Source organism: Azolla caroliniana, unplaced genomic scaffold (genome assembly GCF_043228905.1).
Source record: "Azolla caroliniana isolate FFs.n. ecotype wild unplaced genomic scaffold, voAzoCaro1.0.p SCAF_5, whole genome shotgun sequence".
NCBI classification, from domain to species: domain Eukaryota; kingdom Viridiplantae; phylum Streptophyta; class Polypodiopsida; order Salviniales; family Salviniaceae; genus Azolla; species Azolla caroliniana.
The window spans coordinates 20716013-20850695 of record NW_028230440.1 but is presented as its reverse complement, the minus strand read 5'-3'; the positions used below and the strand labels follow the sequence as shown (position 1 = coordinate 20850695).

The window sequence follows — 134683 nt, the reverse complement described above, 5'->3', positions numbered from 1 at the left end:
GAACACATTTGGCTACCATCTTTTTCTTTTTCTTTTTATCGCGGTACTTATACTTATTCCTTTGCTTCTTCTTCTTATTAATTCTTGCCTTTGTCTTCGGAATGTTGGATACATAATAAGGCATTTGTTTGTATCTCTTTATTTCAGTCAATTTCTCTAAGTGTGTTTCTTTTGTCTCCTCAGAATTGACTAGAAAATCAGCATTTCTATCTCTAACTCTTATGTTTCTCTTTCTTCTTATTTTTTCCCTTCTTTGTATTTATTCACTTGGCTTGCTTGATATAATTGATATTCTCTTCATATTTTTTTCACTACATGCTTTGTTCTGAAAATCCTCGCTTTCATGCATCTTTGTTACACCATGTATCACTTTTACTTAAACTCATAGCCTCATGGTTTCTAAATAGTAACTGTCCCAATGATGGATTGATGGATTGATTGATTGATTCTCTCTCTCTCTCTAGTAGAAATGTCATTATTAATGTGTTAATACCACTATGTTTATTTTACACAAGGGAATTGATCTCCACATACACCACAATGATTGTTTAGAGCATATAAAATGGCAAAGACAATATTTTGCAGACTTGCATATTTGCCTTGGCCCTTTCCTCATCTCTTGTCTTTTCTAATAGCGAGAATTGCCATAGAAGAACACTTTTCAACATCACAATGTACCTCCCGAGTCCTCACTCCAACTTGGGAATAAAAAATAGATGCACTTCTCATTCAATGATTAAATAATGTGATAGTCCTTCAAATGCCTTAGATATTCCAAACTAAGTTGAAAATGTGGCACAGTCCACAAATCCACTTAAACAATGATTTGACGACTGTCATTAAAGACATCCATGTTGCGTTGATAATCTTCCAAATAGTTATGGCACTTGAACATGAAACAAATCAATGGTGACTTGCGTCACTTCAACTCAACAAAAGAAACAAATTCCTCTAGCAATTCTTCTTTTGCTCAAAATCTCCCAAACGTAAAGTCCCAACCATAATTCTCAAAATAAATGCCTTTGCTCTCAAAATCAAATGAGAATGCCAACCCAATTTAATCATATGGAACCACCAAATATGGGCTTATGAAAGCCCCATGCATTTCAAACTTTTTCCCTCCATCTTGCAATACTTCCCAATAACCTTGTTATAAATCTCATTGGTTGGTATCATTGCAAGATTCCTATTTTCAACGAAAGTGCAATCAAGCTCATGTGATCCTTCAATCAACAAAAATGTGTTGGTGTTGGCGTAGGAGTATGATCCGGAGGAGAAATGTGGACATGGAAGAGTTGGGTCGGAAGGATATTATATAAATAGTAGTTAATAATTTTTAAAGGAAATGACGGATCCGGATAGTTGTACCGATCTGAATCCGCACCGATTAGTAACTGGTAGCCGGTAAAGCACCATTTTGTAACCTGTATCGGATGCCTATAAAAGGATCCGGATTGATGTATAGTTTAACGGAAGTAGTACAAGCTAAGTGTTGTTCTTGTTAATCTTATTGTCTACCTTGTGTACTTGCCGTCTGTGCCATCATTCATAATCTTACGCGTGTAATTAAGAAGGGGATAAGTGATAAGTATTCCGGAAGGCAATTCGGAAAGTAACTGGATAGTCTTGAGCAAATAAGATCCGAATCATCATCCAGATCTCCGACCACCCCTTTGGAGACGTGTTCTAGAAGGACACCCTATGTTTGTGGCTAGTTCGGTCTAGGATAAACACCGTTTTGGCGACCATGATTCTTGCACTAAGCAGTGAGCAATGGGGAATGGATTTCTAGACAAATGAACGTCCAAGTGATCGAATGAGCAAGAAGACTAGCCGAGTGATTGCAGAGGCGGGAGGCTTACCAACAGGCGGCAAAAGAGATCCGGCAGGATTGGTCTTTTCCCAGAGTGCTTCGATGGGTCGTGGAGGAAACAATCCGGATTCACAATCAACGACACTCAGACGAGGGAAGCAACTTTAGACGCCGAATCGATATTGTAGACATTGGCAACAGGCGCCAGAGATTCAAAGGCCTTTTTGGCATTCGAGTCGGGATCAAATAGTGAACAAAAGGTCCACTTGAATTATCGATCCAATCACGACACTCCGGACGAGCTGGAGGAAGACGGATCCGAACAGACACCGACACCGGAGTCGGAAACGACGATACAAACACCATTGGTACAAGAAGTGAATTCGGTCCAACCGGAAGAAGTGATCCCGGAACAACAACCAGAGGAGGAAGACAACCGCATGCCGACACCATCAGTACACGAACCCATATTAGAACCGGACAAGGTTGAAGAAGAAGACAATATGATGTATCTGTACCCCAAGTACCACGATGAACTAGACGTAGAGGCACACGTCTATGCTTTTTTTATAGATATGGGATGCCAACCATATCTCATAGCTACTAACGGAAGCAGAAGCTGAACGATCGAAATTTGCAGATTTTGGCCTATCATTGGAAGGACCAGCGGTGCAAAGGCATGCTAAACATCTACCAGGGAGCTTCGCTCCATTTCAGGCCCTTCGAGAGAAGTTCCTGTGGCTGTTTCATCGATAGGTGGCACAAAGAGAGCTAGTTGGACAGTTCTATACTACGTGCCAAGAGGCACATGAAACCGTCCCACAATTTATCATCCGATTCCAAACGCTGCACAACCAACTGATGAGGGCACCCCCGGAGGATGAAGTTAAGGCAATATTTTTGGCAGCTCTCCAGGAGCCAGTCCAGACTATGTTAGCAGTGTTAGATTTTCGGACGAGGTCATTGACCGGGTGCTTGAGATGGATAGGGCCTAGAACAATAATTATATGGGGGCCCTTCAACGTGCACTACCCAAGGAGGAGGAACTTCGGTTCAGGCAGGCAGTTCAATGCACAACATGTCTTAAATCTGGCCATTCCACCTTGGAATGCACCATGCGGACACAATATCTATTGTGTCACTCAAAGGCACATACTATGGACCAATGCGAATACAACTTATTGAACTGGTAGGTTGTGTTAGTAAGGCAAATCGAGCCCCAAGATGAGTGGAGGTCGGATGATGACCGGTACCGGAGAGGACTGATACAGACCAGAGGGACGTTATTGGTATGATGACCGAAGGAGAGACGATTATTTCGGGGATTGCTACCAAAGGGACTATTCTCTGGAGTATGACCGGAACAAGGTTGTTAGGTACGATACATATACCATACGTATATAACGTATTAATACGCGTATAGTACCTCCTAATTTAAAAATACGTTAAATATGTTTTCTTAATATGTTAAATACTTATAAAATACATAAGATACGTATTTTACGTATAATACGTTAAATACTTCTAGAATTTGAAAATTATTTACCTTTCCTAAAAAATATCTATAATATTGTTAAAAACATCTATGTTTACACAATTTTGTGATGTACAGTATAGTTCTACATCCTAAAATGCATATAAGACATTTAAACATTTCACATCCTAAAATACTTGTAGTAATATTAATGTCAACATTCCCTTATTCTATAAATCAGTGTAAGTGTGTATATTCTACTTCAAATTGTAATTATTTACAATTATGCCTTCATAGATTGAGGAATCGTCTATGATTATCACACTCATGATAGGTTTCTCTTTTCTTCGTCTTCTTCTTCTATCTTTTGCGATTATCACACTCAGAGTTAAGACAGGGTTATGTTTTCTTTTCTCTCTTCTTCTTCTTCTTCATCTTCTTCATCGTCATCTCTTCTATTTTTCTTCCTTCCTTCCTTTGGCTTCTTTTTCATTAAAATCTTTTTTTTCTTTTGCTTTTTGGGTTTTACTTACATTTTCTTTATAAATACGTATTATACCTGTTTTTTTATAAATATGTTAAATACCGTATTGGACAAATGTACATGATATTTGACTGAACAACATTGAGGTATAATACATACTATACAAATTATGAGGTACGATATGTATTTAAACGTTAAATACGGGTACTTAAACAACCATGGACCGAAGACGGGGTGGAGAAAGACGATATCCAGACCATCAGGGATACAATAATCATCGCTACAATTCAGGCTGGGTGCCGAACCTGGGGAAAATTCGAAGGTCGGCTCCTCAAAAAATACGGGCTTGATGACGCACTTCGACTATCGAAGCGGGGCTTCATGGAATGGGTGGAGACCATGGAACGTTGTCGCGAAGTTTCGCGCGCGTGTGTTACTTGGGCGGGACCACGGGGGTCTCGGACTAGGGAGTACTCAAGGGATAGAGAAGACCCGAGGTTTGCTTTATGACAATACTACTTCCCCACCCCTTTTCGAGCAAGGTCTCATTCCCCTTTTGTTTTGTGAGGCCGGTGGCTCTCGTTGATCACGACTCGTCGACCTTCCGAGATCACCATACGAGCCAAGTGACCAAACGAGTACAAGCAAGATAAGCACGCAACATGAACGCACAAGGGGACGATAACACAAACACGAATGTCCGTATGGCTTTATGAGGAGGAGAGGTGCATGGGCGCGCCTGAACGCTCCCTCGTGACAAGACGTCGAACGTACGAGGAAGACACAAAACTCACGCACAAAATGCTCGTATGCCTTTATGAGGAGGAGAGGTGCATGGGCAAGCCCGAACGGTCCCCTCGTCACAAGACGGTCGAACGTACAAGGAAGACACAAACACACACACAAATGCTCGTACGTCTTTATGAGGAGGAGAGGTGCATGGGCAAGCCCGAACGGTCCCCTCGTCACAAGACGGCCGAACATACAAGGAAGACACAAACACACGCACAAATGCTCGTATGCCTTTATGAGGAGGAGAGGTGCATGGCCAAGCCCGAACGGTCCCCTCGTCACAAGACGGTCGAACGTACAAGGAGGACACAAACACACGCACAAAATGCTCGTACGCCTTTATTGTCAGGAACTCTATTAAGGCAGAGAAGGAATTAGTACTAAAAGAAGGATTAGTACTATTGTCGGGGAATAGTACTAAGACAGAGAAGGATTAGTACTATGAGAGGTGTCGAACTTTGAGAGAAGGAATGAGAGAGAGAGAGAGAGAGAGAGAGAGAGAGAGAGAGAGAATGATGATGCGAAAGATATATGTATTATATGAAGGAAGATATACAACAGTGGTTAGAAGGCTTAAGACTGGCGTTGAACCGATTTGGTTCGAACTAATGCCTTGCGCCTCCTTTTATAGTGTCTTCAGGAATACTCCTGAAGTTTCTAGAATGTTCCAGAGAAATCTGGAATATACATCAATTTCCTAATAAAACCTAAATGAAAATAATATCCTTCAAATTACAATTCATAACCTAATGGTAAAGTCTCGACCCGTGTAACAAAAGGTTATGGGTTCGAGTCTAGTTATGACACTATCCCCCCTTTAAAACGACGAGTTCCACGAGTCGTTTTGGATTGAGGACCCGGTTTCTCGGGATATCGTCGATGGAAGTCTTCTAGAAGAGCACGAGCATTGGTCACATTCTCGATCGGTTCCCAAGTACGCTCGCTGGGACTATATCCTAGCCAATCGACTAGATAGTAGAGCTTGTTGCGAACAATCTTGGAATCGAGGATGGCAGCGACCTCATACTCAGGTCCATCTTCGAGCTCGATAGGAGGTGGTGGTTGTATAGTACGTCCTGGGATAGTGCTCTCGTGATAGGGTTCGAGGAGAGAACTATGAAACACCGGATGTATCCGAAGTTGCGGAGGTAGCTCGAGACGAAAAGCGACATCATTAATCTTCCCGATAATACGGAAAGGACCTAATCGCCGATAATCCAACTTCTCACATGGGCGAGTAGTCTTGATGTGTCGTCGTAGCAGCCACACCCGATCTCCAATGTTAAAACTGGATGGAAGTCGATGACGATCTGCGTAGTCCTTGTGTGATTGTTGAGCTTGCTGGAGTTGAGTAGATAAATCCGCTTGTATCTTGCGTAACCGCTCCAAACGATCCTCCGCGCAAGGATTTGTGGACACTTCTGGGGTTTCAAGGACACACCACCGGGGATGATATCCTGTATAAGCGTAGAATGGCGTGACTTTAGTCGATGCGTGGATAGCGTTATTATAGGCAAATTCGGCGAACTGAAGAATATCTGCCCAGTCATTCTGATGATAGTTGAGAAAGCACCGCAGATACTGCTCCAGTGTTTGATTTGTTCGTTCGGCTTGACCGTCGGTTTGTGGGTGGTAGCCGGAGGAGAGGTTACAAGTGACCTTCAGCATTTTAAAAAGGTGCTTCCAGAATTTTGACACAAACTGGGGTCCACGATCGCTGATGATATTATCAGGGAGTCCATGATGCCGACATACTTCCCGCATGACAATTTCGGCGGTGTCTTCACTAGATATTTCTTTAGTACATGGTAAGAAATGAGCCATCTTCGTATATCGATCCACCACTGTGAGAATCGCACTGAATCCCTTAGAGACTGGAAGATCTGTAATGAAGTCAAGAGCAATGGATTGCCATGGCTTGCTTGGAATTGGTAATGGTTCTAATAAACCATATGGATGATGTCTTGGCATTTTCGCTCTGCAGCATGTATCGCAAGTCCGAACAAAATCTTCGACAAATTGTCGCATACGGGGCCACCAGAATGATCGTTGTACTAAATCTAATGTTTTAGTACTACCAAAATGTCCTGCTGTATATGTGTCATGGCAGTTTTGTACTACTCGAAGGCGGCAAGAACCATTAGGAACATACAAAAGTTCTTTAAAGAAGAGTAATCCATCACAGTATTTGAATTGCCGATAATCCGTACCTGGTGATTGTGATTGTGAACATGACGCTCGAGAGGGGTCAATTTGTGCTAGTATAGCTTGGGCGAAAGCGTCAGTCTTCAAGTCCTCACGTATAGTATTGGTAATGTCGGAATCCACGGGCATGTCAAAGACCTGTGCTGCTTGCAGTCGTGCTGGACCCAAGATTACTTGCTTCTGGTTATCGAAAGCTGGCTCACCGGGACGTGGTGTTAGATACGAACGCCGTGATAATGCATCTGCCTTCCCTTGGTGCTTCCCCGGACGATATGTAATTTTGAAGTCGAAGCGTGTGAGGAAGTGGGCCCACCGAGCTTGACGTCGATTCAGTACACGAGCATCTTGAAAGTAGGCAAGGTTCTTGTGGTCACTGAATACAGTGACCTGATGAGGAGATCCCTCCAGGAAATGCCTCCATTGCATAAAAGAATCAACTATTGCTAATAGCTCTTTATCATGAATTTCGTAGTTGATTTCGGCGGCGTCAAACTTACGGGAGTGGAAAGCCACAGGATGTAGCTTCTCGTCGTTACCTTGTTGTGACAGAATGCTCCCCAATGCGAAATCCGATGCGTCAGCTTCGATAATGAATGGTTTTTCCGGATCCACATGACCTAAAATTGGAGCTGATGTAAACGCCTTCTTAAGACTCTCGAAAGCCATGTCCGTCTCTTTAGACCAGATGAATGATTGTCCCTTCCTGGTGAGCTGTGTGAGAGGCAGCACAATTTTTGAGTAATTTTGTATGAACTTCCGGTAAAAATTTGCAAAGCCTAGGAAGCATTGCACATCCCGCACCGAACGCGGAGTGTGCCATTCTATCACCGTTTTGACCTTGGCTGGGTCCATAGATATGCCTTCTGAGGAGATGACATAGCCGAGAAACTCCACTTGGTTGCACCCGAAACTACATTTCTCTAACTTTGCATACAGACCATGTTCTCGAAGTCGTTTTAGTACTAATAGTACATGAGAATCATGTTCTTCTTGGGTCTTTGAATAAACCAGTAGATCATCCAAATAGATGATCAAAAAATCATCCAAGAGATCTCGAAATATATCATTCGCCATGTGCTGGAAGACTGCCGGCGCATTAGTGAGTCCGAACGGCATGACCGTATACTCGAAGTGCCCATATCTGGTGCGAAACGCGGTCTTCCATTCATCTCCTGGTCGGATCCGTACGAGGTTATAGGCTCCTCGTAAGTCGATCTTCGTGAAGAACCTGGCACCGTTGATCCGTTCTAAAAGACTTGAGATAAGGGGAAGAGCATACCTATTTCTTACTGTGACCTTATTCAAGCCACGGTAATCTACAACGAGTCGAAGCGAGCCATCTTTTTTCTTGACGAAAAAAATGGGTGCGCCGGCTGGAGATTTCGAATGCCGAATGAAACCGTTCTCCAAATTCTCCTCTATATAGGCTCGAAGGACTTCTAGCTCGGTTGGTGACAAATTGTAGATCGGCCCCCATGGCGGCTCTTTTCCCGGTTGTAAGTCGATGGCGCAATCGTACGGCCGATGATGAGGAAGTGTGTTGGCTTGTACTTTATCGAACACATCAGCATACTGATGATACTTCTCGGGAAGTTGAACGGTGGACTCCTCTTTGGTGGTGCTGGAGGGTTGTACTGATATTGCGAAGAGAAACATTTCCTCCTTGCGCCCTTCCTCACGCAACTGACGTAGCGAAATGGTTGCAACCTTCTGGGTAGATCCTTGGGTTTGTCGCAACTGGATTTCCCTTGTCCTCCAATCTATGTCTGGGTTATGTAACTCGAACCATGGTAATCCTAAAACTATGGGATGTTCTGGAATACTAATAATATTAAATGATACTACACATGTTAAGTTATCTAGGACAATATTAACGGGTTCCGACTCTTCTATGATATTACCAGAAGCAATGGGACGACCATCAATGACTACTACTGAGGCTGGACATGGGAGCTTTCTGAGAGATATCTGATGAGCTCGGGCAAAATTCCTATCCATGAAGCAAGAATTAGCTCCGGAATCTAGAAGGGCTAAGGTATGTACTGGAGGGGTACTTTTAGTACTAACTGCTACTTGGGCTACGAACACATCACTAACTTGCTTAGAGGGAATGGAACCACTAATGGGCTGCACAGATCTAGGGCTGTCCAACCAAACGGCTCCTATTTTGGCTGGACTTAGTCGTTTAACTCTTCTTCTAATTGGCTAAGGATATCAAATTTGTTTGCGAGATTCGGACTATTAGTACTATTAGGACTATTATGACTATGAGGACTATCAGAGATTCCTACTGAAATAGACTCGGGTTTAGTATAGTCAGAACTAACAACGACTTGGTTTACCTGCCTTCTTGGTCTATGGGGACAGTTTATCGCGATATGCCCTGGTCCACCGCAATAAAGGCATAATCGGTTTGTTCGGCGTCGTTGCTTTTCCTCCTCCGATAGCGGCCCACGACGACGTGTAGTGTCAATTTCCATTGGAGTTGGAGTACTTACTGGAGGCGCACTATGTGACTCCCTTTGAAAAGGTTTCGCTACCACTGAGGCATAGGTAGGCTCGGATCTTGCCCTCGGCATCTGAAATTGTCGTTCCGAACGTCGCTCGAAGAGGCGGTTGTCACATCTGACCGCTCGACTGATTGCTTCTGTTAATGATTTTGGCTCTTCAGGGAAAGTCAAGAGTAAATCCTTGACATCGTTGCGTAGACCATAGCGGAACTGCTCCATCAATGCTTGATCATCCCAGGGGATATCGGCGGCGAGTAGGCGGAAATCTGCAGCATATGCGGAGGCTGGACGGTCACCTTGGCGTAATCGCCGGATTTTATTGATTGCAGTCCTTATGCTGTCAGTATCTCCAAAACATGCTTTAAACTCACTTATGAATTCTTCAAAATTATTTAGTACTGGAGATTCCTTTTCTAGTAGCGGAGCGAACCATGCTAATGCTGAGCCATTTAACAACGTGCCTACTAAACCCACTCGTGATGCATCGGTGGGATATCGGGACGGATGCATTTGAATAACTAACCGTACCTGGTTAAGAAACCCTCTAAACTGCGATCGCGTTCCATCGAACTTCGTGGGAAGGCCAATCTTGGGTTCTTTATGAATCCCTTGTGCTCCGTGCCCTTGTTGTTGCATTGCTATGATGGTTGCTTCGAGTTGTTGCACGCGTAACGCAAGTTCCCCATGCTGTTGTTGCGTTTGCTGCTTTTCTAAGGAAATTTGCTGAAGATCCCCCAACAAGCGTTGATTTTCTTGTTCCAAAGCATGAAACTTCTCTTTCAAGCATTGAAATTCCGAGAAAACGGATTGATACTCTTCAGCGCTAACGGTGGCCATGGGATGAAGGAAAAGGGGAATAAGAGACTAATAGGAAAGGAGGGAGACAGAAGGAAGAGGGAGAGAAAAGACCAGACAGGCACCGAGGGAAATCGGTTCAAACTGTCAGGAACTCTATTAAGGCAGAGAAGGAATTAGTACTAAAAGAAGGATTAGTACTATTGTCGGGGAATAGTACTAAGACAGAGAAGGATTAGTACTATGAGAGGTGTCGAACTTTGAGAGAAGGAATGAGAGAGAGAGAGAGAGAGAGAGAGAGAGAGAGAATGATGATGCGAAAGATATATGTATTATATGAAGGAAGATATACAACAGTGGTTAGAAGGCTTAAGACTGGCGTTGAACCGATTTGGTTCGAACTAATGCCTTGCGCCTCCTTTTATAGTGTCTTCAGGAATACTCCTGAAGTTTCTAGAATGTTCCAGAGAAATCTGGAATATACATCAATTTCCTAATAAAACCTAAATGAAAATAATATCCTTCAAATTACAATTCATAACCTAATGGTAAAGTCTCGACCCGTGTAACAAAAGGTTATGGGTTCGAGTCTAGTTATGACATTTATGAGGAGGAGAGGTGCATGGCCAAGCCCGAACGGTCCCCTCGTCACAAGACGGCCGAACGTACAAGAAAGACACGAATAAAGAAAGAATGAGAGAAAGAACACGAACAATATTGACCAAAGAGTTAAATACGTGTTTGATTCTAATGCAAGAGACCCTTTATAAAATAGGGTTTTTTTTTTTTTACAATGGCAACTTATAGTTAACCACAAGCTCAATCAAAACATAAATATTAAATGCCCTTAGAGACAAGGCAAAACCGAACACGGCGAAGACGAACACACGAGCACCACCAAAATGCCAATCCCAACGAACCACGACCACCCGAACGGCAAGCACACGGGCTTGCAACGACGAACGGGGCAGAGCAACGTCGAGCCAACGAAGCTTGGGCTCACGAGCACGTGGTGATGGGGGGATGAAGGGGTATGAGATGAAGAAAAGTGGTGAATAAGGAGATGAAGAGCTTCGAAAGAAAATTGGCGATAGTCTCCTCCTCCCAAAACGTCCCTCCCAATGAGCCCCCCTCGACCTCCTTTTATAGGTAAAAAAGAAGGGGATAGGTCGCCAAATTTGTCTTCAATGAAAAAGGAATAAAATTCCTTAAATCACGCTGCATTGTAAGACTAGATTCGAATTGTGCACCTCTAGCTAGAAGTCAATGTGACTATCCACTAACCCACTAATTCTTTCTTATATAATATATAATTCTATGTCTATAAATTTATAGCCTGTCTCCCCTCTCCCCTTTATCTCACCTCTCTCTTACTTTTTGCACGAGCTTCTATACCTCCCTTTTACCCTTTGTTTTCCTTTTTATTTTGCATATGCACAATTAATCGCTTTTGTGTGCACACACATTGCACATGCACATTTTTGACCCCCTTTTCGCCGGTTTTTCCCACCCTCGAGCACGCCACATCACGACAACGTGTCGGCACTCCTCTGGGAGTTTGAGGAACGCTTCGCATGGCTCTCGGCACTGGACAGGACCGTGCTAGACACGAGTTGTGTCCTGTTGTTCGTCAAAGCGATGGATGTGCGGGATTAGGATGAAGTGGGTCTCCTGCTGGAGACAGATGATGGGTTGACGGCTGACTGGGCCGTGGTTAAAAGAGTCTGCAACCGTTTCGATAAGCGGCATGAGTGGGGCGACAAAGGTTCGTTGGTGGCGAGATTCGTTCCGGCAAGGAAGCTTGAGGATCCTTCGCCGGCACGAAAAGAGAAAACTCGAGATTGGCTTGAGACGAGCTCAACCTCGACCGACGTGGTCAAGGGCCCATCCAGAGGAGCAGCTCTGGATGAACTGACGCAAATGGTGCGCAATCTCCAGATTGCAGGTCTGAAGGGACAACGACGATCAGTCTCGCGACCGAAGGCCCCCGGTAGGGTAGCAGTCCATGTGATGTGACACAATCAGTCACATTCGGAAGGAGTGCGCGGACTTTGCAGAAGCACTTAGGACTAAAATTGTGTACTTTTGGAATGGGCGGGTGCACGCTAGCGAGACCCGGAAAGCCCTAGAGTTGAATACCGGGCGCAACGGAATGAAGCGGTTGATGGAAGAAGCCGTGACGCGACACGTTGAAGCCATTCACTACTCGGCATCGGCCGGAATCCGGGTAGGTAGTGACGATGACAACAAAGGGACGAAGGACTCTGGATTCTGGCCATCAGTGCTACGAGGCCTCTCTAGAGTAAGACTAAGGAAGGAGGAAGTGGACTGTGCGGAGAAGCGGATCTGGGAGGTTACCGGGTGGGATGACCCGGTCGAGGAGAAGAGAGGACAAGAGAGCAGGGAAGGCCGGGGAAGCCAGACCTTCGAAATGGTACGAGACGCGGAGCGGACCGGGGAAGAACAACTCCGGTAGTTCCGGTCCGCAAGATCGGATGAAGCAGGCTGGTTACTAGCTGGTGTCATGATATGGCAAGACTCGAACCCATGACCTTAGGTTATATGGGTCGAGCTCTTGACCATTAGACCATCTATTATAATACGTAGGATATTATTTTCATTTACATTTTATTATAGGAAATTAGTGTATATTCCAGATTTCTCTGGAACAGTCTAGAAGCTTCAGGATTACTCCTGAAAACACTATAAAAGAGGGCACTAGGCATTATGTTGAACCAAATTGGTTCAACGCCAGTCTTAAGCCTTTTAGCCACCATTGTATATTCTCTTCATATAATACATATCTTTCTTATCATCACTCTCTCTCACTCTCTCTCCGTCTCGCTCACTCCTTCCTTCTCTCGAAGAAGTTCTACACCTCTCATAGTACTAATCCTTCGTTTAGTACTAATTCCTTCTCTGTCTCAGTATTGTTCCTGACAGCTAGGCACCGAGATAGAGAGGACAATGGACTTGCGAAAGGTCCTCGAAGAACGAATCCTCGACAACAAGGTGGAGCTGTCGTTGAGGGAGGTGCTTGGGAACGCCAAGAAGGAGTTCCACGATTCCATCGTGGACTTGGTGAATTGGAAACGGCTCTTGACGGAGTCGGAACTGAAGAAGCCCGTGGAGGTGCGGACGACGCACCTGGAAGACATGGCCCATTAAGACGAGTTGGTAGAAAGCCACTATTCAAGGTTGCACTGGGCCAGAGCCACTACGGAGACCCCAGTTCGGATCAGGGATGTCTAGGAGCCGATGGTGGCATTGATAGACCATGGTTCGGAGATCAACCTGATGTCTATGGACTTCTATAAGAAGGGAAAATTGCCGATCAACACCATGCACGGCTGGAAATTACGCGTGGTGACATGCGCTACGGAGGAACTACACGGGGCATGCCCAAATGTATGTGTTAAGATCGGCGATATCGAGATTGACCAACACTTCTTCGTGCAGGAGACGTCCTCGCACCCTGTAATACTCGGCGAGCCGTACATTACGGAGGCACGCATGGAGACCAAGGTGTTGGATAATGGTTCGGCGTATGCGTGCGTGAAGAGCCAAGATGGACGACACTCCGTCCAGTTCCTGATAGTCCAACTGAACCATGAGCGTAACCGCGAGACTCTCGGCAGGGATGGCCGAGGGGATATTTAGAGAGGGCTATCAAGGCGTGGGGCTGCGATAGTCCGGACACCCTGGGGAAACCCCACACGTGTACTATAGGTAGGAAATTTTGGTTCTACGACAACGGAGGTTGTACAATGTCCGACATCGGTGGCCGGGAGAAGAAGAAGATAGAGGAGTGTCTCAGTACGGCCGGAGCTCTCCACTCCGACAAAGAGATTGGCGGTGCCGTGGAGGCGATCTCCTTCGAGGACACCCTAGGAGAGTTAGGGCAAGTGGTCAAAGAAGGCCTCAGTAAAGACCGGGTGGTTCCGGTTGCTTCCATAGAAATGTACGAAGTCATTGCCGACTTCGGGGAGAAGGTCGGGACGGATCGGACGGCCTGCGTAGATACCAAGTACAAGACTGTGGACCAGAAGGTGAGGTCAATCGCGGCTTCCTTACCGGAGGGCAGGGAGGAACGGATGAAAGGGGTCGCGTCGGACCCAAGTTTGCGGAATCCAGCCGGCATAGGACATCGGTTCACCGACAAAATGCTACGAGAGCTCAAGGTTGGTGGGGGTGTCTTTCTACTGCCGACGGAGGAGGATCGGTTTCAGAGGATGCTCGGGAGGCACGGGAAGGCCTTTGCATTCTCACTGGAGGAAATCGGGTGCGTAGACCTGATGATCGTTGAGCCAATGGTTATCTTCACGGTACCGCATGTGCCGTGGAATCTCAAGCCGATTCCGGTACCTAGAGCTCACATCCCAAAGTTGATGGAGCTATTGAAGCAAAAGGTGGAGATGGGCATCCTCGAGCCGTCGAGTGCCCCATATTCGAATCGGTGGTTTACCGTGCGGAAGAAGAACAACACGTTGCGCTTTATTCAGGACTTGCAGCCAGTCAACAAGGTGACCATTTGGAATATAGGAATCGGGCCGACCATTGACGAGTTTGCGGAGGCCTTTGCCATAAGGTTGATTTATTAGGTCGGGGATCTGTACTCGGGGTAAAACTAATTCCAACTAGCCGTAGACAGTAGGGATATTACGACGATGCAGACTCCTCTTGGCCTAGTGCAGATGTGTACCCTACCGCAAGGAGGGACAAACTCGGTGGCGCACATGGTGAATGCGATGAATAAGGTGCTAAGGGACTGCATCCCGGACATCACCATGCCCTTCCTGGACGACATCCCGATTAAGGGATGTCCGGTGGAAGATATGGACGAGTCGGTTGGGCCAGACGGTTGCCGAAAATTCGTTGCGGACCACATCGGTGATTGCGAGAAGGTGCTACAAAGGCTAAAGGCTGGAGGGCGCACAACTCACCTTCTCTGGAGAGAAATCGGCTTTAAGGCAGTCAGAGATCATGGTCGTCGGTCACCTGTGTGGGCCTTATGGCCGGAAACGGTCCTCGGGAAAGGTAGAGGCCATCTCCGCAATGAAGGAAGACTACAAGTCGGTTACGGAAGTCCAGAGGTTCTTGGGCACGTGCGCGTTCTATCACATATGGATTCCGCACTACGCACACGTAGCGGAGCCACTCTACGGGTTGTTGAAGAAAGGGTGCAAGTTCAAGTGGAGCGGGGAACATACGGAGTTGGTCTGGAGATTGAAAGAAGCGCTTACTGCGGCACCAACACTCCGGAAAGCAGTTTACGGTAAGGAGGTCCCGATTTACGTAACCGTAGACACGAGCCCGACCGGGATAGGATGGGTGGTCAACCAGGCAGACGGAAACGGCACGAGGTTCCCCATCTGGTTCGGAGCAAAGGTACTTAGTGAGCGATAGAGAGGATACGCCCAGGTTAAATGCGAACTTTGGGGTATCGTTTCAGCGGTCAAGGACGAAAAGGACTACTTGATCTGGACGGAGGTGATAATCGAGATGGACGCCGAACCCGGTGATGCGCAGGTGGATCACATACATTAAGTCCCTGAATCCCGAGATATGGCACATCTCTTGGAAGGACAACGCCATGGCTGACATGCTTTCAAGAACGCGGTTTGATGATGAAGACGGAGTTTTGGAGGACGAGGAAATTGGCGTAGACTTCTTCGAGTCGGCTTATGTGATGACGAGGGTAGGGAGCACTCTGGCACTAAACGAATTTTACGAGGGCCAGTACAACGGGGAGTGGCTCCAGATTGGCAGGTTCCTAAAAACGCTGACGCCGGACGCGACGTGGACGAAGGAAGAGGCTAACCGGATCCGGAAGAAGACGTACCGATTCTTCCTGCGGGACGGGAATATATGCAGGCACATGAAAAAACGAGGCGGTGTTCCACTCCGCATAGTGGTAAAGAAGGAAGAGCAGGAGGCGTTGCTAACGGCGTATCACGAGAGTCCCTGTGCCGGACATCGGGGACGTGGGCCACGTTCGAAAAGCTAAAGGAAAAGTATTGGTGGCCGGGATTGTACTGGGACTCTCATCAATTCGTAACGACTTGTAAGAGCTACCAGATGCATTCCATAGTCCGACATTGGGACGAGCTACACTCGACTTACCTGCCGACCGTCCACTTCAAATGGATGGTGGACTTGGTGGCGATGCTGATGGGGGTAGGGTAGATGCGGTACTTGGTGCTGGCAAGAGAGGATTTGACGAACCAAGTGGAGGGCCATGCATTGCCGAACAAGATGACTGCAGATGTGTGCTAGTTCCTAATTGACGAAGTGGTGTGCCGGTATGGGTGCGTGGCAAAGATCGTGGTTGACCAGGGGGAGCTGGATGCGTAGGAAGCCGACGAGCTAATCAACCGGCTAGGGGTTAAGCTTTCCCTCACTACGACGTACAATCCGGAGGCGAATGGGAAGGTAGAGCGTGGGTACGGGCCTAATGTGAAGGCATTAGTACGGGCTTGCAAAGGACAAGTCGGGAATTGGCCGCGACTCCTACCTTACGCATTGTGGGCGGACCGAACTACGCATATTTCGGTAACCAGGTTCATGCCGACAGAGCTGATGTATGGGCAGAAGCCGATAATGCCGGTAGAGCGAACGATCTCCTCGTGGGTGGTGGTAGACTGGAGAGACAAGATGAGCCGGGAAGAGCCACTGGCTGCATGCGGGCGAAAACCGGAGGACATGGAATGGGCAAAGGCGAAGCTGCATGCAGTGAGGGCAAGGAATAAAGGCTGGTTCGACCGGACTCACCGGCTACGACCGAAGAAGATCGAGGAAGGCGATTAGGTACTGGTTTATGACAATAACCTCGACAACCAGCACAAGGCAAAGCGCAAGTTTGCGAGAAGGTGGTTCGGGCCTTACGCCGTAACAAGCGCAAACGACAACGGCACCTACCATCTCGCGGAGCTCAACGGAACAAGGATAATTGTGCCGGTGGTCGGGAAGAGGATTAAAGCATTCAAGAAGTAGAACAAACCGGACCTAGGGGGCGTAGACAACAATTGGATCGGAGCGGATGGAGATTCGGAGAGCGACGGGTGAACGCAAACCGGTTTTCTCTGGCATTTGTCCCTCTCTGGTGCATACCTGTGGATGCGCGGTTTGGTGGGGGTGGATGTGGTGATGAAAACCGGCCTTAGGAGGAATCAGTGTAAAAGGCGCATGAACCGGCCCTTACACGCGGGCACAAGGATTGATAAGTTGTACATAATTAGGAATAGGTCGGCTTATGTAAATATACTAGGTAATACACATTTATTACCTAGGAAATCGATGCGTATCTCTATCCGAAGGGACGAAGAATAAAGATGATGTATTCAAGATGTGACGATCGTCCCCGGCGGCCTATAAAAGAGAAGGGAGAAGGCTGAAACAACTATCGTGTTTTGGCGAGGACGGAGTGTTGTTGGACTAGGAATTGAGCTTTCTCCTCCTCTATCGTTGTTCTCGACAGGTTCTTGGTCGGTTGCCTTTGCTTCGAGGAAAGCCCGAGTGCTTCCGGCAAGGACTCCATTGTGTGCGTGAGAGTGAGAGTGTCTGTGTTGGGTTTGTTGTCGGCTCGCCGGTTGTAATCTTGCAAAGTTGTAATGTTTATTGTTGGAATCGATTCTCCTGTTTGTTGTCTCCCTGTGCTTTTCTGCGTGTTTCCCTTTCACCGTTTGGTGGGTGCACATCTTTGTTCGTTCTGTACACGCGGTCGTGATTCATTTGGCTGGTAAGCACCGCTTGCTGGAAGCAGGTATTCGCCGGCTCGACGCTCCATGCTCTCTCTCCCCTTGATCTCTTGCATTCCTCGGTCCAAGGCCCCCGTGGTCCCGCCTTAGTTTCTCCAATGTTGAATGGTTCTCGAACTATTCAGTTGACGCCAGCGGCATAGTCCGATTGGGAAACGGGCAAGAGTGCAAGATGGCCGGAATCGGGGAGGTTCCCATCAAATTGCCAAATGGCAACACAATAACCTTGCACCGAGTTCGGCACGTACCCGATCTAAAGAGGAGTTTGGTCTCCATCGGCATGTTAGCCGAAGACGGGTATCGAATGACTCTACACGAGTCGACATGGGTGATCAGTCGAGGAAACCTCAAAATCGGTAGTGGGCATAAGTATAATAATCTATACCCATTGATGGCGATCAACCCTGAAGGGGCCGTGAACGTAGCCAAGAAAATCAACCCGAACTTATGGCATGGCCGATTTGGCCACATGTCTCAAGCCGGACTTGATCGGCTGATGTCAGTCGGCTACATCCCGAAACTACAGGCAAAGACGGACTTCTGCGAGCACTGTCGATATGGGAAACAGACCCAAAGTCTGCACTCTCTCCACTACAAGACTGTACAACAACCCCTAGAGCTCGTGCACACAAACATATGTGGGTCCATGCTAGAGCAATCACTAGGAGGCTCTCGGTACTTCATCACATTCGTAGATGACTGTACACGGAAAGTTTGGGCATACTCCATCAAGTCCAAAGATGAAGCGCTTGAGGTCTTCACTTGATGGATATCTAAAGTGGAGAACCGATCGGGACACAGAGTGAAGACACTCCAATCTGACAACGGAGGTGAGTACACCTCCAGAGCCTTCAAATAGTACCTATCCGAAAAAGGGATACGGCATCAAAAGACCGTTCCTTACACGCCCATGCAGAATGGGGTGGTTGAACGGATCATACGAACGATCGAGGAGAGGGTGACAAAAATGCTCCAACAAGCCAGATTGAAGCTCGAATTCTGGGCCGAGGCATTGCAAACGGTAGTGTACCTAATAAATTTGGCGCCGTCAAGAGCAATCAAGCTCGAAGTGCCACAGGCACTATGGTCAAGCAAACAACCGACCTACAATAGGCTTCGTATATTCGGATGCGAAGCCTACGCGTTCATCCCCAGGTACAAAAGGATGAAGTTGGCACCTCATGCAACAAAGTGCATATTTCTCGGTTATGGAACCTATGGGGACTTCGGCTACCGGCTCTAGGACCTTGAGAACCGGAAATTGATCCGGAGCAACAACGTAGCCTTCAATGAAGACTCTATCTTCTCTCAACGGAACCAACAAAAAACTGTTGGTAAGAAGGTATCCTTCAAAGATGACAACACTATCGTAGAAGGACCGACCCAACGGGCCAAATCAGAGATTCGACAAACAATCGAACACCAAGAAACTGTTGACTTCCCTACCGACACCGAATCGGCAACAAGTCCTAACGTCGAACTCAAAGACCAAGCAATCAAAGACACAACCGAATCGACAAGAGTCGACAAAGGCAAAGTCGCTAAGAGGCTAGTCAGAATCGAGACGACAACGACCACAGGGGAGAACAACCAGACACCGTTGAAATCCCAAACCGAGGGCGGGGCACCTAACAAGGCTCTTGACACAACTGGTTCAACAAATACCGATCGTCAATCCAAACCGATCGAAGAATCTGAACCAGATATTACGACACCCAGGAGATCTGGATGAGCTCGAAGGCAAATAGAGTTTTATCAACCGAACCTCGACTATGTCCACTACACGGATGCAGGCGAACCACCCACGTATGACAAAGTTATGGCGGCACCGGATGCCGAAACATGGCTGCAGGCCATAAAATCCGAAATGGACTCGATTCATCAGAATCAGACATGGGAGTTGATCGAACTACCACCAGGAAGAAAGCCGCTACCTTGCAAATGGGTGTTCCGATACAAGTATGTATCTGACTCAGAGAAACCCAAGTACAAAGCTCAACTTGTCGCGAAAGTTTTCAAACAATAATACGGGGCCGACTACGACGAGATATTCTCACCAGTAGTCAAGATGACCACCCTCCGACTCCTACTAGGAGTTGTGGCGATAGAAGATCTAGAGCTCGACCAGATGGACGTAAAGACAACATTGCTACACGGAGATATGGAAGAAGACATATACATGTCTCAACTGGCAGGCTTCACGGTGACGAGGGAGGACAGTCACCTCGTATGTCGACTAAAGAAAAGTCTATATGGCCTAAAACAAGTGCCGAGAATGTGGTACCAGAAGTTTGACTCCTACATACGGCAGCTTGGATACAACAGATCATACTCCAACCCATGCATGTATGTTCGGCAACTGGGTGACGAGTCAAGGATCTATCTGATCCTATACGTCGAAGACATGTTGATTGCAGGGAGCAATCAAGCATAGATCGGTAAGCTGAAGCGGAGCCTTCACACAAAGTTCGCGATGAAGGAACTCAAACAAGCTCGATACATACTGGGCATGAGGATAGAGCGAAATCGGACGACCAAAACTCTCCGACTCTCCTAGTCTGAATACCTCCACAAGGTGCTGAAGCTTTGCGGCGTTGTTACGCGCGTGCGTGTAGAAGGGGCGGGACCACGGGGGTCTTGGACTAGGGAGTAGAGGAGAAAGAATAAGATATGAGAAATGGAAGCTTAACACCGGATGAGAAGATGAAGAGTAGCACATAAGCATAGACCAAAATAGATGGAAGCAAGATCCACAACAAGATATATTAAAAACAAGCGAATGATTACAACAATGGTGGCCGCCATGGCTGCACCAAACGACTATGAGAAAAACCCTAGAAGAAAACCCTAACCGAAACCCTAAAACCGAATAGGAAACCCTCGACCTAAGTGGTATGCCTCTCTCCCTCAAAATAGGCAACCCCTCATAAGTGACCCCTCCCTTCCTTTTATAGCCCAAGGAAGGGGGGACCTTACAATGTGGGATAAAATTCCCCTCTTCTTTCTACACACCCTTTCCTAGTATACACGTGCACATGTTGCACACCACCGATTTGCCCATTCCACCCCGGTTTCACACTATAGCCGGAAATCTTCACGAGAGCGCTTCAACATGGAGAACGCGAAGCCAACACCAACACCGCTTCCGATGTCAATCAGACTATCAGATAGAGACTCTCCTACAACAGACAAGGAGAGAGAGGTTAATGGAAAGATACCCTACGCATCGGCAATAGGAAGTATCATGTACGCAATGGTGGCGACTCGACTCGACCCGACCTAGCCTATATCGTAGGGGTGGTCAACCGGTACATGTCAAACCCAGGAAAGAAGCATTAGGAGGCCGTCAAGCACATCCTTAGGAATCTAAAAGGAACCACAGATGCACAACTGACTTTCAGACTGACAATCTTAGCCGAAATTGAAGGCTACACTAACTCTGACTATGTCGGGAACACGGACAATCGGAAATTGACATCAGGCTACATCTTCACCTATGGTGGCAGTGCGATATCATGGAGGTCGACACTTCAAGAGTGCACGGCTCTGTCTACCACAGAAGCCGAGTATATAGCAACATCGGAAGCAACGAAGGAAGCGATCTGGCTGCACCAACTGACTGCCGACTTCGGAACTACAAACCGAATAGATCGACTAACGCCGTCTATCTATTGCGACTCACAGAGTGCAATACACCTCATCAACAATCCCGTCTACCATGCGAAGATGAAGCACATTGAGGTGTAATATCATCATGTATCCAGGAGCTCGTGACCAAGAAGAAACTCGAAATCCGGAAGATCGACACTAAGGTGAACATCGCCGATTGCCTGATGAAGCCATTCCCAGATCAACGCTAAGGACGAAGATGGGGCTACGACAAGCGATTGAGCAGAAGAAAGCCGAACGAGGAGCAGAAGGTAAGAGCTGACCAACACTCATACTATACGTCTGTCGACTCGGCTACTTGCTGACAGACTTGTAACCATAGATTGGCATATTCGCATTCGTGGGGTTTCCCATTCGAATGCATGGTCAAGTATTCGTTTATCCCCCCCCCCCCCCCCCCCCCCCCAAAAAAAAAGAGAGTCCAAGAACTCCCTCCTTTTTTAGTTTACTAGGATAAAGAAAAAAGGGACTTCACAATACAATAAAAAGGGACATTAAAAGAGGGACTATAAAAAGGAACATTAAGAGGGACTTGACACTAATAATTTTTTATAATAAATATAAAAGTATTCATTTTATTTTTAATAAATAAATAAAATACAATAAAGGTTCATTAATTCCTCACTTTTTATTCTCTAAAAAATTATAGATATTTTTATTTTAATATTAAAAATTGGACTTCACACTAATCATATTTCTATAATAAATATACAAATATTTATTTTTTAAAACTAATTAATTAATTAAAATAAAGGTTCATAAACTTCCCTATTTTTTATTTGACACTATAAAGAGAGTTAATACTAATCATATGTATATAATCTATTAATGAATGATTCTTCTTTTTTTAGTGAAATTAAATTTATTTAAATAAATAAATGAATTAATTAATATTTTATATATTTTTGTAAAACGAATGGTTTTATAATATTCTTGGGGCCATTTCGTATTCTCGAATATTGAGAATATCACGCATGGAGAATATGACGAACATCACGAATGTGTCAATCTATGCTAGTAACATAAGATCTAATTAAAATTTTAATCTAGGTTTACGGGGGAGATAACCCCAAGCACTTGTACATGCAAGAAAGAGTAGTCCTTTTACAGGGGAGTTTGTTGGCATAAAAGGCCGACTCCTTCCAAATTGTATCTGTCCTAGTGTGAACTCGTTAATAAGTTAGGGCTTAGTATATAAGCGAATACCTAACATTGTAATGAGTGATGACGAGTAGAGCATTGTATCTCTGAAAAAGAACGAAGTAATAAGAAGCTTTCCATTAAAGCTCCATCCAAGTAAGTCTCCACGTCTATTCTATTTTCTGTATGAGTTGTTTGTTGTCTAGTACCAACTACAACTCCATACATGTTTTCGCAAATAACACTCGTATCCATAGACGGTTGTATGGAATCAATGGTTGAAACAAACGACGAAACTTCAGCTACTCCGGGCAGATGCTGAAAACAGGAAGAAGGTCGGCGACAATTTCTATAAGATGGATGAGGAAAGTATAGTCACCATCCAAGAAGAATTGTCTGATGATTATTATGCCCTGGCCGAAACACAACTAGAGGTTGTCTGAAAGCTCATTGACGGAATTGAAGATGACCAACTCTAGGTGCAACTATAGTTGGAAGGTTATGAGCGGGAGCAACGATGGAAGGAAGTAGAGCAACAAGCAGAGCAAATAAACATCAGTGATGAGGAGCTACCAATGAAGCCAAGGACCTCCACATCGCAACAGTCGGGGAAACAAGGGTAACAGTCGGATAAGTGGCTGGATAAGTAGCCAGTGAATGAGACGGAGACAGAGCCGGAAACACAAAGGACGGAGACAAAGCCAAAGACATAGAGGACGGAGCAGACAAAGGAGAAGCATCGGGAATAGGAGCAACAACAGTAGAGGACAAAAACGGAGGAGGAACCACTCGAACCCCTAGACTAGAGCATGTTGGATATACTTGATGAAGATTAAAGGAGCTAACCCGTGGGTTCGACGTGCAAGGCATTGTCCCATGGGCATGCCATATGTTGGCCTAGGAGTATGATCCGAAGGAGAAGTGTGGACCGATTAGTAGCTGGTGGCCGGTAAGGCATCATTTTGTAACTTGTACCGGATGCCTATAAAAGCATCCGGATTGATGTATAGTTTAACGGAAGTAATACAAGTTAAGCGTTGTTGTTGTTAATCTTATTGTCTATCTTGTGTACTTGTCGTCTGTGCCATCATTCATAATCTTACGTGTGTAATTAAGAAGGGGATAAGGGATAAGTATTCCATAAGGCAATCCGGAAAGTAACCGGATAGTGTTGAGTGAATAAGATCCAAATCATCATCCATATCTCTAACCAACCCTTTGGAGATGTGTTTTGGAAGGACACCCTATGTTTGTGGCTAGTCCGGCCCAGGATAAATAGTTGGCACTTGGATGGTCAGGAAGGGGAATACGACATTGGGGAATATGTTGAATTACAAGATTGTTAAGGTCAATATTTTGCATTATGAGAAATTACAAGGTAAAACTCGTGGATTCTCTCTCTTTGATGATTTGGTACACATCCCACTATTGTAACCAATTGTCTCATGGGCCAAATTTAGTCTTATCTAAAGGCATTAGCATATCTTTCTTTTTTTTCTATCATTGCAAATTTAAATTAATAATCATCTTAGCTCAACCGGTAGAGCGCGTAGCTTTTAACCATGTGGTCGTGGGTTCGATTCCCATAAACGACATCTTGAATCGTGATTGTGATTACACATGAGACTCAAACAACCACATTCTTTTTGGTCTTAGAAGACGTTAGTATATCTTTCTTTCTTCTTTCTATCTCATTAGGGATGCAAAGGACCAAGGATTAGATAGTTCAAAACTTAGGCAAGAAGTTTTTTTTACTTCTACATGCTCACTATGTGTTATTCTTTTAAACTTTGGATGATATGCAACACTTACTTGATGTATTGGAAACATTTTGTCAAATGAGTGGGCTAATTGTTAAAGAGGACAACATAAAATGGTGGCAATAAAGGTAATAAAACCAAGCCTTGGCCCTTGAAGAGTCTTAACTCTTCTTTAAACTTGGTAGTACTTAACAACTTCTCAAAAACCCAAGGCCGTTTGATAAGAATCCGACAACGAAGAGGGAAACCTTCTGTTTAGGTATGCGTCCTTGGATTGTTGTTGGAAACCCCCATCGATGACTACTTCTGACTCCGAAATTGGAGGCTTTTGAACTATTTGCTTCTGACCTTGATAAGGCTACTCAGAATAAGTTAACAAGAGGTCAATGGTGACGTGAATTGCTTAAGCAAGCTCAATTAGTGTTTAGGTAGATTGTGGCATCATTACCCTAGTATAAAGATATGTAAGGTATGGAATGCAAACCTAATGAAGGATGACATTTGCTTTTCACACACGCTCAACATATAAGGATAGGAGGACAACCACCAAACTTAGGGTTTATAAAGAAAAAGCAGAGACAAGCTATGGTGATGGTTAGACCTTATAATATAATTCTTTTCTCACCTACCTCTTAGAAAGTGGCACATTGTCATATATCAAAATCACAGCTTACTTTAAGTGCTTGATATGTATTTAAGGCAAAATATTACTTTCTTAAAATACTATTATTATATTTTACAATTGATGTCCCTACATTGTTAGACTTATATGTATTATATTGTTGCTTTGTAGACTTCAAAAAAGCTTTTGATATAATGCCCTATTAACATCTTTGGAGAAGATAGAAGAACTAAGGGTATTAAGTGAATTAATGCTTGAAATTTCTCAAATCTATTAGAAGGTGATACACTTTGTGCATTTGGGAGATGAAATTCCAAATTTTATTTAGTAGCACTATTGATGTTAAGCAAGGATCTCTGTTCTCACCTTTCTCTTTGGTTTATGCATTGATTAATTGAAGGGAAAAGTACCAGGATACCCTTGGAAGTTCGTCTATTTACCAGAATGCCCCTGGAAGTTCCAAATTTACCAAACTACCCCTATGTCCAAAAAATTACAATTTATAAAGTAATTATACACTCAAATCTACAAGCCCTATTTACCAAAGATAGAAGAAATGGACCCAAACTAGCCCTATTTACCAAAGATTTGAGTGTATAATTACTTTATAAAGTGTAATTTTTTGGACATAGGGGTAGTTTGGTAAATTTGGAACTTCCAACGGCATTCTGGTAAATAGACGAACTTCTAGGGGTATCCTGGTACTTTTCCCTTAATTGAATGCGAGCAAATTATCAAAGAGTTTGTAAATGAAGAAGTTATTATTAAAATACTATTATTATTATTTACAATTGATGTCCCTACATTGTTAGACTTATATGTATGATATTGTTGCTTTGTAGACTTCAAAAAATATTTTGATATGATGCCCCATGAACATCTTTGGAGAAGATGGAAGAACTAAGGGTATCAAGTGACTAAATGCTTGAGATTTCTCAAATCTATCAGAAGGTGATACACTTTGTGCATTTGGGAGATGAAATTCCAATTTCTTTTAGTAGCACTATTGATATTAACCAAGGATCTCTGTTCCCAACGCTCTCTTTGGTTTAGTAGCACTATTGAATTCGAACAAATTATCAAAGAGTTTGTAAATGAAGAAGTTATTATTGAGAATGTACATATCATGCTTTTGTTATATGCATATGATGTTGTGTTTTTTGAGAACACTTTAGAAAATGCCCAAAAGTTTGTAGGCTTATTATTGTTTAGGAAAACTTTTGTATGCATATTAGTTTGAGTGTTGATGGCTCCAACAAGAAGGTTATGATTGTTAAGACTCAAAATAAGGATAACAAGTGCACCGTGTATCGAAATAAGGCACTTGACATCAAAAAGTTGCATGTATCATAGGCCTTGGGTTTCCTCCAATCATAGATGAAATGAATGTTTGACATTTCACTTCAAAGCAGGAAAGAGAACTCACCATATATCAGAGAACAAATGTTAAGGATGGAGAAATTAAACGTTGGGTTCCCAAGAAATACTTCTTTGACACTTCTGTAACGCAATTGCTTGTGAAGAGGGTTGAAGTATGCGGGGCATCCTTAAGTGTACTTGTAAAGAGTTTGAAAATTTCTAAAAACGATTTCTTATGAATTTTCTTGACGTTAAGCTAGAAAGGCAATACAAGGTCATAGTTCTTGAGCTAGATCACTCCCCGTTGAGATTAAGGCAACATAAAAGTTTAATCAATGCATGTTAAAGGTTGAAAGGCACCCTGATGCTAACTTCAAAGGACATGATCAACAAGTAAAAAGAATTGAAAGGCACGTGAAATCAGAATTTTGGATTTCGAATCGATGTAAGATATGAAGACATGGTTTAGAAAATGGATGAACCACATTTACTTCATGATGAGTCAATATATTCCTTTGTGAATTACGGTTTTGTGTAATGCTAATGCTTTATCGCTTGGTTTGGGACATACATGGATGCTCACATAAGAAACCACAATCACTCTACTTGATATTCAATGAATCCATCACACCCAACCCTTCTTATGATCTCACCCCAAAAAACCTTTGCCGCTTGACGATACATCCGCTTCTGCACTACAATTCCATCCCCTCACCTCAACATGCTCTCCGCTATTTCATACCAAGGCATTGAATCATTGGTTTATTACAACTAAACAACTCACCACCCAAATTTGCGCACCAAAGAGCGTGCACTCATCGGGTTAGCGAGGACATTCAGAAATTGCTTAGACATTTCACTTTAGATATCTTTTCTTTACAATACTAACATTAGTCCAAAGCAATAACAAAGGGAGGACTAGCAACTCTTAGGAAAGAAGCTTAATTTCCGTGAATGAGAACCATTGCATATCATATCATTTCAATTCAATTCATGGCATTCAAATTCATTGCATTTCAATCCAATTCAGTTCCTTGCATTTCATTTCAATTCAATTAACTGCATTTCAATCCAATTCAATCCATTGTAATTCAATTCAAGTAATTGCATTTCATTTCATTTCATTTCAAAGCTTCTTGCTATTATGTTGTACATGGCCCAAAGGGAACAGAGGAAACATAAGAAGTAAAGAAAGAACAAGAAAAGGGAAACAGAGCAAACCATGGAGGCTATAGAGGAAGAGCTCATGGCCTTGGAATCCATCTTCTACGACAGCTTTACGAAAATCGAGCACAATCGCTTTAGGGTTAGGGTTGATCCATCGACTGATGAAGCTGTAGAGTCAGAACCTCCCAGTGTTCCTCCTCTGTTCATCGATCTTCTTCTTCCTTCATCCTACCCTGACCAACAGATCCCTCTTTTCGATGTCTCCAACCTCAACAATGCTTCCTACTCTGAACTTGCCAAGAAGCACATCGTACAAGGTCTTCAGGAACAGGTATTTTCGCCAATAAAAAAACTTATAATTCTTGTGTTCATCCACAGAAAGGTTACATAGCTCCTTGCATAGATACTTACGAAAGGTTTTCCTTTTCATCAAGCTTTACATGGCATGGCGTATATGGTATGCATATCATGCTTGTAGGTGTGACATTTTATGCTATCAATTCTTTCCTGATGATCTTCATGATGTATATATCAGGCTTGTGTGTGTGGCATTTAATTCCAGGAATCCTTACATGACAGAGTTAATTAAACATATATCTTGCTTGTGAATGTGGCATAAAATACCATCAATCCTTATATTATATGATGATGGTGCCCATGATACATATATACCATGCTTGTAAATTTGTGATTTTAAGCCATCAGGTGGTGTTCATGATACATATATCATGCTTGCAAATATACTTTATGCCACCAATTTTTTTATGATGTTCAAACTTCATAGTCTACATGTCATTCTTGTGAATGTGGAATCTTATGACATCAGTGCTTGCAAGACATGATGTGCATTGTATATATATGAATCACTCTATGAATGCAGTTATTCCCTCTCATCAAAATATATGTTTCCTCCTTTTGATGATTGTCAAAATGTTGTTCATGATGCGTGTGTATAATCATAAATTGTGCTTGTGAATGTGGCTTGGCATCAAGCCTAAGTATTTACATGATGGTGGTGTTCGTGATGTATATATGTATTTGTTCGTGATGTATATATGTATTTGAGCCATGCTTATGAAAATAACATCTATGCATCAAGACTTTGTGATTACATGATGGTGGTGTTCATGATGTGTGTGTATGTGTGTATATGTATGTATTGTATATGGCATTTATGCTGTCTGTCTTACATGATGGTGCTCATGCTGTAAATATGTATATAGATATAGTGATGCAGTATTATGCCATTTCAGCAATTGCCTTGAAAAGAAATCTCCTGATTATGATGATTGAAGGTCACCTTATTTAGTCTGTTTATCTACCTGGAGATGGAGTGCACTTTCAACTTAACAAGATTATAATAGATGCACCTTGATTGTTTTCTTCCTTTAGTGATCATTATCTCGCTCTAAGGCAGTGTATGACTAGCAGGCATCAATTCTGATAGGAGAAAGCATGTGCTATAGCATTCTGGAATGGTTAAAGGATAAATTACCAGAGTTTCATTCAATGAGGGCAGTTTCTGCGCCAGAAGTAAGTTTTGGGAAAATCTATGCATCCTCGTTACTTATAAAACATATCTTTGATATGGAACTTTGATATAATGCCAGGGAGTTGAAGGCTTCAATACTGCACATCCTCAAAGTGACAGGAAAGATGCTAATTTTGGCAAAAAGGATACAAAGGAGAAACTGACGAAAGCTCAAAAACGTCGGTTTTTCGACAAATTTGGTGCCGCAGCAGAGAAACCCCGAGGTTGGGATTGGGTTTCCATTATTTCACATGTAAGTGCTATTTTTTCTTCTAGTTTTTTTGGTGTTCAAATCATAAAAAGGGAACATAAAGTGATTATGTAGAAATATTCAATGCAGTAACTTGTGCCTGTAGCGTATATTCAGTTGTGCATTAACCAGCTGATTTTCAAATACATTCTAAGAGTCTCAAGGTTCCTTTCAAAATTGATCATCCTCACTTGCCCTAAGAAACAGTAAACACCAATATCAGCTATGTTCTACTAGTTCCCCTCTAAATCATGGGGATAGTATAGTTTCTTCCATTCAGAACCATTGACATCCTCATTAATGAAGGCATTTGGTCAAGGAATATCCTCTGCCTCACCAACACTGTGGAGGTAAAGAAGATGATCGATGTAGCATTTTGATTGGCATTGTAATTTCCTCTTGGTTAACAGATGACTGTACATTTCTGTGTTGTGCCTCTACGGTTCTTTATTTTCCATGATAATGCACCGCCTCACATGGAACAAGTAAGACGAGCTACGATAAAAAAATAAAATTAATGTCACTTTTGTGTGTCATGTCTCTGTGTTTCTTCATTTTCCATGATTATGCATTGCCACCTGCTAGCTGCACTGTTGTCCATCCAAGGAATCATTCTGCTTAATTTGTGCAGCATAAAAGAAAATAAAATAAATGTGATTGTGTAAAAAGTGTCTAAGATGTAAGGTTGGTCAAATCACAACCAATGGGAATTCAACGGCCATTAACTTGAGCCTTAAAACGACTGAATCTCTTTGCATACGTGAATTAGAATTAAATTGATGTATTGATAATTAATTGTAGAAGAACAATTAGTCAGCAGTATTCTTTCATTTTGTAAGTCCAAACCTTGATGAGCAGATATGGAGACCCTGCTACAACTATCGTTCAACATATGCAAATATATGTGTGATGCTTGATTGAAAAGTTTATGTGTAATATATGCTGGCCTTTTTGCTTATAGAAATTCACATTTTGTGATTAGTGTTGAAAATTGTTGAACACTAGTTAATGATGCCTACCGTTTCTAATTATTAATGCATTTTTCATTTACAGCTCAGCCAGGTACCTCAACATGGTGCATGAAGTTGATTGTCACATTGATGGATATCTTAATTAGTTGGTGAACCATATTGCTTGTATTCAATCCTTGTGGCCTCAAAACTGGTTTTTAATGTGGCAAACCCCACATGGAGTGTGCAGATCGATTTGAATCTGTATTTCATCTGTTTATAGAGAGATCTTCCTCTTATTTATCAATAAGATAACTGCATGCCGACAACAAATGCATCTTTTTATTTTTCTCTCTTCGTGATGAATTGATTACCATTTGCGGCAATTGTGACAGGCTGCAATTGAACTCCAGATCAATGGCCTACATGGAAAGAACCCAAACTAGATCTCTGCTATTACAAGTATTCACCATCAAAAATATTTTCCAATCTAGAAAATATTAAGCACCAAATGGAGCGTTTTCATAAGTGTATAGGATGTATGCAAGTTTTCCATATATTTGAGAATCTAAGTGTGTTTCTATGCTCTAAGAAATATTTTAGATATGCCCATTGTGCAGTAATCATTTTGTAAAAGCTATGGAGTGACTTAAAAGTAGCTTGGAAAAATGTAAGTATATGTTGGACCATCAATCAGAATGAATGTTCCTCCATGTTATCATATTCATATAGGGTGCACACTCATTTCTTTGTATTTGAAATTGGTTTTCTGGCGCCAATGTATTTTCTATGGGCTTTTGGGGATCAAAGATTCATTTCATTGTGACTAGGTTGTGATATGATTGTGGTTTTTTAGCTTATATGAATGAAATAAGAAGAGATTGGCAACGTATTAACAATAGTAAGAAAGAGAGTAATAAGAAGAGATTGTCTCTTGACTATTGATAGTCTTTGTGTATGGAAGGAAAAGGGTCATCTTAGTGAACCAATCCACAATAGTAAGAATGGTGTCAAAACCTTTGGAAGATGGAAGATCAATAATGAAATCCAAAGAGATAGACTAACATTGACCATCAGAAATTGAATATACAAGATCATTGTGAATTGAATTGATTAGTAAGTGTGGAATTTGCTAGGTGTTATTTACAATTACATGGAAGCGATAAAAAATAAGATCCGCTTTTGATGGTCAAAGGGAAATTCCCATAAGCAAGGTGTCATATAGGAATACTGAGATAGAGCATGTGCCTTTCTATGGTCGTTGGGGGCGATACATGATCAAAAAATCGAGCACATGAATTGTGCCCAACGAGCTTGTGGATGATTTGGAAATATGTTAGATTCTTGTGATCATGGTAGGCAATGATTTCATGAGGAGAACCTTCAAGAAATGGCACCAATTTTGATAAAAGAGTCCACAATAGCCAAAATCTCCTTGACTTGAACATCATAATTAATATTTGTTGCTTGATGAAAATAAATTGGATGTAATCAATCATTGTCTTCGATTTTGTGTGATGACACTTCAGAGACCAAATTTGATGCATCAACTTCTAAAACAAGGACTTGGCTAGGTCAACATAAATTAAAATTGGGCATATGTGATTGCACATTTTAAACTTTCAAATGCCTCAGTTGCACTCAAATTCCATATAATTGGTTGGTTTTTCTGTGTCAATTGTGTGAGAGGGAGAACCATTTTTGGGTAATTCTTGATGAATTTACAATGAAAATTTGCAAATCCCAAGAAACATTGGACGTCACACATAGATCGTGGTGCCTACGACTCTAGAATTGAAGTAAACCACAAGTGTTTGTGTAATGTTCATGAACCCACACTTTTTCTCCCATTGGACACGCAACATCACGACATCCACTCCACCAAACCCCACATCCTTTGGCATGTGCCAAGAAGGAAAATAGTGATGTGGTGGGGCCAAAGGTTGTAAAACTTTGGCTTGCTCCTTCTTTGCGCCTCACCCACACCGACTTTGTGTCTCAATTTTGAGCACGTCCATTCCTTCCATCCGAACCATTGTCACCATTCGATCCACCATATTCTTCATTCACTCTTTGTAATGCCATGACCGCTTGTCATGGCCCCTTTCACCCCTCCCGAACATAACCTTTCACAATTGTGTATGTGCCACCATCATCCCGTCCATCTCCTTGGTCAAGGAACTTCTATCCTTCATCCTTTCTCGTCCCATACTTGCCTTCACAAGACCTCGTCTGAATGTCAACGTTGACTACCCGTCATAGTCCCTTCAAGCGCATCCTCACCTTGAGGTCTCTAAGCGACCACATCACATGCCTCTCTTTTTGCCATTCGTTGTGGTATACTCTCGTGTTTGAGTTGACCACCATACCTCTGAGCTTCACGCTAGTGTCCTCCCTCACGTTAAAAGTCGTGATCACTTCTCGAGGAACACCCTCAAATCTCTAGAACTAGTGGGGAGGAAGCCTTGGAATTGCCATCTTCCGTCGTTTTGCCATAGCCACCTCCTTGGCAATCTCTCCATCGCATGCATCAGCTTCGACCTTCGTTCCCTCGCTGCCACCTTCCAACTCTTGGGTCTTACATTGGTTAATGCCCAAGTCTGTAGAACAAATGTGGAAGAATACATATGTTCTTGTCGTCTGCCTTCGTCGTGCTACACTTAGCCACTTCCACCTAAAGGTTATTCGTATTGGCTTTGACCTCCACTTCCTCGCTGCCACCTTTCGTCTCTTGGGTCTTACATCAATTAATGCCCAAGTCTTAGGATCTAGTGTGGAGGAACTCTCTCCATGGTCGTTGCCCGCCTTGTAGTCATCTTCGACATTGGCTTGGACCCCTAAACCCTAAACCGCCACATTCCATCTCTTGGGTCTCATGTTGGTTCTCGAACACAACTGCCCAAGTCTCTAGATTTAGTGTGGGGGAAATTCTCGACAACACCATACACCATTGATTCATCCATAGCCACCTTCGCCTCGACGTCGTTATCTATGGTTATCTCTTCATCTCCATAGGCCTCACACTCTTTGCCCTCCTCGATCATGCAAGCTTCGATTATTCTTGCCCCTTCGTCACCCGATGTCTCAAACAAACGTGAAATGAAACATTCATCCGTGACCATCGAATTGGCGTTTGCCACTCTCAAGTCATTGGCCTTATCCTTGGCTGCCGTACCTTCACAAGAGGAGAGGGTGGCTTGTTCCACACCCTCTCCAGTGGTACCATGGTATCGTACTTTAGCCTTCGTATAGGCCACATCATTCGTCCTCAATCGTTGGGAGGCGACTTCCTCCTCGTCCATCATTTGCCTCGGCTCTAGCTCCGTTGTAAGCTTCCCTTCGGCCTCAAACTTCACCTTTAAGCTCTTGTACGCTTCCCTTATCAAGGCTTCCATGTTGAGTACCTCTGAACCTTTCCGCTCCGAGCCCTCTTCCTTTAGTGGTAGCTCGTGTCGCCTTTCACCTTCCTTTGAACATCCCTCTGGGCCGTGTTGTTGCCGACGAGATTCTTGCTTGCCCCTTATCTTGTAGTTGTCATACTCTTTCCACTTTGGTCCAATCCTCAGTGAGGCCATTTACACCGTCATCTTCTTTGAGTTTGAGTCTGATGGCCATCCTTTCCTTTCGATCCACCCCCACCAATCTCTAATCCCTCTTCGAGAGTCTAGCAAAATGACACTCAAACTCTAGGAACGCATGCATGGCACTTTGGTGGGTCTTTGTCGATGATACCCATTGGTCAAACTCGTGTCAACGTCGTCCCTTCAGTTTCTCGTATTCGTACGCCTCCAATAGAGCTTCCTTGAAGGACACCCATGAGTCGTGAGTTTCTTGAAGCTCTTTCATCTCTTCGTAGATAGGTTCGGCCACCAACCAACGAAAATACTCTAGTCTCATAGCTTCGTCCACACCTCTCCAATCCATCTCGACATTGTAAGCTTTTAGAAAATTTTGGACTTCGTTCCCATTGAAACAATTGACTCGCCCGACCACACTCTCAATGTCTTATTGGGATGCATCTCGTCATTTCCCTTTTCTCAAAAATTCCATCCTCATGTTTGACATTGCCTCCATGAGATATTCTTCATCCATCTTCATCCTCCCCTACCGCTCTTCATGTCGGGTTCATCAAATGTGTCGTGAAGATTTGTGTGTGCGTGTACTACTCAAGTGGAACCATCAGGGTCTTGGACCGGGGAGGACATTTGCCAAGTTATCGAAAAGAGGACGTTGTCAATTTAAGAGTTGAGGAAACACTGTTACACTTGAGAAGATCGAAAATTGTACACTTCAGAAGTAGATAAATAAGAAGAATATTATATTGGTGATGGTGGTGATGGTGATATCACATATTGAGTTGCCCCTTACCCAAGCCCTCGTAGGGTTTTTATAGGTCTCTCCATGCACAAAACCATGGGCTTGGAGCCACATGGTTTTGCTAATGACATATGGGTTGAGAACCATGGTTTTGTGCACGTGTGGTTTTGTACGGTTGTTTTGTATGGAATTCTGAATATAATAAGGAAATACACGAAAATTAAAGCACTTGATAGTAGCCCTAATGGTAAGTCAAACGTTTTCTATTTTGGAGGTGCAAGGTTCAAACCCTACTTGCACCCCAATGTATGCACTAAAATGCCACTGGGCCTTAAGCTTATTTTCCTATTTACAAGTGTTTGTGTAATGTTTGTGCACCCACACGTTTTATCCCACTAGACACACAACATCACGATACCGCAAAATATATCTAGGTTGTGAAGTTCAAATCAAGGTAGACCGAGGACAATCGAGTAAGGATGATATTTAATGAAATCACACAAGCCAAATCACCAAGAACTACACAAACTAACTTAGACTCTTTAGTTATATCTTGTAAAAAGTAGCGTGTGGAAGCAAGTATGAAGACCGAACTGAAGGAAGAAAACTCAGGTTTAATGGAGAGCTTGAGCTTACGTAGTATACGCGGGAGAGACATAGCGAGTGATAGAGAGAAAAAAACACAAGAACTATATTCAACGGAAGTACACAATCTCTATTCACCACTGTATACATATGTGTGTTCAATGAACACTTTTATACAAGTCCTAGAAGGACTGACAGAAGTACTGACAGTACTTCAATGCTCATTAAGAGCTCCTACACTAACTCCCAAATATATTCCTCACGGAATATCTTTCCTAACGGCTTCCCGGTTTACGCATCGATCCGCCCCTACCTACGCACCGGTCTACGTACAGGTTTACGCATTCAGCCTAACCGATCGGTCCCAACCGATCCGGTCCTCGGCTTCTTCAGCCGATCCGGCCGATGTTGAGCTTGTCTCTCAACACTCCCCCACAAGCTCAACTTGAGGCTCTTCGGGATCTTCGGGCTCACAGCCCCGGTTCCTCCTGGCTTCACGCCTCGCTCGTGCTCCTCGACCTATTCGACTCCGCGCGCTTCAACCCTTCCGGTCGGCTTGTCTGCTCATGTGGCCCTTATCAGCTCTTCTGTTGTTGTGGTGTTGACACTTCTCCTGCTGCCTTTTCTTCCGCTTGGGCCTCGGTTGATTCAGCGTATCTGAATCAAACATCCGAACCGACTTGGCTACCTCCGATCGGTTTTTGCTCTCGTCCGAGTTGGCTGTCTCCAACTCGTCTTCGGTCTTCTCGCCCTCGATGGCGTCATCTTCCCCATGTGTGATTGGCTTCGGCTCTCTCCTTCGGCTGCTCCCCTTCTGTCCGCTTCCGGACTTTTCCGCGGGTCCGCCCTCGGCTTCTTCAGCCGATCCGAAGTCGAACTCGACAACCGACTCGGTGTCGCGGTCTCCGCTCCTTTCCTGCTGCCTTGCTTGGTCATTCGGGACTGTTCTCCCCCTCAAGTTTGGCACGTCGAGGTGACGCAATCCGAGCGCACCTGAGAATTGCCGCAACTTGCCCAGACCAAGAGGCTTGGTGAAGATGTCGGCAGTCTGCTGATCCGTCGGAACGTACTGAAGTTCGACTTCACCGGAAAGGACACGCTCACGGACGAAACGGTAGTGCACCTCAATGTGCTTGGTCCGTGCGTGGAAAACAGGGTTTTTCGCGAGCTGGATGTTGTTGAGGTTGTCGCAGTAGATCGTTCTCGGATCTGACACCTCCTCTTGCAGGTCCTTAAGTAGCCGCTTCAACCATATGGCTTCGCATGTCGCGACAGCCGCTCCTCGGTACTCAGCTTCGGTGCTTGACAACGCAACTGTCGGCTGCTTCTTATTGCTCCACGCGATCGCGGCACTCCCGAGGGAGAACGCGTATCCGGACGTGGATCGGCGATCGGCGGCGTTGCCAGCCCAATCATCATCGGTGTAGTCGACTAACTGCGTGGTTGCACCGGTCCGATATAGCAGTCCCTGGTCCTTAGTGTCGTTGACATACCGAAGTATGCGTTGCGCACACTAAAGGTGCTCCTCGGTAGGTCGCGCCATGAACTAACTGATCACTCCGACCGGATAACTGAGGTCGGGTCGGGTGATGGTCAAGTATATGAGGCTTCCGACAATTTGTCGGAACCTCGTCGGGTCGCATACCTTTCCCGTATCGGGACGAAGCTTGACGGTTCTGTCCAAAGGAGTCGAGACGGACTTACAATCGGCCATCCCGAATTTGAAGAGCATACTCAACACGTAATGACGTTGGCTGATCAATATGCCTTCGGGGGTACGGATCACTTCGATCCCGAGGAAGTAATGAAGGTCCCCCAGATCCTTCAGGTCGAATGATGCCGCAAGCTGGAGCTTCACGCGGTCGATTTCACCTAGGTCGGCGCCGGTGATGACCAAGTCATCAACATATAGTAAAATACTAACTGGTCCAATTCGATCTTTCCGGATGAACAGGGAAGAGTCCGATTTTGACGTGACGAAGCCCATCCGACGCAGTTGTTGCGTGATCTTCGCATTCCAGGCACGCGGGGGTTGCTTCAGTCCGTAAAGGGACTTCTTCAGTCGGCATACTGCCGAGGAGTTCGTTCCGGAGTGGAATCCGGGGGACTGTACCATGTACACCTGTTCCTCAAGGTCACCTTGCAGGAACACATTCTTTACATCCATCTGATGTAAGTGCCACCCCTTCACTGCAGCTACTGCGAGCAAAACACGGATGGTCGTCATTTTCGCGACCGGCGCAAACGTCTCATCGTAGTCGATGCCGTTTTTCTGCGCGTAGGCCTTTGCCACTAGCCGAGCCTTGTACCGGTTGACCGAGCCATCAGTGTTGTACTTCACCTTGTACACCCACCTACACCCGATCGGTTTTACCCCTCTTGGTACGTCAACCAGGTCCCAGGTCTCATTCTCCGCCAATTCGTGCATCTCTTCCTCCATCGCGGCACGCCAATTCACGTCTTTAGCCGCTTCTGCGTAGCTCTCCGGCTCACGCACTTCCGCTACACAGGTCATGTACGCATAATGATGCGCCATGTACTTGTTGTATCCGAACCGCAAAACAGGATTCTTCTAGTGGGTAGACCGGCGTAATCTCACATTAGCTGATGTCGAGGTCTTCTCGGTCGACGCGGACTTCACCTTTAAAGACCCTTCACCGGTTCCCTCGGAGTCGGACTCGCGTCGGTCTGACTCGTTCCTATCCGTGCTGGAATCCGACACCTTCTTCTTCCCTTTCTCTTTGCACATAGGCCGTCTCCTCGGCTTCCTACGCGGGGAATGCACGGCCGAGTCTCCACTACTCGCCGGCTCTTCATCGGACTGGTCATACCGACTCAGTCGTCCAATCGGTCCACTTAAACGGAGTGAAATCGGACTCTCTTCGCGGGTCTCGATTTCGGGCTCATCCGGAGGCATCTCGGCCTCGCTGACCTCATCGTCAGAGCTCGGATTGGAGACGGGGTTCGGAGTCGGGGGCTGGTACCAGGACGCGGACTCGTCAAACACAACGTCGCGGCTAACACGCACTTGTTTGGTGCGAGGGTTATAGCACTTATAACCCTTCTGCTCGTCCGAGTAACCGACCAAGATGCATTTTTCGGCCTTTGCATCCAGCTTCCTCCTTTTCTCCTTCGGTACATGCACATACGCAATGCTATCGAACACCCTCAAGTGTCGAAAGTTCGGCTTTGTTCCGAAATATAGCTCGTGCGCCGACACTTTGTCTCCGATCCGGTTCTGGATGTATACCGCGGTCCTTACCGCCTCGGCCCAGTAGAACTTGGGCAAGCTCTTCTCCTCCAGCATTGCCCGTGCCGCTTCCACAACTGACCGATTCTTCCTCTCGGCCACGCCGTTCTGCTCCGGCGTGTATCTACAACTGAATTCGCGCGGAATTCCCATTTGTTGTAGATAACCGTTGAATTGACCGGAAAATTACTCTTTCCCGCCATCCGACCGCAAGCACTTGATCTTTCGTCCCGTTTCTGTTTCCACGAACCCTTTGAGGTACCGGAAACAGTCGAAGACTTCGCTCTTCCTCTCAATGAGGTAGATCCATGTGTGCCGCGTGTGGTCGTCGATGAAGGAGACGAAATATCGGCTCCCGCCAAGACTAACGTTTTGTGCCGGCCCCCATACATCGGAGTGTATAAGGTCGAGCTTGTTCCAGCTCCGGTTTCGCTCGTTTGGGAAAGGAAGTCGGTATTGCTTCCCGAGCTGGCAGGCTTCACAAATTTGTGCCTTTCGGCCACTAAATTTGGGCAATCCGAACACTACTTGTTTCAATTGCAGATCTTGAAGCCGCTAGTAGTTGACGTGGCCTATCCGCTTGTGCCACAAGTCGATGTCCGACTCGGATTTTTGTCCCTTCGCGAACATTGCGGTGCCGCAGTCAGTGGAGTCGAGGATGAACATCCTCCCGTCTCTGCGCCCTTGCGCAATCACACAACCTTCTTCCTCAATGAAGCACCCGAGGTGTGTAAACTGAACCTCCATCCCTTGGTCAACGATCTGTCCGACCGAGACCAAGTTCTTCGTGATTGTCGGAACGTGCAGCACGTTCATGAGTTTCCCTTTCTGCCCGACATGGCTAAGGGGAACTTCTCCGACATTCGCGATCGGATGCGGAGTGTCGTCTCCAGTTGCGACTACTCCAGGTTGTATCGGTTTTTCAAGGTACGAGAACCACTCCTTATGGCTCGTCATGTGGTTTGACGCGCCGGAGTCTACGTACCACACCTCGTCCGATCTCGGGGTGGTTTGTTTCATTGAGTTTGCTTCGTGTCTCGTCACGAAGGTAGACCCTTCTCCGGCTCTCCCGGAGTCTTCGGCGTAGTGCGATCGCTGCCGATTTCCCTTGTCGGTATGTCCGGAGCCGTTTCCGGAACCGGTTCTCTCCGAATCGGCGTGCTTCTTCCAGAACTCCCTTTCCCTGTGGCCTTTCTTGCCACAGTACCAACTCCGCAATGGCCTTCCCTTGCCGGTTCTCATCGCTTCGACTCCCCCAGTTTCCGGAGGGTCCGGAGTTGTTGTCGGCATCACTTCGGTGCCTTCTTCCTTGATCTCGTCGGCCGCCTCCATTGCGCACCGACTCGCCTCGTCCTCCACGTCCACGGGGCCTATCTCCTTCCGTGTACAGCATTCTGTTGTCGGTGTGCGTGCTTGTAGACGCACCCGCGTGGTTCTCCTCTACCAGGAGCATTGACTGTAAGTTGAAAAAGGACGGCGTATTCTCCCGGGTACACACAGTCATTCGGAATGCTCCGAACTTCGACGCCAAACCTCCGAGACAGATCTGGACCATCTCGCTCTCCTCGATGTTCACCTCTATGGAGGCGAGGGAGTCGCAGATATCCTTGATCTTCGAGGTATAGTCTGCTACCGACAAGTCGCGTTGTCGTAGGTTGCTCAACTCCTGTCGGAGTTGAAGCTTCCTGGCTGTGGTGCTCGCGGCGAAGATTTTCTTTAGATTTTCCCACGCACCCTTCGGCGTCTTTGCATCCCGAACATAGCTCAATAGTTGTTCGCCCACACACGACGCGAAGCAGTATAATACCCTGCTCGCCGATTGCTCCCACGACGGGAAGTCTCTGTGTGTCGATTCGGGTGCCGCGTCATTAGCTCCTTCGACATAACTCCAGTAGTCGTGCCCGAGCAGATACTATTGCATCTTGTAGGACCAAGACGCTGTTGAGGTATTCCTCGCGGATGCGTTCAATGAGGCGGGACCTCGGGGGTCTTGTACCGAAGAGCAAGAGAGAAAGGAGAAGGGAGGGGGACCCACTACGTGCGAGCGTAGATCCATAGGGACACGGCCCTTCGACACAAAGACGCGAGTGGGACACCGACACAGAGAGACACGAATGTATGTAAATATTTATATTAACAAGACAAACAACAAGAAGCACAAAGTCAATTACAACCGAATAGGCCGGCGAACAGATGCCGATGCCTGTTCGTAAACGCACAGAAAGAAAAGAGTAGGTTGGAGGTGCTGCCGGAAGCACTCGGGCGTTCCTCAAAGCAGCGCGAGCCTCCCGAAACTTGCACAGAAAGAAGCCACGGAGCTTGGGGGGGGAGAGAGAGAGAGAAGCCTTCCACACAAACCGACAGCACTTCGTCCTCTTCTATCCGCAATCCTTTCCTCCTCTTCGTCTCCCTCCTTTTATAGGCAAGAAGGGAGCCGTTTCCCATTAACTTCCTACCTACCGAATCTACCTACCTAGGATCTTCTATGTGCCTAATTCTCTCTTATGTACAACATAAGGCGTACGTGCATGAGGAACCAGTACCTACGCTCCGGTGCACCGATTCCGCTTGTGGACGGTTATCTTCACGACATCTGCCCCCACCTAACCGCGCATCCACCGGCATGCGCCAAATTGAGTTGGGGTCGGAGAAAACCGGTCCAGTCTTCATTCCCCGCCCGTCGGTTCTTCCTCGGTTTCGGATCGTTCGTCGTCGCGGTCCAGGTTAACCGGATCCGGCTCGTCGTCGTGACGCTTCTTGAACGCTTTGATCCGCTTCCCAGCTATCAGTATCGCCATTCTCGTGCCGTCGAGTTCCGCCAGATGGTACGTCCCGTTGTCGTTGGCGTTTTGTACTACGTAAGGCCCGAACCACCTTCTTGCGAACTTCCGTGTTGCTCGGTGTTGGTTGTCGAGGCTGTTGTCGTAGATTAGCACCCAGTCGCCTTCCTCGATCTTCTTCGGTCGGAGCCGGTGCGTTCGGTCAAACCGGGCTTTGTTCCCCGAAGCTTTTCCATACCCTGCTCTACGTCCTCCGGTCTTCGCTCGAGCTGCCGTATGCGCGCCGCCAACAGTTCCTCCCTGCTCATCTCGTCCCTCCAGTCCACGGTGGCCCATGAGGAGATCGTACGTTCCATCGGCATGATCGGCTTCTGCCCAAACATGAGCTCTGCCGGCATGAATCCTGTTACCGAACTGTGCGTAGTTCGGTCCGCCCACAACACGTAAGGCAATAGCCGCGGCCAGTTCCCGACTTGTCCTCCGCATGCCCGAACTAACGCCTTGACGATCGGTCCGTGTCCACGCTCCACCTTCCCATTTGCCTCCGGATTGTACGCAGTGGTAAGCGAGAGCTTGACTCCTAGCCGGTCGAACAGCTCCTCGGCCTCTTCGGCGTCCAACTCCCCGCGATCAGCCACGATCTTCCCGACGCACCCGTACCGGCATATCACGTCCTCGATCAGGAACCGACATACGGCCGCGGTCGTTTTGTTCTGAAGGGCTCGGCCTTCCACCTGGTTCGTCAGATCTTCTCGAGCCAGGACCAGATACCGCATCTGTCCTACTCCCATCGGCATCGTCACCAGATCTACCATCCATTTGAAGTGGATGGTCGGAGGGTACGTAGGGTGAAGCTCGTCCCGATATCGGACTATGGAGTGCATCTGACAGCTCTCGCAAGTTGTCACGAACTGATGCACGTCCCGGTACAGTCCCAACCACCAGTACTTCCCCTTTATCTTCTCGAACGTGACCCACGTTCCACGGTGTCCAACCCAAGGGCTGTCGTGGTAGGCCGTCAACAGCTCTTCATGTTCTTCCTTCATCGCCACCACCCGGAGCGGGACGCCGTTCCTCTTCTTCGGGTGCTTCCATAAGTATCCGTCCCGGAGAAAGAATCGGTATGCTTTCTTCCGGATCCGGTTGGTCTCGTCCCTCGTCCATGATGCATCCGGCGTCATGGTCCTTAAGAACCCACCGATCTGTAGCCACTCGCCGTCGTACTTGCTCTCGTCGAAGCCGTTAAGCGCCGGAGTGCTCGTCCCATCGGTCGTCACGTACGCTGCCTCGAAGAAGTCCACGCCGACTTCTTCGTCCTCCGAAACCATGCCGCCCTCGTCATCAAACCTCGCCCTCAAAAGCATGTCGGCCATGGCGTTGTCCTTTCCGGAAATGTGTCGTATTTCCGGGTCCAGGGACTTGATGTACGCTATCCACCTGAGCATCGCCAGGTCCGGTGTCGCGCATCCGGAAACCATGCCGAGAATTGGCAGGCAATCCATCTCGATAACCACTTCTGTCCCGATCAGTAGTCTTTGTTGGCCTTTACTACCGAAACGATACCCCAGAGTTCGCGTTTAACCTGGGCGTACCCTCACTGTCGCTCACTAAGGACCTTCGCGCCGAATCGGATCGGGAACCAAACGCCGTCCTCGTTTTCTTGGTTGACGACCCATCCGATCCCGGTCGGGCTCGTATCCACCGTTATGTATACCGGGGTACCCTTCTCGTAGACAGCCTTCCGGAGCGCCAGTGCTGCCGCAAGAGCATCCTTCAGCTTCTGGACCGACTCCGTGTGCTCGTCCCGCCACTTGAATTTTCGCCCCTTCTTTAGCAACCCGTATAGCGGCTCCGCAACGTGGGCGTAATGCGGGATCCATATGTGGTAGAACGCGCATGCCCCCAGGAACCTCCGAACTTCCATAATCGAGCTACAGTCGGTCTTCATCGCGGAGATGGCTTCTACTATTGCCGGAGACGGCTTCCGGCCATATGGTCCACATAGGTGTCCGACCACTAGGATTTCTGATTGCCCGAAGGCCGATTTCTCCCCGTAGAAGGTGAGCCTCGCATCCTCTAGCCTTTGTAGCACCTTCTCGCAGTCGTCGATGTGTGTTGCCACGAATCGTCGGCATCCGTCCAGCCCGAGTGTCTCGTCCTTCTCTTCCACCGGGCACCCCTTTATTGGGATGTCGTCTAGAAACGGTATGGTGATGTCCGAGATGCAATCCCTCAGTACCTTGTTCATTGCATTCACCATGTGGGCCACCGAGTTAGTCCCTCCTTGTGGCAGGGTACACATTCGCACTAGGCCGAGGGGAGTTCGCATCGTCGTAATGTCTCTGCTCTCCACGGCTATCTGGAACTGGTCGTACCCCGAGTATAGATCACCGACCGAGTAAATCGACCTTCCGGCGAAGGCCTCCACGAACTCGTCTATGGTCGGTCTGATTCCTGCGTTGCGAATGGTCACTCTGTTGACCGGCTGCAGGTCTTGAATGAAGCGCAATGTTCCGTTTTTCTTTGGCACGGTAAACCATCGGTTCGAGTATGGGGCACTCGACGGTTCGAGAATGCCCATATCGACTTTCTGCCTCAATAGCTCCATCAACTTCGGGATGTGAGCTCTCGGTACCGGAATCGGCTTGAGATTCCACGGCACATGCGGTACCGTGAATATCACCATCGGCTCCACGATTGTCGGGTCTACGCACCCGATCTCTTCCAGTGAGAATGCGAAGGCTTTCCCGTGCCTTCCGAGCATTCTCTGAAACCGGTCTTCCTCCGCCGGCAGTAGGAACCCGCCCCCACCGATTTTGAGCTCTCGGAGCGTCCCGTCGGTGAAGGTGTGTCCTATGCAAACCGGATCTCGTAAACTGGGGTCTGACGCAACCCCTCTGATTCGGGACTTGCTGCCCTCCGGTAAGGGTGCCGCGACTGGCCTTACCTTCCGGTCCACAATCTTGTACTTCGTGCTCACTCGGGCTGTCCGATCCGACCCGAGCTCTTGACTGAAGTTCGCGATGACTTCGTACATCTCTTCGGAACATACCAGTATCGTCCGGTCTTCGTTAAGGTCTTCTCCGACTACCTTCCTCAGCATCCCCAAGGTGTCGTCGAAGGAGACCGCCTCCACGGCTCCGCTGATTTCCTCGTCCGGGCCGAGGACTCCGCACGCTCGAAGTCGCTCCTCCGCCCTTGCCCTTTTTCGGCCAGCAATGCCGACTATCATACACCCTCCGTCGTTGGAGAAGCAAATTTTTCTATCTATCGTACAAGGATTCTTCGGTTTCGGTTCTATCGTACAGCTGTGGGGTCTTTCCCGAGTGTCCGGATTGTCCCGGCCCCACGCCTTGGCAGCCCTCTCTAAAAATCCTCCCGGTTCTCGCCACCGAGGGATTCGCGGTTTCGCTCGTGGTTCGGCCGCACCATCAGAAATTGGACCGAATGGTGCCCGTCCTGGCTTTTGACCCTTGCGTAGGCCGAACCGTTGTCCAGCACTTTGGTCTCCATTCTCGCCGCCGTGATGTATGGTTCCCCTAATATGACCGGATGCGAGGACGTCTCCTGCACGAAGAAGTGTTGGTCAATCTCGACGTCGCCGATCTTGACTCGCACATTCGAGCAGGCCCCGTGCAGTTCCTCGGTGGCGCGCGTCGCCGCCCGTATCTTCCACCCAATGTGGCCTCGAATAGTGGCTCTCCGCCCACTCATCTTCCAGCGCCAAGTCGTCGATGTGCGTCGTCCGCACCTCCACCGGTCTTTCCGGTTCCGTCTCCGTCGACAACCTCTTCCGTTTCACCAAGTCCACAATGGAGTCGTGGAAGTCCTTCTTGGCAATCCCTAGCACCTCCCGTAATGACAGCTCCACTTTGCTGTTGAGGATCCATTCTTCTAGGACCTTTCGTAGGTCCGTGGTCCTTTCTATTTCCGTCCCCAGTCGGTATCCGCCCTTCCTGGGGTTACCTTGCGAGCTGGACCCACCGGCATCGTTCCGTCGTTGCCCGAATCGGGTCTCGTACCGTTGTGAGGGCCCGGCCGCTCCGGCTTTCCCTACTCGTTTGTCTTCTACCAGAGCCTCATAGTTTCGGCAGGCGGCTTCTACGAAGCCCGTCTTCTCCTAGACCGGGTCGCTCAACCCGGATACTTCCCGGACCCGTCTCTCAGCGCGGTCCGCCTCATCTTTCCTCAACCGTGCGCCGGCGAGGCCTTCCAGCATTGCCGATCAGAATCCGTCTTTGCTCTCCTTTCGGGCCTCGCTGCCCCCGACCCGAATGCCGGCCGACGCCGAGTAGTGGATGGCCTCCACGTGTCGGGCCGCTGCCTCTTCCATCAGTCTCTTCATACCTCCTCGCCCGTCGTTTCGGTTCAGGGCCCTTCTGGTGTCGCCGGCGTGCACCCGGCCTTCCCACAGGTACACCACCCGGTTCCTCAACGCCTCTACGAAATCGCCGCAGTCCTTCCGAATGTGGCCGACCTCGTCGCACCACATGCACCTGTTCCCTGCTGCTGGTCGTCGGTCACGTGCCGGTTCGCCGCCTTCCCTTCGAGTCTGGGCGATCTGGAGATCCTTTATCGCCCGCGTCAACTCCTCCAACGCTGCTCCTCCGGACGAGCCATTGACCATGCCGGTCGAAGCCGGACCGGTTTCGAGCCATTCCCGGGTTTCTTCCCTTCGCCCTTGCGGTGCCGGTTCAAGCCTCCTTGTTGTGACGGAGCCCGCACCGGCCGCCCCGTTGTCAGCCCATTCTCGTCGTTTGTCGAAACGGCCACAGACTCGCTTAACCGCAGCCCAGTCGGTCGTCAGCCCGTCTTTGGTTTCCAGCAAGGAGCCGACTTGATCCCGGTCCCGCTCATCCACCGACTTGACGAACAGTAGGACCCGGCTCGTATCCAGAACGGTTCGGTCAAGCGCCAAAAGGCGCGCAAAGCGTTCTTCGAACTCCCGGAGGAGTGCCGACGCGTTTCTTCCCTTGCCGGGGGACTCCACCCATTCCATGAAGTCTCGTTTCGAAAGCCGGAGCGCGTCGTCCAGCCCATATTTTTCTAGGAGTCGGCCTTCGAACTCCTCCCAGGTACGGCTCTCCGCCCGCACCTCGAGCACCTCCGCATGGATGCTCGGCATCACCACTCGAGGAAACCCGGCAAGACGCCTCTCTTCCGGAATGTCCCGCATCAGCATTTCTGCCCCGTAGGACGCCAAATACTTCGTGGCATCCTTTCCGCTGAACCGGCCGATCGTACCGACGACCACCTCAATGGCTCTGTCGAGGGCGCCGGTGCCCTCACGTGCGCTCAATATCCGATCCACTGCCGAAGCCATGGCCTCCGCAAGATCCGACCCCTTCATCTTCTGCTCTTCTGCCGCCTCTTTCACGTCAGGTTCACCAAGATGTCGAGGTATTCCTCGCGGATGCGTTCAATGAGGCGGGACCTCGGGGGTCTTGTACCGAAGAGCAAGAGAGAAAGGAGAAGGGAGGGGGACCCACTACGTGCGAGTGTAGATCCACAGGGACACGGCCCTTCGACACAAAGACGCGAGTGGGACACCGACACAGAGAGACACGAATGTATGTAAATATTTATATTAACAAGACAAACAACAAGAAGCACGAAGTCGGTTACGACCGAACAGGCCGGCGAACAAATGTCGATGCCTGTTCGTAAACGCACAGAAAAAAAAGAGTAGGTTGGAGGTGCTGCTGAAAGCACTCGGGCGTTCCTCAGAGTAGCGCGAGCCTCCCGAAACCTGCACAGAAAGAAGCCACGGAGCTTGGGGGGGAGAGAGAGAGAGAAGCCTTCCACACAAACCGACAGCACTTCGTCCTCTTCTATCCGCGATCCTTTCCTCCTCTTCGTCTCCCTCCTTTTATAGGCAAGAAGGGAGCCGTTTCCCATTAACTTCCTACCTACCGAATCTACCTACCTAGGATCTTCTATGTGCCTAATTCTCTCTTATGTACAACATAAGGCGTACATGCATGAGGAACCGGTACCTACGCTCCGGTGCACCGATTCCGCTTGTGGACGGTTTTCTACACGACAACGCGTAGTTGGTTCTGTCGAGCTTCTCTGTTGGAAGCGAGCTCTCCATGCCTCTATCAATCGTTCTTCTTGTTCTTCTTCGTCAAGCTGTGTCGGCTGCAAAGAGGTTCTCAACCCTCGCGCTCTGATACCATGTAAAAAGTAGCGTGCAGAAGCAAGTATGAAGACCGAATAGAAGGAAGAAAACTCAGGTTTAATGGAGAGCTTGAGCTTACGCAGTATACGCGGGAGAGACAGAGCGAGTGATAGAGAGAAAAAAACACAAGAACTATATTCAACGGAAGTACACAATCTCTATTCACCACTGTATACATATGTGTGTTCAATGAACACTTTTATACAAGTCCTAGAAGGACTGACAGAAGTACTGACAGTACTTCAATGCTCATTAAGAGCTCCTACACTAACTCCCAAATATATTCCTCACGGAATATCTTTCCTAACGGCCTCCCGGTTTACGCACCGATCCGGCCCTACCTACACACCGGTCTGCGTACAGGTTTACGCATTCAGCCTAACCGATCGGTCCCAACCGATCCAGTCCTCGGCTTCTTCAGCCGATCCGGCCGATGTTGAGCTTGTCTCTCAACATATCTCTATCTGAAGTAATAGATCGACCATCTATGATTGACTCGATAGATGTTGGAGAATGCAATGTTTTTAATAAGATATTGTGTATCAAGGCTAATTCTTGGCCCATGAAGCAAGACTTAACTCCTAAATCAAAGAGAGTAGAGACAATGACTTGATGACATCTTGAGGTACTAAGTTCAACTTGTGCCGCAAAAACCCTAAAGCAAGAGTTAGCTCCTAAATCCAAAAGAGTAGAGGCAATGACACGATGACATCTTGAGGTACTAAGTTCAACTTGTGCCGCAAAAACCCTACTAACTCAATTTGATGAAAGGATACCATTACTATGGATTGGCTCTATGAATCTTAGTTTATCCAACCAAATGGCTTCTATTTTGGTTGGATTTACTCATTTAATGCTTTATCTAATTGGTTAAGCACTTCAAACGGATTTGATGGTGTAGCATTATTAAGATTGCAAGATATAGTTGGAGAATCAAGATTATTTTTAGTATTCACACTTAATGGTTAGGCCAATGAGGACAATTTATCACAATGTGTCCTGGGCCACCACAATATAGATATAAACAGTTTGCCTGCCATTGCTACTTTTTAGTTTCCATTTAGGGTCCTCGATTGTGCAATATCAATCTCCATTCGACTAGGGTTACCTATTGGGTTAAGGGTATGGGCTTGCATAGTTCTATATGATGGTAATGTTGTCATAAATGCATATGTTTGCTCTAATCTAGGATGAGACCATTGTTAACGCTTGGAATGTCACATCATACGACTTGGCTAATCACCTTAGTAAAAAATTTAGGATCTTCACAAAATGTGAGAAGTAGATCTTTCACATCATTACGAACATCAAGTCCTTGTCAAAATGGATCCATAAATGCCTCTTCATCCCAAGGTGTATCAAATGCAAAAAGGCAAAAATTAATTGCATAGGCCGAGGCTAGACGATCTCCTTGTCATTACCTTCGAATCTTATTGATAGTAGTTCGCACACTATCTATATCTCCAAAACAAGCTTGAAATTCTTTAATAAGCTCATCAAAATTATCTAAAACATGGGACCTTTTCTCAAGTGATAGCGTAAACCAAGCAAGCATTGTGCCAATCAATAGAGTCCCGACCGACCTTAATCATGTTGAATCAGTTGGATGTCAAGTGGATTACATTTGTAATACTAGACACGCCTGGTTAAGAAATCCTCAGACTTGTGACCAAGTACCTTCAAACTTCAATGGGAGACTTATTTTAGGTTCTTTTAGTAAACTTGGCGCTCCCAAAGCTTGTTGTCACAAAGTTACTAGTGCGACTTCAAGTTGAAGAATGATCCTCTAATATTACTCCTCATGTTGTTAAGCTTTCTCAACATTCACTTGTAAAACCTCGAAATTCCTTTGATTCTCCTACTCCAAGGCCATGAACTTGGTTGTTAAATGTTCTAGATCACCTTGAACGTGGATATATTCTTGTTCATTAAATGGTGCCATGGTGATTTGAAGGTAGGATGCGCAACTCCTCAAAAAAAAAAGGAATGAAGTAGAAGGGTTTATTTCAGTTCAAACTATCACAGTTGTAGCAAAGAACAGAATAGAGAAACAATGGAGAAACAAGAGAGAAATAATATGAGATTGGCAATGTATTAACAATATAGTAAGGGATACAAGAATATGTTGAAGACCAACATTGAACCAGAATGATTCATCAATACTTGAACACATGTTTATATAACATGATTTAGACACATGTAGGCTCACTACCTCATAAGCATGCATAATCGTCACTTGATATTCATGGAAACATGCCAGTTGGCATTTGTGCAAGGATAACACTTGATATTTAATGATGATCTTCATAAAGATTATTATATGATATATCCTAGTGGTTAAAGCTACCAACACCTTCTAAAGAGTTCATGTGTTCAAATCTCTAGCATGATTGTTGAGTTAAAGTGTGTGTTCATACCACAAAGTAGATTATCTTTAGTAGTGAGGGTTTTTTGGGGATTTTTAGATATTCAAGTATCATCCAATAGAGATGTATCTCTTGTAAGTGAAGAAGGAAGTATATTTAGTAGAAGAATGAATCAAATTATTGTAAGGCAATTCCATATAGTGTAAAAAGTCAACTCAATCAACTTATTGGTAGTTCATGAAACAACAAAAATATTGCTCCAATGTTTGATTGGTACATTTGGTTTGATCATGAGTCTTTGGATGATAGCTTGAAGAGAGTTTATGAACAATCTAAAGGAATTCAAGCAAGTATTTCCAAAATTTAGAGATGAAAGTAAAGCAAAGCTTTCTTCTTACAATGGTTTGCAAAATTGGTGTGCCTTCTATGAACATCATGAGGGCAAACTAGAATAACGTGTGTTAACAAGAAGACCAATATTACAATAATGGTTCATCAATGACTAGAGCACATGCTTATATAGCATGGTTGGACACATGCATGCTTACCACCTTACATCCATGCATGATCGCTCCATGGAATTCATGCAAGAATGCCATTTGTTAATCATGCATTAGCTTGTACAAGGTAGCGACATGTTATATTATGTGTATAGCGTAGACTATCTTTTAAAAGTTACAATGAGTAGACATTATATATAAAAAGATAGCAAGTACCCTTATGATCTTTTTGTGATATCATAACATGATGACAATGGTATTTTGTATATATCGCCATGACATCTCCCACTTTCATGTAGAGGATCATTCATTCCACCTTCTTTGACATGAGATTGATTTCTTCAATCCTCTTTGATGATGAGCTCAACAACCATCTTATATGCGTCATCACCATCAAGGTTCTCTTGTCCATTGTTTAGAGCACAGTGTCATGGCATGGCAATGCACGAGGGGAAATGTGACGAGCAATTAGTTTCACACTCGATCAAAACGGTCATATGAGAGGAGTAGTAGTTTAGGAGAGAATGTGAGGCAACCTTGGAAAATGGGAATATGTGCTTTATGTTGGGAATTGTTTTACTATACCCCCCTTTAGCTACAGGTTGCCTCAATTGCTAGTATTCTCCTCTACTACTCATCCTTGGCTCATGTGTCGACTTTACTATGAGTACTTTCCCTGAAAATTATGCACATATTATGCTTCTCTACCTTGTGCACAAATGTGATAATATGATATTGGTAGATTGCTTTGCCAATAAGTGTTCCAAATACCTCTACATATGACAATGCGCCATCTAACATGCTCATACTAAACTAAGCATTGGAGGTGTTCCATGAACTCGATAGTGTGCACATAAGCATCATGACTTGCATCTTCATATTATTGCTCACCTTCAACCTCTTCAAATACCAAGCAACTTGTGGTTTGGGCAACGATAAAAATGGCTTTCATCATTTAAATATTTTATTTTTCATTTTTTATTTAAATAAAGATTCACCTTGGTATTAATGGAAATATGCCCAAAGGCTACAAAGAACTCATACATTAAAATATAACCCTTATACCCACATCAACCAACATGTTGAGTAGCAAAAGCCCACATACAGGGCCTTCCAAGACAGGGGGGCGGAAAAAGCCATATTGGTGGAGCATATATCCACATTATTCTCTCCCCAAAAGAGGTGAAGACATCTGCCTTTTTCCAAATTTCTCGAAAATCTTGTATAACCTCCACATAAGATAAACCTTATTTGACAAAATGTTCTTTCCATGTGTTACGATTTATTTATTTTTCGTGTGTATGAGTGCATCCATATTCGTGTTTGATTTTATGCATGCATTTGTTTGAAGTTGTAGATGTGTGTACTTTTACACGTAGAAGTATGTGCAAGAATTTATACATGGAGATGTGTGTACATTGCTTGGGTATAACTGTATATGTATGTACTTGTAACAAATAAAATGTGTCTATGTGGGAGTAAATGTATGAATGCCTCTAAATGTGCATGTGTTTTTTCTTTTTTCTTTTGTGTGTGTGTGTGTGTGTGTGTGTGTGAGAGAGAGAGAGAGAGGAATTTTAGAAATGTGTGAACTTTAGATGTTAGGGTACTCGGTGAGTGACTTTAGGAACTCGGAACTTTGGGTCCTAAGGTTTGGGTAGTGGGATGTGTGTAAAATGAGAAAGTAGAAGAAAGGAGGATATACATATGGTAGTTCAGATTTTCTTGGCATGACATATGTTATGGATACATAGTTGGCATTTATGCCCCAAACATAGTGAAGGAATGATGTCAATCCTTCACTATTGTTTTCAAGTCGGGACAACTAAACCAACAATGAGGGATCTTAATATGTATTGTGAAGCAAGCCAATTGTACATCAATTCATGACTTCGTCATCATGAGGTGTTTTGGAATTATATGGGATAACTAATGGAGGAAATCTCACTACACATTCAAATGAGGGCGTTCGCTTGGGAAGTGTTTATGGCAAATGCATATAAACTATTCATATTTTATGGTAGAAAATATGCCTCATTGAAGAGACCAAAATCATATGCCCTAACTAATTTGTCAAACAAATGAAATGTTTTGTTATCACTTGGTCTAAGGGATAGAATTGTTGGAATACATATTATTTTGTGAAACAAGTTGAAAGTGTTTCAAGATCATAATTATTAATGAGCACGTGTCTACGAAATGAAACAAGAATTTCGGGACAATATTTGTCAAAGGCAATCATTCTTTCAAGGATAACACTAAATGAATGCTAGATATATTGTGGTACGGATAGAAGAGGGGCAACTGTATAAGAAACGATATCATTGTTCGCAAATGACAACAATAATTTACAAGATTGTTTGGTTGTGCTTGTATAATTGATAATGGTCGTAAACACACGTGATATGCATTTATGTCTAGGGTTAAGCATTGTGTATCGCAAACGGATGCCAAAAATCTTGATGGAGATATCATGGATAGGGAGAAGTGGTCATTTCTCATTTCTCTAATCATAATACTCCTATGAGGAATGCTTAACAAGCACATTCTTTAAAAAATATGCATAGAGCTAAAGAGACCTCTCACCATGTTGTATTAACAAGTTCGAAGCTCCAAGCAATTGCCTAATTTGTGGAAATTTAGATCCATCACCCACTTCCTTTGATGGGGGTGGATGTATAAGATTTTTCCTAAGGTTATTGCCAATAGATTGCAAAAATGTTAGCCCAAGGTTCTCGTGGATTTATGACGAGGGATATTTTACATAATCTCCTAATTGTTCAAATGAGTGTGAATTGTGCAAAGAAGTCTGCCCCACTATTGATCATGATACAATAGATTTGGAGAAAGTATATGACAAAGTGAATTGGGTGTTTATAGAAAATAAAAGGAATTGCAAGTGTTTTTGTATGTAGGATAAAGTGTGAAGTGCTTTGGTTGCTTTTTTTTTTCCAAAAAACACTCCTTCCATTAGTTATAAAATTTTGCAAATGAGACGATTATGTACAAATCCCTGTAGGGACACGATAGTTCCATCTTGTGTGGATGCCCACTCCTCAAGAAAGGAAGAGGACAACCATTGTTGGATGAAGGCTATTCGTTGTCTTTCAACTCCATCGGAGCCGCCCTTAAGGCCGTCATATTGGCTCTTCAGAGTGGCTACAATTTCACTCCATATCTCTTGCAATAACCTTGTTGCATGTGCGGTTTGGTTGGAGAAGACTCGCCTACATATTTGTTTCCATAGAATCCAAAGAGTTATTGGGTTGACCAATTCCAACACCTCTTGAGATTTGTCATTAAGAGGAGTGGAGTGGACATTGCCGCTGGAGGAGAAAAATACCTCTTGTGCTTTTATCACCAAAGTCATCCCCTCCTCCTGATGCTCGTATCTGCCCATTGCGGTCTGCCATGATAGCCAACATATATTTCCCCACTTAATTGAGCCTTGCACCTGGCATAATTGCAACAAGCGGCCAACCCCCCGTCATATTTGATGGGACGTTGGGCAGTCCCAAAGAGCGCGCCGTATTGATTCTACTGCATGTGGGCACTCTACACAATTAGGAGAGCTAAGGTTCCCACGTTGCCATGCTCCCACCGGTAGGGACTTATGTATTAATAGCCATTGGAACGTGGTAATTTGCCTCGCGTGTTGTTGTTTCCAGATTTTCTGCCAAAACTTGGTGATTATTGTTGGAGGAACTTGAAATGTGTGCCAGACCTTCGCAGTAGCCGGCTCTCGGGCGGTTTGAGCAGCTAGAATGTGGCGACCCAATCTAGTTGTGAATTGGAAGAAAGGGATGGGTTTGCTTCCTTGCGCCGCGTAGGGATCACGCCATGTCCATTGCAAAGGGTCCCAACTGACCTTTTGGTTGCTTTTTTTGGGAGGGGAGACCTAGCTTTAATGAAAATAAAAGGTCTCTAGGATATTAGGAATTGTGAGTGGGTGTAGGTGTGGGTGTAGGATGAAGTGTGAAGAAAGGATGGGTCTACATGAACATTTGGCTCATGGTTAGTAATTTAGGTTTGGGAAGAGGGATGCCTCCTCATTGGATAGGTCATACGAATGAAGCTTGGCTCGTAGGTAGCTACATCTAAAGCGAGGCTACATTCATAGCAAGATTCATATGAAGCAAATCCTTGTTCGAAGGCTCCTCATCACATGAAGCTTAGTCTCAAGTGGCACAAGGTTCACTCAACACTTCGTTTGCAACAAGTACACTACACTTTGCTATCCTACACAAAAGCTCACCATGGAAGATCTTTTCTTTCGCACCTAATCAAGGCATCAAGGTTAGCTTTCAATTACATGCCTCTACAATGATTGATAGCTAGGTTGGGCTCTATCATGAGTTTGGATTTTAATTTAGACACAAAATGCAATTTTCATTCACATTCCAGCAAGCATATCCCTTGAGACCATTAAAGATCTTAGAGGATAGCTCTTATTATTCAAGATATCCCTTGAGACAATTAAGGATATTATTGGATATTTCTCACTATTCGATATATCCCTCATAATTTATTGTTCCTTCTTATCCTCTTCCTTTCTTCATCACTTTGCCCACATTCTTGGGCTATTGTGAAACTTGTCTTTGTCACTCACCCCCTACCCTTCGTCCATGCCACTTTATGACAATGCAACTTACTCAAAACTTTTCTTGGGATTTTCACAATCCAAGATTGAGAACTATATATTGTCAACCAGATCGGATCATTGAAATCACCAATTGGTCAAGTTATGTATAGTGTTCATGATTAATTATGTTGGCAATTCTCTTCATGTCAACTAGCCTCCATTCAGACCTCTAAATCAAAATGACACATATTTTGATTTTTCTCCAAAGAGGGGAGTTGATCTCATCAAACGTGTGAAACTTTGAACTTCCTCTTACTTAAGTCATGAGGTTCCCTTGTACGATGAGCCAGCCGATGAAGTTTAAGCAAACATTGACAACATGGTGGTGATGTTTGTGTGAGTAAGCCAAGTCATCCAAATCGTTCCCCTTTCGCTCAATAACTAATTAGTCTTATTTGCTCCTTTATTGAGCCTTTTTTAACATTCCAAGGGCAATTGTATTTAGCCTTCATATACAAATCTCCACTTTGATACCAAGTATTGGAGTTCGGTGAACATAGTGTTTGACATTATCACTTAATAGCAAGCTACAAGAGAATCATAAGAAAGAATACCAAGCAAGGAACAAGATCACAATGTATGGAAGAAAACAAAGAATAGATGCATAATGCTAGAGATGACACCTTCTCTATACACAACATTAGATATAATCAAATATACAAAAGTTTTCTCTCCAACTCATACTCTCAAAAAACACAAACACATTGTAAGCCCTAAGTTTCACACACACATCAACTTGGAGGCTTCACACTAGGCCAACTTGATTGATATGTAGACCAAAAAATGTGTAGACATTTCACAAATATAAATATAATGAGGATGACACTCCACTCATCACAAAGCAATGCAACATTTGAGAATCATACTTCTTGGCAATGAAGAATATTCCATGATGATTTCTAAAGTTGCAAGATATTACAATAAAAAAAGATTGTATGATCAATGGGGCCTACTCTTTTGATTACTTGAACATTAATTAGACCACGATTGAAAATTGGTCCCTATCAAGAACTTTTGGTGTAGGAAAGTATTGCAAATTTCATATCTTTATAAGTAGGCAGTCTTTTGTACTAAACCTCTCTCCATCATTTATGATGTCAATGATGCGCGTATGTGGGTCTTGATACTTTTTGCGTAAAATTGTGCACTTTTTCATTTGCATCCACCCGCATGTGTTTATGTGAGTATGTACATGTGTGAATGTGAATAACCATGTTTGCTAGTATATGTGTTTTTGAATTGCATGTGAATGTGCCTATATATATTGTGTGGGCAAGTGCATGAAAGTAGAGTGCACATATGTAAAGAAGATATGATCAAGTATGTAGTTGTGTGCAAATTGTGAATGAGCCCAAATGAAAAAGAAAGCAAGCAACGAGAAAGTGGTAAAATCAAGGTCCTTAGCATACACAAAGTTTGTAACCCACAAGTGCATAATTGATTTAGCGAGTTGAAGTTCTGTTACACGCGTCTCGAGTGAAACGTGGTTTCTAAGTTTTATATCAAAGGTATAATGGTGAGAATACAACATATTGCCTTTGAAGTTTGTCTCTCCTCCGGAAGCAGTTGACGTTTAAAACCACCCTCAATTGGAGCAATAGCAATATAGTCAAGGCTAATGGGAACACAAAGTATATTGGAACATAGGCCATCGTGTCAAAATTATTTTTTCACAAATGTATCTTAAATGGAAGTATTAGACTATTCCCATTTTAAATAATTGAAAGTCGAGTTTCAAGCATTGCGAGCAGAAATCACTGTAAAGTCCTTGTCTTTTTTCGCCAAGCCAGGTTCTCGAAGTTACACAAAATTAATGATTTGAAAAACCCGCAATCACTTATGAAAGAATATCAATTTGTTTAGGATGGTGTGAACTTGCTTAGCTTTTCTAAATTGCGATTAATATGATGCCTACATAAAAAAGGCTACCAACTTTACGAGCGATAAGAAATGATATCTTTCAACTCTATCCATGTACTCTTCGTATTACATATAATTCGCGGGGTACGTTACACACCATCACCATTGCTACTAAGAACAAAAAAAAAAAGTTGAGAAATTCCGAAATTAATGAGGGTAGTTTGGCTATTATTACCCAAAATATGAGGAGTACTTTGATAGGCGAGGACCAACCTTTTTCCTGATAAGCCAATAACATACTTTCTTCTTCGTCTTCTTCTTCTTTCCTCTTCTTTCCTCTTCTTTCTTAGTTTCAATCCACACGGTCTGCAGAACACGACTGGCAATGACCGAGGCGACGTCCGGTCACGTACATATGTAGCGTGATTGTGACAAGCCGATTCTGGGGCTACATGTCTCACAGCCAGGGCTAGAGGTTTGGTTTGTATTGCCAGTAGGCCCAAGTAGGGAGTCACGGTGACCCAAGACCCGATAGGTTGGTTTGTAGGTCATGGGTCTTTTGGGCGGGGCAGCCCGCCCAAAAGAGAGATGGGTGAGGGGTCACTGTCTGGCGGGGGGCTTGGGCCAATCGTGTGAGGGGAGTGGAGCGAGTCTTGTTGTTGTCGGTGAGTCTCTTTCATCTCCTTCCTTCCTTCCTTCCTTCCTTCCTTCTTCATTTTCTTTTGGTGTTATGGACTTACTTTATGTGGGGTCCAAGTGTCAAGAGTGTTTCTCTCTCAAGAGGTCTCAAGATCGAATCCTGGCAACAACAAAGAAACAAGAAAAAGAAGAAGAAAAGAAAGTAAAGAAAGAATAGAAGAAGAAGCAACACAAAAAGGAAGATAAAACGAGAGAGAGAGAGAGAGAGACAGCGAGTGACAACAACACACAAACCCCCACCCCCCTCTGCAAATTTGTTTTGTTTTTTAACAGAATTCTTTCTTTCTTCTCTGCATTAGATTGGTGGTTCTGTTGAGCAAAAGGCTAGGAGGCTCTCTGCAGAGGGAAGGGAGGAGCAGGTCTAGGGCTCAATTCCTACCCTTCCTGCAGGCAGCCTCCTTTCTCTGCCACAGATCCATCAATCAATCATCATTGCCCATTGCCCATCGCCCATTGCCCATCCATCCATCCATCCATCCATCATATCATGTCTTTAGCCCAAGATCCTGCCCAAACACGAGGATCCTCCGGTATCGATTACGGCCGCTTCTCTCACGCCTCCGCCATGGCCATTGTTTCCATGGCATCCACCATTCTCCCTAGGCGTGCTCTTTTTTCTCCTAAGCCCATGGAGAATTCGTTCTATTCGAGGGATTGTGGTGAAGGAGAGATCGGCTCGACGATGCAAGATTTCTCTCCACACCTACCTGTTCATAGAATTGTAAGCATTGCTAGATCTACAGTTTTTTCTTTCATACATTCTTCTACATGGAAATAAGCTCGATCTAATGTATAAATAACTTTAATCTTCATTCATAAAGCCTTGCTCTACTACGTTGAAATGATCTCGATCTGCACGGATATAACCCTGATCTACTTGGAAATCGTCTTGATCTACATGGAAATGACCTTGATCTACGATAGAATCATCTTAACCTACATAGAAATGATCTAGGGCCTTGATCTATCCTGTAACAATACTGATCTGCTTCGAAATAGCCCTGATACACATGGAAATAATCTTGATCTATGTTGAAATCGTTTTGATTTACGCGCAAATGACCTTGATCCAAATGTATTAGGATTCTCTAATTTTGTGAGTTTCTCAGTTCTGTTTCTCGAATTAACACATGCATTATCATATGAAGGAGTCTCTTCCAATCGTGTTTTTCAGGGAGCTGGCTTGGCTAACCTCGGGAATACATGCTTCCTTAATGCTGTGCTACAATGCCTTACATACACACCGCCTCTTGCAGCACGCCTTCAAAGCGGGTTTCATCAGAGCTCATGTAAATCTACTGTCACAATCATTTTTACAAAATTTTAAATCCTATGGTCTATATTTATATTCAAATCTGTCCCAATGTATGTATACTCGCCATCTAGTGATTCTTTTATAGTTTTAAGAAAGGCTTGGTTTTGGTAAACCCAGTGTATGCTTTTGTTCACATTGAATGCATTTTATATTGGGATCTCAAAATTATATTCGGCGAAAGTATATATGGTCATTGAACTCCTTATCTGTGACAGGCCGAATCACAGGTTTTTGTGCAATGTGTGCCTTGGAAAGCCACGTGAAGGAGGCTTTGACATCTCATGGCAGGAGTATTTCTCCCAAATATCTTGTCAAGAACCTGCGATGTATCCTTTGTTTACCTCCAATCTAACGATCTATTTTAATGATTGTATAAAAAAAACTCCGATTTCCTTGACCACAAACTACACCAGGCATTTCACGTTCTTTCCAAATGTGGCAGCAAGAAGATGCTCATGAGTATATGAGATATCTAATTGAGGCCTTACAGAAATGTTGTTCAGTGGAAGCATCTGGTGGTAAAAGCCTTATACAAAATGTGTTCGGAGGGCAGCTTAGAAGTCAGGTGCAAGTTGGTGTGTGCATATAATCACTATATGTATAGTCCAAAATAATAGAGACTCTCTCTTTATCATTCAATAATTTTATGTGTACATCAGCTGGCTGTAGTTATGTGCTGAGCTGTTTTTGGGTTTTCCTCATCTTGTTGCTTGGATCATATATGCAGGTGAAGTGTACTCAGTGCTCCCATTGCTCCAACAAGTATGATCCTTTTCTGGATCTGAGCCTCGAGGTTGAAGAAGCTGATTCTTTGCAGACGGCACTAGCTCACTTCACAGCTATAGAAGAGTTGGATGGAGACAATAAATATCAATGTAGCAGATGCAGGGTAAAAGTTCGTGCATTGAAGCAATTCACAATCGACAAAGCACCTCCTGTGCTGACGATACAGCTAAAACGCTTCAGTAGCTTAGGTGGCTATGGGGGAAAGATTGACAAGAAGGTCCACTTTGACAAGAACCTTGATTTGAAGCCATTTGTAAATGGAGGAGAGGTACATGCATACATACATACAATGTCAGGGTTTTGCTTATTATTGCAAATTTGAGGTAATTGCAGCTGTAATTCGTCATGGTTCTGACAATTTTGTTGCATTTGGCTTGTGTGAGTATAGGATGGAAACGTCAGCTACTCTTTATATGCTGTTTTGGTTCATTCTGGTTGGTCTATCCACTCTGGACATTATTATTGTTTTGTACGGACTGCCATGGATACATGGTATCTTCTAGATGACAATCAGGTATTGGATTCATTTCCCAAACTTGCTTTAATGGGCATATATGCAACTTTTCAATGTGTATAAAATAAGCCATCTCATTACTATCTTGTTCCATGGAACAAAAATATGTGACGGAAAAGTTATTCCAATGATTTAGTATGCTCTTGTAGTATGAGAGTGATATCATCCCGTCTTTGTTTGATTTTTGAGAAAGATCCAGGTTGCAATCCTCTTGTTGAGAATAATATACCTTGCATATTTATTAAGTTTTTCCCTGCATGAATGGTATGTGACCTGAACTTCTGTCCATTGACAGGTTTCCAAAGTTAGTGAGAGGACAGTACTTGAACAAAAAGCATATATACTTCTCTACATGAGGGACGACGAGGTCATAAAATTACCAAATGCTGATCAATTCCCTAGGACTATGACAGATATCTTCTTGCCAGTTGGACATGTGCCCCAGGGAGAAGAAGCTGTTTCTAAGAGAGCATCTGTAAGGAACAGGACCATGCATTCGGAAGTAAAATTCCAAGCTTCAGAAGTGAGTGAGAGTGCACGTTCATATGAAGCTTTTGACCAATCTGCCCTTGGAGTTCATGGAATCGCATATAAAAAAGAAGATTTGGAAGGATCTGCCCAGATTACTTCTGATGTGATATCACATTCAGAAGTTTCCGGAGCATCTGAACTGAATGGGAGGAATATTATACATACCGAAGATGTGTTAAGAAAATCTTCAGGTGAGATTGATTTGAGCAGTGATGCAGAACTAGTTTCCAAGAGATCCTCCATAGCTTCCACTATCCGAGTAAAGGACAAGCTAGGTTCACAATTATCCTTTGAAGTAGGGCTTTCAAAACAGGCTGAAAATCCAGAATCAGCTGAAAGACTATCTATTGAGCTCACACATGAAGGTTGTGATACTGCTCGAGACTGTGAATGGGCTACTTGTGCTAGATGCAAGGAAGAACATGCTTTTGTTGGTATGAATGATGACGAAGAAGCTAGAAACAACAAAAGTATAGATAACGAGGAAGGGCCTCGAAGCAAATGCATAGATGATGAAGATGCGAGAAGTAGCAGTGGCTTGCCAGTGCTTCGTTTAGCGGGGCGTAGTAGCAAAGGGAGTAATAGTCCATCACTAGATATGACAATGCAGCACTTAGAAGTTGGTAGTGAGAAAGGGGACTATGATTGTAGGAAGTTGCCGATTTGGGATAACATGAGTAGACACTCAGCACTTGCCATTGGTAATCCTCTAGGAAAGAGTTTCTTTGGAATGGCTACTAGTATGTTCTCTGAGTGTGCTGAGCTATTTCTATGGTCTTGCTTTTGGTCCCCACTTTAGCCTCTCTATGAGAAACACTTTTTAAGGAGGAAAAGATGAGATGGATTGAAATAAGGTATAAGTAGGTTGCCCTCTCTTTTATCAAATTTGCAATGTATAAAATACATGATTCGATTCCCTTATCAAGGGATTGAAACAATGTCGTTCTCCTCATTGTGAATCCCTTTTTAGCTCATTTATGAAGGGGAGTAACTTGCATGGTTCTTTCAGAATCTAGTGGAAGGTAAGGCTGCTACATGAAAGATGAATGATGACAAAGCAGCAGCTTGGGGCTGCTTTTCTGTTGATGCAAGCAGTGTAAAGGTCTAGCAAGTTTTGTGAGAGTTTTATCATTTCACAGTATTGATATTTACATGTTGATATTTGCAGCGGGGGCCTTTTTAGTTTTCAGCATACATAACCTATTTTAACATTAATATTTTTTAATTCATCAATATTCTATTAATAAGCTGCCCTTGGGGGATATATTCTTGTAACACTTCTATGCGCCAAGCGCTTATTCGTGATTCAAACAATCAAAACATGATGTACCATTATCCTTCTATGGATGTAGCCTTTTATGCTCCTTCAAAGTTTTGTATGCTAACTAATGTGATCTTAACTCTAGTGGTGACCTTTTTGTGATGCAATCAGTGTACTAATGAAAATAATGGTATGAAAAGAGAACATGTCGGCTGAAAAAAATCCGTGCATGATTATGTAAGTCTTCCCAAGATCAAGGACAAGCCTCTTAGTAAGCTTTGAGAGTATGGGTCTTGCAATAATAATCTGTGTCCATAAAAGACTATTGAGGTGTTCCAAGGTTATTCGGTCCCATTCATGGATGGATCAAGTATGTGTAGATTATTTGATCCAGACTTGTAGAGACGAAATTGTAGATTGGATTGGAAGCTCTGGTGAGTGTATTAGAAGCATTTCGTTCGCTCAAAAAAGTCAACACATACTATGGTTGCAAATTTTGAGGAAGGAAAGTGTTGCATATATGCCTCTCTGTATACCTTATGATGAGATACAGTTTTTGGGGTGCTTCCAATCCAATCTACAGTTTTTCGTATGTGGATACCAAACTGTAGATTGGATTGGCAGTTCTTGTGTGAGTGTATTAGAAGCATTTCATTTACGCAAAAAAGTGAACACATGCCATGGTTACAGATTTTGAGGGAGGAACATGTTGCCTATATGCTCCTTTGTTTTATATCTTATGATGGGATACAGTTTTAGTGAGCTACAAGAGGTGGAAAGATATGATAGGCTCATGAATAATCATCTAGAGCTCCACAACATATGCATATTGGGGTGGCTTTTCAATCTATGAGCCAATGCCCCAACAAAGATGTTTGGATATTGAGATCTCAATTGAGCTATGTTGGGAAATGAGGAACAATGTGGTGGTTGTAGGCAACACACGTTTGATATTCGCATAAAATGTGATGTCTTTGCTATAAGTTTTCAGGGCTTCTAATGAAGAGGTTTGAAAGTGTTTATGTAGTGAGGCATCCTTAGATATTGTAGGTGTATATCTACCTACATTTTGCATAAAAATGCATTATGGTCTTCTTGCTATCTTCATTGAAGCGTTTGCAGCGATTTCCATTAAAGTTGCCTTGTTGGGTTGTTCAGCACTGAAAACTCATGTAGACTACGATGAATTAGTAGCTTTTTCAAATATGATTGTATTGATTCGAGAGGTATATAGATATGGTTAATGTTGGCTCTTAATGAAACTTGTTTGGTTGAAGAGCCAAACTATTTTGCCCACATAAATTCATCACAAAAAAAGAAAAGAAAAAGAAAAAGGACAAGTGTGAAGGTTTAAAAGATTAGTTAAAACTTAAACTAGACATTTTGAATTTGAATGACATGCATTGCCTCTTTTTTGTGCCTGTATTGATAGAGTGAGTTAACACCTGAAATTAAACCAGAATATAGGAATTAGCAACACGCTTTTAGATACATATGGCAAATGTGGCAGCATCAAAGAAGCACAAAATATTTTCAATACTCTCTATGTAAGGGACATTACATCTTGGAATGCAATGATAAAAGGGTTTGGAATAAACCACGATCGATATATGGCTTTCCAATGTTTCAAATGTATGCTGAAATCAAGTCTAAAACCTAATGCAACCACATTCACATGCAATATTCATTGTAATAGTAGACTATTTTAATACCAATGGAGAATATTTTTTATGGAAAAAAAATATAGGAATTAGCAATAACCAAGTTAATAAGAAATTTCTAACATGAGTGAATTAGCTTCTCACTTACTAATAAAAAACCTCGACAATGTTTAGGCTAGTTAGTCTTAATGAAAATGCATGATCCACATGTAACATGTCTTGTAAAACAATAAAGAACCTCTACTAGGGCATTACATGCTAAAACACAATGGGAAAGTTGGCCATTGAAATGAAATGGTGATAAAGAAGGAAAATACTAGAAAAATGTTTTATACGGTGATGCTAACAAAGAAAGAAGCCATAATGCCAACAACGAAGAAATTTGACAATGAAATGTTTCCCAAAACACAATGAGTGACAATGATAGCATTGCCCTTATATCATGACAAGATTATCACTCTATGTTCCCTTGAAACAAAGTCATAATGTGCCCAAAGAAAGTAATGCTAAGAAGGATAAATGTTTAAATCTCAATTGATAAAGAAGGAAGAACCACATCAATGATGAGTTATAAGGCAATGCTAGTAAATAATGAAGAAAATGGTTTAACAATATATGCATCAAACGTTTTTTTCACAACGCAACAAGTGAAGCATTAACAACTTCGGCAAATTCATCATTAAAGTCTCCACTCATATTTAATTAAATGAACATGATTAGTTGTCTAGACTTAAGAAACACTTTAACTAATTAATTAATTAGTTGCCACTCATATTATTGAGCTTTTCACACTAGGCAACCACAATACTTTTGGTATCATGGCCCCTTTTCCTTATGGATACATTTGTGTATTGGGTACTCATGATGAGAGAAAGAAAAAAGATAGAGAAGAGAAGAGGAAGAGAAAAGAATACTTTAATATACTATTAGGAAAACAATACAATCCTCTTAGACTCCAAAAGTAACAACCCCAAATAACTGCTTCAATATACTATTAGCCAAAATGGTCTTTCCTTCTTCTCTCTTTCTTCGACTAATCTTCGTCTCACTTCTTCTAATCTTCTTATTCTTCCTCACTTCTTCTTGTAGATATTCTATTCCTCCCTTTTTCTCTCCCAATTGCTAAGAATACCCTCATATTTATAGGTTTTTAATTGCGTTATTCTTGCTTTTTTCTTTTCTTTTCTTTCTACATATCCTCGAGTTTGTGTGATGCGTTTTTCATATCATTATTTCTCATTTGTCATACGAGAAAGCTCTCTTTGCTAGCTTCTTTATAAATCTTTTCTTTTGAAATTTGGATATAAGATGAAGAAGTTATGAGCTTTTTTCTCTGCCTTTTTTATGCGTTTTTTTCTTTTTTCCTGCTTTTTCTACTTTTAGAAAACGCCTCTAACTTCATATCCCTTCAATTTCATTCGTCTTTTAACTCTTGAACCTTTTCATATTGTGCTTTATTCTTATACACCTTAGCATCCGATGTATTTGCCATGGTCTTTTCTTACGAGCAAAAATTGACTTCACAGGTACCAATGTCATTTCAATGTCGTAGCCTATAGGAATTGTGTGACATGAATTGTTACAAGTACCTATTACAATAGGATCAATATAAAAACCCCTTGTTGACTCGTAATACAATAGCGAGGCTCTTTATCACTAGGTAAACCTTTTCAAGAGATGTAAGTCTAGTTAGCGTAGAGACAACTCCTTTAGGCGCAATATGTCCACTTAGCTTAGTTATGAAAACCACCATATGAATTTTCTTTATAACCCATTTACCATCAAAGAAGGCTTTGTTTCTCACATTCCAATACAATACTCTCCAATAAATAAGGTAATCAATCATATACCTCTTTATCCTATGGAGAGAATAAACCTTCGGCTTTCGAGACCATCAAAGAAGACCTTGTTTTGCATACTCCAATACAATATACTCCAACAAATAAGACAATCAATCATTCACCTCTTTATACTATGGAGTAAATTCTTGTCCAACGAGGGAGGTAAATATACCAATAAATGATGCCCAAATCTACAATATAACAACACATATTGCTTTAATACATGTAAGGAAATCATGTTTGGCTTCCTCTTCAAGCATTGTGCAAAAACCCCATTTCCCATAGGAAATGCGCTGATATTATAAAGCCCCCTAAGACCCAACCTATTTACCTAGTAAGATTGCCTACAAATGATGGATGATGGGTGAAAGCATGTAAATGGAAACACTATTATAGTTAACATGTAGCTAAAATGACCACGGCTAAGTAGCTTCTTTTTTTGTTAATATTTAGTGGGAAAATCTTAAAGATACACATCATTTATTATGGGGAGGGAAATATTATCATTTATGGTACACATTTAAGTCGTTCTTTATTTCAGATCACATTTTGATAATCCCTAAATTTGCCAAACAACTAAATTTTATTCAGCTTTTTGCATAGCTAATTAGTTATGTCAAGGGCATAGGTAATTGTCCCCATTCTCATGCTTTTGCCCTAATGGGTTGTCCATCTAAGAGTCCAACATTGGATATCCCATATCAAAGTATTGTGCCATCTAAGGGATACATTCACCACTAAGCAAGCTTTATCTTCGATCAACTTCATTGGTGTATAACTACCACGATAGCCTCTTGGGGAAATTATGTTTGTCATCTTAATAATTCTCATCTTGATGCTACTAGGTGTAGGGGTTTTAGAGCTATGTTTGATGCAATTCAGTTATCTTTATGGGACCTCTCTAATTGGTCACCATCTTTTGTGCATGTTTGGTTTGGATACTTTACTTCGGTTGGTGTTATGATATGAGTAAAAGGAACAATGTCTCAAGGAGACTGTTATTATTTTGATGTATATGACGAAGGAAAATTATGGCAAACTAAAGTGGAATCGTTGATTTGACAAACAACATTGCAACATCTTGTGAGAGTGATTGGTAAATCTAGTAAAAGGTGGATTTTAGATCCTTCTCCTTCTGATAGTATATTTTTCCAACTATGGGTATTTTAAAAAAAATCGTTGTTGGACTTGCATTGGAATCCATTAGATTATCTTTGGAAACATACAAATCCTTCGTCTCAAACTAAATATTTTCAATATTTTGTGAAGTTGGACCGGAAGTTGCTCTTACATAAGAAATTGATTCCACCGTCCGTTATGAAAGTTGGTTGGCAAATGGGGCCTCTTTAATGGATGCATCTAAATATTGGAAGTGGTTATTGAGTATGTATATTCCTAGGAAGATTGTACTTTTTTGCTGGTTATTGATCCATTATGCACTATCGGTTCGGGCATGGTTACGACAAGTAAATAATAAGTCGCGTGGATTTGGTTGTGGATGTATGATGGAATCAATTAATCATGTATTGTGGTCTTGTCCTAAAATTATGCAAGTATGGAAGAGAGTATTAAGGTTGTTGATATTGATACACGCTAATTGACATGTGATCACTTGGGGTGTGGTTAGGTGGGCCCTTCTAGAGGGACAACTGTTATATGAAAAGGAGGATATAGTGGAAGCCTTTCACATAGTTCCTCCTCATATATAAATGGTTCAACCTTTTCTATTTGATAGTTTGCAATTTGGGGATGATATTATTTGGAAGACAATTTCATTTATTCATATGTGGGTAATTTGGAAGGCGCGATGATGTACATCAGTTTTTGACATCGTCACTCATGATGTTTCTATTATAATTGTTGAATTCTGGTTGTTACATATTCGTACATTATGTGACCAATATAAAAGTTTTACAGGCAATGCTAATGTCATTTTCAAGAAGCAAATCCATTTTAAAAGGGTATGGGATTCAATGCTCATTTTTTGGGAAGATGGAGATCACATAATATGGATGTATATTGTTCCCATCATTTTGGGAAACAATGTCTGCTAACTTTGTTTATGGATTCTGTTGCTACAGATGTTGGTGGTATAGGTTACATTGCATGCTCATTTGCAGTTTGGGAGTAGACCATACAAATATTGGAGATATGGTGTACAAATGTGTAGGTCTTGTATCTACACACATCAAATCGGTTGTGATGTGAGTACAATGGAGTCTGTTGGCATACTCGTTTATCCAACACAATTTTTGTATTTCTTATGATTTTATAATACCAAGGCGTATCTCTTTCGGGAAAAAAACAAAAAAAAAACTTCATTGGTGTACACCAAGAGTATTGGTTTATGGTGTTGAATACCCAATACATCCATGCTTCCACATTCATCAAATTTTGTATAGGCAATGTAGAAAATGATCGTTGTATATGATCATATCGTTCACACAATTCTAACCTTCCCATGGCCGGCCTCTTGACATTACGAGAATCAATCAAATTATAACTAGTATATCCATCCTCTTTCACCAAATTTGAACTAGGCAACATCACTAAGGATCTCGTTTTCAAAGTCATGGACTTCAAGATGAACTTCCCAATGCCCAAATCAAGTGTTCTCATTTTCAAAGTGTCTTAGATCTTTGTCAATAGACTTCATGAGACAATATAAATCAAGTTGTTATTGAGAAAGACAATAATGTAGGACAAAATTCCATTATACAAGTTGTTTGGATCTTATCATGGGAAAAGTGTAGAACTTTTTTTCAAAAGATAAAAATGTTAAAAACGCCCCTACATTAACAAAATTATAGTTAAGAAAATGAGTGGGAAGGCAAAGAAGGATCATTTGTTCAAATATTGGAAACCTTAAAGAGGAACTATAGTAAACTTAACGAGAAAATATCATTTCTACATAGCCTCGTATTACGAGGTTGTACAAGTCCTACCCTTTGCATTTTTACAAATCTCATACTATACCATTCCTTGGTAAAACAATGTCGGAATACCCCACATGTTTGAAATCGTAATCTAATAGTTTGCAAAATCATTCCTGTAGAAAAGCTATCGTTCACTTGATATGATGTTGAAAAGCTAAGATCAAGCTCCCTTAGAATCACAATCCTAATTGGCATTGTCATTAGAGCTAGACACAAAAAACATGTATTGTGATTAGTTGGGTAAATAGCATCATGATTGTTGCTACTTAACATTATTTGTATGCAATTAGTGCAATCATTTGTATGGTATTAGTTCTTATTATATTAACAATAATCACAATGTTAATAACTATATTTAAATCTCTGGTCGTTGTAACTTTAACTCTAGTCAAAATTGTAATATCAATGCATTGGACATAATTTGGAGCCATTGTAACTAGCACTAACATAATTTCTTCATTCCAAATGATGAGCCCACAATAAAATGTGCATATCTCTTAAAATAACCAAGCAAGCTTGCGGAAGAATGCTTATGATGAAGAACTACGTTTGGACCAAGGGCATCAAAAGATATTTTCTTTAATTACAAGAGGTACAATTTGATATCTTTCATGATATGAGGAGCACTATTGGTATATTTCCCCTTGTGTAAAAGTCGCTTGATTTGTGCAATGGTGAAGAAGGTTTTCATACTATATGATAAGAAAGGGTAGGAACTCTGTGTGCACCAGATAAGGTTTGGTGAAAACAACTTGTCGAGTCATATTTCGTTTAACTCTTTTTCTATGATACCTAGAAAAGTAACTTTCACACAATTTGTGTTTTGTTACCTTTTCTAATGAAATTCATAACTATCAAAGGCCTATTAAGGGAACTAAATGCAAGAGGCTCCTGAGCTTAATGATAGCAAAGACTATGGAAACATATGGTGACATTGACAACACAAGGAAGAACAAAACATTGAGAGGCCATAGAAGATCTATGTCAACAACATCGTTGCTTCCCCATCCTCCTCTCATTTTTCTTCCCCTTACACCTGACTTACTCAACCATCAACACCTTCACCACAATAACCATCTCCTTCACTTCAACAATAGGCAATACCAAAAATCCATGTCTTGGGACCTCTCCATCGAACCCTATGTGGATCGTTGTGGCTTCAAGAAACGACTCGCTTTTTACAATTTCCATCGCGTCGAAGGAAAATGCAAGGATACTATCAAATGGAGCTACCATTGGATTAAAGATAAATATCGCCTACTTGGGTGTGGATTTGATTGAAATATTATCTTTCTCATTCCCTCCATGATACCAAGTTATTTTCTCTCTTTCATCTCCTTCTTTATAAGTAGAACTTCCATCTTGATCATTCACCCATCTTTGTACTAGGGTAAGTTTCATCTCATAGATTTCTTTTTTTCATACCTTAATACTATTTGTTTTTTTTTTTCCAAAAAATTAACACTATTTGTTTTAATTCCTTAAGCAGTTTTTTGTTTTGATCTTTTGAGTCATGGGTGTTATATATGAGAGCACAATTTCACATAGTAACCTTTTTGGGTCTTATTATGTCTCTGGCCCTACAAGATTGCATCCCACTCTTTTGCTTCAATATCTTGTATGCTCAACAATCTCACAGGAGGTGGGTGAGAGAATGTATAGATCTACGATGTAAGTGATCCATCTTTGCAAATAAATAAATGGGAGGATCGCTTCAGATTTTTCATTTATTTTTAATGATATAGATCTTGTTTCTTTCAATTACTTTCAAAGAGAATTGAAAGTGCCAGATGATTAGGTTTTCTAAAATGCTATCACGTGACTAAACCGATGATCATCTAAAGTTATGATTCACTTGAAATCATCTGGACAGGAAAACGGAGAATCTGTTAAGTATCCTTTTTGTTAATATTGCATAGACATGATTTTTTTCACCCTCACATATATTGTCAAAAGAATATGAATTAGTTGAACAAAATAAAAAGTTCCAAATTATAAATACGAGCCTGAAATATGAAATACAAAAGAGGCTGGCATCTCATGCATTCCAGATTTACAACTTACAGATCATTTCCACTGAAGGAAAACAACCATATCTCTAATGGTTTATCTGAAAAGACCCCAGGAGGAAATGAGGGCAATCAAGAATCATATAACAAAGACATGATTGATGATAACCATAGCAAATGGTACCAACCATGCATATCTTTGTCGCATGGATAAATCTTAAAACCACATGTTGTTATCTGTCCAACAAGTTGATTCTATATTATTGCCGCAAACCACGATTTGTGTCGAGCCAGTATTAACTCCCTCTTCACAACCACCCACGATTCGACGGCTTTTTTGGGTGTGTCAACGTATTATTGCCGCAAAACGCGGTTTGAGCTGAGGAAATAAGACGACTCTTCACCGGCTAAAGTAGAGTGCAATCGTCCACCTGCCCACCCATTATTCAACAACTTTGTGGTCTCTTTCTGTTTAGTTTCACCTCTTAAACGAGCTTCCTTCAATTTTTTCCTCTCTGCCTCAATGTCATGCCGTAGCCACCTCTCCACAGTTCTCTGTGAAATACATCATCACCTCTATGTCAAATCTTAAATGATTATCTAACATGATTACACCATTCATATATTACAATTAATCTGTTTTACCATAAGGGAGGTTTCTTTCACTTCTTTGATATCTGATAACGGCTTTGCAAATTGTAATGTTCCTTGTGCTACATATGCCTGCAATACAACAAATATCATCTTCAAAATGATCATCCCAGCAGCTAAGGTGACAATTGCCACTACAGATGGACACAAGGTAAGCACAGTTGCAGCACAGATTCATTGCCACGAATCCTGATTTGGGGGGGATGGGGGGCTATAGTCAAGTAGAACCAAGAAAGTGTATCCTGGAATACCAAATACATCACTCTGTTAATTTGCTAAATTGCCCAACTTCCTCATGAATGGAGATATGTATCTTTATCTGATCTTCATTTGTTGGTGTTCTTTTGTTTCGACTTCTGCCTGGCATGATTTAGCCCCTTTGGCTGCTCCACTAACCTCAGTCTTCAGATTATTTGAGTGTGCCTCGATCGAACCAATGGGTAGTGCTCGCGTGGGACCAGGAAACATGTATCTAGGGCATCTGATAAGTCCATCATTCATGAATCTCGAAACATATCTTTATAATTGTACATTTTGTTGGTTATGGATCCCAATTAAGTCCCTCATGTATGTATTTGGATGACATATATTATCAAAAAAAATTATCCTTCATGGTGTGGAAAACATTTTAAAGGAGCATGCCCCTATTTTGAGGCTGTCCACTAGATAATCTTTGTGATATAACTAGCCCTGCAAACAAAACCGCTTCCTGAATGACAAGTTTAAAATTGTCACAATGAAAGTGAACTTCCAATCCATTTATTTTTGCTTTCCAGGATTCACGATATTCTAACTTTTCTAGCAAGGCCTTCGAAATTCTTGCATAACTAGGTATATTGTCAATGACTTTTCTTTCAAAATTCATGCATTCAAACATTTGTAATTTTGTAATAGCTGAATGATTCCCAGCATTGTGCCAGAAGTCTGCATGCTCATGTCTTATACATTCATTGATATCTCCAGCTTGTTGGCACCCAGATTTCTTCTGAATTAATAAACAATGGCATTTTTAAGATTTTCAAGAGTTGATGCCTCTTACAATGTGTGATGGCCATGTTTCAAGGCCATCAAATATGTGGGTCGCGTAAACAATTGTAGCTCCTCTATCTGTACATTCTGAACGTAAAAATGATAGTAGATCTGCTCTTGCTAGCACATCAAGATCAACTGTAATCTCATCCAGTAGTAGTACCTAGAACAAAAAAAAATACTAGATCAGTTACATTCTATATTTTAGTGTTAATGGATTAAATAATGCATAGCACTACATTATAAACACCTTGAAAGGTCGCAGAAGTCCCATGCAGATTTGAACACGCCTTCTCTGTCCATCAGAAACTTTATGAAGGCGCCAACTCAGATCAATGTCCAATACCTAGAAAAATGAACATTCAATCCAACAAAAGTTATAGCCAATGCTTTAACAAAGTGATGTAAGTTAGATTTCTGGCCAAGCTTCAAGAATTATTAATCTGGAAGAGGATGACAAGGATCCACAAAAATAACGAAATCATATGAATGTGATATGCCGACTGCTATCGAAAAATACCTTAATTAGATTCTCTCTCCTCTTGGGATCTATACCTTGCACTCCAAATATCATCTTCTCTGCTGAGATATCCATCTGCAAAGGCACATCGAATCCTGCAAACGCAACATCTCTTCGCCACTGCATATAAATAAAAGATCCAATCAGAAATTTAGATAGTTCAATTACGTTCAGCACAAAAATTAGGCTCAATGTACATACATCTCCACCAAGGTAAGACAGGTCACCAGAAGATATGAGTGAGGTGTCATGGAAAGCAGATCTCCCCAGCACTTGGACCATTCCAGGATCCACCATGTGTTTTCCACCAATGATTTTCAAAATGGTGGTCTTCCCTACAGATATATAAACAGAAGTTTTGAGTGTACAATCAAGTGAAGCATATTATCCTTTACTTCCTTTTGATATAGAGATCTCAGATGTCATTAAGCTCTGATCCTCTCTCTCATGTGTTTCTCACAAAAACTTAAAAATATAGTCAAGTTCTGATTGCTTTTCTCATATGTTTTTCCAACAAAATCTTTCATGGTTAAGTTATGCTCCCTTTTTTCATGTGTTTTAAACAAAATCTGAAATAATAAGCTCTCGTCCCCCACATTTCCTGTTCTCTTTGATGAAAAATTACAGATTTGACCCCCCTTTCTCATGTACCTTTCAAAAATAAAAATTTAGAAAGTCAAGCTATGACCTCATTTCTCGTGTGCTGCTCAATAAAATCTCTCATACATAATCTCAAATCTGCTGTCTCGTGTGTTTTTTATGAAACTTTAGGCAGTTGAGAGCCAATCTCCTTTTCATGTGTTTTATTTACAGCAGATTCTTAAATATAACATAGACTAACCTCCAATCCCCTTTCTGATGTGTTTTCTTGGACAATGCTCTACATCATGAAGGTCTGATCCATTTTGTCATACACTTTTCTCAATAAAGTCTTACACATTGCAGCTATAATCCCCAAGTCTTGTGTGTGTTTTCAGACAAAATCATAAATAGCTAAGCTCTGATCCTAATTCCTACTATTCATGCATCAGAATTCTCTTAGATCAACAAGTTTTCGGGTTTTTTAGCGAGAGCGAAGGATAAGATCGAACGAAATACCTGCACCATTGGCACCGATAAGAAGGCAACGATCACCACGATGGAGAGTGAGGGAGAAGCCATGAATGAGGGGTTTGGATCCAAGGGGAGGTTGGCCATCAAGGCCGGGATATGTGAAGCTCAGATCTTTGATCTCCACACAAGCGGAGCTAGCTTCCATGGTGATCTGCGTGAATTGTCGACGCTGAAGTACAAATCAGGTATGGAAAAAACAACACAATTATATAGTTAGTTAGATAGATAGATAGATAGACAGACAGACAGACAGACAGACAGACAGTTATGGCGTGCTCTGCATTCGTCGATACAAAGTGGAAGTTTGTCGTTCTGTGACGTGCCCTGTTGTTGGTCACACTTTTGGTTCTGCAGAAAAGGTGTGCCCTGCTCATCGTGGGTAGGGTCCCCATGGGCCCCCCACTAGCACACCCGGACGGACGGACGGACGGACGGACGGACACACCCCGAGCCTCCTCCCACCGCGTACCTCTCGACCTTCTCCCTGCTAACCAATTGTCCTGCTATGTATGTATGTATCTATGTATCTATGTATGTATGTATTCCAAAATGGCATGGGCCTTTGTCTCGTCTCCCCCGATCACGGCCTCGCCACACCAGAAGAAACTATGTACACTATCTCGTTCTCATACCTACCCGTGTCTTGTTCCTTCATGTATAGCACGCCGCAGCTTCTTGTATGGTGCGTACATCTGAACCTAATTCCATAAACCCTAGTAACAATCAGCAATGGTTCGGTTCGGTTCGTCTTGAGAGGGTCCAAACCGACCCGTTTAAATTTTTTTAAACCTGAACCGAACCACGAAACCGTTAAACCGAACTGGTAAACATTTTTCAAACCGTTAAACCGTAAAAACCGCAGTTTCGTGGTTCGGTTTCGGTTTTCAACAAAGGTCAAATGTTTTATTTTTTATTTTTAAAATTTTTTAATTTATAATATTTCATTTTTTTTTAATTTTTTAATTTTTAAGATGTTCCTAAAATGTGAGAATAAGGTCTAAAAATGAAAAGATTGTTTAAAAACAATTTTTTTATTTTTTTAGAATTTTTTTTTTAAATAAAAAATAAAAAACCGTTAAACCATTTAAACCGCGGTTTTTGACTATTGAAACTGAACCAAACCGTTAAGCTGTTAAACCGCAGTTTCGCAGTTCGGTTCCGTTGCCGATTGTTAAACCCTAGTACCTGTTTTACCCCCCCCCCCCCCCCCCCTCCCTCCCTTCGTACATTGCTTCACATTGTGCCCTTGGTCCCAACCATCACATTATCCACAACCCCCACCCCACGAGCACAACCTTGTTGTCCAATGTTGCATGTGAATGTACGAATTTGCCTCCCATTGTTGCATGTGAATGTGAAGCAATCGCTATCTTCGCCAATTAAAAAGTAGCAAAAGCGCTAGCATACCCTAAGCTTTGTAACCTTTTACACATCATCGACATATGACCTAATTTTAATAAAAATATCAAAGCACACTTCGGGTTTTTTCCAATTGCTCTAGCAAAATAAATTTGGTTTTGTTTAGTTAATTTTGCAAGTTAAGTTTGTTCTAACATGACCATCTATTTTTTTTGTTGATTGTTAACTAAGCAATCCTAATTAGGAGACCAACTAATTAAAGTTCGACATAGTAATTGCTAGCTTAAGCAGCCTAATTGGTCTAGGCTGTTATGCCTATTAAGTGTGACATTAACCTAGTTAAATCTCGAGGATGTTTCAGCAACTTTAAATAATCAAGGGGTGTTTTCATCATTTTTAAACTTAGGGATATCTTGGTAAATATGGAAAACTTAGAAATATGTTGGTATTTTCCCTTTTTGAAAAGTGTCGAACCTCATCATGTGATGCAAAACTAGGATTTATGTGAGCATCTATATAGCCCTAGATTTAGGTCTAGAACAAGCACAAGCTAAAGTGCCATGTGCAACGTTATATTGTGATCATAACAAATGATTGTCTAAGGCAAGCATATGAGTGACGACAACATAGCCTATCTAGCATTCTTACTCTTTATTATTAGTATGCTTAATGTGATGATAAACTTGTATTCCATATGTGCATCTATTATATGCAAATTAGGAATGAATGTTACTCCACCAATGATTGGAGTAAATGCAATATGCCCATTGAATGTGGGTACTACAATAATTGTTTTAGGTTCCGTCATTGTCTAGTGGAACTAAATAGATATGATCACCATCTCTAGACCACATACACTTACATTCTAAGAGCACTTGTGTTTTCGTAACAGGGGATAGTACGAATACCCAACCTCTACCTATTGTTGTTGTCGTCTATGGATCGTATCGATAGTCATCGTCTCCCTAGCGTGTGACCCCCATGTGGCGTTGTAACTTGTTACCACATACGTAGCCTTGACCTCCATGAGGCTCGTTGTTCACCATGTGGTTGGGGGGGAGCTTCACAACATTAAAGTGTTGAATGGTTTTGGACGTTTGGGAATGGAAGTCATGGTAGTCTTGTGAAGTCTTTATGTCATCAACAATTTAAGCGCACACACAAATGTATGTATGTATGTATGTATGTGTACTTGTAGTGTGAATGAATGCATGTATGTATGTATATTTAGATAGATAAATGATAGATTGAGAGGAGCAAACGGACAATAATAAATACACACACATTCTCTCTCTCTCACTCATTGTGTACATATATATATATGTATATTGATAGATAGACATGTATGTATGTATTTTAAATGGTATGTATTTATAGCTTGGAGAGAGTCTTTTACACATTCAATCTACTCCTATCTATCTATCTATGAATTCATCTTCTTTCTCTTCATGACCATCTCCTCCTCCTATTACAACTACTACTCCATTAGTAGTAGTAGTAGTAGTAGTAGTAGTAGTAGTAGTAGTAGTCTTATGATTGTCATCCTTATACTAATACTATGCACCATCCCTACTACCATTTGCAGCCTTGAAGTAGACTCCATCAACCAAGCTCTCCCAAATCATGCCATTGCTCCTGCCCCTTCTCCTCGCGAGCCCAGCCCCTCGTCCTGGTCGCTCCCCACCTCTCAAAGAGACGCATTGTTGGCATTCAAACGGACCATCGAGTCCGACCCTTTGGGCGTCCTCGACCAATGGGACCCCGACCGCTACCCCGACCCTTGCCTCTGGGAAGGCGTCCAATGCGGCCCGCCCACCAATATGTCCTCCTCCGGCCACCAGAACCTCGACACAAATGCCGACACCTTGACACAAGACATGAATGTTGTTGTCCATGTGATCACCCTTACATTGCCTCGGTCCCAGCTCCTCGGACAGTTGGCGCCGGAGCTAGGCCAGCTGACATGCCTACGCCACCTCAACCTCCACCACAACCGCCTCTACGGACCTATCCCGACCCGCCTCTTTGAAGGTGTGGCCGGCCTCAAGAGCCTCTTCCTCTTCTCCAACAACTTCTCGGGAAGCCTCCCGCAAGAAATCGGACACCTCTCCTCCCTCCAGAGCCTCGACCTCTCGGATAACTCGTTATCGGGTAGTATCCCCTCCTCCCTAATGTCCGGGTGCGCGCGCCTGGCATTCGTCTCGCTCGATCACAATGCATTCTCGGGCCCGATCCCCGACTCCGTGCCGGGATCACTGGAGTATCTCGATGTCTCTCACAACTGCCTCGATGGCGCGATTCCGGAGAGCATACTCCAGGGAGGCTTGCAGGTCTTGAACTTGTCCCACAACAGGATATCAGGAGGCATCCCAAGCAGCCTCCTCTCGGCCGGAACCTCGATCATCGATGTTTCTTACAACAACCTCAGCGGGCCGATCCCTTCGAATCGCGCCTCCTCCGCGGATGTGTTCCTCGGCAATCCGGGGCTTTGTGGCCCGCCTCTTCCGACAATTTGCCCTATGGAAACACCCAGCAGCTCGGACAATGGCAGTAGCGGAGGAGATCGGCATGGCCATGGCAGCAATGCGTGGGACGGGCAGGAGATCGCGCTGGCTGTAGCTATGGCGAGCACCACAGGTGTGGTGTTGATGTGCATAGGATGCTTGTGCTGCTGCTACTGGGGGAACACATGGGCCAAAGCCGGCAGGAGGGTCCGGGGCGCGGAAGAAGAAGAAGAAGATGAGGATGATGAGCATTACAACAAGAGCATTGCCACAAGTGTCATTAGCCATGGCAGCCAGAAGAGCATGACCATGCTGGCCTGCTGCTCTTCTTCTTCCTCCTCCTCCTCCCCCTCGCTACCGCGAAGCGGAGACATCGGCGGCCATAGTTACAAAGGATCGGATCGGGCAAGGCCGGGTAGGAGGGGGCATTGTTCCGGTGGGGGATTCGGCCCCTCGAGATGGTTCAATTGTGCTAGAAAGCGGGGATCCGGGGCATCATCGGTGGTGGAGCGATACAAGGGGGAATTGGTGGCCCTCGAGGGCGGGGAGGTGGGGTTTACAATCGAGGAGCTGCTGAGAGCCGCGGCCTACGTGCTGGGCAAGAGCTGCGGGGCCGGGATCGTGTACCGGGTCGTGGTGTCGGAGGAGGTCACGGTGGCGGTCAGGCGGCTCGGAGAGGGCGGGGCCAGACGGAACGGACACCGGCACAAGGAGTTCGAGTCGGAGGTGGAAGGTATCGCGGCCGCCCGGCACCCCAATGTTGTCCGCCTACGAGCCTACTCTTGCTCCCCCGATGAGAAACTCCTCGTCTACGACTTCCTCCCCAACGGAAACCTCGGCTCCGCCTTGCGCCGTCACGGTATGCCGCCGCCTTTGATCGTTAAACTAAGTACCACCATACATAAATATGTAGGTACATTTGACCGATCCATAAGACCCCCAAGTTTAAGTTTCCGAAATACCCCTTGCGCCGGTTCCGTTTATTTCTCCGGGATGCCCCCCCATGGCAAACCCAAGCTTAAACTCCAAATGCCCCTATGGCTTTCAGCAGTTTCCCTCGATCATTTCTACATGAGTCAAACTTTAGTGGGATTCTACGAGTAGTTTGGCCCCTTTCTTTTAAGGGCTTAGCCTAGGGGCATTTGGGGAAACCAAAGAGAGAAGTTGTGGACATGCTTAACTAAGTACCACAATACATACATACACACACACACATTGGATCCATAAGATCCGAGTTTAAATTTACCAAAATACCCTTGCGTCGTCAATTCCCGTTATTTGCCCCCCCCCCCCTCGGAATTCCCTTGGCCAACCCGTGCTTAAACTCCTAAATGCCCCTATGACTTTCGGCCAATTTCCCTCGAGCATTTCTATGTGACTCTATCTCGGGTGGGATTCTACGATTAGTTTGACCCCTTTCTTTGAAGGTCAGGCTTGGCGTAGGTGCACTTGGGGAAACCAAACGGAGAAAGCCGTGGACATGGTTAGTACTCAATCACTCTCCAGACTCCTATGTTGATTCTTGTCATTGGCATTAAGGAAATGTGATCTCGAAAATAGAACACTCCGATGGCGACAAAAGTGCATGAATTTTCGATTGAGAGAGTTTCTCGGCCTAATATGGATTTTCATAAGTATTTGGTTGGAATTCTTGGAGATGTTTATATATATCCATGTAAACTCTATCATTTTCATCCCTTACAAGCCGCGAAACATCTCCAAGATTTCTGACCAAAAACTGATGAAAAAGCCATGACAGGCAATGAAACTCACTTGACAAAATATTCGTGCACTTTATAGCGTAATCATGGCCAAATGGGTACTCCTAGGTGAAATTTTTTGTACGAATAATGTGATGAGAGTGACATGTGATGGATAAATAGATCAAAGCCCAAAAACAACTCTTATAGATCAAAATACTTATTGCTGTTTCTTTCGCTCTCGTTTTGATCAAGATTCGAGAAGACAAAATGTCACAAGTATGCCATCATTTTCCAATCATGATTTCAAATACCAAGGGCCTAGTGACCCATACATATTATCTCGATACTCGCTTCAATAGAAACACATTGAACAAGAGAAAACAACGCATCACATATGTGAATGTGACATAGAGGACTGGCATGTCACATGACCAATTGACAACATGTGATTGCTTAGCAATACAGAAAAAATGGTGGATATTTAAGATAGATTTGGACACTACTCAAGGCTTGTATCTTTATCTTGAAGACAACTAAATTGTGCTTTTCTTGTTGGTAGACTTTTTAAGGCATCATTCACATGAAGTACCACACTTCCATCCGGTCCAACAATGCATCCTTTTGAGGAAGTTTTTATACCACAATCTTTTGAAGATAGAAAATTAGCTCTTTAGTCGGTTGGTTAGCATTGTTTGAACAAAGAAATAACTAGTATATTAGAGTGTAATAAATTGATTGCCTTGTGATTGTTAAGAGTGCATAGGGTTGTTTATCGACAACAAGAAAGAGGAGGTATGGGAAATTTTTAGTTGCACCTTTCGATAAGTTCATACTCGAACGAATAAAGAACAATGTTTGCTTGGGTGTTTTATTTTTTAAATTGATCCGTGTTTTTTCGGGTTTTTTTCTTGGGGACAAATTAGGATGGCACCAACAAGGGCTAGTATGGTGGGCGAGGTTAAAAATAGCGAGGGCAGTAGCGAGGGCCGTAGCATTCCTACACGAGCAACGGGGCGGAACTGCGGCACACGGGGACCTAAAGCCCAACAACATATTGCTAGACATGGGATTGGATGCGTACGTGGCGGATTACGGCCTCGGGCGCCTTGTGAGCATAGCCGGGAGCGGAGTGGTGCCCACGCCCACAAGGAACACAAGGGTACCGGCCAAGGACCTCGATTTACACTACTACGCGCCCGAGGCCATCGATGTGGTCTTCAAGGCCGGGGCCGGGGGCGAGACTCTATTCTCGCTCGGGGTCGATCGCTTCGTGAAGGCGACCCAGAAGGGGGATGTGTACTCTATGGGCATGGTGCTCCTAGAGCTGCTCACTGGTATAAGTGATGACCAACACCGGCGCCAACGGCAATCTCCCCAATACATAATGCACATGAACCAGCTCCTCCTCCATGAGATTGATCCCACCCATCAAGCATCCACTCGGAAACTTGATACGCTCGGACATGGGCACCATCCGATCGACATTGACATTCCTCGACCACAACCTGCCAACACTTCGCCCCCACCGGATTTGTTGCTCCACATTTTGGACCCGGTTCTCGTGAGGGAAATGCCGCAACACGTGGAACAAATGGTCGCCACCCTCCATCTCGCGTTGTCGTGTATCGCGCTCCATCCCGAGGAGCGACCAACCATGCGTCATGTCTCCATATCCCTCGATCAAATCACCACTCCCACCCCACTCCACACACAAAATGTCAGCAAGTTATTGTGCCCCCCTTAAAATCTTAGGTTCTCGTAGTGATCTCGCTCGCTCCCCCGCATGTGTGGATGTGCTTGGGAAGAGGACTCTATATTGATCTGGTAGGCACAAAAGTGGATCATATTGTTGAGTTAGGGTAGGGGTGATGCTGTAGTGATCCATTCTCCATAGCATGGTATGCATGAACTCATCTCTTTCTAATTCTTTTCTTGTATGAAGTGACATAGTGCTTAATTCCATATTTTGATTCTATTCATGATGTCGATATTCAAATCCCATGATGTTCATTTGACCTTCTCTCTGCCTATCGATCCCTTTCTCTCTTCTTATGGTATACTCACCCCTTCATGGTATGGTGAATTTATTCTCCATTCATTATACTACCCCCAATTCTCATGCATGTGACAATACCTTACATTACAGTTCCTTTCGGAAAAAAAACATTCAGTAACTGATTTATAATCTTTGATAGTTTTTGTTCCATTTGTAATTTCTTTGATGGAACTTTTTGGAGGATCCTAATTTGGGAAGGGTAATTGGCATGCTATTCACCATGATGCACATGATGCACCATGAAATTAAAACCATGTAAAGGTTTATTCCCCACAATAATAGCACTTGAGATTTTCGACAGTTGCTAGAGGGAATTAGCTTCATGCAAAGGTCAAGTAGACACCATTATGTGTGGGTGACTTATGATTACACCCATGAAATCGCCAATTATATGCTAGGAATTTGAGGACAATCAAGCAACCATAAGAGCTCACATGCTAGGGATGAGAGTTCAAAGACAACATCTAGAAACATGATTTGCCAAGCCTCAAATGGAAACAAAGTCGAATGAGTGCATTGCCATTACTAATGGGTCATGTTAAATGCAGCCATTTAGCTTTCATCACTGATTAAAAATGTATCAAGCTATCAATTCATATTTTGATCAAATGCCATTTTGCACTAAATAGGAATGATAAACTAGAAAAAGGTGTTTGATTCAAGAGAGAGTCAATGTACAAACGCATGCATGGTAACAGCTATGTTGGGAAAACGGGACTCATGATTTTCACAATCACATGAGACCAGATAAGATCAACTTCACACAGTAACCATTATTATCCATTATAAGCATATATCATTTTGCTCAGCAGCCTCCTGCCCATATGGTGGACATAGAGCTGTTGGTAACATATTTTGTGAAGCTACTGAGACTGCAAACATATCATTGAGACTTCTGCACTTTCCAGCTTGTACACCAAATAATAATATCAATACAGGTATTATTATATCCAAAGCTAGATACCTGAACCTGATTATAAAAATAAATAAATGATACCTTGTTTTAATGCCTTGAACAGAGTTTCGAAACTTCAATGTACATACCTTAGATAGAGACATAACCAAGAACTACAACAGTGACATTAACCAATGCAGGATCAAAGATACACTCGAGTTAACCATTGTGTGTGTGATATGATATGATGGAAAGACAAATCTAATGATACATTTAGAATTAAACTCCCCCTCCCCAAGTGCAGGAATAATTGACAGGAGCTGTAGATGAACAATTAAAACCTTCACACATAGTTCCATTGGAGTATAGAAAATATGACACTCATTCATCTTAAAAGGTTGCAAATTAGGGCACACATAGTTCCATTGGAGTATAGAAAATATGACACTCATTCTTCAACAGAGCAGCAAACATTAAATATCCTTAGCATGCTTATAATAATGCCCTCGTGGAAGAGTAGCAGGGAGTATAATTCACCCACCAGCCATCATAGAGTCCTAACACTAATTAGAGTTTATCAGAGGCACTTATTGGCATGTTTCTATCATGAAACCTAAATAAAACCAAGAGGATGCATCTGAAACTGGCCTGGAATCAACAGGGGTGGTAGAACACAAATTGAACCACCAATTTAACTATAATTTACCATTATTGAAATTTTATTAAACAAAGAAAGAACCCTTTAATATTTTGGATGAACTAAGACTAAATTTCACATCCAGGAAACTAGATTTTCCTGAATGAGGAAGTTGACACCTTTTGGCTCAAACAATGGACCTCTTTTGGTATTTCATTATTTTAAATCAACACAAGAGGGTACAATAAGATAGAGCCCAAATCCTAAAAACATAGCCAGCCGGCTGTTCAAACACATTTCAGCAACAAAGATAGCTCCTCTGAGCAGAATAGAAAAGAGAGAGAATCAATCCTGCAGTTTTCAGCATTCCAAAATGACCATCTACTAGCTCAAAAATGAATTTCGAGTTATACATCAAAATGAGATTTGTTTGATATCATGCTGTTAACTATCAGTTTTTCAGAAAAAACATCTTAGCTCTCTCCTTTATCCATTATATATAGATTTTGAGTGTGTAGCACCTACCATAAAGTGACTTAATAGAGCATAAGTTTATGATTGGATGTAAATGCATTGGAATCCAATGCTAATTGGACAACCATATGCCAAATTCTGATAAGAGACCACTCTTGGAGCACCAACAATCTCTACCCATACTTCAATGACATCTTACCCTACCTCTTTCAAGGGATTTTATACATCCAACCACTTGTATTTCTTCTATTTTCCTATGCGTATTTATCATATACTTGTTATATGCTTATTACATACTTAAAGCAATATATATATAGTTATTATACAAAAAAAAAATTCGACTTCCTATATGCTTTCCCAACCTATCGTCGCCATTCTTTGTGCAAGACCCATCCCCATCCTTGTACCTGTCTTCATTTGAGGATGTTTCAAGCTAAGAATATTCATAAATAAATTTTCTTCAGCTTCGACATTAGTTAAGCTGTTTTTCTTTTATCCGTATGTATGCATTTGTTATAGGCATGACCTTCTGAAATAATTCTATAGCTAATTTGAATGGGTTAAAGTAGGATAGTCAGGAAACCGATTATCCTAGGAACTGGGACAAATTCATAAGGACCTATGATACATGGGAACACATGGTGGTCTAGGAGCCTTAGTTGTTGAGGTGGTATTTAAGGGGACTAGCTACCCCCTTCATTACAGCATCTTGAGATGTTGTCGAGACTCTATTGGCGAGGCTAAGCTCTCTTCTTCAGATCCGTTATTCAACCACCAGGGTATAACATAACATAATATTCAGTGGTACGGACACCGATGGTACTTATGTTTGTCTTGTGTCCTTCACTCGGGGGTGGTCAGCATGGTTAAGCACCCTTGATTCATTCTTCTCCTTAATCTCCTAGTTTGATCTGTAATAATATCAGAATCACAACACTTTGAGCTCCTTGCTGCTATATCACAAAATTTGATAATTGTCGATTTTCTACACGCATCTCAGTTCCTATCAAATGACCACCCCCCTCTTTGTTTTCATCCCCCATCTCATGCATTCAAATGTTTTGACCAAGACTAGACCACGTAACAAACCTAGAGAAGACCAACATAATGATTTACAATACCTTCCACCTAGAATACAGATCTTCAATTCCTTTTATTTACGTATGCAACCTGACATTTGACAATTTTCTAGATGCAACCCAGTTCCTGTTAAGTCACATTCCTGTTTCGTCCCATCTCATGTGACAATAGCTCCAATGGTCACTTCTATGCATTCCAAAAAATTTGACATCGCTTAGACCAAACAACAAAACTTAGAGAAGGTCAAGTAATTTTCTGTAAGTCCATCAACCCTGATTACAGATCTTTGATTCCTTTCATTTACATATGTGTCCTCATATGCATATAACTAGGTATTGGAGTCCTAATTCCAGCAGAGGAATATATTTCCCAAGTTATGGAATAAAAGAGATGTTATTTGGCATACCAAAGTGATTTTAGCACTTTTACCGAGAACCTACTCTAAATAATTATATCATGCTCACCTCAGGTCCACTGTGGGGGGCCCAATGTCACCTTGGTGCATCATATGAACTCTCCATGATCGTGACTTGGATCTAATTCCACTTTAGTACATTGAAGAGAAGTTATTGTCAAAATCTCATCATTAACCTGGAACCAATGAGATAGATTTTGGCGTATCTTTGTCCTAGATCACTCACTTTGTAATATAATTCACTTACTTGGGAGAAGGAGAATGAGAGTGGAGGTACTGACATTTTATACACATCATCAGGACTCTGGAATCACTTCTGTATGTTAGGAATGGCCCCATAGTGGGGCATAGAGACAACACCAGTACCATGGGAATGCTGGAGGTGCTACCAGCCTCAATTTGCTGAGGAAAAACAGCTCGATGCACAAGCTAATCGGAGAGATTAAAGATAATTAATTGGATGAATCCTGATTACAAGAGCACTTAAAAGAACATAAAAAGACGATGACCACGAGGATAGCACGGTGTAGATCATAAAAGTATTCTAAATCTCTATATCTCTTCGTTGATACACTCTTAAAAATAGCACAATCAAGATCAAGACAAGGTTGTTATTCCCACTCAAGTAGTTGTGACTGCCTACGACATTTCATATTTCCCTAAAGGTTAACAGCCTGAATCTATTCATCATGAATGTGATACATAATCTTATTATTGCTCCAACTTTCAGAAATTGCTACATGTTTATCTCCATGAATCCGTTTTGTGTTTTGTATCCCAAGAGAAAAGAAGATAAGCACATGAATTTTTCTTGACAAAAACTGGAGTTCTTGAATGATGAACGCACACGCACACGCACACATACAGAAGGAAAAAGGACATAAAAAGAACGAAGAAAAAACAGAAGAAGAAAAGCTTGCTTACAGTGGGGAAGAGAGACGCTACTACTTGTTGAGGCCAAGGCGCTGGCTAGTGGATATTTTAGGGTTGGGAAGAAGCATGGAAGCTACATTAGGGTTGGGCGGGGCGGCGGAGGAAGACGATGAAGAAGCGGAAGGAGCAGAAGGGGGGGGAGGAAGGGCGGAGGCAGCTGCGACCGCCGCTGCCGCAGCAGCCACTCTCTTCTTGGCTTCCGCGAGCTCTTCCTTGTCGTCTGCGCTCAGCTCCAGCCTTGTGGGCTTCCTCTTCAGCATCTCTGCGCACACACACACAGATTCGCTCTGATCTGCTCTGTTTATGTCTATGTCTCTGAGCTCTGATCTTCTCTGTCTCTGAGCTCTGATCTTCTCTGTCTCTGTCTCTGAGCTCTGAGCTCTGCTCTTTCTCTGTCTCTGTCTCTGCTTTCTGCGTTTCTTTCCTAAAAGGGAAAGAACAGAGCACTCTCGGAAAATACCCCTGAGTTTTTCATATTTCTCCAAATACCCTTTGGGCTCCAAGCCCATCCTTCTTCTTTACATTAACAAACAGAGAAAGAACAAAAAGAAATGGGGATGTCCATTGTCCAAGACCATATTACATTCTCTCTCTCTCTCTCTCTCGGAGCACTTACTCCCTACTGATTTGTCGGCCCGTTAGATGCGTTTCGGGAAAGCTTCACTAAGAGCCTCTATAGACCATCCTATAAAGGGGGGGCCCCAGGATATAAAGCGAAACTCGGTGGGTGCAGGTTTGGGCACCCTAGAAGGTTCTCCGATTCCCGAAACTCGTGAACACGTTGTCGTGTTGTTACGCTCTTCGCGTTCGGAAAGAGGTGGAACCGCGGGGGCCTTGAACCAAGGGGCGTGAGAAAGAGGGGGGAGAGAGAGAGAGAGCAGCTTGCAGAAACACAGAGGAGGAAAGAGACAGAGAACAAAGTCTTAATTACAATCGACAACGATTACAACCGGCAAGCCGGCGACGGACCCAACCTAGGCGGACACACACACATACACACGATGCTCACGCACGCACGCACACAGCCCGACTGCACAGTGGAGCCTCTACCGGAAGCACACGGGTTGTCCACGAAGCAGAGGCAACACAATCCGAAATCTTGCAGAGAAAGTCGAACGATGGAGGAGAGAGCTCGGTCCCGGTCCGACAACACTTCCTCCTCGCTCCCAAAAACGCGATATATTTCTCTCACTTCTCCCTCTCTTTTATAACCCAAGGAGGGAGGCCGTTACATCATGTTTATTCCCTGTCCTTTCGGACAGGGATACGCCTCGATTTCCTCCCTACCGAACGCGTACTACCTAGGATTTCGCCTCAGGCGACTTGTACCTACCTACGTACTATACAACAAAACTTGTGCCCACGTGTAAGGGCCGGTTTACGCACGTTATACCTGGTTTCCGCCTAGGGACGGTTTTCTCCACGACATTTGCCCCCACCTAACCATGCATCCACTGGTATGCGCCAAAATTAGACTCTTGCCGGAGAAGACTAGCCCATGCTTATCCTTCGTCTTCCGGATCAGCATCCGTTCTGAGCCGGTCGTTGTCGCTATCCAGGTCATCCGGGTTCGGTTTAGCCTCGTGCCGCTTTTTGAATGCTTTGATCCTTTTCCCCGCCACCGGTATCGCCATCCTTGTCCCGTCGAGCTCTGCGAGATGGTAGGTCCCATTGTCGTTGGCGCTCGTCACCGCATAAGGCCCAAACCACCTTCTTGCAAACTTCCGCGTTTGCCCGGTGCTGGTTGTCGAGGCTACTGTCATACACTAGAACCCAGTCGCCTTCCTCGATCTTCTTCGGTCTCAGTCGATGAGTCTGATCGAACCGTCCTTTGTTCTTTACCCTTGCCACCCGGTCCACGTCCTCCGGTCCACGTCCTCCGGTCTTCGTTCCAGCTGCCGAATCTATGCCGCTAACAGCTCCTCCCGGCTCATCTCGTTGTTCCAGTCCACCATGGCCCATGAGGAGATTGTCTGCTCCGTTGGCATGATCGGCTTCTGCTCGTACATTAGCTCTGCCGGCATGAACCCGGTTACCGAACTGTGCGTAGTTCGGTCCGCCCACAACGCATAGGGTAAGAGCCACGACCAGTTCCCGACATGGCCTCCACACACCCGTACCAACGCTTTGACGATCGGCCCGTGTCTGCGCTCCACCTTCCCGTTAGCCTCCGGATTGTACGTCGTGGTGAGCGAGAGTTTAATTCCTAGCCGGTCAAATAGCTCTTCCGCCTCTTGCGCGTCCAATTCCCTGTTGTCGGCCACGATCTTACCTACGCACCCGTACCGACATACCACTTCTTCGATTAGAAATCGGCACACAGCCGCGGTCGTTTTGCTCTGCAACGCTCGGCCTTCCACGTGGTTCGTCAAGTCCTCCTGAGCCAACACCAGATACCGCATATGCCCTACCCCCATCGGCATCGTCACCAGATCCACCATCCACTTGAAGTGGACGGTCGGAGGGTAGGTCGGGTGGAGCTCGTCCCAATGTCGGACTATAGAGTGCACTTGACAGCTTTCACAAGTCGTCACGAACCGATGCACGTCTCGGTATAGTCCCGGCCGCCAGTACTTCCCCTTTAGCTTCTCAAATGTGGCCCACATCCCGCAGTGTCCGGCCCAAGGACTCTCGTGGTACGCCGTCAACAATTCTTCCTGTTCCTCTTTCTTCACCACCACTCGGAGCGGGATGCCGTCTCTCTTCTTCGGGTCCTTCCATATGCTCCTGTCCCGTAGAAAGAATCGGTACGCTTTCTTCCGAATCTGGTTGGCCTCTTCCTTCGTCCATGACGCGTCCGGTGTCATTGCCTTCAGGAACCCGTCGATATGGAGCCACTCCCCGTCGTACTTGCTCTCGTCGAATTCGTTAAGTGCCGGAGTGCTCCCCTTTCTTGTTGTTACATTGGCTGACCCGAAGAAATCCTCGCCGACTTCCTCGTTATCCGAAACCATGCCATCCTCGTCATTGAACTGCGCCCTTGAAAGCATATCGGCCATGGCATTATCTTTCCCGAAGATGTGTCGTATCTCCGAGTTCAGGGACTTGATGTACGCGATCCACCTGAGCATCACCAAGTCCGGAGTCGCGCATCCGGAGACCATACCTAGAATCGGTAGGCAGTCCGTCTCGATGATCACTTCCGTCCCGATCAGATAGTCCTTGTCGGCCTTGACTGCTGACACGATACCCCACAGCTCGCGCTTAACTTGGGCGTATCCTCGCTGCCGCTCGCTCAATACCTTTGCCCCGAACTGGATCGGGAACCGTACGCCGTCCTTGTCCTCCTGACTGATCACCCACCCGATCCCTGTCGGGCGCGTGTCCACCGTCACGTAGATGGGGACTTCCATGCTGTAAACTGCTTTCCGGAGAGCCGGTGTTGCAGCAAGCGCCTCCTTTAGCCTCCGGACTGACTCCGTGTGCTCCGTCCTCCACTCGAACCTACGCCCTTTCTTCAATAGCCCGTAGAGAGGTTCCACAAAATGTGTGTAGTGCGGAATCTAGATGTGGTAGAACACACACGCACCCAAGAATTTGCGGACCTCCGTAACCGACCCGCAATCTTCCTTCATCACGGAGATGGCTTTTACCTTTGCTGGGGACGGTTTCCGGCCATAGGGCCCGCACAGGTGTCCAACTACCAGGATCTCCAGTTGTTCGAATGCTGATTTTTCTCCGGAGAAGGTGAACCGCACACTCTCGAGTCTTTGTAGCACCTTCTCGCAGTCGCGGATGTGATCCGTCACGAACTTCTGGCAACCGTTGGGCCCGACTGACTCGTCCTTATCCTCCACCGGACATCCTTTGATCATGATGTCGTCCAGAAACGGCATGGTGATGTCCGGGATGCACTCCCTCAACACCTTGTTCATCGCATTCACCATGTGTGCCACCGAGTTCGTTCCTCCTTGCGGTAGGGTACACATCCGAACTAGGCCGAGAGGAGTCCGCATCGTCGTGACATCCCTGCTCTCTACGGCTAACTGGAACTTATCGTAGCCTGAGTACAGGCCCCCGACCAAGTAGATCAACCTCCCTGCGAAAGCCTCCGCGAACTCATCGATGGTTGGACTGATACCTGCGTTTCGAATGGTCACCTTGTTGACCGGCTGTAGGTCTTGTATGAAGTGCAGTGTGTCGTTCTTCTTCGGCACGGTAAACCACCAATTCGAATATGGGGCGCTCGACGATTCGAGGATGCCCATCTCCACCTTCTGTTTCAGCAGCTCCATCAGCTTCGGGATGTGAGCTTTGGGTACCGGAATCAGTTTGAGACTCCACGGCACATGCGATACCGTGAAGATCACCATTGGTTCCACAACCTTCGGGTCTACGCACCTGATCTCCTCCGGTGAGAATGCGAAAGCTTTCCCGTGCCTCCCAAGCATTCTCTGAAACCGGTCCTCTTCCGTCGGTAGTAGAAAGCCACCCCCACCGATCTTGAGCTCCCGTAGCGTTACGTCGGTGAACATGTGTCCTATGTTGGCCGGATCTCGTAAACTTAGGTCCGACGCAACCCCCTTTATCCGTAACTCGTTGCCCTCCAGCAAGGGTGACGTGATTGGCCTCACCTTCCGGTCCACAGTCTTGTACTTCGTATCCACTCGGGCCGTCTGATCTGACTCGAGTCCACTACCGAAGTCGGCGATGACTTCGTACATCTTTTCCGAACATACCGGAATCATCCGGTCCTCATTAAGGCCTTCTCTGAACACCTCCCGTAACTTCCCCAAGGTGTCGTCGAAAGAGACTGCCTCCATGGCTCCATTGATTTCCTCTTCAGGGCTGAGGACTCCGCACGCCCGAAGCCGCTCCTCCGCTTGCTTCTTTTCCCGGCCAACTACGCTGGCTATCGTACAACCACCGCTATCGAAGAACCAAAATTTTCTACCTATGGTACATGTGTTTTTGCCTATAATACATCTGTGGGGTTTTTCTAGGGTGTTCGAACTATCGTGGCCCCACGCCTTGATAGCCCTCTCTAAAAATCCCCTCGGTTGTCCCCGTCAAGGGTCTCGCGGTTTCACTCGTGGTTGGGTCGCATTGTCATGAATTGGACGGAATGCCGACCGTTTTGGCTCTTGACACGCGCATACGCCAAACCGTTGTCCAGTACTTTCGTCTCCATGCGCGCTGCCGTAATGTACGGTTCACCGAGAATTACCAGGTGCGAGGAAGTCTCCTGCACGAAGAAACGATGATCTATCTCGACGTCACCGATCTTCACGTGTACATTCGGGCACGCACCATGCAACTCCTCTGTAGCGCGCGTCGCCGCGCGTATCTTCCACCTGTGCTTGGTGTTGATTGGCCATTTCCCCCTTTTATAGAAGTCCATGGACATTAGGTTGATCTCCGAACCGTGGTCTACCAATGCCACCACCGGCTCCTGGACGTCGCCGATCCGAGCAAGGGTTTCCGTAGTGGCCTTAGCCCAATGCGGCTTCGCGTAGTGGCTTTCCGCCAACTCATCCTCTAGGGCCGTGTCTTCTAAGTGCATCGTCTGCACTTACACCGGCCTCTCCGGTTCCGGTTCCGTCGAGAGCCTCTTCCACTTCACCAAGTCCACGATGGAGTCGTGGAACTCCTTCTTGGCAATTCCTAGCACCTCCCGTAACGATAGCTCGACCTTGCTGTCGAGAATTCTCTCTTCCAGGACCTTCCGCAGGTCCGTCGTTCGTTCGATTTCGGTCCTCAGCCGAAAACCGGCCTGCTTCTTCTTCTCCAGTGCGCTGGTGTTGACGGTCTCATTCGGCTTCGGTCCGAACCGGGTCTCATACCGCTGCGAGGGGTCTGCCCCTCCGGCATTTCCCACGCGCTTGTCTTCTACCAGAACCTCATAGTTCTGGCATGCGGCTGCCACGAAGCCAATCTTCTCTTCCACCGGGTCGTCCCATCCGGTGACCTCCTAGATCTGTTGTTCCGCGCGGTCTACCTCTTCCTTCTTCAACTGTACTCCGGGGAGACCCTCTAGCACCAGCGGCCAGAATCCGGAGTCCTTCGCTTTTCGGGCCTCATCACCCCCGACCCGGATTCCCGCCGACGCTGAGTAGTTAATGACCTCTGCATGTCGTGCCACGGCCTCTTCCATCAACCGCTTCATTCCGTCGCGCCCCAAATTCAACTCTAGGGCTTTTCGGGTCTCGCTCGCGTGCACCCGCCCATTCCAGAGGTAAACCACGTTGGTCCTGAGTGCCTCTACGAAAACCACGCATTCTTTCCGTATGTGACCGACCACGTCGCACCACATCCACCGCTGCCCCGTCGACGGCCTTCGGTCACGAAACTGTTCACCGTTATCCCTCCAGGCCTGTGTGATTTGGAGATCTCGCACCATCTATGACAGCTCTTCTAGAGCCGTGCCTCTGGAGGGACCTTTGATCACTCCGCTCGGGGCTAAGCCTGTGTCAAGCCAACTCCGAGTTTCTTCCTTCCTAGCCAGTACCGAGACCGGCCCCTCGAGCTCCCTCGTCGGGACCGGCCTTGCCACCGACGAGCCCTCATCGCTCCACTCGTGCCGCTTGTTGAAATGACCGCAGACCCTCCTTACCATGGCCCAGTCTGCCGTGAACCCTTCGTCCGTTTCCAACAGGAGACCCACCTTCTCCCGGTCCATGGCGTCCACTGCCTTGACGAACAATAGTACCCGGCTTGTGTCGAGCATGGTTCGGTCCAGCGTTGACAGCTGTGCGAACCGTTTCTCGAACTCCTGGAGGAGCGTCGATGCGTTTCTCCCCTTCCCTGGGCTCTCAACCCACGCCACGAAGTCTCGCTTCAACAGCCGAAGCGAGTCATCGAACCCATACATCTCGAGGAGCCGCAACTCAAACTCCTCCCAAGTCCGGCATCCGGCCAACACCTCGAGCACCTCTGCGTAGATGCTCGGCGTCACTACCCGAGGGAATCCGGACAACCGCCTGTCCACCGAGATATCCCTCATGATCATTTCAGCCCGGTAGGCCTCCAAGTAGCTCGTGGCATTCTTCCCACCGAATCGACCTATGGTGCCGACGATCGACTCAATGGCCCTGTTGAGGGCACCCGTTCCCTTGTGAGCGCTCCCTAGCCGATCGACGGCTACGGCCATAGCTTCAGCAAGCTCGGATCCCCTCGTCCTTCACTCCTTTGCCGCTTGTTCACGTCGGGTTCACCAAATATGTCGTGTTGTTACGCTCTTCACGTTCGAAAAGAGGCGGGATGTTAAGAGTCTATTACTAATCAATAGACCAAATCAAGTAAAAAGGAAGAAAATAGATTGGATAGAAGAACCCGTTCCACCCGACCACCCCCGAGCTATGATCTAGACATAGCCAACCTACCACCGACGTCCATACCGCCGGATATTTGGATGACTAATACCGTGGAAGAGATAAACACGATCGTCGAGACGAAAGCCTAGCCCGCACCACCGGTGTCTACGACAGCAGCCTTCCGACGTGATCATCTCTATGAGGGTAGCTAAGCCTCATATTTATACCTTTTCCTAGGCCCCTTGAATAGATGTGCCTTTCTAAAAGGCTCTCTATTCATTGGTTGTCTAAATCATGATAGTGCATGCACATATCATTCATTCTATCCAATCATTAGTCCCCTTTTTAATAATAGTGAACATACCCTTCACCAATGTAAATATTAGTGACCTACCCTCACCAACGTTATGTGTACATAACATACTCCCCTACTTCAAAAGATTGCACTCTTGCAATATAAAGTTAGGAAATTGTGCCTTAAGCGAATGCTCGCGTTCCCATGTGGCATCATCAATAGGTTTATCCATCCATTTGATCTTGAATAGCCGAATCTCTTTAGAACGTAAACGTTTAGTACGAGAATCAAGAATTCGTTCAGGAACATGAGGTTTGTAAGAAAAATCCTCTAATGTTACAAGATCTTGGATTGTGATGGTGTTATCACCAGAGCCTAAAAATGGTTTTAGACGACTGACGTGAAAACAGGATGAATACCAACGTTATGAGGTAAGGCAAGGTGATAAGCAGATGACCCAACTCGCTTAAGGATTTCAAATGGGCCACAATATCGTGGGGCTAACTTAGCGCACTTGCCCGTAGATAATGACGTAGAATCAGTCGGGACACGCAAAAAAACTTTTTGACCAATAGTAAATGCACGAGGACGTCTATCCTGATCAGCATAAAATCGAGCACGATCTTGAGCTGTCTTGACATTTTCTTTGGCAATATGCAACATTTGGTTCATGTCTTGCAAAAAATTGCGTGTACTGTCTAATGTATCACGATGAATCGTGACATCAACTGGGGCACGTGGCTGAAAACCATACATCAACATAAAAGGACTATATCCAGTGGATGTATGTTTAGAGCTATTATAGGCAAATTCTAAGATAGGAAGGTATTGCTCCCACTTAGAAGGGGTTTTTGCTACATAAGCTTGAAGCATGTCCTCAATAATTTGATTAACTCGTTCAGTTTGTCCATCAGACTGAGGATGATCTGCGGAACTCATGCTCAACGTAGTTTCTAGTTTCTTAAAGACTTGAGTCCAAAAGTCACTAGTAAACTTGGAATCTCGATCACTAACAATATCCATCGGTAATCCATAAAAACGAAATAACTCATCAACAAATTGATAAGCCAACTGTTGAGCGGTTACCGTGGTTTTTGTAGGAATAAATCTAGCTAATTTTGTTAGCCTGTCAACGACAACCCATATGGCATCATGACCCCTCTGTGTACGAGGTAAACTAACAATAAAATCCATCGAGATACTTTCCCATTTATTGTTGGGAATATCTAAGGGATGTAAAAGACCAGCAGCTTTAAGTCGTTCCGACTTATTAATCTGACATTGTAAGCATTGAGTTACGTATTTATGCACGTCAGAGCGCATCTTAGGCCAGAAAAAAGTACACGAGATGAGAACGAGTGTGCGTTGTATTCCAGGATGACCAGCAGATGGTGCATCATGACATTCATGAAAAAATTTCTGTTTAACATTTGGTAAATCTGGAACACAGACCTTTCCACTACGGTAGAGCAAACCGTTTGTAATGTGAAAGGTCGCCTTCGAGGGTAGGGTGCTAGTATCGGCATCTAAACCAGATTTGGCTTTCGTCCAGTATTTTGAGAAATAACTGTCATCAAGGTATTTCCCTCGAAGGTGATCTAAAAGATCAGATTTTATTTCCGTGAAGCTAAGCATGTTAACTTCTTTAATGCGACTAAGAGCATCAGCAACGGTGTTCATAGAACCCTTGCGATATCATATGGAAAAATCAAAATCTTGCATAAGGTCAGCCCAACGGCCTTTACGACCAACAAGATCGGGCTGGTCACAAAAATACTTTAATGATTGATGGTCTGTTGTAACCACAAATTTATTTCCATAGAGATAGTGCCTCCATGTTTTAAGTGCGTGTATCACCGCAAACAACTCTTTCTCTTGAACCGAATACCGAGATTGAGCAGCATCAAGCTTCTTACTTTCAAAAGCGATAGGGTGACCACCTTGATAAAGAACGACACCAATAGCATAATCACTAGCATCGGTTTCAATTGAGAAAGGCTTAGAAGGGTCTGGTAATAGAAGAGTGGGAGCCTGACACACATGCTCCTTGAGTGTCTCAAATGATTTGTCAAGTTGTTCATTCCATGAAATTGGTTTGACAGACTTACGTGGATGACCTTTTAAAAGGTCAGTTAATGGCGTAGTCAATTTGGAATAGTTACGAATTGATTTTCGTAAAAATCCAACAAACCCTAAGAATGATCTAAGTTCACGAATATTACGAGGAATGGGCCAAAGGTTAACCTTTTCAATACGAGAAGGTTCAATTTCAACGCCATTTTCTGTAATTAAATGACCTAGGTACACAATAGATTTTTGGAAGAAGTCACATTTTGAATGTTTTGCATAGAAAGAGTTGTCACGCAACTTTCGCAAAACAAATCGAACATGTTGAACATGATCTTGCAAGGTACGGCTATATATCAAAATATCATCCAAGAAGACGACAACAAAATCACCGAGTTGATCTCGGAAAACATCATTCATCGCTTGTTGGAATGTGGCTGGAGCATTAGTCAACCCAAACGGCATGACTAAAAACTCATAATGGCCATAGCGCGTACGAAAAGCGGTTTTAGGAATATCATCCTCGGCGATGCGAATCTGATGATAACCAGTTCGTAAGTCAATTTTCGTAAAATATCGAGCCCCGTGCAAACGATCAATCAAATCATCGGCACGAGGTAATGGATATGCATTCTTAATTGTCATTTTATTCAAACGGCGATAATTGATACACATTCGCCACGAACCTTCCTTCTTCTTGACTAATAGAACTGGCGCACCCCAAGGTGATTTACTATACCTAATGTGGCCCATACTCAAGTATTCCTTAAGTTGTTTAGCGATCTCATCCTCTTCTAATCGACTAAGTCGGTAAGGTGGAATGCTCACAGGAGCAGCCCCAGGGATGAGTTCAATTTGATGGTCCACATTACGTTTGGGTGGTAAAGTAAGCGATAATTCAGTAGGAAACACATCTTGAAAATCCTCTAAAATAGAGTCGAGTAATCGTTGCTCAAAATGTGATAATTGTGTGGCGTCAATATTAAAATAATAAAATTGAACCGCAGGATCAATTACACACGAATAAATTAATGAACTAGAATACTCACTTAAAGATTTAGAAGACACAAGTGAATGAGAAGGAAGTTTGGAACATTGAATAAAATGTTTACAATTATTAAGTTCAAATGTGATTGAGTGATTAACCCAATCAATGGACAAAGAAGGGTTTTTATTAAAAAACCAAGGATATCCTAAAATGACATCTGCGGATTGTAATTTCATAACATGAAAGTCAAGCTTCTCCAAATAAGTATCTATTTGAATTGGCAGTTGACAAACAATGCCACTGATGTATTGAACGTTTCCATTTGCCATGTGAACTTGATAGATATGATCACTTGCGTTTATGTGGAGCTCCATTTACTGCACAAAGTGATCATTAAGAAAATTGTGAGAACTACCGGAATCAAACAAGAAATGTGCTTGTGTTCCATTGATATATCCGACTGCTCGGAGTAAATCATTAGGTCCAAGTAAATGTGAAGGAAAAGTGCATTCACATAAACTTAAGTGATTGGTATGAACTTCAACAATATCAAAAGACTCACCTGTGCGACAAACCATTTCTCACCCGTAAGTCCCGATTTTTGGATCTGGGTCCGAGCGTGATGCACATAATCCTCGAGAGAGGTAAATGGCTTACTAGACAATGTGAGCAAGTGTTGTGCTTGTTCGGTTTGAGAAGGTGGCTGCAAGAATTGTTTCTTAAAAACATCAACGAAACCTTCCCAAGTTGTGGGTAAGTTTTTTGCGGTCCTTAGGCCACGCCACCAAGCAGCAGCTCGGCCACCTAACTCACGACCGACATAACCAATTTTTACTGCATCGGGCTTGGGATGAAGCTCAAAGTGAGACTCCCAACGACCAAGCCAAGTGCTAATGGCCTCCTCGGTTCTTTCTTTCTTATCTCCCTTGAAAGGCGTGACTACGAAGGAAGGTTCACCTTCTTTCTTGGACTCAATAGTTAATTCTTGGAATTTCTTTTCCAATGCCATATTGGCCTGTCTCATTTCGGCCAATTGATTCAAGGTAGTAGTGAGCAATTGCTCAATAGTGATCTCAGCTTGTGTGCGAGATGCGGATTGGGGTTGAGAGGTCTCATTTGGAGAGATCGTTCCAACTGCGTTGAAAACTTGCACCATGATGCACGCTGTGGGTATGCAATAAAATAAGGAGGTTCAGAAAATACACAAGCAAAATGAATGCTTGAAATTTTGATTGAAAGAACTTTATCCAAGAAAGTATCTCATGTCTTTACCCCTCTAGACATATGAGATGTGATTCGAGATCCGATAACTATGGTAACACTATGGTGTTTTAAAAACCATGGGGGAAAACATAGCTAAGATGTATTTCTCGGATCTCTATCTTGAGTAATAATGGCGGCTCCCTGAGGCTCAACCATGGTTCTTACATCAATGAAATTTCCTAGATAGCCTTATATTAATGCCAACCCATCATGTATTATATGGTCGAGAAAGTGTATTACGTGAAAAAACAAGTGCACTCACAAGTAATATTCTAGTCTTGCGAGCAATAAACAAACGTGATGATAAAATGATAAAATAAGGCACTACTCATAAGAGTTAAGTAGTGACGAAAAAAAGGGTAAAAAAAAAAGAACCCATGTGTTACCTACGAAAAAAACAATGTCACAAATAAATGGGAAGTGCAAGGTATGCACATATACATCCCAATATGATTGTTATAACTTGCACAATTGTGACATAAGCCACAAATTGATACAAGTGATGACGGTGTTGTGCGCAAAGATGTAATACTCAAATCCATGAGTAAAACATCAATAAGGGAACTCATATGGTTTTACTCGTTTTCTAAGGCTTGATGATAAGAGTTAAACCTAGATGACCCGTTGAAAAAAATCATTCAACAAGCCACTCCATACGAAAAAATAGTCTACACGTAAAGGTTACATTAAAATAAACGATGTAAATACTTTATACATGAAAAGGAAGTGGAAAAAGGAGAGTTAATTGTGGGCGGGTAAATAATAATTACTAGAAAATCATATAAGTGAAACAATACTTATGAAATTAAATTTTAATTAGAATAATCAACAATTAGGTGTATGGAATCAAACATGCCCTAAGATACGAAACCCTAGGGTAGTTGACATGCACCTCCTCAAGACCACCACATATCCCTAGAATCGGCCAAGTAATGGCTAATTAAAGAGGAAAGTGACATAGGTAAGTGACATATACCTCGTCAAGGCCACATCATCCCTTAGAATCGGCCAATTGATGGCTAATTAAAAAGGAAAGTGGCATATGTAAGCTACATATACCTTGTCAAGGCCACAACATCCCATAGAATCGGCCAATTGATGGCTTAATAGAGAGTAGAGTGGCATAGGTAGGCAACATACACCTCGTCAAGGCCACATCATCCCTTAGAATCGGCCAAGTGATGGCTCAATAGAGGGGAAGAGTGGTATACTCAACATCATATGCAAAACGGCCATGAGATAAGCGTGTGCGATTAGAGCAAACACGCTCGACCCAATGCACAAGAATAATTATTATCGTAAGAGTTCAAGAGAGGAGAGAGTGGGATATATATCGCAATATGCAAAAGGCCATGAGTTGAGCGTGTGCGATTAGTGCAAACACGCTCGGCCCGATGCATAATAATAAGTAAAATCGTAGCGTAGTAGGAGGTAGAAAGAAAGAGAATAAAACGTAATACCAATTTGATTCGACCATAAAGAACGCATAATAGAAAAAGAGAAGAGATCAAAAAAGAAGAATATCGGGTTTAGAGTGTTGTTTTGATCCTGAGAAGAGCATGACGAGCCTTGTTAGATCCCCCTCGCTCACACGCAAAAAACATCAAAACAACAAAAAAATTGTTAGTAAAAGCTCTGATACCACTGTTAAGAGTCTATTACTAATCAATAGACCAAATCAAGTAAAAAGGAAGAAAATAGATTGGATAGAAGAACCCGTTCCACCCGACCACCCCCGAGCTATGATCTAGACATAGCCAACCTACCACCGACGTCCCATACCGCCGGATATTAGGATGACTAATACCTTGGAAGAGATAAACATGATCGTCGAGACGAAAGCCTAGCCCGCACCACCGGTGTCTACGACAGCAGCCTTCCGACGTCATGATCTCTATGAGGGTAGCTAAGCCTCATATTTATACCTTTTCCTAGGTCCCTTGAATAGATGTGCCTTTCTAAAAGGCTCTCTATTCATTGGTTGTCTAAATCATGATAGTGCATGCACATATCATTCATTCTATCCAATCATTAGTCCCCTTTTTAATAATAGTGAACATACCCTTCACTAATGTAAATATTAGTGACCTACCCTCACCAACGTTATGTGTACATAACACGGGACCACGGGGGCCTTGAACCAAGGGGCATGAGAAAGAGGGGAGAGAGAGAGAGAGCAGCTTGCAGAAACACAGAGGAGGAAAGAGACAGAGAACAAAGTCTTAATTACAATCGACAACGATTACAACCGGCAAGCCGGCGACGGACCCAACCCAGGCGGACACACACACATACACACGATGCTCACGCACGCACACAACCCGACTGCACAGTGGAGCCTCTACCGGAAGCACACGGGTTGTCCACGAAGCAGAGGCAACACAGTCCGAAATCCTGCAGAGAAAGTCGAACGATGGAGGAGAGAGCTTGGTCCCGGTCCGACAACACTTCCTCCTCGCTCCCAAAAACGCGATATATTTCTCTCACTTCTCCCTCTCTTTTATAACCCGAGGGAGGCCGTTACCACTCCTTACATCATGTTTATTCCCTGTCGTTTCGGACAGGGATATGCCTCGATTTCCTCCCTATCGAACGCGTACTACCTAGGATTTCGCCTCAGGCGACTTGTACCTACCTACGTACTATACAACAAAACTTGTGCCCACGTGTAAGGGCCGGTTTATGCACGTTATACCCGGTTTCCGCCTAGGGACGGTTTTCTCCATGACAACGTACGTGTGGCGAGTAGCAATCGGCAACAATTCGGTTCGGTTCGATGGTGTCAATCTCGAACCATTTTTAAAAAAAAGTTGAAACTTAAACCGAACCGTAAAAGCATTTAAACCAAATTTGTTCAAACCGAACAATTCAAGAAAATCCAAACTCAAGCCAAATGATTTTAGAGATTTTCAAACCGTTAAAACTGTAATATCATTGTTTGGTTTTGGTTTTCAAGTTATAAGTCAGAATTCAATTTTAGATCTTTCAATATTTTAAATTTTAAATTATTTTCCCTAAAATGTCTTTCCATTTCGATTGCAAATGTTGCCAACTGGCTAGTAAGAACCCCGCAGAAATAGCTACCTAGGCTTAATGTTCAGAAAAATATTTAAAGAAAAATAATCAAGCAACAACCTTAAACCGTTTGACTTGAACTATTGGACCCCCCCCCCCCCCAAACCGAACCATTAAAACCGTTAAGTCATGGTTTCGTAGTTCTTCAGTTCAAACCGAACCGTTGCTGATTCCTAGAGGGGAGACTTGTTCGAATGGAGATCCGGGTGTCATGCCATTAAACCTTTTGAGAGTTATGATGCAATTTAGAGAGGTTAGCTGATGAATACTAAGAACTAGTCCACCACTTGTCCTCCATCAAAGAATTGTATGGCTTGGATAAGCATGAAGTGATCATGGTATTTATGCCACCTAATTTGTACCGCTTTTAAAGCATGGACAAATATGAATAAGATCCCTTGTTTATGGGTCTTAATAGGATAAGCATGAAGTGATCATGGTATTTATACCACGTAAATTGTATTGCATTTAAAGCAATATGAATCGGGTAGTTTGTTTAATATAAGTACGTGCTTTTACCATAGAGACAACATGTGTGTGGAATGAGGCAATGGTGTGAGCCCAGACTATTGTTAGTTGATCGTCATGTCAAGTAAGTATGAATTCTATAAATCCTATAGGATATGTAAGTCGGTGCATGCAAAGGGGCACTTCAGGAATTTGAAATAAGTCTCTTAGGAAAGAGGCAACTTGGTACAAGATTGCCATGAGGGTGTTGTTCCCTTGTCACCAAATATTTGAATAACTTTTCAAGTATATCACCTACTACACATTGTGTAGTTGAGCTAACCTTGATGCTGCTAATCCATAAACCCCCAAACTATGTCATTGAGTGCATCATTGTTGGAGATGTCGTCAAAACCCATACATCAACAACTATGATTCGTAAAGGCAGCATCGACATGTCATCGATTAGGATTTGTCAAAAGTGGTCTAGGACAATGTTATTGTTTCCATTGTTTGGTACTGTATAGGTTAATGGAAGAGAACATGCAAGGTCTCGTGTATTTGTCCAACTATGTACTTTTGATAGATTATAGACATCTCGAAGCAAATGTAGCGTAGAAGAACCGAGTAGGCAATAAAAGTGACTAAATCAAAGCAAATAGAAGTAGATAAAGTATGTAAGTTCACTAACACGAAGGGATGATTGTCGTAGCCTCAAAATCCGTGTCAATTATAGGCTTGAACATGTATTCGAATTCATAGGTTCAAAGCCATAATCAACAAATGTAGGACATGCCACAGTCTCTAGCTCGACCGCGATTAGAGGCAACAATCTGTCCATCCGATTGCTCGAATTTGCATCCCAAGCCGGTCGGTAGAGTGCATATCGATACAATGCGGATAGAAGAATGAGCTATTTGAAAGTCCATCTGAATGTAATAGTGTGGTAGTAGTAGTTTTTTTGTTGTGCAATAGCACCATACACATACATATAGTATATGTGTATATGTATATATATATGTGTATATGTATATATGTATATATATATACAGTGTAGTAATAGTAGTAGCTTTTTGTTATGCAAATTATAGCACCATATCTATGCTGTATACATATACATATATATATATCTGTTCTCTATCTATCTACTCTCCCACCATATCCATTGAAGAAGTGCTGTGTGGAGAGCCATGGCTACCTCCTCCTCTCTCTTGCTTCCCCCTACAGGTCTAGGCATGGCCTCATCCTCCCTCCTCCTCTCTGGTAAGTCCCTTCTCCTCCCACCTCTTTCTCTTGTAAACAGAGCAAACAGGGGAAACAGGGGAAACAGAGCAACCTCATACACTCCACCCATGGCAGTAGCTCTCCCTGTCTTAACATTCCAAGGGGAGGTCTCTGATAAAGAGGTGGAACTTGACCTAAAATCTGCTCGCCCCGAGACAGCCCGTGCCGTCGTGCACCGGGGCCTCATCACAGAGCAGCAGAACAAGAGGAGAGGGACAGCCTCAACCCTAACTAAAGGAGAAGTTAGAGGTGGAGGAAGGAAACCCTATAAACAAAAGAAGACAGGTCGCGCCCGCCGTGGTTCTCAAAGAACTCCTCTCCGCCCTGGCGGTGGTGTTATCTTTGGTCCGAAACCTCGGGATTGGTCCATCAAAATCAACAAGAAAGAGAAAAGGCTCGCGATTAGCACTGCGCTTCAAAGAGCCGCGAGTAGCTTCATTGTTGTTGAAGATTTTGAAGAATCCATGGAACCTAAGACTAAGGTGTTTATCTCTGCTTTGAAACGATGGGGAGCCGACCCAACTAAGCCGTCATTGCTCTTTACTATGAATGCCACAGAGAATTTGGTGAAATCAAGCCAGAATTTGAATACCCTTCAGCTTATGACTCCACGGAATCTTAATCTTTTTGATGTCCTGAAGGCCCAAAAGCTTATCTTCACCAAATCCTCCATCGAGTACCTCAATGAACGCTATGGTGTTGATGGTATGGGGGATCCATATATGCTTGCTGCATTTGATCAGATTGCTAAATGTGATTATAACACAATGTTTTAAGGCATTCATAACAGTATTTTAGGGAATTTCTTCCAATCGTTCAGTCATTTACTGCAATTTCTTGATATTTAAGGCATTACGTCTCATAGTGTAGTCATATATCATGATGTTTTAAGACATTTGAGTTTCTGGCACATTCTTCTTATTGAAATGGTATTGCGTTTTCGTAGGTGTAGAGGAGGATAGTGATGTTGAAGATGAGGAGGAAGGAGGCGAAGAAGATGAAGAAGGAGGTGAAGAAGACGAAGAAGGAGGCGAGGGAGAATCCAGTGAAACTTCATAAAATGCAAGCTACGAAGAGACACACAATGCCCTTGGTAAGAAGAATTTATTTTTTCAATCATAAATTCTTGACTTTATATATATGGCTTCTTCCACACACATATTTATCCTGTTATACTTAAGACAAAATCATATGAAAAGATGCTACATTCAAGCAAACAGTTGATATGGACATGCTATATGCATATATGGATTGCGAATTTTCAGTAATTGAGAAAAGCTTGATAATGATTCACATCTAATGCATCTTCACCATGTTGGATCCTACATGTGTCTTTTCTGTTATATGTTTTATTATTTGAATCCAACTACCAAATGTTAAATATGCTTTTTCTTGGTTGTATGTAATCCAGGAGAGTTTCAAAATAACTGCAAATGTTAGAACCATGAGAGATGCGGAGATACATGAAGACACCAAAGGAGCTCAATGATTAACAATCAAGTGCCCCCGTTTTCTTGTTTTTCGGGACAAATTGATTTGTTCATAGCAGAAGTTTAGCTCATTTTTCGTGTTTGATGGTTGTGAGAGGTGAAAATCTCTTAATTTAGAAACAGAGAGAGGTTGATAAGTTGCCGATGCCTTATGAAAACTCGTACGGTGACTAAGCGTCATCTTGCACTGTTAATGGGAGCCTGAATCATCTTCCACAAAAACCTTCTGAATTTTTTTGATCCAACGTTCTATGGGAAGCTCTTTCCTTTGCTTCTGCACATTGATTTAAACAAAAATAATGATTTAATGAATGGATGATAAGGTGCTTCAAACAGTTGGTTAATCATAACCTTACATAATCATGCAGAGATTATCCATGTTACTTGCTTAGAGAACATGGAACACTTGTTCAGATAGATGGGATTGAATGAACGGTTACATGCTATTTGGCACATGTAAAGAGGAATTGTTTTTCTTGATCGAAAAACTAAGTTGTTTTGCTAACTCAAATCTTACCAATAGGACAACCAATAGGCAGCACCATAAAGTCAGCTTTGTTGAAAGGCAGTGTAGGCTCTCCAATTGTTCTCACTAAGCATCATTTGGACTTTCATGGATTTTCCACAACTAATATCCTTGGGGGAAGAACAAACATCTGTATTGTGCCAATTATGACTTTTATCCCTTTGGGAGATATCGGACTCTTTTGATCCACCATCCCTTCAGTTCGTGTTATGACATACATGCAGGGGAGGCTGCACCCAAACCCACACAAGTGTTTTTTGTTTGAGCCTCCTTCTGTTTGTTTCAATAGATTGGGTGATGACTGAGCCTGGAGATCGATACATGAATCGACATTTTTAAACCAAGAAATACCTTGTTTCCACCACCTAAATCAAGACTTTAGATATTTTGAATCTTTCATGCATCTTTGTAGTATCGGAAGGGGAATCTAGTGACTTCATTCGTTTATTTTGGTGTTGTGTGTGTAATTTCTGAGTTTTCTATGCATATATCTTGATAATATTGGAATAAGTCACTCCAATCAAGGCATTCCAAATATAGAGATTTTGAAAGAATTTGTAACTTTCTTCTGATTAGATATCAAATTTGTGTTGATGAGCTATAATAGGGATTGTAGGATGTTTTGTTACAACCCAAATGGTGAATAGGTCATATATATAGCATTTGAATTCTATACTTATGTGCATGTATGACCTAGCATTATTGTCCATAGCTGAAATTTTGTTTCAAACTCAAAGGAGTGCATAGCATTTACATTCTAATTATATATGATACGAGTCTTAAAAACACTCAATCCCTTGCACAACCTCAATGCATGTAATTATCCTTTTCATAGTCATCCAAGACAACTATAAGAAACTATTAACCTGTGAATTGTTTTTTGATGTGAAATTGTTTGTTCGGGTGATGGGTGAATTGGTTAAAGGTTAATCAAACTGCATTTTAAGGAGTACAAATTAATTGTTGCTTGGATAAATTGATTATAGGTTAAACCAAGTCACATGGAAAGTATATATAGATTGAACCCCCTTATCTAACTAAAAAGATTGAGTGCCTTGAAAGTTTGATGTCCATGCACACATGTGAGACTCTCGCCGCCACTATACAAATGATTAAGAGTAGTTCATTTCAAATGCCATTATGGGTAAAACGGTTAGCCCACTAATTACTCTTCAAGATACAAACATCTATTCGATGATTACGTTGCAAAACACTCCGTTTCATTGGAAAATGTAGCATCGAAGATGATATAGAGTAGGTCTTACGCCCAATGCTTGCCACAGGGTCGAGATGGGAACCTGACAAAACAAGGAAGGAATAGGCTATAACCTCTTCGGTATGTCTATTTTTTTTTTGCGAATCCGAGAGATGGGTTTCTGAACTGGAAACAGTGAGATTTTGGTCATTTAAACTCTTCACAAAGTGTGAAGAAAATGAACAACCAGATTATCCTAAAGAAGAAGAAGAAGAAGCAGCAGCAACAGCAGGGGAACCAATATCAGAAGCAGGGGAATCATTATCAGAAGCGAAGCAGGGGCTTAGAGAGAGAGAGAGAGAGAGAGAGAGAGAGAGAGAGAGAGAGAGAGAGAGAGAGAGAGCAGCAGGGGAACCAATATCAGAAGCAGGGCCATCATTATCAGAAGAGAAGCAGGGGCTGAGAGAGAGAGAGAGAGAGAGAGAGAGAGAGAGAGAGAGAGAGAGAGGAGAGAGAGAGAGAGAGAGAGAGAGAGAGAGAGAGAGAGATGAGCTTCTTGTTGGGGGCTCGTGGCTGGACCCTGATTGGTGCAGGGCTCTGCACCATCACCTCACTGGTAACCACAGCCCGCCTAGTGATGGCGCACCTGCGCAACTGGAGTGTGGCGAAGGAGCAGCGTGCCATCGCTATCATCATCTCCATGGCCCCCTTTTATGCCGTCGTTGCGTTCATCGGTTTGATCGATGTCAGAGGGAGCACTGTCTTTTTCTCGTTCCTCGAAGCTCTCAAAGAATGCTACGAGGCCCTGGTAGGTCCTCTCTTCTCCTTACCTCCCTCTTTTCAGTGTGATCATGCCAGGTTTCTTACACCTCTTCATTTGTTATTGTGATCATGATCATGGTCTTGATCATGTTTGTTATGAATGTGATAATGATAATGATATTCGTTGACCTTGACACCGATGTCGACATTATCATGAACATAAACACAAACATCTGCATCCACAGATTTCTTGTCCATGCACACATGCACTTCCAAATCCACAAAGGCTCACATCTGCATCATCAATGTCTTCATCATTGTCAGGAATGCTTTGGTGTAGTCCATAGAAACCAACGTTGAGATGAAACAAGCCATGAACTAGTCACAAACCTGAACAGACAAGCTCATCCATGAAATATGAGAACACATGACAAGGCATCATCATTTAGATAAAACAGAATTATTGAATTAAGAGGCCCACATGAAATGCATCCATAATATAGAATCAATTACATCCGATAGGAACTATGCATAGTTGGAACTGTAGGGCATTAACGGCATGAATCACAGCCACCAATAGAGTGGGGGTAAAGCAAGAAAGATGTTCTAACATCTCTAAAAAGCTGAAAGGGCCAATGAAACTCAGCAATATATTGCAACAGTAAAAATCTGCATAATAGTAAAGACCTGTTTATATAACCTTAAACCCTTGGAAGAATGGATGGATAATGGACCTCTGGCCAGACTATAGTTTCAGTATGCCAACTACAGGCGACTATAAGGCTACCCAACTGTGGGTTGGCCTATCCTTACCTTTCTTTGAATTCTAGTCACACATTCAATGCATATTTACATACATAAACGAACAATTCCACTGCAAGATGTAGTGTTGTTGCATCCTTTTTTTGTCATCATCACGATCACTCATGAACAAGTATGCGTATCATGATTATTTCATTAACATTTGAATCCATGATGATACTGCACTGGGGGTTCTTTTCTAAATGAAAACCCCCCTAAGCTTCAAGGCATACAAGAAGGTTCTATGTGCATGAATACACATCCATTTGAGATCAGGTGTTCGTTGCTTGCTAAATACACACACAATTTTTTGAAGAGTAATCTCGGCATGTTTTCTTGTTCTCACCACCGTTTCCTGTTGCGTTTTGTTTAGGTGATTGCCAAATTTCTTTCCTTAATGTACAGTTATTTGAACATATCCATGGACAAAAACATTGTCCCTGATGAGATCAAGGGACGCCCCATCCACATCTCTTTCCCATTGAACCTGTTTGTGGTGAATGCTGAACCTACTCTAAGTATTCTAGTTTCAAAAACTCCTTTTTGTTAAATGGATTCGGCTTTTATTGATTGATGGCAAGGCCCGACTCTGAATCATACACTTATGTCAATCGATTTTACAGCCTCACACACTGCACCTAAATCAGAATGTGCTAAAGCTTCTTAAGTGGTGGACATGGCAATTTGTCATCATCCGACCAGTCTTCTCGATATTTATGATCACTATGCAGTTGTTTGGGATATACAGGGGCATCATTAGCACCTCTGTGTCAGTTGTGCTCAATATCTCTGTTTCATTAGCTCTGTATGCTCTGGTACTCTTCTACCATGCGTTTGTGAAGGAATTGGCTCCACATAATCCATTAGCCAAATTCTTGTGTGTCAAAGGCATTGTATTTTTCTCTTTCTGGCAGGTAAATTCTCGTAAAACAAATTCATTAAAGTTGAATGAAAACTGAGATTGTTCCTGGTTATCACTCTATTTTGCAAAATTGCAGGGAATAGTTCTAGAAATCCTAGCTGCCATAGGCATTATTCGCTCAGATCACATATGGTTAGAAGTTGACCAAATTGAAGAAGCAATTCAAAATCTGCTAATATGCTTGGAGATGGTTTTCTTTGCCCTTGCACAGGAATATGCATTCAGCAGTTCGCCTTACATTAGAAAAACCGAAGCAGAACTTAAGAAAAAAGATGAGTGAATAAAAGCTGGATGATATTGGTAATGACTCACATCAATCCTTACAAAACCTGTAGTTACTCTAAAAGAATCATAGAGAGGGATAAATAAAGAGTCCTTGTCGCATCAAACACTGATATAATTAATCTCTATATATCATGACATGTGAAGAGTCTTTGGTGAGAGTATTGTATTTAGTTGGCCTATTCTCATTTCTATACCAAGTGAAGCTTACATCATGGACAAAATCATATATAAGGTGAAGCATACAGTTTTATATCTTTAGCCTAGTGAAGGTAATGTATTTATTCTTTGAGCTTTCTAGTAAATGTAACATATTTATTCTTTGAGTTTTCTAGTAAATGTAACCCATCTATTCTTTGGATTTTGTAGGAAATATAACATATTTATTTTTTGAGTAAGATACAATATGCCTTCTCATTTGGTTGGAAAAGATAAAATTGACCTCTGCAGTAAAAATGTAACTATGTATTCTTGACATTAATATCCACGTGATAGCATCAATCCTTTCTTGGCTGGTCTTCAGCAAACCTTGCGTAAATCATCATGTCAAGGAAAATCAACCTTTGTTCTTTCATAAATGCTTCTTAAATAAAGTCTAATTGAACAATTTCTGCTCCGGTTTGAAGAATCTTAGGTCTGCCAGATAATAGTTTGAGAGTCAATCTTCTTGTACCATCTCATATTTGAACCCAATCTTGCTTGTTCATCTTTGACAATTGCATAAAGCAATAGATAGCATTAATTCTCTTGATTGATGTTTGTTTATGCTCTTCCGTAAATGCATCTTAGATAAAAGTCAAACTGGACAAGAATGTTGACCATCATAAATTCTGAGAAGTTTCACCAAACAATGCTTTAGGAATCGATCTTATTATAGCATTTCACATTTGACCCCAAATTCACCCCTTTTGGAACATGTAAACTATACTATGTCTCTGTGCTATGTTGTTTAGATAAGGAAGCAAGCATTTCAACTAGTTCATTAAATGAAATGGAGAAAATACCTGAAGCATATATAAAATGGCCCAATGAACAAGCTAATCCATGAAGATAAAAAATTAGAATCATAACATATGTCAATTTGATGATTCTTTAGGTTCACAGAAACTTCAGTCTTGTTCCCAAAGGTAAATGTATTCAGAGGTTAAATTTGTATGAGTAAGCTTGGTATTATTACATCACATCCAGATAAATGGTACGTTTTTCAAACTATGGTGTCGTGTAGACCAAATAAATCAATGGACGGGGTAGCTTCATAGAGAACCATGGTTAATGCTGCAGGGAAAATGCCATCGACAAAGGTAATATGCCAAAATCTAATGGCACAATTGTTGATTGATCTGCACTTCATAAAATAAGATACATGCTATATGAACTGCTGAACACTTCCAGCTATTTCACTTTGCAGCGCTCCTTAAAATAGGTCAAATAAGTGTTCTATCCTGTCAAACATAAAATACTAAATATACCAGTACTTGTATATATATCATAAGAAATTATTTATATTCAATTTCCCAGGCATGCATACTCAAGCAAAACACATGGAAAATCCTGAAGCTCATGTTTCTATTCATTGCAATGTAAAAATCATAAATTGCTGTGTTTATTAGCAAGCCTCATAGCTACCAAACCCCTCTAATTTCAATCACATAGGTTGGTGTATATAACTTCATGCCACAATTCCTTCAATCCATAAATACTCTGGAGCATATCTAGCAAATATGCCATACATGTCTAGATGGTGGTCACACAAAGAATAGGCTCCATAAATGGAGAGATCGTTCTCAATAGAAGTACAATCCCTCTGATCTTGCAGTACAAGGGGCAGGATGAAGCACTGACATGCAGACATCCCGAGGGGCTAGCAAAAAATAGTGTAACATGATAGCAATGTTGGTGATCTGCATAAAGGTATGATTGATTAAACTTCATTATGTCCATTGGTTTATCACCAAAACATATCTGCAAGGAAGCAGCTCATATACCTATAATCAATATGGATTCAAGGTAAAAAGATATGTGATTTTCTTCTAACTCTTCATTACTGCCTGAGGATCATAATCAAATGCTTCTCCAGCCTTCACAAACCGGCCTCTGACCCGCCTTCTGCTATCTGCCCCAGCTTTCCGAGACTCATAACGAATCTTCTTCTTATACCTGCATAGATAGAAGCTTCATCTAGATTCTGCAACTAAATAGAATATCCAAAAACATCAACTGTATTTTCCTTTTAAATTTGAGGAGTTTTCTTTTACTTACTGACGGTGTTTCTTTTTCTCCTTGTATCGAAGCATAGCATCATCTCGAGCTTTGGCAAAAGCCTCTTTATTGTGGCTTGTGGATCCCCCTTGTGGATTGGCATTTAACTTGCCAGATAACATGCTGCAATTAGGGTAGTCTGTAAGCAGAGGGTTTTCACCACTCAATCCTGAAAGGGACAGAGAATCTGATACATCGGCAATCCTTGGACTTTCAAGAACTTGTTCAGGCAAAAGAGAGTCCCTTGGTTGTGCTATAGCCTGCATATGCAAGAGCATAAGAAACATTCATATCTTAAAAGAAAGCCTAGGAAATCAGAGACATGGAGGCTTTTACCAACATTTTGTGAATCTACTGTGTTGCCCGCCTGTATACTTTCCACGTGAATACTGGACTCAACAAATGATCTACTTTGTCCCATCGAAGAACAAGACGATGTTACATCTTTGAACTCTTCTGTTTGCAGACATGAGGTATCAAACATCTCATAGTTGTCAAATTCAAGATCAACATCCGACATATTGAAGTCATCAATGGTCATGCCATTTTTGCAGAAGACGAGATCTTCAATATGATCTCCTCTAGTCTGCCAAAAAGAAGAACCATGGCTACTCCATTACTGATCAAATGGAAGATATTCACTGAAGATGCATTATCACCTTATATAACCTTAGTCAAGAAGGACAAAACGTATACACTGTAAAATTTGGGATTAATACATGACCGAACAAAATTACCTCATGAAATTAATAACGCCCAAAAGTTAAAGATAACAATCATTGAACCCAGGGCCCACATCTTAAAGCAACTCCCGTGTTTGACTATGGAATACACTGCTGCTGTAAATAAGAAAACTCTGTATACAATGGCCAAATATGATATGCAGGCTGTTCCAAAGGCATAGGAAGAAACATCAATCTCGAAGAGTTCATAAAAGAGAGAGAGAGAGATTAAAATAAACATAGAAATGCTTAACATGAGCAATATGATTAATAGAAAACTTCTAGTTGAAAATTTATCATGCTGTCATTTTGTGTAGGTTCAACTTTTCTTCTTGGCTTCTGTAGGTACTAGGTAGTAGGCCCTGTTGTTGGGCCATCTATAAAGGAAAGGACAAGTTCCGAACAAGGAACTTGATAATAGTACTTGTGATATTTGGGGATATGTAGAGTTATTTGGAGACATTCATCCATTTGCACAGGCCGAAGACATGTTAATGATTCTGAGAAGACGGTTAATAATGTGTACCATCATCCATGTCGTATTTATGCTAATCCAGATGTCTATGTGAATGCAATCACATAAGCAAGATACAAAAGATTGTTCACAATTACATCTTACATGATCGATCACTATTTCTATACTTCATGTATGAGGCCATATAAACATTACAATTAATGGGGGTGTCTTGTGTACGACAGGTATTTGAATTCCCAATGAATTTCTCACTTACCCAAAAATGAATAAATGACCTGAATGTATGCTAATTGATAAAGTCAATATAGCTAGGGAGAACAAGCATACAATACTATTTTGTTTAATTCAGCATGCTGTTGCAATTGGTTGATTTTCCAAATTGTGAAGGTGAACTTTCTTATCGTAGTTAATACCATTTCTGCAAGCAAAATTTGTTTATTTCCATGCATTTATTTTGAGAATTTCCATAAATTTGTTTAATTTTTGCACTAGAGAAATTGTATCCCCTCCCCGGTTACCTCTTGGCAACGGTTGAAGGAGCAAAGAGTGATAATATGATCTGGATATGAGATCAACTTGCCCAGATATCTGAGGTTGTGGCCCAAAAGCATGATGCGTGACATATAGGACTTATTTCATGCTTCAAGCAAAGTGAGACACGTATAGTAAAGATAGTGATAAGAGATCTGATCATGTTTCTTTATTGTTTGTATCTATTTCAATCTATTAGATATTCATGTTTTCTGTATATTTTCTAGTTGATGAGTGAGTTTTATAGCTTTCTATCTCGAATTCACAGCTAAAAGAAACCGTTTTCTTCCTTCTCTGGTTTTGTTTCCCACATCTCCTATCATGCTAATCAAGATAGTATATGGCCATGAGTCATGGCCATGTCCAAACATTTAGCACTTTCTCCAAAAAATTTGGGAAGACATAATTGATGTGCTATCACCATTCAAAGCTTACATGTATAACCCTCTACAACCAGTAGTAGGGCATCATCTCAAGGAGATGATATAGAGTTATTCTATTTTGTTTTCAGACGTAATTCGGTAACTTCGATAAAAGAAGGATACGGCGAACAGAAAAAGAGATAGAGAAAGGAACATAAAAGGAGAGATACCTCATTTTCTTGACAGTCTATATTGTAATTCCAGAAATCTCCCTGAAGAATGCAGTTTGTTAAGTTTTCAGAAATAACTGCTTGAGCTTCAATGCGATTAGTTTCCAGTGGAAGTTGATCATTGATTCCATGTTGAATATGATCCTCATACTTCTTCTCTTGTATTTGTTGCAAATCTGCACTAACTAAAGGTCTTACGTGAGGCGATCTTTCTTTCTCAGACAAGTTTGGAACTAGAGTCAATGGCCGTAAATGTTGTTTGGTTTTGAAGATCTCTTCACCGTTTTCTGCGTTAAGACTCTGTTGAGGAACATCTTGCTTTCTTTTAGATTTACTAGGCAAACATTGATCCTTGTTTGTTTCTCCAACCTACACAAGCAGAGAGCACATGATTTGACCCATTTCCTAACTGCAAAATGTTATAGCAAGGGTTATAATGTGTAGATTTCTGTGCTTGACTTAGTCATGCAATTAACCAATGGAAAAAACAGACTCACATCCCCTTATTTGTGGCACTTACATCAGGGAAAATAGAAAAACTCTTTTTGGTTTCGTTGATCTCCACTTTAGCTGAAACAGGATCATGCGATGAACTAGTTGGAAAGTTCCTTAGGCCTTGATCCATTTTGGATTGACTAGAAACGTGATCAGATTCTCCGAGACCACCAAGAAAATTTATTTTTGTTTGATCCATGTTGATGCTATTGGAACAAATAGGATTCCATGATGAATTAATGGGGGAATTTCTTTCTTCATTTTGATTCATGACTAGTGGATAAGAGACATTATCTGATGTCGTCACCAGATCAACTGGAAAGTTCCTTTTTTTGCTTCGATTTATGAGAAGCGGATAGGAGACATGATCTGATGCATTCATTAGATCAACCGCGAAGTTCCTTTTGATGCTGCGATGCATGGCTGGTGTATCAGAGACATGATCCGATGTTATACCTAGATCAACCGGGAAATTCCTGTGGTTGACATGATTCATGGCCGGTGGATTAGAGACATGATCTGATGTGGCCAGATCACCCACGACACACTCCCAGATGCCAGCAAGCTCGATGCCTGAGGGGCAACCTGAGAAGGAGCTAATGGGCAGGTGCGAATGCGCCTGATGCGAACCAGTCTCATCGCATTGTTGGCATAAAGAGAGGTTTTTGGTTACACATCGAACAGAAGCCGGGCGAGAAGCGCATGTATTACAGAGGAGAGTCCGAGAGTGTCGTCGGGAGAGAGCATTGGCAGAGTGGACATCTCGATCGCACGCAAGACATAGTCTCGCAGCATCAGCTTTGCAGTAAACAATGGCTGTCTCCTTGGAGCAGAAGTCACACAATACCTTCACCACAGCTGATTCCTGCATGTAGGGCAACCACAATTGGGAAATCTCTGCAACTCTTCTGTACTCTCTCTCTCTCTTTCTCTCTCTCTCAAATGTACAAGCCAAAGAATATCTCTGGAAAGGTTCTTTTGATATTTCATACCTCTTGAAAAAAAGCCAAAAAGTGCAGAAAAAGTGCTGGAAAGTGCTGCTGACGTGGGGTTGAAAAAAGGTGCAGGCCCTTTACACGTCACGTCAGCATCCTCACTTTTTGAAGCCCCTCTCTCTTTTGCAAAATGGTGAACAAAGTCTCCACCAAACTGTGGGCAACCAAAAGAGTTCAAATGAAGGTGGGTACGTGTGCCTTCGTGTCCGTGTCTCGAACCCATAGAAACTGCTTCTTCTTCCGCTGATTAAAAAGAAAAGAAAACCCCTAAATTTCTTCTTCTTCTTGTTCTTCAGCTGATTAAAAAAAACCAAAAATACCCTAAATTACCGCACGTTTTTACTTCATCTCCCTCATTGCCACGCCTACGACTTCTTCATCTCCTCTTGTCCCTTGAACACATGATTGGATCCTCCCATCCCAATAATTAAACGTTTTTGGTCAAGTCCTAAGTAAAAACATGTTGGCTCGATGGAAAGTTGCGATTCAATGGGGTCCGTGAAAGACTTTGTTACCTCTCAGTGAACGCTTACTTCTCTCTCTATCTATGTTTGCTTGGGATCTCGAATGTGAACATATAGTATTACAATCTAAGAAAAATCGCCTTGGCCACTTGTAGGAGGGGGTGTTATTGACAACTTTTTCATAGTTGCTTGCTTATTGATTCCAAAAGTTTCCCCGACTCTTTAGCTTTTTCATCATGGGATGTTAAGCCCTTTCCCATATTATTGGCATGGGTGCATTATTGGGTTGCATGAACACTTTTGATGGATTATTTGTAATAAGCATGATTATAGGCAATTGTTTTCCAATTTGTATCAGCTATTTCAGTTTTCCCTAGATAGATCCCTTTATGTCCATGTTGGCATGTTTCTCATGATAATAGTGTGTGTATTTATTTGTTATGAATGTTTCTAATTCTACACATAAATATTCTTGATGGATTTTGATGCCCCTTAAAAGTTTCCCAATAGCAATATCTTTGATTAAGATAAATGCACATGTGTGCGATGTCTCATTAAATTCAAATTGTTGTGGCAACATATTAACATTTTAAACAAATAATTGAGCCCTCAAGAATAAATCTCACACAAACATTATCATCTTATGCTTTATATAATGGGTTCATTAACCCAAATTTTATGTGCATACAACAATGTGAGAATAGTCGAGGATTATAATATGTTAGGCACAAAATAGCCTTTTGAGTTTAAATTCCTAGCACTTTGAACTAGGAAAAGCCGAAGAGAAACATGTTTTGGGATTTTCTGCTCAATTCTTGATTTGATAGAAACATCTTGGTTGACAAGTCAATCGAAGTAGCTCTCATTTCTCCATTAACTCCAATCACCAAATCATTCGATAGTGGTCAAACGTGGTAGCCAATGATAGAGACATCCATTCTCTCTCCATCCGGAGACAATAGCTCTCAAACTGTTGTTTTGACACATGAAGGTGAAATTGTATTGCGAAAAGAAACTCCAATTCCAAAAGATTCATCTCAGATGTGCTGACACCGCCGATCTTGGCATAATATGCATTGTCGTAACACCTAGCTAATACAAATCATATTGAACAAACAGTAAGTTTGCCTCAATCTAGAGAAACAATTCACAGGAGATGTTTGGGGTAATACTATAGACATCTTGCCATAATGATAAGAAATGCAAATCAAGTCATGGGATTAAATCTTAGACTAAATGTGGAAAATCACCGAAATTGCATGGGCTAAATTCAAAGGTAATCAGATACACTGACACCACGGGTGAACTCCCCTACCCACCCTTGACATTCTGGTAAATGTTTCAGAATTTGGATGGCTTGTTTTGGGAATTTCTATTTTTTTCTAAACAATTGAAGTATCTTTGTTGATGGTGACTATCTTTGCCATTATATCAAAGTTTAAGCAAATGCATTCAGCAAACTCTACTCTCTGTATATACACACACAATCAGAAAATAAAATAAAAGGAGGAGGTAGCGAAAGAGACTACGATCATACATACATATCATCAAGGAATTTGGCGGCGAGCATGACGGTTGTGATGAGGAGGCGATGGACATTGAGGGCGGTAATGTGGATATGACAGCCATCTCGGAAGCGGTCCAAGTATGCCAATGCTACCACAAAACAAGAGGGGCTGCAATCAGAATACCAAAAAATACGCTCCAAGTATACCGTAATCCCAATGCTGGGAGCACTCAGCCCATCGAATAGGGTTGTTATCGGGGTGATTCCATTACCCGCCTTGTGCCCTGATTTGGGCATCATTTCCACCCCAACACAACCATGCCACTCATAATTCTTGGCAACCATGCCCTCTAACATCTTTCCCATTACCTTGATTATCCCCAGCATCCCATCATCTGAATCCCCTGATCTACATTTCACCATCACATGCAATGCATCATGATTACATCCCTTATGCTCCACAATAGTACCCTCATCATTGTTATTGTTATCATCTGAGTCACTGCCGTCATCATCGATATCACCGTGACCCGAATGCTTTTCGTGCAGTTCCGATTCTTCGGACATATAAAACATATCCATCTCCCTGATGATGTCCTCGAGCATGCTATCCAATGGCATGGCCATGATCAACATTCACTTGCTTCTACTTTGAGATGAGAGCCAAGTCAAAACAATAAGCACTGTAAATGACCTTTCAATGAAATTCTTTCTCAGTAATGGCACAGCTCATCGTGTTTTGACTTTTGAGAAAAAGCACTGGATGTGCCAACAAGCACTGGTGCACGATTTCATTCCTTAACTTTAGGAGCAATGGCATCACTTGCTTTCCCCTCCTATTATTCTATTGCCTTTTTGCCATTTGTCTGTTTCTTTCCTACTAATATGCAAAAAGCTACAAATATTTCATGACTTTTAGATGACTATGTCTAATCTGCAAACACCTACTACATGTCTTTTGACCTTCACATGAGTATGTGAAATCTGCAAAAGCCTCTATTATCTCATGACCTTCATGCAAATATATGACATGAGAGGTGATCGTAATCATGATCACCAAACCACAGGGAATAGTCACACTCCACACAGGTAATCTTGCAGTTAGAACTATACCTGGCCTTCGGAGATAAGGATATGGCCCGTTTAGGTCTTGTCAAAGTGAGGATTTGCCCATCATGTCTTTTGACCTTCACATGAGTATGTGTAATCTGCAAAAGCCTCTATTATCTCATGACCTTCATGCAAATATATGACATGAGAGGTGATCGTAATCATGATCACCAAACCACAGGGAATAGTCACACTCCACACAGGTAATCTTGCAGTTAGAACTATACCTGGCCTTCGGAGATAAGGATATGGCCTGTTTAGGTCTTGTCAAAGTGAGGATTTGCCCATCTAATCAAATGAAAAATGTTTGAAGAAAATGAAGAGTTGCCAAGAAGAATAGGTCATGAATATTGACATGAACACCACAATGATAAAATCATTCATCATAGAAACATAAACATCATAGTTTTTAGTTTTTTCCCAGTCAACAATGCATGTACATGTTTCAACATTTCCCCGAATTAATATAATATCTACTGCATTTTCACTGAAGTATATTTGTGGGGAGTGTGTCAGCAAATGGGTTCCAAAGCCACATTTTGAAAGCAAGTCTTGGTTTTTGTATGATATCGTAAAATAATTTGACAAGAAACCAAAGTTTACAACTGAAAAATAAAGTCAGTTACAAACCTTTTAAACAACATTGATGCTAAATATCGAACACTAAAATAATCGATGTCAGTACACAATGATAGACATACATATAATTTTGTAAACAAATAAGCAAGACGTAATAAAAAAAATTCTTCCAACGGAAGCTTTCCTTTCCAAAGCCAGTTGATTGCCTTAAAAAGAATAAATGAGAAATCTACCACAACATTTGGATTCCAATTTATATTCCTTCACCACATCTTTGCACTTTCAATGCAATTCTTAAAATTTTGTTCACTTCACAAAAGAACATGAATAACCTAAAAGATTGGTGTAAAGCTTACCATACGTATGTAAAAAAAGTTGCCATGATGAGTACATAAACTAAACATTACAAACAAATTAATTAAACAAGAAGAAAAGCCATGAATGGATGTGAAATCAGCCTGATTTTCCTACTAACTCTAGAGTGAGTTCTCAAAAGAGATACAAATTTGGAAACTGATCGCAGAGTTCAAACAGAAGTTTCAAGTATGTTAGCTAGTCCATGGTTCTTTAGTATACGAGGAACGGTAAAACAGTACAACGACTAGATAGTTTTGCAGCACATTGAACCCGGCTTAAACAGCAGTCGAAAACTCATTGTTATGTAAGGATGCTGAAGCACGTATTTACTCTTAATTTAATCAATTCTGGTGGAAGAGATTTCTGCAGCCATTAGAGAAGATTTGACATTTCAAAGAACCAGAATCATCAGGTGACGCTAAACGTTGCCTGCCACTTAGACATCAGCTTCATCCGCATCATCAAATTGCTCATCGTCAAGATGAAGCTGGAACAAAACAAAACAAAATTAATGGCCAAATATTGGGAAAACGTGGATCAGTTTGATTAGCAGCAAAAAATGATAGATGCAGAGTGAACTAGGGAAGGCCAGAGAACCTTAGATAAGCCCGATACTTCATGATCTTTTGTACCATTAGACTGTCCAATAGCATTTGCCAGAACTTCATCCTCATTGAAAAACCAATCAGCCTCACCTTCTAGCTCTGAAATGCACCCCTTTCATGTATTACAAAGACAGCAACAAAGATGCTTGATATCCAAACATCCTCAAAGAACTTACCTCCTTCAGGGTCAGGGTTGAGTAGTGCACAATCACAGAGTGTTTTGAAAAGGCCATCCACTAATTGATGTATTTTTGAGTTAAGGAAGATTGAAGTAAGCATATATCAACAATTCTAATTCTAATTATATCACAATGTACAAAAATGCAAATGCAGTTTCTATTCGTACTAAATTTTTCCTTCGTTACCTGTAACCTGATATACAAAGAATAAGTGAAAGAGCTCAACTGCTGAAAAGCATCTGTATCCTTCAATCTATAAGTCCACAGATCTAAAAGTAGCAATGTTCTCCCTCTGACAAGAAGCTGGATAGCTGCCTCTTTTATTCATTGTTCCTCTTAGTTATATTCATATTATTTCTTTCCTTGTTCTCATAGGGTAAAGAACATTTTTCATTTATAATATGTTTGAGTCTCTGGAGGCAATTTCGGTCCTTTTGAGACATTAATGCATCTTTCTTTCTTCAGTTCATCAGGTCTCCCTTATTAGGCAGTCATTTATTCATGTTAATTGATGTTTTGCCTAGCGGATCGCATCTTTGTAAATACTCCATACTCCATTGTAAATACTTTCAACTTCATACTCCATGAATAAGGTTACAGTGACTAAACTAGCCACCTTTACTTATGCATCAGGTAGAGCTTGCACAACATTAAATTGTATCTAAGCAAGAATTTGATGCAATCAAAAACCTATGCAGTGTACATACAGTAAAAAACACACAAATGTCTAAACCTTGTTTTACATAAATGTTAATAATGACCAAATTTTACACACAGATGTATCTCAAACTGACACAGGATACATACACTTGGATCAGAAGGAACCAAGCGCATCTCATGCACTTCTGACAAATCTCCACCATTATTTCTCTCATCCATTTCCTCATCACTATACTCCAATTTATCATCTGCTTCTATCTGAAAACAGAGAGTTATACACAAATGCAATTATCAGTATTCATAATTACATACTGTTTAAAAAGTATGAGTGAATATACATACAACAGTCAATTTGTGTATTGATAAACCATTTCACAAATTCACGGAGTAAAAGGGACAGTTATAAATGGACATGAACGATTGAATTGAGCAGTACTAGTCATAATCCTGTACAAGCAAACCCATCATAAAACAGCACAATGATTCACTGTATTTACATATTTAAACTTATGAGGATCATCAGCATATAAAAATAGGAAGATATAACTTACTTGTGTATAAATACAAGGAAGGGGATATGCCTCTGGGTCCCTTGATATGGCATGCATTGATAGGGAAAGAAAATCAACAGCGTAGCCATGCTCATCTACATCGCTTATCCAGATCAGCCTCCTGCAACATTAGTGTAATAACGCAAAGGAGTTTTGATGCTCAAGGCAAAAGAAATAGAAAACATACACAATTCGACTATGAACCAGATGCGAGCATTTAAAGCGTTGATTATCGCTTTTTTGTGTCTTTTCAAGGAAGAAAACGCTTAATTGTTTTTCTTGGTTTTTACCCCAAGATTTTGCCCTTTAAGCTTTTCACTACCATGGTTCCAACCACAAAGATGGTGTTTGTAAATCTATGGGTTGAACTTGGTTTTCTTTATTTCCTTCCCTTTTCCCTCTTTGGGGTCTCTGTGAGCAAAATTACCATGGTTACATGCACAAAAAAGGACAAATAAATGGTAGTATTTGGGCATTTAATGTCAATTTTTTTTTGTGTGTCACCCCCCTTTGAACTATAAAGAGGTCCATCAAACAAAGATGGACAGGAAAACAAAAGTTGGTCTATGGACATCTGCAGAAGTACTTTCTAAAGAAAGTGGCAACAAAGAGAAGATTAAAAAAACAAAAGCACAGAGAAACGAAGAAGAATTTGAAGGGAGAAGGGGGGGGGGGGGGTGGAGAAAGAAGAGCCTTACTTGGTGGTTACATGGAGGGTACCAGGTTGTTGAAGGGGGCCGTCGTCGAGGGAGATACCGACACAGGATTGGACGGCGCAGATCGATTCTCCGGAGGCAGTGTCGATACGAGGGAGGCCATTGATGGGGTCCCTGTCAAGGAAGGCAACAAGACCATGAGAGGACATGGCTATGGCTATGGTTATGTTTATGTCTTGGATATGGATATGGATATGGATATGGATATGGATATGGTTATGGTTATGTCTTGGCTATGGCTATGGCTCTAGCTTGGTTATGGCTTGGCTATGGCTTCTTCTTCTTCTTCTTCTTCTTCTTCTTCTTCTTCTCAAACCTCAAAAACCCCAGTGCTTTGATTTTGTTTATATAAGGAGCAAAAGACCATGACCATGGATGGCCCTGCCCCTGCTTCAGCTTTCAAACCAGGTAAATAGCAGCTAAATGGGCAGCCTTCCACTTAGTTAAATTTGTGGTCATTCCATACTCTTGTAAAATACGTATTCTAAGTATTTAACGTCGTATTTTATTTGTAAAATACGTATCCTAAGTATTTTAAAAAGAAGAAGTTAGAATACTTAGCGTACATAATTTATATATATTGTATGTTAAGTATTCTATAACTATGTTCCAGGAGACATATCCCTTCCTTTGTGCATTCGCGTTCTAAGAATAGACCGTACCTCGCCACCACCATTCTCCTTGTTCGTTTCTGAAACCTTAAGCATCTTAGAGCACCTCTACAGAAATGATTCTCATTTTCTGACCCTGTTCTTGAAACCTTAAGTTTTCGAAACCCAAGAAAGACGGAAAAACGAAAAAAGGGGAGGCATTGTTATCATCTGCTTTTCAGATCATTTTCTTAATGGTCAAGAGAGTTGCAATGGTATTGTTTCTGGTCCTTGTGTGTTGGAAATCGGATCTGTAAGTTGTATTAGGAAAGTGTCGATTAACTCCGCGATGTGTTCTCTCTCTTTCTCTCTTGCATTTGAGGGTCAAATGGTAAGTTGAGTTTGTTTCTCAATGGTAAGTTGAGTTTGTACCAACTCATGCATTTGAGGGTCAAATGAACCAAACAAGCATTCAAAGCATTACTCATTCATAACCTTCTAGTTTGAGTCATTATTCTCACTTGGCTTGGGAAGGCATCGTTGTCTTTCATTGACAATGTCACATGCCTTGCCCTTCTTTCTTGGAGAACATTAGGTTGCCTATATGGAATGGATACTTCAGGCATTGAATTAAGCCATATGAAGAAGGAATGGGTGCCACCAAGTCCGACCATGTGCAAGGACTAGGCAATGCGATGGAGTACCTCACCCCAAATCAACTAGAACACAAAATGTGAAGCACTCATGACTATGCATCGAACTTGTAATCTCCCATACCCTTTGTCACAACTAAAGTTTCGAAGATGATGTCGATTTCGAAGGCAATAAGATAATAACAAAGCAAGAAGACAAAAAAGACCAAGATAATAAGGGTGTGGAAGATTGGCTTTGAATCAGAATGGTTCAATATTAACCAGATCTTCCAGTTATATAATATACACGGGATCACGCATGATCGACACTTGGCGCACATGCATGCATGCTATTTGGCGATCATCTATTGTATACATAACATTAAATAATAATCATAAAGTGGCGTTGTGATGTTGATCACGGCGTACGCCTGCAAAGGAAAAGAAAGTTGTGAATCCAGGAAGTACGCATCGGGCTTCTTGTCAAAGAAAGAGGAGAACCGAAATAGCTTGTATTGATAATTCCAAGAATCATGATTACAATAGTATTTCTTGCCTATCTGATTACAATAGTATTTCACGTCTGTATTCCCCCTTGATAAGATTACTCACCCCCCCTTTTATAATGAGGACGGTGGGTGCATGAGTGTCAAGTGTCTATCACCCATGCATAAGAGGCACTTACATTAGGTGGTGATAGCTTTAATAGCTAAAATGCCTTATCGTGATAATAGCAAAAATCTGCTTTGAATAGGTATTTAGCTTTAAAAGCGGTTAATAGCTTTAATAACTAAAATACCTAATAGTGATAGTAGCAAAATGTGCTAATAATATGTATTTAGCTTTAAAAGTAGGTAATAGCTTTAATAGCTAAAATACCTGATAGTGATAATAACAAAATGTGCTTTGAATAGGTATTTGACTTTAAAATATTTTACTCTGTATTTTGTTTTTTGTTTTTTTTCCTACTAGTAGATTCAACTTGCTACTTACACATCATATTATCATCTTGTGGCGATCAGTTCTTATCAAGGTATTAGCTATCACTTTGCTAAACAACCATTTACAAAGATTGAATTAGTTCGTATAATTTGGTAGAGGTTATTTTCTCATCGTGCCACGAAAACGTCACGACATCCTCCCCTTCTAGACTCGCGCATCTTCCAGCATGCGCCAACGAACATCTCCTTCTTCAGCTTCATGGATGATGTCTTCATTAAGGAAGTTAGGGCTTTGATATTCCCTTTTCTTGAATAGCTTAATTTGCTTCCCTACAATCGGAAACCCTTAAAGCAACTCCATCCATTTCAATTAGGAGATAAGTTGCATTTTTATTTACTTATCTAATGACATATGGTCTGAACCATCTTTTGGCAAACTTGTGGGAAGTACTATGTTGGCTATCCAAGCTGCTAGCATATACTATGACCCAATCACCTTCTTGGAGCTTTCTTGGTCAAAGGCGATGGGTTTTGTCAAACCCTTCTTTGTTCCGCAATCGACATTGTTTCATCCTTTCTATAGCTATTTGAACATCTTCATCCCTTCATTATAGTTGTCTTATTTTAAGAGCAAGCAAATCTTCTCGACTCATTTCATCTGCCCATGGCAAGGAAACCCAAGAAAATACTAATTCTTCTATTGGCATAATTGGCTTTTGACCAAGTATCAATTCTGATGGCATAAAACTAGTCACGGAACTGTGAGTAGTGTGGTGAGCCCATAGTGCATACGATAACAAATGAGGCTAGTTAGTTATCTTGCCATCACAAGCTTTCACCAAAGCTTTCACTATAGGGCCATGTCCACACTCAGTCTTCCCATTAGCTTCAAGGTTATACACCGTTGTTAAGGATAGTCGAATCTCCATCTCCTCTGTTAGCAACAATCTTCCCAATGCACCCATACCTAAATACCGCATCTTCAAGAAGGAATTTACAAATAACTGAAGTGGTTTTTTGGCATAGGGCTCGACCTTCCACTTGATTTGTTAAATCTTCTCTTGCCAATACAAGATATCTCATTTGCCAAACACCAATAGGCATTATTACAATATCCACATCCCATTTATAATGTAGAGATAAAGAATAAGTAGGTTGCAACCACCCATCACAATGCCAAATATTTGAATACATTTGGCAATTCTCACACAATTGTACATAATCTGCAACATCGTTGTACATTCCAGCCCAACAAAACTTCTCTTTTAATTTGAGTAGGTGGCCCAAACTCCACGATGACCACCCATAAAGTATCATGAAACTCAAATATTAGTTTTTGTTGCTCTTCCCTTCTCCCGATCACTCTTTGCGGAATCCCTTTCACAACTTTTGGATGTCTCCAAAGATACCCCTCATGAAGAAAAAACTTATAAACTTTCTTTCTTATTTTATGAAATAGCTCCCTTGATCATGTTCCATCTTTCCCATGAGTACTCAAGTATTTCCCAATTTGCAACATCTCCCCCTCGTACTCAGATTCACGAAGAATAACATGAACACCAAAATCACATGACCCTTTTGAGTTACAATTTATGGAAAAGAAATCGAAACTCTCATCTTCTTCATCAGCCGTTACCATTTATTTTTACCTTTAAACCTCGCTCTTAAGAGCATATTCACAACTAGGTTATCCGCTCCTACAATGTGCTTGATTTCAAGACTAGGTGATTTTATGTAAGCTATCCACCTACGCATAGCTATATCAGATGTTTCACAACTTGAAATCATTCCTACCAACGAACGACAATTTGTTTCAACCACAACTTCAACACCAATTAAGTATTCACGATTCGTTTTAATAACTGTTAACATACCCCATATCTCTCTCTTAATCTATGGGTAAGCTCTTTGACGTTCTGTTAAGATATTTGCACCAAATCGAACTGCATATCTTGACCCCTCCTTCTCTCCTTGGCTAACAACCCAACTGATCCCGATTGAACTCGTATCTACAGTAACAATGATGGGGTGTCGACTATCATACCTAGCCTTCGTAAAACATGGGCATTCAACAACATTTCCTTTAGTTGGCGAATTGCATTTGTATGTATATTAGTCCAAACAAAACTTGAATTTTTCTTAAGCAACCCATAAAGCGGATCAGCCACATGTGCGAAATGTAGAATCCAAATTCGGTAAAACACACAAGCACCCAGAAACCTATGTACTTCCGTTAGAGACTTACAATCATCCTTTAGATTTTGAGTTGCATTTACCTTAATTGGGGATGACTTTCTTCCGTAGGGGCCACACATGTGCCCTACAACCAAAACTTCGGGAACCCCAAACATGGATTTTTTACCTGAAAATGTAAGATGAACCTCTTCTAACCTGAAAGGATTCTTTCACAATCACAAATGTGGTCTGCAATGAACTTTCTACATCAGTTCGGCATGAGCTTTTCATCCTTCTCATTCACCAAGCATCTTTTCATTGGAACATCATCAAGAAAAGGCATAGTTACTTTTGGCACAAAATCTCTTAAAATTTTATTCATAGCATTCACCATATGTGCTACAGAATTTGTAGCACCTTGAGGCAATGTACACATTCGCATCAACCCAATTGGTGTTCTGACAGTATTTATATCACGACTATCAATAACAAGATGAAATTGATCATATCTTGAATACAAATCACACATAGAATATATAGCTCTTCCTACGAAAGCTTCTGCAAAGGCATCTACAACCAGTCCAACACCAACGTTTCGAATAGTAACTCTATTGACAAGCTATAAATCCTGAATGAACCAAGTTAATGAACCATTCTTTTTAGGTACAGTAAACCACTTATTCGAGTCGGGGCATCTGATGGCTCCAAGATACCCATTTTTATTTTTTCCTTAACCAAAGCTATTACTTGTGGTATTTGGGCCCAAGGAACAGGGACAAGCCTTGAATTCCAAGGAATATGCAGAACTGTGAATATAATCATTGGTTCCACAACTGATGGATCTACCCAACCAATTTCACTTTACTCAAATGCAAATGCTTTCCATGACTAGCAATCATATTTCAAAAACATTGTGTCTCAACAGGCAAAAGAAAATCATTCTCACCAATTTTTAGTTGATCTACAGTAGCATTTGTAAACTTATGACCAATATCCTTAGAATCCTGTAACATTGGCTCAAACGTGACATTCTTTTTCATTTTAGTACTATGCATAGGCAGATGCATGGCCACGGGCTTGACCTTTTTGTCGATTGTTTTATATTTAGTGTTAACTATTATTGCATAACTATTTTCACTTGCTTTTTTATCATTAGCCATTCCATGATAGCTATTACCAGTTATTTTACTATTAGCTATACAACCATTTTTCTCAATAAAATCGGTAATATGAAGGTACATGTCAACATAATTAACATGATCAAATCTTTTGTCGTATTCTTTCTCATTCAAGCAATTTTCTAATATTTTGACTATATCAACATTTGAATATTCAAGCAACATACCAGTAATTATTGCATCCCTTTCAATCATCCTTGAAGTGCACAATGCATCCAACATCTTGCTGCTCCCTTCATTTTGTGCATGTCTTTCCATGCCAAGGTAACGGGTAAATCCATCCATTGTATTAAAGGAAGCATTGATTGTTTTATTAATCAGAAAACTTTTTTGCAGGGAAAGGAAAGCTTTGAGACCATTGTGTCCCTGCCCATCAATGATCCTATTTAAAAATCCAACTCATAAGATGATATATCATGCCCACACGAGTTAATTTGTAATTCTTCTTTATTTCTATCATGCTCCCGCCTAACAGTAAGAAATTGAACACTCCTTTTACCATCGGTACTTCGGATCCTAGCATATGTCGAGCCATCTTCAAGCACCTTCATCTCCATCCTTGAAGATGTGATGTATGGTTGACCAAGAGGGTATGACGAGGCCTTTTGGATAAAGAAATGTTGCTCCATTGGCATATCTCCAATGGTGACTTTGATGTTCGGGCAAGCTCCATGAAGTTCCTTGGTTGTTGAATTAGTCGATTTTGCCCTCCACCCATGATCCGTTTCCATTGGTCATCCACCTTTCCTATAAATATCATAAGAAATTAGATTAATTTTTGAGCCGTGGCCAATTAAGGTCACGACCGGATCTTCAAGGTTTCCAATATTCACGGGTGTCTCAGTTGTTGCTCTCTGCCAATGTTTTTTAGCATAGTAGCTTTTTAGCTCTTTCAGCTTCTCTTCAAAAGTTGTGTACCAACAATGGAAGAGCTTGGTTCACCTTGATGACGTCCATCATTGATTTCTTCATTTCACTCCCTAGGTTTTCAGCGGCTTCAATATTTTGCAATTTCTTTTAATCCAATCTATTATTGCATCATGAAATTCTTTTTTAGCTATGCCCAAAAGCTCCCTCAAGAAAAGCTCCACTTTGTTATCTAAAATTCTTTCTTCCAATACTTTTTTCAAATTAGTTGAAGCTTCAATATCCGATAATAATTTGAATGAAGGACTTTTCTTATCCTTACTTTTTTCAATGTCGAGGCTTACCATTTTCAAATTTTCCGTCTCCCTCTTTTTAGCACTTCTTAGCTCCCACTTCTTGTTATCTTCATTTTCTGCCCTTTTTTGTTTCTCTTCCATGATCACGTCATGGGCTTGGTTTGTTGCAACCCTTGTGAAAGTTGAGAGGCCATCCACTGGATCTTCCCACCCAATATTGCTTCGGACAACATCACCTCCAGACTTCAACTTTTCAACCTTGATTTTACCCTTTCTTGCATCTTTTAAAATACATGGCCAAAAATCAGATTCGGATCCTCCTTTACCAACATGGATGATTACAGTTGTTGGTTGATAGATAGCTTGCATCCTAGTTGTTTCCTCATCTCCCATGATCCTTCTCATACCAACTCTTCTAAAGTTAGTTTGGAGAGGTAATCGAGTTTTAGAAGAATGAATCTTACCATCTTTGAAGAATATCACCCCTCTGTCTATCATGTCTTAATAGTTATCACACCCTCCTCTTGAATGGTCGACGCTATCACACCATACGCATCTTCTTTCATAATGTTTTTGGGGATGTGAGGATTTTTCTTCTCATAGCCTTGCAACTTGTAATGAAAGATCTTTTATACCTTTGATGAGATCATCGATCACTGTTTCAGGTACCTTGGAAATAGTTGACGGACTCCCAGTATCTTCCCTAATGGTTATCTTCACTTCATCTCAAGAACTAATGCCTTTTGTACCCCTAGAAATAGAAAGATCTTCACACCATTAGGCTCTTTTGTTGTTTCTGTTGCAAGCTTCATGTACTCTATTCCAATCGAATACTAGACCAATGGGTGTAGCCTAGTCTTCAGGGAATGCAACTAATATTTCTCGATAGGATCGGTCTAATGCCTCCAAGTGTACTATGAACTTCTACAACTCCAAAAGAGTCCTTCCGGTCGATGTTAATCAGTTATAATGAGCTTCAAATTCTTTGAACAACTCTATCATTGAAATCTTCTTGTCCTCTTTGTACACCCAATCAAGGAAACTCCTCCTTGATGCTCAATTTGTATCACCAAGCATGTATTCATTTAATAAAGCTTGTTCGAATGCAACCCAATCATTAGAACTTGTTGCGAGTTCAGAGACTCTATTTCTCAAAGGGAGTTCAACCATCCTCACAAAATTCATTTGAACCATCATGGTTTAACCCGTTACTTCCCATCACAATAACATATACTTGTAATAATTGAGATATATTTTTACGTTCAAAGAGACCTATTTTCTCTACAAGATTGTCAATAGCATGATCGATTTGTTGACGAGCAATTGCACGTTCTTGGGTTTGCATCATTCTTTCAATCATTTGCAGCATCACATTGATTTGTGGCTCCACAATGGCTTCTTGGTTGATTCGTGGCTCTGAGACTGCTTGTTGCTTCTCCATCTCTCTTAACTTCCGTGGTTCACGTCAGGTTCACCACTGTGATGTTGATCACGGTGTACAAATGCAAAGGAAAAGAAAGTTGTGAATCTGGGAAGTAAGCATCGGGCTTCTTGTCAAAAAAAGAGGAGAAACGAAATAGCTTGTATTGATAATTCCAAGAATCATGATTACAATAGTATTTCTTGCCTATCTGATTACAATAGTATTTCACATCTATATTTGTTGAGGATCCTACCGGCCACAACCGGTTGATATGTATGTGTATGCAGGTGCAAAGATCGAGAATGACAGTACACAGACACATACAAACCAGAAGTATAGAGACACAAATATTTTACGTGGAAAACACGGAAAGGGAAAAGCCACAGGAGTCCACAAACTTCGAACTATATCACTATAATAGGAGGAATACAAGAAGAAGTTTCAAGGCAACGACCTTGAGCTCTTCTTCGTCCATAGATGACTATAGAGTTACTCATACACACTCTTACTCTCCCACTCTAGTTACAGAGGCAACAACTCACTGTAACCTTTTTCACAACAATGATAATCACCATTCTTTTATCTAACTACTTGCCCTAAAGTTATTTATACTCATATACACAATATGAGTTATTTACAAATATAACCCCATGTTAGATTTGGTAACCGAATCGGTTATTGATCGATCATGGGTCAGTCGATTTTTCGGCCTCAGCTGAATTACCTATCGACTCTATCTGATCCAGCTCGTGCTCTTCCCATCCGGAGGGACCGGTTTCCTAACAATATTCCCCCTTGATAAGATTACTCACCCCCCCTTTTATACATGAGGAAGGTGGGTGCATGAGTGCCAAGTGTCACCAATGCATAAGAGGCACCTACATTAGTGGATAATAGCTTTAATAGCTAAAATACCTGATAGTGATAATAGCAAAAACGTGCTTTGAATAGGTATTTAGCTTTAGTGGGTAATAACTTTAATAGCTAAAATACCTGATAATGATAAATTAGCAAAATGGGTTGATAATAAGTATTTAGCTTTAAAAGTGGGTAATAGCTTTAATAGGTAAAATACCTTATAATGATAATAACGAAATGTGCTTTGAATAGGTATTTAGCTTTAAAATATTTTACTCAGTATTATGTTTTTTGTTTTTTTTTCCCTAGATTCAACTAGCTATTTACACATAATATTATCATCCTGTGGTGACCGGTTCTTATCAAGATATTAGTTGTCACTTAACTAAACAACCATTTACAAATATTTGAATTAGTTTGTATAATTTGGTAGAGGTTATTCTCTCATCGTGGCGTGAAAACATCACAACATCGTGATGGTTACAATGTAAGGATTTTGTTTGAAGGTTGAATTTTGATATTAATATTTTGTGACATCACCCCCTCCTTTGATGACGAGTTCCACTAGTCACAATGTATGAACTAGGATTTGGTTTATTGGGGTAGTGAATATTAAGCTCTTGTATAAATTCAAGGTGTGAGCGACATTCTTTGCTGGTTCTAACGTTTGATCGGATGATCTTGGAGTCCAAAATAGCTTCTACCTCATATTTTGGTCCTTCAACAAGTTCGACTAGAGGTGATAGTGGAACAACCCGGTTCATGATACTACTTGATGTCCATGGTTCTTAACAATAAAACATGAAATATTAGATGAAGATGCATATGTGAAGGCAAATCCAAACAAAATGCAACATCATTGACTTTATCAAAGATTACAAATGGAGCTAAATGTTGGAAATCCAACTTGTTGCATGGTCTAATAGTCTTCACAGTACGCCATAATAGTCATACACGATCACCAACTTAAAACTTAGGTTCCTTAGGTGTAGAGTCTAAGTGATGTCTGTCTACCGCTTTCTTGTACTTGGTTTGAGCATGAAGCAAATGGTCGGAAAGCTTGGCTTGAATGTTTTGGAGTTGTTCTAGTTGATCTTGAATGACAGGATTGTTTGAGAGTTTTGGATATTCAAGCATCATCCAATGAGGATGACATCTTATGTTTGCAAAGAATAGCATGTATCCCATGAAAGAATGGATTGAATTATTGTAAGCAAACTTTTTCATATCTAAGAAATCAAGCCAATCATCTTGAAGGTTATAGGTTTGAATTTTGATATTGATATTTTGTGACACCGTCAACATATCCCCTCAGATGTCACCATGCCTTGAAATTTTTATTAGGTTTTTGTTTTACTCTTCTGTCTTTTTCATAGGCTTGACCATGACCATCGGAGAATGCTTTGTTTGTTTGTTTATTGTGTCCAACCAAGTCATTTTATCCCGAGTATCTTCATTAGCATTTCAAAACAACAATTAAACCAATGGTCAAACTCTCCACTCCAATTATGTAGGAATGTGCTTAGGGCCATTGGTGTCAAGATTCGAACTCTTGACACGACCATGTTATAATCTAGAATTATGAGTTAACCAAGATATCTAGTACTAGTTATGTATATAATTGGTCCTTATTATTTTGCTAGCATCATGTGCATAGTTGCTCCCTTGTAGTATTTACACTTGGCACATGCATGCATACCTACATGCTCTATTGTAGATTCACATGCGTGCAACAAGTATGCATGCCATGTAGTATAAATAGAGGAGTTCACCTTGAAGGAATTCAAGGTGAACAACACCAGTTATGGAGTCTTTCCTTTAATACTATCTTCTTTCTTGTCCATTTGGTTATCTTCTTGCTTGTCTCTTGAGTTTATGATCCGTGACAATTTGTTCACCTTCCCATCCTCATAGTTCTCCCTCTCATAAGCCATAGCTATGTCCGACTCAACTAGTGAGTTAGGCCAAATAATGGTAGCCTTACGACAACTACAGCTTGAAAATGAAGCTCTTCGAAATTCTTTACAAGAACTTCAAGTCGGTACCTCCCTATCCTCACAACCCCCGAACCCTAGTCTCCCACAACAACCTAGCCTAGAACCCAATCTTCTACCAACATCTAGCCTAGCTTCGTCACAGTTTCTTGAGCCTAAGGTTAGCCTCCCAGAAAAATTTGATGGAACGAGGTCGCATTTTTGAGGGTTCATCAACCAAGTTCGACTTATCATTCTGCTACAACCTCAACGTTATGGAGATGGTCTTCGACAAGTCGGCCTTGTGGACACCCTTCTCTCCGGTCCGGCCCAAGCTTGGTTTGCACCATTGGTAGAAACCTCATCACCTTTATTGGAGGACTTTCCCGCCTTCCTCGCCGAGTTAGAGGCCACATTTGGCGAGACGGACCGACGACGTACAACTCTTAACAAGATTTATGCACTCGAACAAGGTTCATGTGCAGCTTCGGTCTATGCTTCCGAATTTCGACAACTAGCATGCGACGTCAATTGGGATGATCAAGCTTTAGCTGATCACTTTCGGCGCGGTCTTCGAAGCAATGTCAAGAATCTTCTCTTAAACTTTCCGGAGCCCACCTCATTATCCCAAGTGATTTCACAAGCAGTCCATTGTGACAATCGTCTTTTCGAATTTCGCCAAGAAGAGCGCCGGACTTGGGTTCCACCTCATTCACTTGCACGCCACGCCCCGGTCATACAACCCCAAGCATCCTCACACTCGCCTACTTCGGCAGATGCTCCTGTCCCCATGGAAATTGATTAAGCCCGATTTCGGCCATTGACTGATGTTGAACGACAATTTCGGCGGGCTAATGGCTTGTGCATGTATTGTGGCGCCTCTGGTCATGTCGTTCGCCATTGTCCTAGGAGTACTCGCCCACAATTCCATCGAGCTAACGGACCCCAACATCCGGAAAATGACATCGTTCAGTTGCAGTAGGAGCCATGCAACTGGACATCTCCCCTCGCCCACATTCTCTTGGTTCCATTGCCGGATCATTAGGCAATTTCACATTGGAGGTATGGCTTTCGTTTAACTCTAGTTCCATTCAGTCTGTTGCTTTACTTGATTCTGGGGCATCTTCTTGCTTCATCGACTTCGCGTTTGCCCAAGCACATGGCGTACCTGTCGTTGGCCTCTCGAAACCCATTCCAGTTGAAGCCATCGACAGGTGCGTCCTCTCGTCAGGTGCAATTACTCAAGCTACAATCCCATTAGGGCTTCGGGTGGGCTCACACCAAGAGCTCACCTTTTACCTCATCGCATCTCCTCGACATCCGATCATCTTAGGACTAACGTGGTTGGAGGCGCACAATCCAATAGTGGATTGGTGCAACCGCTCGATCACATTTAGCAAGCCAAGATGCTCGTGCAAAAGTACGACGGTAAATTCAGTTTCCTATCCTTCGGAGACGGTCGACTCCAAATTGACTACCCCATCATCGGTCTAGGATGGGTTTGTTTGTGGCGCCATTTCTAACACACTCCATGTTATTCCCGAAAAATACCAACACTTCTCCGATGTATTTGAAAAATGTAATGTTGATCGTTTGCTTGAACACTGGCTCTACGACTGTCCAATTGATCTTCAAGAAGGAGCGTGTCCACCCTTTGGTCCTCTATATGCGTTGTTTGCACCAGAGTTGAAGGCCCTTCGTGTGTATCTCGATGAGAACCTCGAGAAAGGCTTTATTCAACCTTCTAAGTCACCAGCCGGGGCCCCAATTTTATTTGTGAAGAAGAAGGACGGCTCTCTACGCTTATGCGTCGACTACCGAGGTCTCAACAAACTCACTGTGCGCAACCGCTATCCGCTACCTCTGATCCCCGAACTCCTTGATCGGCTCCGAGTTGCGCGTGTCTTCTCCAAAGTTGATCTGCGTGGAGCGTACAATCTAGTACGCATCAAGCCAGGGGATGAATGGAAAACCGCATTTCGAACACGGTATGGGCATTTCGAATACAAGGTAATGCCTTTTGGTCTTACTAACGCTCCCGCAGTTTTTCAACATATGATGAACGATATTTTCCGGGAATATCTTGATCTTTTTGTTGTCATTTACCTCGATGATATTCTCATTTTCTCGCCAAACATGGAGGAGCACACTCGCCAAGTCCGATTAGTTCTTGCCAAACTTCGCGAGCATGGCCTTTATGCCAAAGGCGAGAAATGCGAGTTCAACCATACCTCGATCGAATTTCTGGGCTACATCATCCCGCCCATTGGCATCACCATGGATATGAAGAAGGTCTCTGTCATTCAAGCGTGGGCGACTCCAAGGCAACTTAAAGATGTGCAATCCTTCCTCGTCTTTGCGAATTTTTACCGTTGCTTCATCAAGGGGTTTTCCACCTAGCACAACCTCTTATCGCTCTCACCCATAAAGGCACTCCATTTTTATGGACCTCGGAGGCACAAAATGCGTTCGACTCACTCAAACACGCATTCATCACTGCCCTAGTGCTGCTACATGCCGACCCCACAAAACCCTTCCAAGTCGAAACCGATGCCTCTGACTTTGCCATTGGCGCCATCTTATCCCAGGTAGACGACAACAACCTAATGCACCCAGTGGCTT

General features: G+C 42.6%; 10 protein-coding genes and 1 long non-coding RNA gene across 16 annotated transcripts; 5 read left to right on the top strand and 6 right to left on the bottom strand.

Moving 5' to 3' along the window:
* Nucleotides 1–27568: 27568 nt before the first annotated feature.
* Nucleotides 27569–30859, top strand: LOC147864407 (uncharacterized). 2 transcript variants are annotated; one of them, XM_087319159.1, is made up of 4 exons: nucleotides 27569–27878; nucleotides 28979–29080; nucleotides 29158–29331; nucleotides 30382–30859. In XM_087319159.1, exons 1-4 carry the CDS (start codon nucleotides 27603–27605, stop codon nucleotides 30409–30411), a joined length of 582 nt encoding a protein of 193 aa, XP_087175285.1. In that variant the 5' UTR covers nucleotides 27569–27602; the 3' UTR covers nucleotides 30412–30859. The 2 variants fall into 2 exon arrangements, with proteins under 2 accessions (XP_087175285.1, XP_087175286.1); XM_087319160.1 differs by lacking the exon at nucleotides 30382–30859 and adding an exon at nucleotides 29419–29758.
* A 22118-nt stretch (nucleotides 30860–52977) lies between these two features.
* On the bottom strand, nucleotides 52978–117238 carry LOC147864398 (cyclin-U1-1-like). 3 transcript variants are annotated; one of them, XR_015529748.1, is made up of 3 exons: nucleotides 116406–117221; nucleotides 115556–115952; nucleotides 52978–52991 (listed from the first exon to the last, which is right to left on the bottom strand). XR_015529748.1 is itself a non-coding variant. In XM_087319143.1 (2 exons), exons 1-2 carry the CDS (start codon nucleotides 117005–117007, stop codon nucleotides 115748–115750), a joined length of 807 nt encoding a protein of 268 aa, XP_087175269.1. In that variant the 5' UTR covers nucleotides 117008–117221; the 3' UTR covers nucleotides 115407–115747. The 3 variants fall into 3 exon arrangements, 2 of the variants coding, with proteins under 2 accessions (XP_087175269.1, XP_087175270.1); XM_087319143.1 differs by lacking the exon at nucleotides 52978–52991 and having other exon boundaries at nucleotides 115407–115952; XM_087319144.1 differs by lacking the exon at nucleotides 52978–52991 and having other exon boundaries at nucleotides 115833–115956; nucleotides 116406–117238.
* Nucleotides 57824–62004, top strand: LOC147864406 (uncharacterized). 2 transcript variants are annotated; one of them, XM_087320201.1, is made up of 7 exons: nucleotides 57824–58179; nucleotides 58633–58747; nucleotides 58989–59099; nucleotides 59187–59338; nucleotides 59501–59827; nucleotides 59948–60073; nucleotides 60369–62004. In XM_087320201.1, exons 1-7 carry the CDS (start codon nucleotides 57946–57948, stop codon nucleotides 61401–61403), a joined length of 2100 nt encoding a protein of 699 aa, XP_087176327.1. In that variant the 5' UTR covers nucleotides 57824–57945; the 3' UTR covers nucleotides 61404–62004. The 2 variants fall into 2 exon arrangements, with proteins under 2 accessions (XP_087176327.1, XP_087176326.1); XM_087320200.1 differs by having other exon boundaries at nucleotides 57832–58179; nucleotides 59187–59344; nucleotides 59507–59827.
* On the bottom strand, nucleotides 70250–73889 carry ABCI20 (non-intrinsic ABC protein 9). The gene is made up of 7 exons (XM_087320197.1): nucleotides 73611–73889; nucleotides 72714–72847; nucleotides 72513–72632; nucleotides 72243–72338; nucleotides 72003–72155; nucleotides 70958–71035; nucleotides 70250–70867 (listed from the first exon to the last, which is right to left on the bottom strand). Exons 1-7 carry the CDS (start codon nucleotides 73768–73770, stop codon nucleotides 70667–70669), a joined length of 942 nt encoding a protein of 313 aa, XP_087176323.1. The 5' UTR covers nucleotides 73771–73889; the 3' UTR covers nucleotides 70250–70666.
* Nucleotides 76388–81047, top strand: LOC147864404 (uncharacterized). The gene is made up of 2 exons (XM_087320523.1): nucleotides 76388–78347; nucleotides 80115–81047. The coding sequence occupies exons 1-2, from the start codon at nucleotides 76433–76435 to the stop codon at nucleotides 80933–80935; spliced, it is 2736 nt and encodes a 911-aa protein (XP_087176649.1). The 5' UTR covers nucleotides 76388–76432; the 3' UTR covers nucleotides 80936–81047.
* LOC147864403 (uncharacterized) lies at nucleotides 81781–82190 on the bottom strand. The gene is made up of 2 exons (XR_015529822.1): nucleotides 82141–82190; nucleotides 81781–82110 (listed from the first exon to the last, which is right to left on the bottom strand). It is a non-coding gene; the product is annotated as an uncharacterized LOC147864403 (long non-coding RNA).
* Nucleotides 85677–86023, bottom strand: LOC147864402 (uncharacterized). Its single transcript, XM_087320031.1, has one exon. The coding sequence runs from the start codon at nucleotides 85939–85941 to the stop codon at nucleotides 85693–85695; it is 249 nt and encodes an 82-aa protein (XP_087176157.1). The 5' UTR covers nucleotides 85942–86023; the 3' UTR covers nucleotides 85677–85692.
* RPL4 (ribosomal protein L4) lies at nucleotides 102195–104122 on the top strand. The gene is made up of 3 exons (XM_087320196.1): nucleotides 102195–103058; nucleotides 103300–103446; nucleotides 103765–104122. The coding sequence occupies exons 1-2, from the start codon at nucleotides 102260–102262 to the stop codon at nucleotides 103410–103412; spliced, it is 912 nt and encodes a 303-aa protein (XP_087176322.1). The 5' UTR covers nucleotides 102195–102259; the 3' UTR covers nucleotides 103413–103446; nucleotides 103765–104122.
* On the top strand, nucleotides 106011–108686 carry LOC147864400 (uncharacterized). The gene is made up of 4 exons (XM_087320195.1): nucleotides 106011–106372; nucleotides 107501–107623; nucleotides 107751–108041; nucleotides 108126–108686. Exons 1-4 carry the CDS (start codon nucleotides 106112–106114, stop codon nucleotides 108327–108329), a joined length of 879 nt encoding a protein of 292 aa, XP_087176321.1. The 5' UTR covers nucleotides 106011–106111; the 3' UTR covers nucleotides 108330–108686.
* On the bottom strand, nucleotides 109878–114357 carry LOC147864399 (uncharacterized). Of its 2 annotated transcripts, XM_087320193.1 has the most exons (6): nucleotides 113431–114356; nucleotides 112911–113279; nucleotides 110931–111176; nucleotides 110591–110850; nucleotides 110317–110488; nucleotides 109878–110232 (listed from the first exon to the last, which is right to left on the bottom strand). In XM_087320193.1, the coding sequence occupies exons 1-5, from the start codon at nucleotides 114274–114276 to the stop codon at nucleotides 110362–110364; spliced, it is 1848 nt and encodes a 615-aa protein (XP_087176319.1). In that variant the 5' UTR covers nucleotides 114277–114356; the 3' UTR covers nucleotides 109878–110232; nucleotides 110317–110361. The 2 variants fall into 2 exon arrangements, with proteins under 2 accessions (XP_087176319.1, XP_087176320.1); XM_087320194.1 differs by lacking the exons at nucleotides 109878–110232; nucleotides 110317–110488 and having other exon boundaries at nucleotides 110681–110850; nucleotides 110927–111176; nucleotides 113431–114357.
* Nucleotides 117239–118502: 1264 nt separating the features above from the next.
* Nucleotides 118503–121511, bottom strand: LOC147864397 (nucleotide-sensitive chloride conductance regulator (ICln) family protein). The gene is made up of 6 exons (XM_087320610.1): nucleotides 121111–121511; nucleotides 120413–120533; nucleotides 120005–120119; nucleotides 119199–119258; nucleotides 119015–119121; nucleotides 118503–118904 (listed from the first exon to the last, which is right to left on the bottom strand). The coding sequence occupies exons 1-6, from the start codon at nucleotides 121275–121277 to the stop codon at nucleotides 118854–118856; spliced, it is 621 nt and encodes a 206-aa protein (XP_087176736.1). The 5' UTR covers nucleotides 121278–121511; the 3' UTR covers nucleotides 118503–118853.
* Between the last annotated feature and the right edge of the window lie 13172 nt (nucleotides 121512–134683).

Bases quoted from the DNA above. Each gene is read 5' to 3' on its own strand.
- LOC147864406 (XM_087320201.1), top strand. From the start codon at position 57,946: ATGTCTTTAGCCCAAGATCCTGCCCAAACACGAGGATCCTCCGGTATC. The intron at 58,180-58,632 runs GTAAGCATTGCT...CGTGTTTTTCAG, and splicing joins ACCTACCTGTTCATAGAATT to GGAGCTGGCTTGGCTAACCT. The intron at 60,074-60,368 runs GTATTGGATTCA...GTCCATTGACAG, and splicing joins ATCTTCTAGATGACAATCAG to GTTTCCAAAGTTAGTGAGAG.
- ABCI20 (XM_087320197.1), bottom strand. From the start codon at position 73,770: ATGGAAGCTAGCTCCGCTTGTGTGGAGATCAAAGATCTGAGCTTCACA. The intron at 72,848-73,610 runs GTATTTCGTTCG...ATATATCTGTAG, and splicing joins TATCGGTGCCAATGGTGCAG to GGAAGACCACCATTTTGAAA. The intron at 72,156-72,242 runs GTGTTTATAATG...TTTTTGTTCTAG, and splicing joins GACTTCTGCGACCTTTCAAG to GTACTACTACTGGATGAGAT.
- RPL4 (XM_087320196.1), top strand. From the start codon at position 102,260: ATGGCTACCTCCTCCTCTCTCTTGCTTCCCCCTACAGGTCTAGGCATG. The intron at 103,059-103,299 runs GTATGGGGGATC...GCGTTTTCGTAG, and splicing joins TGAACGCTATGGTGTTGATG to GTGTAGAGGAGGATAGTGAT.
- LOC147864400 (XM_087320195.1), top strand. From the start codon at position 106,112: ATGAGCTTCTTGTTGGGGGCTCGTGGCTGGACCCTGATTGGTGCAGGG. The intron at 106,373-107,500 runs GTAGGTCCTCTC...CGTTTTGTTTAG, and splicing joins AAGAATGCTACGAGGCCCTG to GTGATTGCCAAATTTCTTTC. The intron at 108,042-108,125 runs GTAAATTCTCGT...GCAAAATTGCAG, and splicing joins TATTTTTCTCTTTCTGGCAG to GGAATAGTTCTAGAAATCCT.
- LOC147864402 (XM_087320031.1), bottom strand. From the start codon at position 85,941: ATGCTGAAGAGGAAGCCCACAAGGCTGGAGCTGAGCGCAGACGACAAG.
- LOC147864407 (XM_087319159.1), top strand. From the start codon at position 27,603: ATGGAGGCTATAGAGGAAGAGCTCATGGCCTTGGAATCCATCTTCTAC. The intron at 27,879-28,978 runs GTATTTTCGCCA...TATGACTAGCAG, and splicing joins TACAAGGTCTTCAGGAACAG to GCATCAATTCTGATAGGAGA. The intron at 29,081-29,157 runs GTAAGTTTTGGG...ATATAATGCCAG, and splicing joins GGGCAGTTTCTGCGCCAGAA to GGAGTTGAAGGCTTCAATAC.
- LOC147864398 (XM_087319143.1), bottom strand. From the start codon at position 117,007: ATGTTGATCATGGCCATGCCATTGGATAGCATGCTCGAGGACATCATC. The intron at 115,953-116,405 runs GTATGTATGATC...TGTATTAGCTAG, and splicing joins GCCAAATTCCTTGATGATAT to GTGTTACGACAATGCATATT.
- LOC147864399 (XM_087320193.1), bottom strand. From the start codon at position 114,276: ATGCAGGAATCAGCTGTGGTGAAGGTATTGTGTGACTTCTGCTCCAAG. The intron at 110,851-110,930 runs GTTGGTAAAAGC...TTGCATATGCAG, and splicing joins ACACAGTAGATTCACAAAAT to GCTATAGCACAACCAAGGGA. The intron at 110,489-110,590 runs GTAAGTAAAAGA...CTATCTATGCAG, and splicing joins GAGAAAAAGAAACACCGTCA to GTATAAGAAGAAGATTCGTT.
- LOC147864397 (XM_087320610.1), bottom strand. From the start codon at position 121,277: ATGTCCTCTCATGGTCTTGTTGCCTTCCTTGACAGGGACCCCATCAAT. The intron at 120,534-121,110 runs GTAAGGCTCTTC...CTAATGTTGCAG, and splicing joins ACCCTCCATGTAACCACCAA to GAGGCTGATCTGGATAAGCG. The intron at 120,120-120,412 runs GTAAGTTATATC...CTCTGTTTTCAG, and splicing joins TTCCTTGTATTTATACACAA to ATAGAAGCAGATGATAAATT.
- LOC147864404 (XM_087320523.1), top strand. From the start codon at position 76,433: ATGACCATCTCCTCCTCCTATTACAACTACTACTCCATTAGTAGTAGT. The intron at 78,348-80,114 runs GTATGCCGCCGC...GGGACAAATTAG, and splicing joins CTCCGCCTTGCGCCGTCACG to GATGGCACCAACAAGGGCTA.